This window comes from Pleurodeles waltl, chromosome 1_2, assembly GCF_031143425.1.
Source record: "Pleurodeles waltl isolate 20211129_DDA chromosome 1_2, aPleWal1.hap1.20221129, whole genome shotgun sequence".
NCBI classification, from domain to species: domain Eukaryota; kingdom Metazoa; phylum Chordata; class Amphibia; order Caudata; family Salamandridae; genus Pleurodeles; species Pleurodeles waltl.
In genome coordinates, this window is record NC_090437.1 from 67,564,946 (window position 1) to 67,686,841 (window position 121,896).

General features: G+C 45.6%; 1 protein-coding gene across 1 annotated transcript; it reads right to left on the reverse strand.

Moving 5' to 3' along the window:
• Positions 1–14,519: 14,519 nt before the first annotated feature.
• Positions 14,520–107,851, reverse strand: DCAF10 (DDB1 and CUL4 associated factor 10). Its single transcript, XM_069236423.1, has 7 exons — positions 107,251–107,851; positions 73,183–73,296; positions 49,348–49,545; positions 46,648–46,850; positions 45,723–45,833; positions 21,800–21,945; positions 14,520–15,623 (listed from the first exon to the last, which is right to left on the reverse strand). The coding sequence occupies exons 1-7, from the start codon at positions 107,676–107,678 to the stop codon at positions 15,255–15,257; spliced, it is 1,569 nt and encodes a 522-aa protein (XP_069092524.1). The 5' UTR covers positions 107,679–107,851; the 3' UTR covers positions 14,520–15,254.
• Between the last annotated feature and the right edge of the window lie 14,045 nt (positions 107,852–121,896).

A 121,896-nucleotide genomic window follows, 5' to 3' on the forward strand; every position in this document is an offset into this window, starting at 1 on the left:
AACACTGCGAGGTTCCTTTCATGTGTGATAAGTTGCTGTATGACTAGTGTGGTATTGGAACTACTTTACACTCCTCCAAGATATGTCTTGGCTGCTCAACCACAGCTACCCCCAGAGATCTCTGGCTTCCGACACCATGTTACTAACTAATAAGGGATTGCCTAAGCCTGGTATAAGGTGTAAATACCACGTGTCCACCATACACCAGGCCAGCTTCCTACAAGCGGTGTTTCAAGGCATCTCCACAACCCTCTCGAGTACGAACCAAGGTTGGACCCGTTCCTGCGGTTATATCGTTTCTGGCAAACCTGACCCCAATTCCACAACTCCTTTCGCTTCAGCCTTGGCAGCTGTAGTGAACTCAACACAGACCATGGTATCATTCCTCATTTGTTCAGCCCCTTTTTTAGTGCTGATTTCGAAGCCAAATGAGAAGTTGCACGGCAAGAAGTGGGCAGTATCATCTGTGTAACTAAGAAGGTGAAGGTTAATTTTGATGATTAACCCCTTTGTTACAACCCACTAGCCCAGTGCCCAAAGGTTTGCCCTCTTGGAAGAGATTTTCGTTCAGATTAATTGGCTCTGGAAGAAAAGGTCTGTCACCAGATGCAATACCATGTCCCAGAGGCTTATCACCTCCTACCACTTCAAAATAATAATGCTCGTCTCTACTTGGCTTTACAAATTCCAGGGGGCTTGATACTTTACCAGAAGATTACATTTCCTTTACCTGTGGCCCTGCTTTCAAGACATTTAAGCAATGTTTTTGCAACAGAGGGATTGTGCAGATTAAATGTGAGCTTGTTTCTACAGCGACTGCATTATTCTGTTACAACAGTTTGACAATGTAGGGCCTGTTCCTTGGCCAAGGTCTTCTCTCTTGTAATCCCCGCTATTCTATTACTCATGCGTTACAGATTACTGCCTCTATTTTCAGCTATGACTGGCCAAGATCTAGCTCGTCTTCCTGCCAGTGTTGAACAGCAATTTGAGGTCATCTTTTCCAGTCACTTTGGAAAGCCAAACAACCCTAGTGTTATTAGCTTTGCTTAATTTTAAGTTCTTTCTGTACACCCCACTGATTGTTTCATCTCTTTTATTTGCCCTTGTTCTACTAATCCTGATCCAAATGATTAATGACACCATCCACCACAAAACAGGGCATCTTTCAATCTCTTCAATGGCATTCTGAAGTATGCCCTTAAATTGCATTATCCTCTGTGCACCATCTCCCCAGTTGCTTTACGTCCTCATTGCTGGATTTCACATTGTTTTCAGAGTGAAAAACCAAACTGGAAGCCTTACTGTATACAAGGTGCAAGACTAAAACCACTACTAACTTTCAGGCGTATAAACAAGCTTCAACTATACTAATTGAAGCCGAAACAAACTCCAAAACTTCAACAGCACACTTGAGCCTCACCCACAGCCCCCTGCACATATAATCATCAATCTGGTCAAGCCATCAAGGTCACTCACCACACACCGTTGCGAATCAGCTCATGATTTTGCATCATTCTTCTCAGCAATCATCAATGTAAGACAAACCCTTGCCTCACACCTCCACCATCTTACAACATCACTATACCTCAAATCTCAATCAACTAGGCTGTCACACTTCTTTACCAAACCAAACACGCCTTATCGCCTAGTCATTTTGAGCACCATCAGGCCCATTCCAATCACAAACATCTTGCTCTTTTCTCAAAGGTACTTCACTATCTAACCTCTGTAACCACAGCCCACGGTGCCTCACGTCTGGATTGGTTCCGCCTCATAAACTCACATTGGACCCTTCCTCTTCTTCCAACTACCTCAACCCCCTTTGTGGTCAAAATACCGCAATGGCTGGTATTCAACTGTTCCGTACTCTGCCTAACATTTATCAACTTACACAACCCCCTCGAGTCAGGATTCCATGCTTATCAGTTACAGAAAATACTCTCTCTCTCTATGTATCCCACTTCATCACCACTTTCAACCAAAATCACATTTCTGCATCCGCATACTTCATGCATATCTGCTGCTTTCAACACTATCAATCATACAATTACACTATCCTCTCCTAAATCACTAGGCAATACAATACCAGCACACAAATAGTTTGCCACTGTTTATTCATCAGCGGACACTCGAAGTTACCAATGGCGACCTCACTTGCAGTAAGCTTCCTGCAAAGGTATATCCTCTAGGCGTTTCTCACTCTACATTGTCTCCGTGAAGAACATTTCCTCATTTTGGCTCTCACACGGTCTTTTCCCTGATGACACTCAAATCTTCTTTTGATTTACCACTTTTTCAATAATCCCTCAATCACATGTAGCCAACTGTCTCACAGCCATTTTTTATGGGATAGGCCACCAATTAAACTCCTCCAAAACTGAGAACCTGTATATTCCTCTTCATTTGAATCAGTTTGAAGTATTCAATTCACTGCACCCTGATAACCTTACGTTTACCTTCTTTGCTGGAAGCTCATTCCCTTCAGCCCATTAATAATAAAATATATGTAAACTTAAATAATCTTCATAGCTCGTTTCCTGCACATGCACACCTCACGTATCGCTCTCAATACAGCTAAAACACTCCACATTAGGTCTATAGGGGCTCTCCCCACTAAACAAGGTTCTAAACTTTGCACAACCATATTGTACAATCTAACTTAACATCTGATGTCATACTGTCACAATCAGGTTTCTGCTAATTTATTGAGTGCCATTATCTTGGATGTTAATTTTTGTGGAGCATCTCCATTAGCGTTTATTTGGAGGGGAAGCATGAGATACAAGCCCATTCATTTTAAGGTTTTGTCCTGGACAAAAACGTCCTCATTCCTTCAACCTCCATTAATTCTTTTTTTTTTTTTTTTTTTTTTGCAAAGGGACATAGCCCCGAAGGGCAGCAAACACCAAAAAGCTGGCTACATACAGTGGGCTTTTTAATGTAGCTTTTTTGTGTTCCTTCCTCACTTGGAAATTACGTTGTATCTAACATGTTTAATTTTCTAATGTCCAAATCTGTAGTTTGCTCTCACGAGGCCTTTCACCATACTCTTCCTTTCTTTCCAAGGCAGGGTTTTCTTTATTCCCCCTCCCCCAACTCGCCCACCGACTGCCCCCCCCCCCCCCCCCCCCCAAATTTTACTTGACTTCAAAATAGCAACTCCCCTTTGTGAGAGCACCCTTCCTTCTGCATATGGAGAACATCTGCTTCCTGCAGTCTCGGCATGGCTTGAAAATGGTCATTCCGTGTGGACACTTTTTCCCTACAACACGTGAAATTATTGAGAAGTCCTCAAAAAACTAAGGCCCATATTTATACTTTTTCCCGCAAAACTGCGTTAAAGCAGTTTTGAATGAAAAAGTATAGCACCATTCCAAGACGCTGGCCGGGCGCCATATCTATGAAATGGTGCTAGCCGGCGTTAATGCCCAACAGGGTGGGGGAGGCGTAGGGGTAACCGGAGCTGGTGCGCCAAATTATGGCGCTACACTGTTTAGAGGCAAATAAAATGCCTCCAAGCAGTGTAGCGCCATTTTCTGGCGCACAACCCTCATGGACATGGCTCCTGTCTTAGTTAAGACAGGAGCCATGCCCACTACCCCAATGGCCATGCCCAGGGGACAAATGTCCCCTGGGCATGGCCACTAGGGCCAGTGCCATGCAAGTCAGGGACCCCCAAGCATGAACATCCTGTGGTGCCACTCTGGTGTGGGTAGGGGTGTCCCTGGGGACCGGGAAGGGCACCTGTGGGCTCTTTCCATGGTCTCTGACTATGGAAATATGCCTAAAGGTCCCCTAAAGCCTGCCCATACCCAGGCGTTAAATTATGGTGCTAAGCAAGCTCAGTGCCATTATTTAAGGCCCCCATCCCCTCGTGCTGTATTTTAGCACGGGGAGATAAATATGGCGCTAAGGACATATCGTCCTTTTCTGGACGGGAACGCCTACCTTGCATCTCATTGTCGCAAGGTAGGATTTCATGTCCAGAAAACTGCATTAACTCCATAACTTTGGCGCTAGACGTGTCTAGCACCAAAGTATAAATATGGAATTAGGTTTGCACTGAATTAGTGTAAACAAAAACAACAAAAAAAGACACTAATTCAGCGCAAACTGAGTAGAAATATGGGGCTAAATTGGGAACAGTGCTTGGGCTATACATTGGAAGGCATGGAAATAATTAATGTCAGGGCACAAGGATGGTGCTTATTTGCAATCCTGCTCCATCATTTCTGGGGCAGTGTGGAGTAAGCACGAACTGTATAGCCCACCTAGTGGTGCTCATGAGAACTGCTACGGAGAACGTTTTCTGGATCCAGTCCAGTATTTGGGGAGTATTTTAAGGTGAGGGAACCCTTCCTGCAGAAGCACAATCCTACCTATAAAGTTGTCACCCTTTCACCATGGTGCAAGGGTGCCTGTGTTGGTGCTAGATAGGACACAATGCACCAGCGCTAGGAGATAGCAGAAATGTGTTGTATCCTAGCTGATTTGGTGCATTTCTGCTGCCTCTTTGCTTGCTGCCCTGTGCGAATATACCTAAATCTGCCCTGCTGTTCTTTATTCCGCTTTGATAACATGCAATAATGAAATGGTTACTTAACAGTAGGAGTAGTTTTGCTGCCCAAAGAGTTTTCTGGATTCACGTGCTGTGCATTGCTCCACCATCTAGTGATTGGGTCCAGAATAGTGTTTTTCCCTTTTCTCTGCTTTCTCCATTTGGTGCTTGGTCCGGTCCCCTGTGTGATGTGATACTGTGCCCAAGAAGTTCCTGTGGGTGATAGCCATCTTCAGATTCTTTTTTCTGCCTTTGGGTCTGGAAGCATAAGCAGTTTCAAAGTTTTTACCAACTACGCTGATCAATCCAAAAGAAAACCGGAGTTTTCAAAGAAAATTGGCAAAAGGCAGACAGAAGCGAGCGAGAGAATAAGGGAACCCTTCCCCCCCCAATCCCTGGCGGGAGACCTGAGGGTTGATTCTGCACTTCCGGCATAGAGAGGCCTAAGGTCCTTCGTGGACAGTTGTAGTCTTTGGCTGAACATTGCTGCATGATGCTCTTCTCTATGCTTTTGGAGGGCTTAAAACACAAACGCAGCGTGGGCCTCACAGTCCTCAACCCTGTGGCCTCCCAGCAGGCAAAGGTTGCATGCAGACTTTGTGCAGATCACGCTGTGTGAATTTGTGGTGACAATTTGGGCAAAACTTAAAAGGGGTGTTTTCCATGACCCCTACCTTGCTTCATTCTCGGGCCACCTGGAGAAATCTGGCAGGGTCTCAGGCCGGGGAAAGGGTTCCCTTTCTCTCTTGCACTCCTATGTCTGTCTTTCGACAATTTTCTTTTAAAACTCCTGTTTTATTTTAGATTCTTTGGCATAGTTGGTAAAAACTTTGGAACTTCTCCTAATGCTTCCAGACCCAACAGCGGAAAAAAATTATTTGAAGATGGCTACCATGCACAGGAACTTCCGGGGTGCCATCTGATGTCACACAGGGGACAGACCAAGCACCAAATGATGGTCGACAACGCTCAAAAAGGAAGAAAAAGGGAAAAATAGACTATTCCAGACCCAACCGCAATAATGCACAGCATGTGAATCCAGAAAATAATTCATGCTGCAAAACTACCTTTTACACAGCTGCACAATATCATTAACATACTGTTACTCAAGGGAAAGCATTAGAACCTAGAGTGAATGATTGAAACATTAGCTATCACTGGTAAGACACAGTCTTGAGTTAAGACTAGCTGCTTTCACATTTTACATTAAGCAGAGAAAAAGAGAGTGGGAGAAAAGCTAGGTACATAGATTGAATTTAAAATAAATGAGCTGTACCAATCAAACTAGAGAGCTTGCTTATATGTTTGGCTTGATAGATCGGTTCTAACAAACAGGAGTATTACTCTCACACCTCATGCTATTGGTTATTTGGTGTATCATTCCGCCTTCCTTGAAGTGATTTCATAACCGTGCATTAGAGACCATTTTCATCTACAGAGTACACTCAATCGTTACGCTGCCCGTCACGTTCACTCATTTATTCTCACATATGCATTCTATACAGAAGTCAACAATGGGCTGGTTTAAGATTTGGTGGACAGATGACTCAGACATGCGACTGATATCCCATCACCATATTACTTGTGTCATAGATTATAGTGGACTTGTAATACAGCAGACAAGATATTGTCACCTCTGTGACAGAGTAACCATCCCAAAACTCTAAATCAGGCCCTATGGTTTGCTGCTTTTCCCCCACATTTGTAAAATTAATAGGACAAGCTTTAATGTCATAAATGGAATTTGTAGAAGCAACATTTGTAAACAGCATTTGAAGATGCTTTGGCAGATTAATGGAAGTCCTACTACTTTGGCAATGATCATAACTGCAGTTGAAGAGTAAACATTAAACAAAATGGGTTGTAGCTGCTACACTCCGGAAGAAGGACAATGTTACTTACCCTGTAAGCACCTGTTGGTGGCATGTAGTGCTGTAGATTCCCCAGATGCCTATGACCTTTGAGTGTCTCTCACCCTCTTTTGCATGGCAGCCATCGCTCCATCGTTTTGCTTCACATTGAGTTTCATTAGACTTTCTGGAAAACAGTCTAACTGGTGTTGATGACCAAGTGCATTAACAGCAAGATGAGGAGTCACTGTACCTTGTGAATTCAATTATTTATTTAAAAAAAAAAAAAACTTGCAGGCATCAGGGCCCAACACTAGATGGCAGGAGTATACACAGCATGTAATTGTATCCATTCAAGACATGTGTGGTTGTAGATACACATGCTGTACATAGACTATAAAGCAGTCGTCCCAAAAGCAGCAGCTAGCCTATGGTTGTTAGAGTAGACTGTAAGAGTGTACGGAGTACTGCCTGGCCAACACTGACTTGTTGGCAGGCTAGGACATCCACATAGTAATGGTTAGTAAAAGTGTATGGTGTAGACCAGGTAGCTGCTTTGCATATATCAGCTACTGGAATGTTCCCAAGGAAGGCCACAGGGGCTCCTTATGTAAGAGCGAATGGACTCTCAGATGAATATGCAAGTCCTTTTTGCTTTAACGTAGTATGTATGGATGCATTGCACGATTTACATGACTATGCCTGATTTGGACAGGGCCCTCCTTTTATTGGGTTTGGAGAAAGCAACAGAGTTGTTGTGTGTTCCTAAACCGTTTAGTTCTGTCAATGTAGTAACAATGGCTCGTTTCACATCCAAAGTATGGAGAACCCATTCCAAAACTGAGTCACGTTGTGGAAGGAAGACGGGAGTTCACCGGTTTAAGGTGGAACTGGGAGACCACCTTAAGGAGGAATTTGGAGTTAGTGCAGATACAATCCTATCCCTATATACTTGGAAGAAGGTTCTTCTAATGTTAGTGTCTTTGGCTCACCGACACCTGAGTGAAGTGACCAAAAAGGCCACCTTCTAAGACAGGAATTGAAGGGGCAGGAGTGTAGTGGCTCAAATAGAGGACCCAGGAGTCCTGTCAGTACAATGTTGAGGTAACAAGCCAGTGTTGGTGGGACCCTAGGGGAAATGACTCTCTTGAGACCCTATATGAACCCCTTAATGACCTGAATCCTGAAGACAGATAGGATAGGTGAATGGTTGATAGAGGTGAATGCTAGTCCGCAAACCTGCAAATGAAGCAGATAGACAATGTCCTGCACTGTTAAAGTCTCCATTTGTTTTTAATACAATAGAACACAAACCACTTCCACTTGGCCATGTATCAGGCACAGGTAATAGGTCAGCGTGCTTCCTCTGGTGAAAGTGTTGGCAGTGTCTAATGTCCAGCGGATAGTGGTGCTAGAGATCTGTTTTCCCCTCAGAGATAGTCTTATAACCCTTTTTCCTGGTCCCTATCAGAAATCTTGGAGGAGCTCCTCCATCTCATCTCATCCCAGTGGGCACTATCATATCTGGAAAGCAGCCCAATGGAAATAGCAATATGCCAGTGGTTGGCCAATTGCGTGGCCACCCTTTTTCCTGCAGTGTCTAAGGGGCATATTTATACTCCGTTTGCGCCGGAATTGCGTCGTTTTTTTGACGCAATCCCGACGCAAAACTAACTCCATATTTATACTTTGGCGTTAGACGCGTCTAGCGCCAAAGTCCATGGAGTTTGCGTCATTTTTTTGCGTGGACACCTACTTTGCGTTAATGAGAAGCAAGGTAGGCGTTCACGTCTAAAAAATCAACTCCGAGGCATGTGCGTCGGATTTATACTCCCGGGCAAAATTCACGCCCGGGAGTGAGCGGGTCAAAAAAAATGACGTACGGCCGCTTTTGCGCAGTTTTTTAGCACCTGCAAAAGGCAGGCGTTAAGGGACCTGTGGGCTCTGAAGGAACCCAGAGGTGCCCTCCCATGCCCCCAGGGACACCCCCTGTCACCCTTGCCCACCCCAGGACACCCAAGGCTGGAGGGACCCATCCCAGGGACATAAAGGTAAGTTCAGGTAAGTGTTTTTTTTTTTTTTTTTTTTTTTGTGGCATAGGGGGGCCTGATTTGTGCCCCCCTACATGCCACTATGCCCACTGACCATGCCCAGGGGACATAAGTCCCCTGGGCATGGCCTTTGGGCAAGGGGGCATGACTCCTGTCTTTGCTAAGACAGGAGTCATTTCTATGGGGGTTGGGAGTCGAAAAAAATGGCGTAAATCGGGTTGAGGCGAAAAAATTGCCTCAACCTGACTTGCCCCATTTCTTGACGCCCAAGCCCCATATCCCCCTACGCTGCCTGGTGTACTTCGTTTTTTTCCACGCACACCAGCCAGCGCCATTGTATTTGCCTGTCCACCCAAGGTGTGATAACCCTCGCGCCGCAGGGTCTAAAAAAAAAATGTCAGGTGTATGACACAGCATGCCCTTGTTCTTGGGGAGGTATTGGGTGGGGCAATGGGTGGAGGAGAGAGTCTGAAATTAAAACAAATCCTCTTCTAGAGGTTCAGTGTGGAGAGTTACCTTATGGAGTGTAACCCTATCAATACGTTTGTGGTAGGACATGGAGCTGTCCTAAGGGGAGGGTTGGAAAGGGTACAAGTTGGGATCTGTGTCTACCAGTGGGTCTGTATCAGGAGTCCTAGAGGGGGAGTCACCTATGGAGTAGTGTGAAAGGTGTCATCCCCCCTTACCCCGTTGTCAGAATGAGATGACTTGAGGTGCAAAAGAAACAAGGGCCCCTGGGGAAGTGGAGTGCTATGGAGCATAGTGAGGTAATTTGTGAGTGCAAGGCAAAGAGCTAGTCACCTTGTCTGCTTTCTTGCGCTGCTTGGGTGCTGCAGGCATGTCCCGGGCTTCCTTGAAGGATAGCTGGTATTTGGATGCTTGAGAAGCAGGCCTCAGAGGGCAGGCAAAGCTCGATCCTGCGTAGGGATGAATGACTAAACATTGGGTGAGCATTGATCTCCTCTTGGAGTTTATGGAGGTTCGGCTCAACATCACCCAAGCCAAGCTCAGACTTGCTGGCTGATCAAGGATTTCAGCTCTGAGGGCAGTTTTGATTTTGGTGTCACTCGGATAGGTGGGTCAGCGCTAAGATGGGTGTGGTCGGTGCCCAAACAGGCAGCTACCAAGCTTAAGCTGGGAGTTCCATATGAAGGTGGTGATCGGTGCGGACCATGGCCCCAAGGCAGAGCTGGTCTAGTGGCCTGTCTCTGGTGATCCAGAGTAGCTCGATGACCCTTGAAAGGGAGCCGCTCAACATGTGAGTGGTGTCAAGGGGAGCTGGTGGAAGTTTGCTGAGCTGGTGGAAGATCCTCAAAATCGGAGTCTGAGCTGTCGTCTGAGGATAAATCTTCCTAGCCTGCAGTAGACGACTGTGGAAGGGGATTCCCTTGAAATCCTTCGTGCCGAATAGGTCTGGGGTGTAGGGGCTTGGCCAGCAAGATGGCCGAGTAGACGCTTCACCCAGAGCTCTTAAGTAATCCTACAATATCCTGCACCTTTTGCACTCATCCACGCCTTCATGACACCACTGTGTTCTTCTGGAACACAACCGGTGATAGAGGGACACATTTGGGACCCTGGGACTGCATTGTGGCTGGAGACTGGCGGTGCGGAGAGTTTGCCTTGCAGAGAAGCGGCCTATGTGAAGTGGGAAAGAGCATGGTGCCTGCCACAGCCAGTGCTGGACTTTGCTACGAGGGGTGCGGTCCCCCTCGCATCGAATGGTCCCTGTGCCCTGGCTTCCTGCAGACTACTTGCCAGACGCCGATTGCCTTAACTGTATACTGTGGCCATGGGCAGTGTGTGGTGAATGGCCCTGGCTGTGCCCGACACCATCTGTGGTCTTTGCCATCCGGGCTCGACTGTGGCGTGCACCGCCGGGGCTCCCATGGGCCAGCCTTGCCGTTCACTGCGGCCAATGGATTGGGTGGCTCGGTTGGGCAGGGGCCTCCTGTTTGCTGGCTTGCAGGGAGCGAGATGGCCAGGTCCTGAGGGCTGAACCTGATGTCCATCATCTGGCTAACAGCAGAGGTAACGGCTTACCTGCCCCTATATGCCTCTCATATAATCTGTTTCGGCACGGCTGACAAGGCGGGGGGGGGGGGGGCAACTGGGACGTAGTCCTACCTCTGCGGCGACAGATGGCATTCTGGAGACCCTGAAGTGATGAAACTAGATTGGAAGCCTGGAGGGAGATCGAGACAAGGAGCTGGCTCGAGGGGCCCCTGACAGCCAGAGACGTGGAGGTGGAGTGCGGCCTTGCCTGGAAGCAACAGTGAGAGCGGGGCACTGAGGCCCTGTGGTGAGATATGCAGCGGACAGCATGCTGGGCCTTGGTGCCCTAGAGGGTGGATCAGGGCCCCTGGGGTTCCAGCCTTGAGCTCAGGAGGCACAAGCTACCAGAAGCGTCTCCCAGATAACAGGGTGGTCCTCCCTGCTGTAACATGGGGCCTCGTTGCGAGGCCCTGCCAGCCTACTCCTGATGGTGCTGAGCCTACACTTACATAGCCCAGGTGGCATCGAAATACACATAAATACACTGGCTCTGTGAGAATATCCGACCTTTGTCGCCTCTCCAGCCCTGGGAGACATTTGTATCCCTGGAACCTGATTGAGGGGGCCACCATGGGATCAAGCCGTGCGTCTGCCTCGTGAGAGTCCTTGTTGGCCCCTGGGAAAGTGTAAGGCCTATGGACACTCCTAGTGGCCCAGGCCACAACAGAAGCACAAAACAAACAATTGCACGCTGACCAATGCAGCGACCAAACAGTGATTGATGGAGATGGCTGGAGGATGCCGTTTGGTATCCCATCTGTATAGAGCATTACAAGAGGACATGCCGTTGCACCTCTATTTATTCAGGTTAGATGGGAGGGAGCATTATCTGAGCCCATGTCAGAGAGACATTGGTCTCATACGCATGAAGGGGTTCGTACAGATAGCTTTAATGCTTGGTTTAAGCTCACACAGTACAACTATAAACATCAAACCTACCAATCACCCTAGACCCTGCACGTAATATACCCCACCCGTTCCAACACATGCCCCAGGTGTCAGGGACCTTCTGCTGACTTCTTACATATGGTTTGGAATTGTGCAGCCCTCTCTGCATACTGACAGTTGGCATTCAAAAATATAAATAAAGCCTCAGGGTGGAGGATACCCTTGGAGATTCGACAAGTGATACAGGGTCTGATCCCTTCCCGTAAGGGTAAGAACCTTAGCAGGCAATTTATCCTATTAGGCATTACATTAGCAAAATGCTGTATAGCCATAAAATGGATAAATGCGACCCCTCCTGCATATGTTGACTGGCTCAGAGACTTCCTAGAATGGGCAACGGTAGAGGAGGTCCGCATGAAACATGTTCATAACAATCCTAAATTAAAAGACAACCTCCAGACTTGGAGGGCTATGATCCCTGATCTCCACCACACACACACACCACAGACCCTAATGACCAGTCACACCACACTGTCCTTACACAAAATGTAGACTGTTATACTGCTATTATACTTTAGTTTCTGATTTATAGTGAAGAATTTGGGTAGGGGCAATATTGCACTGCTAAGGCCTTGTTTCTAAACAGTTGAACTGAATTTCTAGCGTTTCCATATTTGTTCTGTAAATGGTCTTAAACAAGAAAAACCCAATAAAGATTAGTATTAAAAAAAAAAAAAACTTTAGTAGGTCTGGGGTGGTGTCTATGCTCTTACGCAACATCGTGGGATGATAGACCAGATGGTTGCAGAGGGTCTTCTTGGAGTGGAAGGAGAAAGGTCGTAGGCAGCCTCGCTATGCTCAGGTGAGCAACACAAATGACAGATCTTATAGAGGTCAGTCCAAGGGTACATGGTATGGCAGTGAGGACAGCAGTGGAATGGTGCCCATTCCATCTCTATTGAGGCATGGTGGAGAGGTGTGATCTGGAGATAAGTAGACCCGAATGGCAAGGCCCTCCCCCAAGGTGCCGCACCAGACCGGAACACCACTCAAGTGAAGCCGTGAATGTCGACCCGAGATGGAAGAGGCGATCAATAACAATCAATACCGACCGAGGGAAGGAACCTGTGTAGACCAAAAAGAGCACTGCAACAGTGTAGAACCGAAGCACACGTCCAAACCAGACAGCAGAAAGAAAAAAACCTAACAATGGAGCCGATGAGCAGGAGCCACTATACCTTGTGACTAGAAAAACTTTTTCGAAGAAAAACTCCTTGCACAGATCCAGCCTAACACTAGATGGCAGACACAAATGCCTCAATATATTGTTTATTACCAGCAAAGATCACTGCCAGGCTGAGTTACCAATTATTTAAAATATCCATTGAGCGCATTTTACTTCCACCCTATGTTAGAACATTGGAATGTTATGAGCTTTCTTGGAGACAATTGAGTGCTCAGGACTTTTACTGGCTGGTAAAAGCCCGGAGAGTCAAAATTCCAATGCTCTTTGTTCACAGCAACAGCTGTACACAAAGGCCTCACAGAGACGGAGGGGATTTTAATCCCTTCATAACTGAGCTATACTGGCAATTAAAGTCCCGCTCCCCTTATAAAGCCTAGAGCGGGCCTTTAATGGCCGGTTTAACCTGCTACCACGGGCTGTAAGGCTATATTAGAACACTGTAATGTTGAGCACTCCATTGGAGAAAATGGAGTAGATCCGGGCTTCTAATTGCTGGTAGAAGCCCGGAACGCCAACATTCAAATGTTTGTCTTTTACAGCAACAGCTGTGAACAAAGCCCTCACAGAGCCTAAGGGTATTTCAACCACTCAGGCTCCGTGAGGCCTTTGTTTTACGAACTAGAACATTCTGCCCTGATGGGCGGAATGTTCAGTGGTTCCCAACCTGTGGTCCAGGGACCCCTGGGGGTCCGCGAAGCCTTCTCAGGGGGTCCGCGAGAGCCTAGAAAATAAAAAAATATTAACAAATATTGACAAATTTGGTCCCTAGCTTCCAGTAATGACTCAGGCGGGGGTCCCCGGATTCTAATGATGATTCAGTGGGGGTCCCTGGGTTTCATTAATGTTAAAGTGGGGGTCCACAGAAATCAAAAGGTTGGGAACCACTGTTCTAATAGCTTTATAGCCCACCATAGCAGGGCTATTTCGGCCATTTAAGGCCTACTCCCTAGGGCAGACTATAGAGCTTTATTACTCTTTCACCTCATGTACTGGCTATTTTTGTAACATTCAAGGAATTTACCTTTGGAATTTATCAGAGACTATTTTACACATGTAAAGTAGACTCAATCATGATGCTGTTTGTAATAGTCACTGCTTTATCTCCTATAAGCATTCTATAAAGAAATCAATCCCTGTATGGTTCTTTATTCGCACTTCCATTATAATCAGTAGTGCGGGCTTTTATGTGAAACAACAAATGCAAACAGCATTTGATATTTTCTGTCTTTACATGCATCGTCATGTTCTAGCCAGGTTTTGCCAATGCTTGTTACAATTGCAGATGACAGTGACATTTATTTAAAAAAAAAAAAAAACACAAAAGGGATTCAAAAGCTACAGCACTGTGTGGTTTCTGAACATTACTGAATACTCTAAAAATTAACAAGTACCATACGGGCAGGAAATTGTGTTCCTAATATAGGTTTATACACCACCGGTGCCTCACGTTTTATGCTAGAGCTTCATTCATCACAAACCAAAGAACAACCATAAGAATCCACTTGAAAATTGACGGACGGCACACAAATGATAACTGTGCAAATGCCTTCAACTTTACACCACTCGAGTTTTCATTTCCTGTCAATTTTGCTGTATTTCTTGTCAATTTAGTATTATGCCAATCTGGTGCCAATCCATTTACATAGCACCTTAACGTGAGGAAAAAGGTGAATGCATAACTGCCTTATAACCCAGAAGAGTATGAAATACAGAGGAAATTGTTACATTTCACTAACAGTTCTGAATGAAACCAATTACTGCACTTGGGCAGGGTATTATCCGCCAACAACCAGAGGAAAAAATGGGTCATTGTGAAATTATTTCTACAAGATTATGAGTACAAAAACACAGTTACTCTCAACATGAGATAAAGCCATGACAAATATAGTTATTTATTTTACAAATAATAAATAAATTTGAACTGAATGGAAAACCACTCGATTATAAAGTACATGGACAACATGTACAAAGAGATCCAATAACAGACCATACAACTATTCTTCCCACTGAAACAAAACAGAGGGCACTGGTGTAGTTTGTCATTTCAGAAGGCTTCTTAAGTGTACGAACATGTCCATGCTGAATTCCTCCTTTTCAAGAAAGCAAGTTGGATCAACAGAAAAATATCTTAAACAATATGCAATAAATATTTAGAGTTCTTATCTTGTGTAGAGTGCTCCGAAGGCAGCATCTGAACCCAGGTGGCATGCTATACAATCGGGCACCACAAGGGTGGTCTTAAGTAAAGAAAAGACAAAAACAACACCTTGTGCATTTTTTCTCGCCAGGGAATGGTAGCAAGTAGAACAGTTGTTGGATACAAAGGATTGTTACGTCCAGAAACAAAATTCTGCAAAACCCGACCTGTATTAATTAAGAGTTCATAGTGCCAGACTGAGATTTTAAGCTCATATTTATTTTGTGAAAGACTGGAATACGAAGACTGGCATTTTCATGAATGATAGGAAAAAACATATTATCCAACCGTTTTAGTTCTTAAAGTCTGAACAGTTTTTTGTTGTTGTAAAGAATGAACTTCAAAACCAACTGAATGATTAATAAACAAATTGTCTGCACAAAAAATCCCTTATTTCGCAGTGTGCCTAAAATTTTGGCTGGTATAAGGAAACACGTCCACTAAGGCACCCCGAGGCGATCTGGCAGTGTGTGGGTGAAAACTTGGTTGTGAGAACCACATCACTGTGTGAATAGAGAGAGCGGATCTCTTGCAATGGGCTGGATTCTTTTGGCAAACAGTCAACAAGTTCACCACATTTCGAGTCAAATCCCAACAAGCGGATCCCATATCCATGTGGAGATGAAATCATGCGTCCATCAGGGCTGAAACAGAGTTCTTTAATGTAGCCCCGTCCCACGTTGGCTTCCTCAATGTAGTGAGTCAGTCGTAAAGAACAGCGAGGTGAAACTGGACGTACTGGCACACCTTCCTGGAATTCATATACACAGGTCCACTGGAAGAGAAAAACAATGGAACAGAGTTAGAATGATGGACCACACGGCAAACATTGGAACTGAACAACGGTTAGAATGTTATGTTCTTTACATAAAATGTTTCAACGTCCAAAATGAAACTCCAGTTTCTATTTACATATTAGACACTGAGGGGCATATTTACGAGCCCCTTGGGCTACTGGTGCCTCACTCTTAGCACTCTGGCAATGCATAGTGCAGAGTCACATTTACCAGGCCACTTTGCATGACTTTTCTTGGTCTCACAGATCTGGTATAAGGCAACACAGCACAAGTTTCAGTGTTGCCTTACATTGCGTCAGGGGGAGTGCTCCTTGGGCGCTGCAGTGGGATTTCCATGCAACACCCATAGGTTTTGACACATTCCCAGATTTACAAGGCAATGTAAAGCTAAGAATGCATCAAAATCTTATGCCTCCCCAGTCATGCGCACGGAGGATAAATATTTTTATTTCTCCTAGTTTTTTTCCTCTTTATTTCTGCTGCATTCTGCAGCACACATAGAAAGAAGAAAACACCTCCATGCATTGTTTTCGTGCAACAAGGTGGCCGTTTCTGCAGAAAAACTATCCTGCACAAATGGAGGCACCCTCACACCATGGTGCAAGGGGGTATGTGTTCGCGCTAGGCAGCAAATTGTGCGCCAGTGCAGGAGGAAATGACAAGTGCACTGTATCTCGTAAATACGGTGCATTTCTGCCCTTTCAAAATGGCGTAGGGCAGCGCAGCAAAAATACTTCCGGCACTGCTCTAGACCAATTTATTGTTAATACGCCTCTGAATTTTTATAAATAGACAAAGTACATTTGCAAAAACAAACAAGCATTGGAAAAGCCAATAGGTCTCACCTATGCAAGAGCTATTGGCTTTGCCAATATATTTTAGCCATGTTGTTCAGCATGGCTAAAGTTTAGTGGGGTAAAGGAGAGTGGAATGGAGTGAAGTATCGTAAGGTGGAGTGTTCTGGAGTGGTGTAGCATTCAGTGGCGTGGAGTGGCATAGAGTGTTGTGGAGGGAGTAGAGTAATGTACAGCTGATTGGTGTAGAGGAGTAGAGTGTCATAGTGGAGTGTGTCGTGGAGTGACAGTTGTGTAGAGTGTTGCAGAGTAGACGAGTGTAGGAAAGTACCCTATTTTTGGCAAGGTTACCCTCACTTTTTGCCTGCTGTCAGTATTCTTTGGCTGTTTTCACTGGTATCCAGCTAACCAGGACCCCAGTGATTGTGTGCTCTCCCTCTAAATTTGGTTGCTTAGGACTTTGCACACCCCATAATTGACATACTGGTGCCTCCATGCAAGTCCCTAGTATATGGTACTTAGGTACCCAGGGCATTGGGGCAACAGGGGTTCCCCATGGGCTGCAGCATGTATTGTGCCACCCATTGGAGCCCATGCAAAAGGTGTCTGCAGGCCTGCCATTGCAGCCTGCGTGAAAAGGTGCATGCACCCTTTCACTACAGGTCGCTGTAAGTCACCCCTATGGTGGGCATTTCTAGCTTAGAGGGCAGGTACCGGTGTGTGAGGGCACCCCTACATGGGAAAATATACCCCTATGAACTCCAGCTCCATTTCACTGGACTTTATAAGTGCGGGGAAGACAATTTACCCGTGTACTGGACACAGGTCGCTACTGTTGTCCAGCTACACAATGGTAACTCCGAACCTGGGCATGTTTGGTATCAAAGATGTTGGAAACATACCCCAATACCGTTGCCAGTATTGGTTGTATGATTCCATGCACTCTGGGGGCTCCTTAGAGGACCTCCAGCATTGCTCATACCAGTCTTCTGCGGTTTTCCGGGAAGCCCGGGCTGCTGCTACCCCTCAGACAGGTTTCTGTCCTCCTGCTGCTTAACCAGCTTAGGCAGAGGAAGGCAGAACAAAGGATGTCCTGTGGGTGAGGGCGGTAACACACTCTCCCTTGGAACGAGGTGTTTCATGGCTTGGGAGTAGTAGCCTGTTAGGTGATCACCCTGCTAGTTGACCAATCCCCCTTCCTGGGCTATTTAGTGTCTCTCGTGGGTGGGTCCTCAGATTAGACATGCAAGATTCCAGCAGTACTCTTCTGCATAGTTTACTTCATCTTCTGGCCACTGGGACTGCAACTGGACCCTCCAGGAACCGACAATCTGCAACTACAGTGATGACTCCACTCTGCAACCTTGTTTCTCTGACTCCTTCCAGCAACATTTATCTGGCTGTATATCCTATGAGGGTGGTAAATCCTCAACCTGCACTAGAAGAAGGATTCTCTCTTGGAGTGAAGGAGCCACTCTCCTGCATCTGCAAGCACCAACTGCAACAACCACTGGCTGTGTGGATCTGCTCTCCTTCAGTACTGCATAGATTTTGCATCACAGCTGGTGGCCTGGAGTGGTCCCCTTGGTCTTCTCTACCAGCTGTCCAACTTGGCCGATGGTAATTCCTTGCCTCTCCTTGCAGTACAGAACCCCTGTGCACCACGACTCTTGCAGCTACCAAAGCTTGTTTGCTCCTCCTCCAAGGGATGTGCAAGCTCTGTGTAGCCCGAGCCTCCAGCACTCCTTCCTGCAAAGCACAGTCTCCTGCCTGCTGCCCCAGCGACATGGGAGGTGTGCTGAATGGGCCTCACTGGGACTCCTGTGCCTGCTGCCAGTCGGTTGCTTGTGGGGGCTGCCTCCTCTTCTAGTGACTCTCCCAGCGGCTGAGGGTCACCCCAGGCTCCCCTCCTTGGGGCGAGTCCCTTGGACCTTGCTGGTCCTCTCCAGTATTACAAACCTTCTCCGTCTCTTGCATCTGCCAAGGTTTGTTGGTGGTTTTCCAGCACCCCTAACCGACTGCATCTCAACCGCCAACGTGGGACATCACATCTCCTAGATAAGTCTTGGCTGGTCATTCATAGCTACCTCCAGAGCAGTGGTTCCCAACCTGTGGTCCGGGGACCCCCGGGGACCTGCAAAGCCTCCTCCGGGAATCCACGACTGCTTAAAATGTTTTAATAATATTAGCACATTAGGTCCCCAGCATTCAGTAATGATAAAGTGGGGGGTCCACAGAAGAACAGAAAAAGTTGGGAACCACTGCTCTAGAGAGCCCTGGCTTACTAGGCATAGCTTACACTTCACTAATAAGGGATAACTGGACCTGGTATAAGGTGATAGCCCCATAGGTGCTCACCACACACCAGGCCAGCTTCTTCCTAGTTTTTTCAGGTACTCGGCTGAAGCAGAGCCCAAAGGTGGCTGCCAACACTTCCTTGTTGAAGTGTTGGCAACCAATCAGATCTTTTGCATCCCCATATATAAAGATTTGGATTTTCTCCAAGACTACTGAACGGATTTACACCAAATAACAAGCGTTTGCAATGCAATGGGTCTCGTATTTTGCTTGAGTTAGAACTACTGGAGTTGTAAATTCATAACTGGACTTTTCTTGCCACATAAATTGGTCAACCCTGCCTCATAATTTGGTCTTTTCCTGCCACATAATTTCAGTGGCCCTGTATAGACTAAAGCACTTCCATTTACCTTCTTCCTCGATCTACAGCCAAAAATGAAAATGTTGTCATTTTGCATCCTAATTTAAACTGCCATGCTATTTCCAATAGAATACCACTTTCACCCCCCCACCACCACCATCAGAGTTGCTGGCTCGCTAACAATTCCCAAAACAAGACAGCCACGGAGAAGCAACAAGAGAAATAAACTAGAAGGGTCACCCAAACATATCAAGAGTGTTCAAACAGTCATAGTGTAATAAGAATGTTAAGTTGGCCTGAATCATGTGACTGCAATAAGATTAACATGTACAATTATCATATAAATCCAATAAAAACCGTTATCAGTAATAAACATTTAGCATTAAGACTGTAATGCTCAGAACAGCCCCTAGAAGACACCACAATGAAAACAGCATTTGCAAGAAACATGGTCACGTTACCATATATTTAGCCCCTAATGGGCATTACCACATGAAAAGAAAACTACTGAAAGTGCTTCAGTGTAACCGTATACATAACCCCTAGAGGGCATGGTGCATTACACGTTATGAGGGTTAGGAGGCCTTCTGAAATATCATCACAAACAAGACCCTTAAAACACAAACTACTCTCAGCTGTAAAACAAAAGTTCCAGCCATGAGCGAGATTAAAAAGATACTGAATGGAGGGAAGGGTTCTTATTTTGGAGTCCCCACTAACCTAGTGTAGGGACCCAGAGATGATCTAGACAGGAAGAGCAGATCGTGGTGAACGTTTTGGAGGTGGTCTCACTGTCCAAGGACCACCACAGGTGGAGTTAAGAGCAAAAATGTTTTGCAAATGAATACCCTGGCAAAGCATTATGAGATGACCGACTACAGCAAATATTGTAGTAGGTTGACTGTAATGCTCAGAACAGCCCCTAGAGGATACCACAATAAAAATATCAGATGGCTAAAAACATGGTAATATAATCATATAATTAGCCCCTAGCGAGCACAAACACATGAAAACAGAATGGCAGAGTGTAATGCAGTGCAACCATATATTTCGCCCCTAAAGGGCATAGAGCCTTACACATTTTCAGGCCTAGCAGGCCTACTGCAATACTAAGGCCCTTAGGAAACAAACTACTCCAAGCTGTAAGGCAAAAGTTCCAGCCATAAGAGAGCTTAAAAAGTGACTGAGTGGTTATTTTGGTGTCCTCACTAACTTAGTGTGGGGACCCAGAGATGACCTAAACAGAAATAATGCGTCAAGCTGAATGTTTTGGTCCCATTGTCCTAGAATCACCACAGGCTGAGATATGGTCACAAATGTTTTGAAAAAGAATCCTTGCAAAGCATTACAGGGCAACTTTTCTAGAGTACAGTGAACAATGTAGTATCGGCTCTCCTGCTGTGCTGGGAGAGCCGCAGTTGGGAATTTCTTTTTTTTTTTTTTTTAGTAAAGAATTAATCAATTATACGTGTTTTTGGGAAAGCTATGGAGCATGAAGGGGAGAGGCAAAAGAAATGACTTATTAGGTAACAGTGTGAACAATGTGACCAGCGCTTCAATACCACTGATGGAGTTTGTGCTATTGGCGCGGTCTGCGCTGTGAGGGCCATGGGTGCCATGGAGCACGAGGGGGGAGAGACAAAAGAAAAAAAAATAGTTTACCCACGCTGAAGTATATTGGCAATTGTGCAATTCTCTATTTAATAGGGTCGGTCAGCAAGGCGGTAACAAAACCGCCACAAGGCGGGACAAACTTAAAGCAATTATCAATGACATCAGGGGATTTTTGAAAGGCAAGCCCACATATGAGTGAAAGTGATGGCCATGAGGTGGGCATGGTTAAAAGCCCACAATACTTATAACAAGTCAAAGCGCTCGTGCGCTCGACCTAAAAAGGCCTCTTTCCGGACCAAGAGTTATTTTTATGCCAAATCTGGTTTAATTCCGTCCAGTTGTTTCAAAATCCCTATGGAAAATGAATGGGGAAAACATGTTTTGCCCATCCCCCCCCACCCCTCCTTTTCTCAACACCAGCTTGATGGATCACACCAAAACTTTCCAGACAGCAGCTGCAGAGAGCATAAAAGTTTTGGGAAAATTTCGTGAAGATTTGTCAACCAGCACCACAGATCTAGGAAAGTCAAAAAACGTTTTTTCTATAGAAAGTAGGTCCTAACTATAACTATGTAGTAGCGACCACAACTAGGTAACACATAGATTTCTATACTTGACGTCACAAGTTTTCCAGCTTTAACAAATTACACATACTGCCCAGTATCAGATAAATATCCTAACAAAATTAGAGAAGACCTTCAAAGCAAAGCTCATGAGTCACACCTACTAGGTTCGGTTTCTGGTTCAAGTTGCACCATTAAAAAAAAAAAAAAAAAATCAAAGTCATAGTAGTCAGGTCAGGTGAACTGTACATTTCTGGATGGAGCCGAAAGGTTGTGGGAAAGAAAAATCCAGAATCATAATACAGTACAAAGACAATGTCCTAGGTTTAACACGGCAAGTACCTGAAGCTGAAAGAGTAAAAATGTACACATACTTAATCTGATTACAGATATACCAATAAAACATGCATTTGAGAACTTGCTTACATACTACTTAGAAACTTAAGCACACCTTTTAGCACACCTCATAACTATTCTCCAACTAAGGTACGTGTAACTTTCAAAACTGCCTTCCTTAGGTTTACCTCTTGGTCATCTGTGTTACTTGAACATCGAAGAAGCGTGGCCCATCCTTTAGGATGAAGTTGTAGTGAAGTGATGCAGTTCCCACGATCTCTCTCGCCAGGAACCTCAGGTGTCAAAACCTCAAGACTATTGCGTGGAGAAGCGCCTAAGGGGAGGAGAGGCTTAAATCAGACACAATATTTTCAGAACTGATTTCCTGTTTTCCAAATGACTTAGACTAGAAAACCTGATGTACTCTCAAATTTCACAAGCAGATGAATCAAGCAACTGTGCATACAAGAGTACGAAATGATTATAATAGAGCTATCAGAATTGTAACTGGTACAAGCTAACAAGTTACCTACCAGGACATGTAACTTTCCAGTTTCAGAACCTTTGTATGTTAAAATGCTTTAATGAACAAGACCCAAAGTGAGCTAGAGATACCCCAGTTAAGTTAAAACACATCTATAATTATTTTTTAGATACTGCTTTATAGCTCTTAGTACAGTAGAATTAGTTTTTATTCATTCCTGTGCATGCAGTCTCATAAGTTCCACACTTATCCACCATTTTATTCAAGAGTCTGAGCATGCATGTCTTCATAGCACTCGTCTATTTAGGTTAGCCTACCAAAGATGCCAATGGTTCAAAATCGAACTTTTACCGAATCAATGTTGATTTGAAATGAAAATCAAGCAGGATACACCCTGGGAAAAGTTAAGAGATGCTGTCTATGTGAATGGGTTTTCATGACCATCTGCAAGTCTACCTTTTATTAAAAATCAAGGCAATCCTAACCAAATTTCACAAGTGATTTCAATGCCATCACCCTTGATAGTTCCAGTGGTGGGCTATAATGCAGCCATATTAGCTATTCTCTTGAGGTTGGCGTTGTAATGCACATGGGTATTTGTCAATTGGTCTTTTTTAGATGCAAACCTTATACAGTCAACAAGCCACTTGTGTATGACTGCAGTTTTCTTGGCTTATCGTACAGCTACCAAAGTGCGTACATAGGTTTGTTGCGAACAAGAAATATTGTGAGAATGGAAAATAATAAATTGTCAAAACCTTCAAGATGCATCAGTGTTGGCGACAATGAGAGACAGGCAAGGATAAAAGCTACACGGTTTTGTAAGAGTCTAAGATTAAGGATTCCAAGTCCTCTCTAGCCCAAGACTACTTTAAGGAGGCTGCTGAGCCCTGTGTATTAACTCCTATGTATCATTCTGTGTCTTAAACGTTTCCAGAGTATCCAATTCCAGTGATATCGGTTGCCGGCTCAGCCCTCTGTATTCTTCGCGTGTAAGTGGCAAACATTCGGCCAAGCTCCAGCTCAGTAGCTCCTCACTCCATGAGATAATGGATGGAGCTGTGGGTGACTTCCAACGCCGTATCAACTGACGCTTCACCAAGAATATGGCCAGATCCATGAATTGTAAAGTCAGTATTGAGCCACGTGGTCTAGAATACAGCCCCAACACAAAGGAAGCAGGTGTCAGGTCCACAGTCACCCCTGTGGTCTCTGCCAGGATTGTTCCTACTGCCAACCAGTACTGTGAAAGGGACTGACACGTCCAGAGCATATGGAGAAGGTCAGCCTCAGTAGTGTGACATCACGGACATTGAGCCGTTGTGGGGGATATCATGTGGAGTGGGGTATTCGCAGTGAAGGAGGTAAAATTTTATCAGTCTGAATTTAGAGTTACGCGATACTGTTGTAGCGTACTGGATTTTGAAGATCCATTCTTTAGATGTTATGCTTCTTCCTATATGCGCTGACCATTTAATTTTGAGCGGATCCAGAGACGTAAGGAGATGTGCACAGAGCCCTCTGTATAGCTATCTGATAAGATGCCTCCCGTGTCCCGTTGTATGAAGAGTCTGCAGGGCTTCGTTTTTCACTGGTTCGGTACCATCCAGTGCCCAATTGTTGCGTACATAGGACAATATTTTGGCATGAGTAGAAAAAAAAAGTTACCAGCAGGCCATCTGTTTGCACGAAGTCTGAGTGAGGGCATTAGCATGCCATCCTCAAACAGGTCTGCCTGTGTAAGGGGTCCTTGATGTTCCCAATCTCAGAGCATAGCCCCCGTGATAGTTCCTGAGGGGGGTAGGAAGTCCACTCAGTGGGATGTTGGGCACGTATGGGTTTAGTGAGGCTGTGTAGCGCGTTTCCAGAAAGCTAACGTCATGCGCAGCAGCAGGGTAGTATCAGCGGGTTGTTTAGGGGACCCAGGACATAGCCAGCGGAGTACGAAACCCTTCCTCAACATTGCAATTGTACAATTTATTTCTTCCATACTATGGCCAGCTAGCTAGTAGGCTAGCCATTGAAGTTGGCCTGCTATACAGTAGGCCTTGAAGTCTGGGGCTCCCAGGCCACCCATGTTGGAAGGTAACTGTAGTTTTGTTTGACTGATTTAATATGGGGGAAAGAATACGAGGTGGTACCATGAGTGGCAGGTTGACAAAATAATATGACACAGGGTACCACCATTTTTGCCCATGCCACCCTTCCTGCCACAGAAAGGGGCAAAGTGATCCAAAAATCTACTTGCGACCCAAGTGCTGTAATCATCCGGTTTCAATTGCCCTCTAGTAAATCACCTAGATAACGGAAGAACACAGGTGCTAATGCAATGGTCAGACATCCAAATTGAACCAGAGGTTCTACATAAGTGCCCCAGAAAGAGTATGCATGGAATTTGTCCGGATTCATTTGAAGCCCTGAGAGAAGGACAAACTGAGAAAAGATCTGCGCTGCTCTTTCCGTATTCTGCCTATAATAGAGGATTATATCATCTGCATATAATTAGCAAGCATGCATGGTGGGTTTGAGCACGATTCCCCAATCTCCTGCACTATGTCGAAGATGTTGTGTGAGGGGCTCCAATGCCAATACAAATAAAAGGGGGGATAGAGGAGAGCCCAGTCTAGTTCCACGATATATGGAGTACGATGCGGAGATATGCGTGCCAGTCTTCGCTCTAGCAGTTGGACCAGTGTAGAGAAGTTTCACCCACCGTATAAAGGCTGGGGGTATTCCATAAGCTTCCAGGGATACTAACATGTAGATCCAGCTGAGAGTATCAAATGCTTGCCGCATATCTAGTGAAATGCAGTCAGCATGTGGATAGCGGTGTTTCGTCTCATCCATCAACTGAAATAGTCAGATATTCATCGCTGTGCCACGACAAACAACAAAGCCGCATTGGTCTGTGTGCAGTAGACGCGGGAGGAGTCAGCGTGCCAGAACCTTATTGAGGAGCTTGTATTACGTGTTTAAGATAGACAGGGGCCTATAATAGGACATCTGTGTAGGGGGGGGCCTGTCTGGTTTAAGAAGTGAAGTCACTACTGCCTCCCGCGTTGTGACAGTAAGTAGTCCCTCTTCAAGCGATCTATTATATAACTTCTCAAGGTGGGGTAGTAGATGGCATAAAATTCCACCAGCAAGCCATCAGATCCGGGGTCTTATTACGAGCCATCTCTCTGATCACCTTGCAGATATCAGTTGTCGAGATCGGAGCCCTATTTGTCTCTCTCTCCGCAGCCTTCACCTGTGGAAGTGCATACTGGTGCAGAAACTTGTGTATGGCATCAGGGTCAACAGGTGGAGGCGCGGCATAAAGGTCAGTGTAATATTGACAAAAGGCGTCATTAATGCCAGCCTCGGTAGCCATTATTCCCAAGTGTGGGGAACGTATCGTTAGTATAGGTGTAGGAGACTGTTGTGGACTGATCAGTCTGGCAAGGAGGGCGATAGGTTTATCTGCCTCTGTATGCACCCTGTGTGTGTAAGCTCTGTAATCTATGATCCACAGGCTTTCTAGGAGTTCCACATGACGGATCCATGCCGTTTGTAATTGTGCTGATTTTGTGTCGTCTAGTGCCGCCGCTTGTTCCATAGTACCCAGGTTATTTTCTAGGTGCGTGAGGTCTTTCAGTATTTTTACCTGGGCTCCCACTAATGTAGAAATGGAGGTTCCCCGTATTACAACCTTCAGAATCTCCCACTCGATCAGCGGGAAGGAGGCAGTGTTTGTGTTTTCTGATAAAAATTTGTCTATAGTAGTTGCTAGTGTTTTCCGATATGCTGTGTGTTCTAATAGCGTGGGTTGCAAGTGCCACGTTGGCACTGGAGTGGGCGCCCATCCCTAGGCTAGCTGAATTTCAAGTGGATTACGGTCAGACAATGTTTTACCAAAGTATGCGGCATGGGCTATATGAGACTGCAAGCGGGAAGTGCACAGGAATCAATTGAGGCAGGAATGAAGCATGTGTGGGTGAGAGTAAAAGGAATATTCCTTCGCATCTGCATTACGGCTCCGCCAGACATCTACGAGATCCCAACCCTCGACCCACTGTTGCAGTGCTCTGGCTTGGTGTACGGGTGCTGTATTTGGGAGGGGTGGGTGTGAGTTGTCAAGGAGAACATCAAGCACTGAATAAGAGTGTCCCGCGTATGTTGAGAAGGAGGTATGGAACAATTGCCCCCTACATTTACGTTGCAATTTTAAAGCTTCTGGTGTAGTAAGATGGGTTTCCTGTGGGAAAGCTAGGTGTGCGCGGCGTCTGCATTTGCGTCAGTACCCCTGTGTCATTTATAGATTGACTCCAGTTCCCTAACATTCCAGGTGATTATATTGCATGATTTATTGATAGTGGCCATGACGAATTAGTGCAGCGGATGTCAGGCAGTGCCGCCTCTATGATACCAATGTGCCCTACGTGTGTTTTAGTGATGACAGAACCGTAGCAACATCGAAAAATACCCTTACCCAATACAGGGTCCAGCATGGAGAACTGTGCTCGACCAATGAACCAAATATAACAAAACTGCATTGACATGAAGATAACAAGGCTTACGCTAGTGGTGAGCCGTGGACCATGCGTCACACTATATATCTGCAATTACAACATATTGTATTACCAAGGGCCCAGGCGTCATCTGCAATAAATTGCACACATAATAGTTCCCAACATCGTGCAAGAGTACAAGGGTATCACAAGGTAGACTGTGAAGTGCAATTGTAGGATAGGTAAAGAAACAAGACAGCAGCTTTAAAAAAAAAAAAAAAATTAAAAAAAAACATTATAGTGGTCTGGGGTACAGTGCAGCTGGGAAGAGCTCCCTCTAGGCCCCTCGTGCAGTAACCCTGAGTTGGAGTCCTGTAGACGATAACTGCAATAGCTCAGGCCTTCATAGTTAATTTGCCCTCCGTGGTGTAACAATCGGGAACAAGGCTATGCTGCCCTAAGTTTCAGAGTGTAAGTCTCCATCCAGGGACGTCTCAGTGCTGGACTTACGGCCAGAATCATGCAAGGTAGTGGCAAATTGAATGGCTTCCAGTTGACTTTCACTGGCCTGTCGTGGGGACGGTATTCCTTTCCCGCCAGCCGTGGTTTCCTCTTTGCGGAGGGTATGCCAGGGCCGAGGGGTCGATTTCTGGAATGCAAACTCATGCTGTTGGCCATTTTGTGGGCCCTCTCTGGCTTCCTTTAGTGATTCAAAGAAGTTGGAGCGTCGTTCATGTATAAAACTTTCAGCTTCACTGGGAATATCAACGCGTATGCAAGGCCATGGGTTCAGAGTTGGCCTTTCACTTCTTCAAAGAAAGCCAGAAAACGTTGTACTAGCATTGTATAGTCTGGATAAAAAGATACTCTGGAGCCCGCAACAGCGAGCAGCACGCGTTCCCACGCTGCCCGGAGTAGCATGTCAATCTCTATAGTTCAGTATTTTCGCCACTATCAGTCGTGGTGGGGGCCACCAGGATGGGTTTCCTGGCAGGCACTTGATGCGCTCGTCCTACTGTGATGAGTGCAGGCAGGCCCTCAGATACCACCTTCGATTGCAGCCAAATTTCGATGTACTGTGTGGGGTGATCTCCCTCGGAACCCTCCGGCTGATTCACTATACGAATATTATTTGTGCATACATGCCCTCAGCATCTTCGGCTCAGTCCTGAAGTTGTTCCGCTTGTTTCCATAATTGTGTAATCACAGTTCTTTGCCCCTCTTGTGTCGGTGCCAGGGTGGCCAGCGCCTGTTCTGCTGACTTGACTGTCCCCCATCTTGTGTTTATCATCTTTCAGCAAATTAATATCTGTGGTAATGGTGCAGAGTCGTTGCTCCATACTGACTCTGGAGTCGTGGATTTCCTGCAGGATAAGATAGAGTTTGTCTACAGGCGGTTCTGACCTTGTTGGGGGGGAGGGGAGGGGGGGGGGGGGGGGGGGGGGGGGACGGGACACATAGTCAGATGGTGTGGGGGAAATAGAGTCTTCCGAGGGCGGGGAGCGCGGCCACGCATGTTCCTCCATCCTGGGAGGCTTGGTTTGGTTGCGCCCCATCTTGCCAATGAAGTGTCACTGTACTGCGAGGGAGCCCCACCCGCTGATCCAGTTGTTTCCCCCCCGCCACCCCGTGTATACTCCTAGGGTTCTTAAAGTCGTCGTCATCTAGGCCATTGATGTCGAGCCGCAGCCACCCAGACCACCTCGGTTTCCTCAGGGTGTCTGCGGTCCAAACCTGCTTTTTTGTGGCTGGGCAGAGTCTCATTGGTAGGGGCCGGCGCAGATAAGTACGCCAATCCAGCAGTTCAACTCAGCCCACCGTCTCGGTTCTGCGGTAGTTTGTGACACAAGGCTGCAACAGTTTCCTGAAAAGGCTGCTGTCTCCTCCCCCAGGGCAGGTCTTTTCCTCATGGCTTCTCTTAGGTCAACATACCGCAGAGCCCCAATATTGTCCTTTGCTTCCCAATATTTCCCTGTGTTTGTTTAAAATGCTTGCCAGTCTGCCTCTTTACTACAGGGAAGGGTGGAGTGCCAGACAAAAGATTCCTACTCAATACCCCCAGAGGCTGCAATCTCTCACCCTTGTTGTCTCCTACTTCCCACCGTCCATGTAGCACACTAGGCCACCTCTCCGTAGCCTTTAGCAGGATTTCTCCCTGCGTTGTCGCCCGACAACCCTAAGCAACGTTTCTGCAGTGTCCCAGTGCTCCGGAAGACCACCGCTTCCCAGCAGGTTTCTTGCTTGTCATGATCTGGCTCATTGTGCCCCCGAGACGCACAGGCCCCGATCATCTTGTCGCCCCCTAGCAGCAGGTATCAATGTCCTACTGGGCGGTCGCCACACCTGCTGCCCAACTTCTGAGTCTCGCTGACCTCAGTGGGCCACGTTATGGCAGGGGGGAGGGCAGCGCACCAGGCGAGAGGTCCACCCACAGGTAGCACCTCCTCACAGTTGTGGCCTCCTGACTCTTGCCGACATTTCTACTCTTTAGGCCGTCTCACAGTGGCATGGAGCTGAGAACTCCCATCCAGAGCTGCCCAGTACACTCTCTCGCAGTGCGGCCACCACACTGCAGTGTTTGTGGAAACCCTTTTTTTTTTTTTTTTTTCAAAAATGAGCCTCCTGTGTATCAGGGCCCAGCGCCTCGCAGCACCCGAGGCGCTCGTTCTCCATCCGCCTCGCTGCCCCGCCACAGCCACCAGTGTCCGACCAGCCTGCCACTGGACCTGCCCACTCACCGCAGGTATCCGTCGGGATGCCTCCAGAGCCCCTGTATTCTGTCAATGAGATGGTGCAGGGGGAAGGGGAAAACCCCCAGCGGGAGGCCCAACAATAGGCTGCACAACGCTGCCAACGCTCGGGTCCAGCTGCACTGGGTTCCAGGTGCCACCCCGGGCCCAGCTTTCAGCTCTTTATTTGCTGTCTCTTTACTGTGTGGAGCAACACACCTCATGCCGTTGGGGACAGATTCTTGGCAGATACTTCTGGCTTGGGTCAGGAGTCACGAAGTTAAGCATCCGCCATGTTGGACGCTTGGTCATGCCCCCCTGTTCATAGTTGCTTGGTGACTTATTTTTCATATGGTATAACCTGACAAGTCTTTTGGTCTAGCTGAGGGTGTGACAGTTATATTTATGTAAACGCCACAACAGCTGTATTTCTTGAAGTAGTAACATGAGATTTTTTTTTTTATTTAGTACAACAGCCAACAAGTGGTTAATGTTATTTCAAGGCCTGAAGATAAAGGACATAAACATACTGCTTGGTTCTTAAGCTGCCAAATGCACAGTAACAGTAGGATGAGCATTCCCGTAGCAGATGAGTGTAATGATGTTTGTGGATGGAGTAGTACTGGTATTTACAACAAAAATAGACAAACAGACTTACAACAATCAAGAAAGATAATTGTTTTGGTGAGAATTGCCATAATGGGCTGTCCGTATCCTGTGCCTCAAAGGTAAGGTGAATTTGAGAGTTGGAGAAAGAATTCAAAAATGAAAACTGGGGAGATGGCGTGCATAAATAAAGGAAGAAGGTAAGGTAAGTAAGGGAAAACAGTACAATGTTATCTGAGTGGATTTAAAGAGTCCTATGTAATAGTTAAAGACATATCAGGATCCATGACAAGTCATTATAGCCAGAAGCTCAAAAAGAAAAAACAATCAAGAGAAAAATATAGTTGAGGTTGAGAGAGCAGTCTCAATTACTGTCAAAATGCCTGATGTACGAGAGACTAAATTCATTATTAATGGAATTGGTGGAAAATCATAGAAGTCCCTAGACTGGAGTTCTAGTTGTTAAAGGACTAGGTCATTGTAGTGCTTGCTACATGATACTTATCACAACAAGATACACTACACCTTATATTCAACAAGGTTATTCACTGAAACTGAGAAACAACAAATAAAATGTAACCTGTGGAGAACAGACTTTGGTTTTGTAAAATACCCGCACTCACTGTATTAGTGGCATACTTTATCACTGGGTCTCATTCAGGTCCCTAGAAACTAGGGTGGGCTCAACTGGGTTCCAAGTAGCACTTTGAAATATTGTTTTTTTTTAGCCAAAGTCTATTGCAATTTGAAAATTCCTAATGAGCATCCAGGTATCCCTTCAATAACGTATGTCCACGGTACAAATAAAAACAGAAATTGGGTGTTTGAGGAGTATAACTGTCCTACATCCTTTCTTATGTCTACATGTTTCAGCCTCTACTTAGCAGCCACTAAGGGTCCCAGGCATTCATAAGGACTTGAAAAACAAAATAGCCCTGGAAATAGTGTGGATGTATCAACCTCTGCCATCCTTTCCCTATTGTCTCTGGACACACAACATACAATGTTAAGCATGGCAATGGGTATACTCAATTCTTTGCACGACTAAATGTTCCTTTTGATGGGAACCACTGTGCAACATAAGGGGAGGCATGCTTCTGTGGGAAAACAGTCTTGGGGCAGACAATAAGAGACCAGGGTGCAGCTAGGTGTATAAAGGTAACATGGAACCCTTGATCACCGTCTGGATACATAGTATGGAAATGTAATGCTGCCTAACCCAAACAGCTATTAATACGTGAAATTGTAAAACTGTGGCTCCCAATGATAACACATCGCTAACCACTAAAGTTTAGGAATCTATTAAGGAACAAGACAATTAATAGAACCAAAATAGACAAGTTACACAGACTTTATAAACGAGAATGGCGAAGATTGCATTAAAAAGATCTGTGGAAGACTTTTCTAAACCTGTGTAGGCAACACCTGTATTGCAAAGTGAAAAACCACAAACTGTGAGAGTAAGAAATATCTCAAGTCTTGAACAAAAGAAAATAAGATATGAAAAGACCTGGATTTGAGAAATGTATTACGTGGACTTACTATACAATATATTTGAGCTTTCCCATTCATTAGAATACTTCAATATCGAGTAATTGTAGGCCAGGAGAACAGAACTCACTGCTCAATCTCATGGTTACTTAGAAGGCAGTTTTTTCCCCAAACAATATTAATCTTTTATAATTTAGGTAAATCCCTTAGTTTACCTAAATCGCAATTATCAAGGTCAGGGAACTACTCAAGCTAATCGAGGAAAAAACACAACGTACCTCTAATTTTAATGGGTGCCTTCGATACTGGCTGCCTTTGATACTGTGGACCACAATTTGCTTTTTGCTCTACTTCAGTTATTGGGGGTTTGGAGGACGGCTCTCGGTTCATTCCTTTCAAACTGGCTGATGTCCGCAGATTCAAGTGGGACAGTTTACACTGGTTTTGTTTCTACTAAACAGTGGTATCAGGCAGGGTTGAGCTTCCACTACTTATGGATAAACATTACGGGTGTGTTCCATCGTATCAAATGCATGCCAATGACATGCAAATTCTGAATGCTTACAGGAACAAGACCTGAATGACGTCAGTATATTTATGCCTCAAACGTGTTACTTCTGAAATTGTTCTGTTCAGCAACTGGCCCCATGACCTATCCCCACGAATAATCATTATTCCGAGGACTATAACCGCCTTCAGCAGAGATCAGTTAGTAACCTTTGTGCAATTTTTAGTACAACCCTTTCCTTTAAATCCCAGGTCCATGCAGTTTTTATAATCCGTCCAAGATAGGGCCTTTACAATCAGTGGAACACAACATTTTCTGAATTGTACGAGCTCATGCTGCGGTGCCACCTAGACAAAATATTATTGTTTAAGAGCCTATTTAACTAAACCATGTAGACTGATTCTTTGACTTCAGTTTGTCCACAGCGGGTGTAGCCTATAATCTATGTCCTATGGAAATATGAGTACATTTCCAAGTGGCACAGACATAGGTTTGTTGCCAGTGGAATCGCAAACAAAAAATAACTTATTTGCTTAGTTAGAAATCTATCTGTGGTCTTGGTCGTACCAATTTATCTAGGTTGATGCATTTTAAAAGTCTAATAGAGGTTTGCACACATAACTGGGATCCAAATTGTCAATCCCAAACAGAACTGCTCGACTATGTGGAAGAAGCTTTAAGAGCGACTACAAGAAGCTATAGAAAACACTGCCCCTATTCTGTCCGAACAACTCAGAAATTAATGCGCTTAAAGGATAAACTAAAAGCCCAATTTTTTTTATTACCCCCTTTTTAAAATGTTGTATAGTGGCTAGCATATCGCATGCCCACTTGCTCTTAGCAGGATGTACTTTCCTATTGGAATTTGGTGGTAACCTTACTTGGTTTTTGATGTATTTTTGTATTGTATTATGAAGAACGTCTTTTATTTAGAGTTTTATAACGCTTTTACAATGCTCTAGTTCGATGCTATGAGGGATGTTTGCTGGTCAGTGCTTAGCAGCGATCTGAGAGGTCCTGCCTTCACACCATTTTAGAAGAAAACACGCGCTCCTTTCACTCTAATCCTGGTTTCCACATTAACATACTGAAGCATTAAGGTCAGTGACATATTTTTTCTTCAGACATTACCTAGAATGCATCCTGCAGTTGACCTATTGCTTCCCGATTCTCACTTTCCGCCTGTCCCTGCTCGGATGTGGACTCTTCTAGGATCCTCTGTGTTCGATTTTACTCTTTATGTTAACAGTAGCCTTTCCTTCTCCAGGTCACAGAGCAGCCTTCACTTTCTAGTTGGAACTCGGAATCCCAACGCCTGGCACGGTGTGTGCTTCTCTCCCGAGTTGCCAGATATATATTCCTTATGAGCTCAGTACTCACTGTTGTCCCATCTATTTTCGTGAGAATGTTTAAACCGGGTCTTATTTGCTGCCCTGCTTGAAGGCCTATTTTTTGTTACTTTGCACAATAATGAGTCATCAATTCTCATTACCTGTTTAACTACTATAGATTCTCTGGTCATTTTTCCTGCCCTTGGCAAAACCGCTGCTCCAATCCAGTTCTCTGGTGCATAATCTTTGATGCAGTATTTACCGTGCAGGCGTCTTGTCCATGCTCCTTTGCAGATTCCTAATCTTGTGTTTGTGTTCAATGTCCAATCTGCATATGTCCACCCCCGTTTTGGTTGTATTGCGGATTCCTGTTCATGTATTCTGGAGTGGTTTGTTCCATCTACTCCCAATCCTGGCTCCAGTTGTTTATCTGCCTTTTTGGTGTCTGTCTTGCGCATGCAGCTAGTTAAGTTGGTCTGCTGCTCTTGCTATATTTTGTCAGGTTTTCGTATCCCACAACCAGCCCACCTTCCCTGAACCTGTTTCTATATTATTACTCTTTTACCACATTCAGTTCTGCCTTTACTTAGCCATGTCTCTGTATTAGTATCACTTGCTCCGCTGTCCTCTCATTCTTGTGTTCACACTTTTAGTTAAAACTAACAGACGGATTGTGCATGAGGCACTAAGTCTCAGAACTCACTGAGACTCGCTTAGCAGTCCTCTTCCATTACGGATGCGGGATATCTCCAGTAATGTTCACTGCCTTATTGTGATCTTTTAAGTTACAGACAGATCATTTACCACAGATCTTATGAACAACTGTTTATTGTGGTTTGTCTTTTTTCAATTGCTTTGTGCTTGATGCTCTTGTTCTTTTCATAAGGGAGTGTAATGTACAACTGTTATCTTCCTATAGTTGTATTCGGCATGCATTAACCAGTTAAAATGGGGCAACATTTTGGGTGAGATGTGTCTGGTGGATGAGGGTGCTAATCAAACATAATTTGTAAAGCACGTCTAATCACTCTAGGGAATCTAGGAGATTGCAGGTCTCAGCGACTCATTCGAATAACCAGGTCTTGAGGACTCTATGAAATTCAGGATGAGAGGTGATGGTCTGGAAATGCATGGGGAGGCTGTTCCAGGTTTTTGTTATTAAGGGGAAGAAGGCACGCCCTCCACTTTTGCTTCGATGGATGCGTGGATTCCGAGCAAGCGGTAGGGAGGTGGAGCATAGTCTTCTTGACGGTTGGTGGAAATTCAGGCTGTAGTTAATATAGGCAAGTCCTTGGTTGTGTAGAGCTTTGTGTACCTGGGTCAGCAACTTGAATATGCACCTGTTCTACAAGGGGAGCCAGTGAAGTTGCCTAAGGTGTGATGTGGGATAGTCAGGGAAGGTCGAGGATGAGTCTGGCTGAGGCGTTCTTTATGGTCTAAAGTATTTGTAGAGGTTGAGGTGATTCCTACCTAGAATGCGTTGCCATAGTCTAGTCGACTGGTGATAAGGGCCTGTGTCCCAGTGCGACTCGTGTGCAGGGGTAGCCACTTGAAGATCTTACATTACGTGCAGCATGAAGAAGCGGGCGAATGAGACGTTGCTATTCTGTGATCACATGGTGAGCCTGTTGTCAATGATTATTCCGATGTTTCTGGCATGTTCAGAGGGAGTGGATGTGGGTACTAGTTCTAAAGGTCATCAGGAGTCATTCCATGTGTTGCTGCTCTTGTCAGAGATCAGAACTTCAGTCTTGGCTGTGTTTAGCTGCAGGCAGTTTTCTTTCATCCAGTCAGCAGTTCTGGTCATCCATCTGTGGAAGTTAGTTTTGGTGCTGGTGAGGTCATCAGTGAGCGAAACGATGAGATTATGTCGAGGTTGTAGGATCTGAAAATGTTGGCTAGCAGGGTCCTATGCATTAAATGTAGGGCTGAGGCAAGATCAGCGTGTTGGAGGGGGGGGGGGGGGGTGACAGGTAAGCACCAAACACATACCCTCAGCAGCACAGGGGTGGCCGGCTGCAGGGTGCAAACACAGCATTGGGTACCCAATGCTTTTCAATCCTCTGGGTGGGTCACAGAGGCTACAGGCTTGGTCCAGGGAGTCAGCTGAAGAAGACCAACTGCTGGACAGGTAAGTAGAGAGCCCACTGGAAGTTGCTGGTCCGTCGATTGGGTTACCCAAGGCCAAGGGGCTGTGGGTGCAGGGGTACCTTTAGGCATTGGGAAATCTTCACCGGAGCTGGTTGCGGTTAGGGGGTCCTCCGCATTTAGGCTGCAGGAGTTGTTGTGTTGTTCAGGAGGGGTCAACCTAGGGTGGACTTGAGGTCAGAATCGCCTGGGGACCTTCTCTGGACCGGTGGGAAACCTGGACTCAGGCCGTGGGCGTTGGGAGCTGAGTGGGCAGGACTTGGGGATCCGGAAGGGTCTGGAGTACTTCTTTTGTGGACAGTGCCACTGTCCTCTGGAGATCTTGGTCCTTGGGAAGGCAGGCAGTCCTTTGGGGGTTTGTAGAGGTCGCTGGTCCTGCAGGGTGCGTTTCCTTTTTGTAGCAGGAGTCTTTAACCTGCAGACAGGCCAATACAGCTGGTGTCAAGTCAGTTATCGTCTGGAGTCTACTCTGCTGGAGCAGCTCTTCAGTCCTCCTCTTTCAGGTCGCAAGGAATCTGGAGGATTCTGCCAGGAGGGGTTCACCTCAGGTCTGAGCACCCCAGGTGCGGTCCCAGATGGGGTGGAAACTCCTCCTGGTGTTTACCAATTTTCCCACCGGACCTGCCGCCAAACATGGGGCCAGGTCTGGGGAGGAGGGTGGGGGTTGGGAGCTGGGGACTCTCCACTAGCTGGAGTGCCCTGAGGTAGCAAAACAAAAAGATAGGAGCCTTTGAGGCTCGCTAACAAGTGTTGCTGTTCCTGCAGGAGGGAGGTGTGAAGCACCTCCACCCAGAGCAGGCTTTGCCCAGATCCCTGACAGAACAAAGACTCTCAACCCATGGGATCAGAAACTCGTCAGGTTGTGGTAGGCTGGCATAGACCAGTCAGCTACACACTAGAGGGATGGGTGAATTTCAGGGGCATCTCTAGGATGTCCGTATGTGCATTTTACAATGAATCCAACACTGGCATCAGGGTGGGTTTATTTAGATGAGACGTTTGATACCAAAATTCCCAGCGTTCAGTGAAGCCATCATAGAGCTTTAGAGTTCGTAATGACAAACTCCCAGCCCATGTACTCAGTATGGCTAAACTGTATTTACAGAGTCTAAGAACAGACATTGCTCATGCAGCTATGCCCACACCTGTGGTACAGTGCACCCTCCCTTAAGAGCTGTAAGACCTGCTAGAGGGGTGATTTACATATGCCAGAGGCAGTGATTTATGGACATGGCACCCACAATGGGATGCCATGTTGACTAACGTTTTCTCCCCCCCTCCCCCAACACACACAATCTGCAATGGCAGTATACACGTGTTTGGTGATGGGTCCCTTGGTACCACTGGTACCTTTCACAAGAGGCTTAGCTGTGTGCTAGGGGTGTGCCAATTGTGGAAGTAATGGTACAGATAAGGAAAGAACACAGGTGCTGGGGCAGAGGTTGAGGAAGATCTTGAAAGCTGCCCTGATGGAGGTGCCTTTGCTGGCATTCCACTTCCGCTCCAGCTGTTTGCTGTCTCATTTAGCTGTTCAGAGGTGTACCAGCTGACCTTCTTGGAGGGTTTTCTCTGGATGCTCCTTTTGAAGGGGACAATGCTGTCAGTGCAGTTGGTGATTCAGGCGTTACGTTTTTCACTCCTTCGAGGTCGGTGGTGGGGCTGGATGTGTTGAAATTGTCAGTCCAGTTGGTCTCTGAAACTCTGCTCCACCCCGTGCGGGCACTGGATGTCTTGGGGGGTGTCCCTGGGGGGCTGGAGATGTTGAAGTTAGGACGGAGGGGTCAGCCCATGTGAGTTCAGTGATGTGGCTGAATGTGACGCAGCTGCTGGAGGTGAAGATGGGGTCCAGAGTGTGTCCTGCAGTGTGCGAAGGGTCGTGGACGATCTGGGTTCACCCGAGGCAGCTCATACTGTCAATGGAGTATGTGGTGTTGTTGTCATTGGAGATCGTCGATATGGAGTTAAGGTCGCTGAGGAAGATGTAGTCCTTGAATTCTAGGGCTAGGGGCGCAATGTCGTCTGTGATGGTGTTGCAGTATCTGACATGCGGGCCTGGGGGTCAGTATGCTAGGGTATCTCTGATGGTAGTCGCGTCTTCCGTGAGGAGCTTGAAGTTGTGGTGCTCCCTGGGAGTATGGTGTTTTCGGTGAAGGTGGTGCACTGTATGGCTTCTTTGTGGACTATGGCCGTTCCTCCTCCTGGCTTGCAGGTGGGGTCTTTGTGAGTGATTTTATATCCATCGGGAATTGCTGTGGCAAAGTCTGGGGCGCATGTAGGTTTGAGCCAGGTTTTGATAAGGAAGAGGATGTCAGGTGTGAGGGTAGAGATGAGGTACCACAGTACGGTGGAGTGCTTGCACATCCACCATGTTTTGAGGTGCAGGCAGTGGAGTTGATGTATTGCTTCTGGTATGTTGTGGTGCAAGTTGGAGTTGTGCTTCGGGGTGCGACGGTGGTCGTGGAGGAGAAGGTGCATCTGGCACAGGAGACGGTCCTAACATTGTGTGTGGTGCAGTATGGCAGCAGTGATCGCTGGGTTGTCTGGTGTTTAGGGTGTGGAGGATGGCAGTGTTGTAACTGTGGGTAGGCCAGGCACCAGGGGTCCTGGCATTGGGGGCGGTCCAGGCACAGACAGGCATGCCTTTGGCGTGCCAACAGAGCATCCGCTGCGTGGCTGCGCTGCAGCCTCTATTAAGTAGGTGCTGGGAGGTGTGCTAGGAGGCAGTGGGTGGGGCCAGACAGGAGGCAGGAAATATCAGAGAGCAGACAGAAGAACCAATTAGGGAAAAAGCAAGAAGGAAGCAGTGAAAAACAAGGGAAAAGCAAGGAGAAGCTACACAAAAAAATGGAGGGAAAAAAGCAGGGAAAACTAGGGAAAAGGAAGGAGAAGGCACACAAAAAAACAGGGGGAAAAGCAAGGAGAAAGCAGCGAAAACGGGAAAAGTAAGGAGAAGGCACAAAAAACAGGGAAAGCACGGATAAGACAGCATCAAGAGCGATGCAGGGACCTGCTCAATGGTTGTGCGCTGCAGCCTCCATTAAGTAGATCCTGGGAGGAAGGAGTGGTGCTGGGTGGGACTATGCAGGAGGCAGGAAATAATGGGCGGCAGGCAGGGCGCTGGTGAGCCCACAGCAAGATGGTTGCACTCAAGTGCAGGTTCACCAACTGGGACCTACAATCCACCTATTAACGAATAATGTGACATGCATCCGCCCTCAACACGTCTTATGTTGTGTAGGGAACAGCGGCGGACAAACTGATCGATTTAGCACGACAAATGGTGCCACAGACCCCACATGTCTGAATACAGACCCGAACTGCTGTGTTATAACAAAGCCTAAGATGGCGATCGCTTAGCCACTGGCACCCGACAGCAGCACTCTCATTGTAAGCAGGGGGAGAGAATTTCTGCGGATCCCCGTTTTCATTGGTTCCTGGTGCTAAGATGTGCGACAGCAAGACGGAGGTGAGAGTCAAGACATGCGAACTGGGAGTACTCTGGCTTTGTCAGCCCTGAGGGAGGAAGTCTGGCATGGCCACGCAGAGTGGTGCTGCACACTGCCAATGAGTGGGAACCCTGCCGTGATGATGACACGGAGCACCCCTGAAGACCCTGGGGCGTGTGTCCTGCAGACTGCACCTGCGGAGGGGTGCAGGCTGGATGACTGCTACCACAGTGGTGACCACCTATGGCGCAAGGTGCGCAGTACCCTTGTGGTCGACAGCCGAGCAGCAGGTGAGAACGATACTTTACTGGTGACTGCTACCGTGCTAGACAATCTCACACCAACCTTGAGGTCCTGCAGCAACAGCCCGCGCTAATTGTATTCGCAGATAAGAGCGTGGTGTACCCCCTCCCATCAAATGACTCTGCTAAATACGCTGTGCTGACATACAGAGCGCTAATATGGTGCCAGGTTGGTAACTGCTCACATAACTAAATGGGTAGTTAAGGGGGGATGGGAGGGGTTGGGCGGGACACTGATAAAGGGCTGCCAGCTGCAAAAAAAACAAGCATTTGCAATGCAAAGGGTCTGGCGTTTGCTCATGTTAGAGCTGATCGCGTTGTAAACTCCTAACCCGACTTTTCATCTATCGGCAAAAGCGCTTTTATGTACGTAACCCGAAAAAGTGAAATTAACCGTGTAAAGCGCTCGCCTTCTGCCAAGCTGCATGACATGTACATGCCTTCCACTAATGAAAGCAAGCAGATTTTACTAGGCAAGCCCACGAACCAATGAAACACACTGACGTGACGTCGACAGGGCTCCGAGCCCTTTTCTAAGAACTAAAGCGTCTCGCTGCGATGCGCGAGCGCATGCAACGCAGGCTCGACCCCTAAAAAGGATAAATCGGGGAACCGCCTAATGACAGAGTAAAGGCTGTGGCTGGGTGCCTCTGGGTCTTGTGGAAATTGTGACTTGGTGGGGGCCTCGCACCTGGGGGGGGGGGGGGGTCCCTTGAGAGGCATCTATGCGTGGGTTCCCACACGGACGGCTGGCTTTCCTCAAACAGGACACAAACTACTATGACGATGGGCCTAAGTGCGGGGGTAATGCATACTAGGCGACTACCGAGGGGCATTCAGATGGCGTACCACAAACCATTTGTGCATCATTTTGGCTGGCAGCCTTACGCAGGGACACCACTTAGCTGAACCCTTAACCAGAAATACTCCTGCTGAGGTCTACACTTCACAGCGCGATGGGGAAGACCGGCAAGTACCAACCATGCCTTAAGTTTGAGACCCCGCATCTCACTAAATCACAGCCCGACACCACCTCTGATACTGAGCGAGACCCGACACCCCAGCAGGCAACTACACTTGAAACTACGCTGTTGGTAATACAACAAAGCCTACAATCTATCAATGGAAAAATAGACAATATATATCCAAATGGACTACATGGCGGCAAAGCTGGAAAAACAGAACACTTGCACCACAGAGCAAAGCATCTCAACTGAAGACAACCTGCAGAGAGTATCCCCAAGATGCCTCAACATGGAAGAGGTCTTAGCAGTGAGCAAGGCCAAGAATGAAGACAGGAAGTACGGTCACAGCAGAACAACATTAGTATTACAGGTGTGCCAGACTCCACAAACAGGCAAAATGGAACACTATGTAGAGGCAATGCTCAGTGACATATTTGGCGCAGAAAAGCTGGCGAACATGTTGTTGGTGGTGGTGGAACAGGTACACAGATCCCTCCCGGGAGCACCGCTGCACCCCATCATAGTCAGACTCCTCAATTACCGCAACTGGCACACGGTACTCCTCCTTGCCCGGGAAAAGAAGGCTAACCAATACCATAGTAACAATATAACATTTCTTCCTGATTTTACAGCAGCGGTTTAGGTGGCCCGTCGAGAATTCCTCCCTGTGAAAAAGAAATTACAGCAAACAGAGATCCCATACACCATTCTGTACCCGGCCCGACTGAGGGTTGATTATGGGGGAGTCACAAAATATCCTGGCGACTCTAAAAGTAGCACCAGACTATATCAAAAAGCTAACTTTTAAATGCCGTCATCAGTCCAAATCAGATTTAGATTACCTGGATGGCTACATGGGTGTCCCACCCCCAACCCTCCCAGCCGCATTCAGACTACTACACTCGCCTTTACAGCACACGCACCTCTGCCTCAACTTCCGAGATCGCACACTACTTAGATAACATAGCACCGGCATGGCTCTCTCTGGGGAAACGAGAATACCTATTAACCCATTACAATGAAGGAAACCATTTGTACTCTGCCCAACAGTAAAGCCCCAGGTGCGGGCGGCATCCCAGGCAAATTCTATAGTTTGCTAAAATCCTAGCACCACATCTATCTGCTATGTATGAGAAATACAAGAAACCAAATATTACCCCTGTCCCTCAGAGAAGCCCTTATCTCTCTACTTAAGCCGGACAAACTACTCGACAGGTGCGAATCCGGTCATTATCCATAATTAATACTGATGCTAAAATAATAGTAAAAATTCTGGCCCTCAGACTCCATCCGCTACTCACGACCATGGTCTTAGCAGATCAGACTGGATTCATAGCCACTTGGTCCACAACACATAATTTACGCACTTTCTTTGCGCTACTGCACTATTTGGACCTTTTCATGCAAGCAGCGGCTATCCTCTTGGATGCTGCTAAAGCCTTTGATTCAATAAGAATAGACATACATGTCCACGATTTTGGGCCGTATGGAGATTCCCCAACACTTCCTCCAATGGGTGCGCATTATCTATACTAGCCCGGTGGCACGGCTGCAAGTGAATGACCAAATGTCTGGACCGGTACATATATTCAGGACACGCAGCAGGGTTGCCTGCTCTCCCCAATACTATTTGCAATGGCACTGGAACCTTTGCCATGTGTGATCAGAGGCACGAGGCAGCTGCGCAATGGTTTCGGCAAAGCATACTTGTTATATCGTATTGGTGCTTCAAATTCGTGATCCGTGCATCCACTCGGCACATACTCCGGGCTAAGTATTAACTGGTCGCAATCCACAGTTTTCCCTTTAACTCCATCCACACTTCATAGGCTTGATCACTGAGCCAGTTAAAAACCTTAATGTATAGGTACCAAGAGATCCAGAATTAGTGATCCATAGTAATTATGGTGTAGCAATTTCGAAGCTGGAGGAACAGGTCTCTAGATGGGTGCACCTGCCCCCGTCGCTGGCTGACAGAGTGGCTATAATAACAAGCACTGGCAAAGCCAATAGGTTTCACCAATGCAAAATATATTGGCTTTGTCATTTTTTTAAAAAAAGGGGTGATGCACAGCGTGAGTAGGGGAGGTGGTGACATGAAACGCACTCCTACTTTTAAGTAAATAAGCCTTTGACGTGGATACCTTATCCAGATTCTATTTTTTTATTTGTTTAAGCGCTGTGCAGGCAAAACCTAAAAAGTGGAGAGAAAAAACATGGAACTCAGAAACATTTAAGCGCCATTGTATTTATCTGGCAGTGTACCTACCAGTTTGAATCCTTGAAGAATGCACTTAGCTTATCTTCCGGAGACCGATAAAAACGGCGTCACAGTCCAATAATTATGGCATCTGTTATCGAGGCGCCAGAAGACCATGACTTGCACAACCTAAATAGGCTGACTCGCGTGTCAACCCTAAACAACTCACTTGAGTTCACTGATGGCAACGTAAAAGACACACAGTTTCATTGCTATAATGACTAACACAACTGAACGCCACCCGGGCAGCGGTTTCTTTTTGTGGCGTGTAAACTTTTGAATGGCGACTGAACATCAGATTCTTGGACAGAAAGAGGCCAATAGTTTGAAGGGTAATTCTTGCACAAAGCAGTGACAAGTATGCGTGGAAAGCAAACCCAGAGTTTTTGGGTAGCTCTCAAATAAGGAACACAGATTTTTTTTTTTTTTATCGACGTACAAAGAACTATTAATAGTGGTTGTACCGCCCTGCTGCGGTTTGATCGGACAGCTGATTGTTGCAGAAAGGCAATTCACTCATTAAACGACTAAAAATACATCTAAAATACTTAGGTTTCCTGCAACGAAATGTTTGCAGTTCTGAAACATGCATTATGTAGTGGTCTCTTGCGCCCTCTAGTAGAAGTAAATGGTAACATGCAGATTTTTGAATCAGTCACTCGAGAAGCCTGTTGAGTACAAAACAATACTATCTATACAGTTAACCTGCAGAATATGCGAGAACAGACACTGAAAAGCGTATAAAGTTGTGAGTAATTAGTACTGCAGTTGGGTGAAGCTGCTATCATCATATTTCCAGCATAGGGCAATATTTACATCCTCCACTGCAGTGCGCTTATTAGCAGCGGAGGAAGCCTCGTGCACATTTAGGAAAGCGTCCTGCAAAATGCATTTCCCAGACTACTGCGGCATACTTGCCAACATTTTTAAATTGTTTTAAGGAAGCTTTAAAAACAAGGGCACAAAAAGCATTTTTACTGTGCAGCGCGGAAACACCAGGTGAGCTGCTGCTTTCTCACAAAGCATAAAACTTTGTTCAGCCACGCAAATGAAAAGTGCGAGCTCGATGAGCGCGCATAGGGGCTGGTACAAGCAGCACATGGATGAACGAGCTCGATGAGCGCGCATAGGGGCTGGTACAAGCAGCACATGGATGAACGAGCTCGATGAGCGCGCATAGGGGCTGGTACAAGCAGCACATGGATGAACGAGCTCGGTTTTAACTGTGCGGAAAGAATGCGAGAGAGGAGGGGAGAACGTCTGAAAACACGAACACTCTTATGGAGTTTGAAGACGTAAATACAAACTAGGTATCTCGAGATATATGCCGGAGACCCCGCAAGCGGGAACCAATACTGTTAATTGTGGCACTGGGCGTCAGGGCTGGAAAACTCCCCCCCGTTATGCCCCAGCGTTCCCACCAAGTCACTATCCCAACCCCTGCGGCACTCATGAATATGGGGCACTCGGAATCCTCAAGACACATGGGCCAAATACAATGGGCCTTAACACAGAGACTGACCACCCCCCTACCCTTCACACATCGCAGGCTACGAGATGCCATGTGGGCGCTATAGCCCCAGTTCCAGCGGAGCCCTCCGTCCTTGGTGCACTCCAGGCACTGATCACTAGCCCATCCAGAGGGAAACTGGTCACGCTCCTATACAGTACCTGTCAGAGGGCTAGACAAGTTCAAATGCATAAAGCAATGGAAAAGTGGAGCGCAATTTTGGATGTACCTCTGAACCTACAGGAGTGGAAGTTTTGCTACACTCGAACATGCATGCTCACTTCAAATTACAATTTAAGGATTATTCATTCATTAAATTCTTGCAGCAAGCGTATTATATCCCTATATAACTGTATAAATATGGCCTAGTAGACAATGTAAGATGTGTGCACTGTGGGGAGGCAGACATCCTTCACCTGGCCTAGATATGTGCCCTGATTGGGCAGTTTTGGGAGAAAGTAGTAAATGTTATCTCAGACGTGCTGATGGAGCCAGTTTTACACCCCCCAGACACGCCTGCTCGGATTGGTAAAACCACTGCAACCGGGGAATCGTAAACTGATGGTGCTGGCACTCCTGCTGGTGAAGAGACGAGTTGCAATACAATGGGGAAGGAACCCCATCCCCACTGTTAAACACTGGCTTTGGGACATGGCATATTGTCAAGAACAACTTGAACTGTATGCAGGGGAGCTACATAGGCCCGCTCGACCCAAAGGTATCTGGAGCCCGTTCAACTTGTATCTATTGTCCAGGTCTGGAGAACTTCTAGACTCCGTACCGTGTTGATGTCTGATGTACGATGTTTAGGCATATGCCAATGCATTGCCAATGACAATCCCGTGGCACAACGCACAGCTACTATGTTATTTACCATGTTGTGGCAGACATTTGTACGTGGTGAATGCGGTTAAAACCTCAATAAAAAAAAAAAAAGCAAGGTGAAAGCAGTGAAAACAAGGGAAAAGCAATTAGGCACACAAAAAAACGGGAGGAGGAAAAAGCTGTGAAAACAAGTTAAAAAGCAAGGAGAAAGCAGTGAAAGCGAGGGAAAGACAAGGAGCAAGAGTGATGCAGTAGCACCGGGAGAGCTGGACCAGAGACCTGCTAAAGGCATCTACTTCAGGGATCTGTAACTTAAGTGTTATTTGTGAAGGACACATTCACCTTGGGTCTCTTGGCACTGAAATAATAGAGGCTTATTGTTGCTCAACTCAATGATTCTCATTTTATCAACCTCAGAAAGATAAAAGGCTGACTGGACCCGCTGAGATTCAAACCTCCACCATCAGGTCTTACACAGATTCCTGGAGTGGATCAATGGATCCACCTAGCTACCAGAGCCTGCTAAATACTGTTACAGGACTGACTCCTGGCAGGTTCACACAGGCTTTCATTCTTATGAGGTTGGTAAAAGTACCACCACTGAGTTGGGTACCAACTGTTATCTGTTAATAGAGCCAAAAGGCCGCCCTCTATGTGAATGAGTGTGCTACAAATACACCAGCTGGTATATTGGTTATTACTTTGAGTTTAGTTATAACACTCTATAAATTCCTAATGTTCGAGTTGTTTACCACCATTACATGTTCTACGTACGTTGTCCATAACATACTTAGTGCCAAGGTTGGCGATGATTGTCTGATCCGACTAAATTCTGTATCAACTGTACTAAAAATCATGGCTTGGACAGACAACAAAGCAATTTGAACTATTAGTTGTTTTAGGATGACATACCTCACTGACAACTAATTCAAAGAGTACCCTTTGAAGGTTCTAGCTCTTAACCTTGTTTTACTCTCCTCTTCAGACATTCACTCACTTTACGCTCAAACACATACCTTCGCGCTGGGAAGAACGAGAGAAACTCTTCTCAGAAAATGGACCTGGATCAACTTGATGACCAAGAGAGGAAGAAGACCGTGAACCGGAGGATCCAGATGTAGTCATGTCTGTAGAAGAAGAAAAATGAACACTGAATTCTGGCAAATTCAAGCGAAAAACAAAGGGAATGACAGAATTAACCAGACAAAACGGGACGTCTGAGCATTCAGTGATAGTGTGTTGTCAAGCCACAACGAATTATAGCTGTCGTTCAGTATGTCCGACACCTGATTTTTAAACTCAACTAGCATGTTGGAGCAACGAGTAATTGCACTTAAGCCTCTATTCTACATCCACCGATTCCACACATTTTTAGCAATGCTCCAAAGGTTCTCTATTGGCTCTCATCAATGACCTAAGTATATTCAAAGTACCATTCCATGACACCAGAATGGAGGATCATAGACAATACCCTTCCTATCAGCAGATCATTCCACAAGTGCTGCCTTTTCACAGCTTAACAGCACTAGACTGTTAAAAGGCCAAGCACTGAAAACTGCTACTAAGATTTAAAAGGAGAGGATGCTTATTCGTGACTTACATATAAGTAATGAGCAGACTCTGGATATCAGACTATGCTTTTATAGTAAATCCATCCAAGGAAAGGCAGACTAGCTCTAACACGTTTCTACAATTCTACATCCAACAACTTAGCAAGGAAGGCAAGCACTGTAGAGTTATCTCCTGACTTACAGTGCTCTAGGATTAATCTTTTCCCACTTCGCACATGCAAGTCTGTAATGTACTTCACAAAAGACAAAAGGCGTGTTTTATCAACACAGAAAAAAATACATATCAATTTAAAGACTTTACTCTGAACCGTTTTCAGAGCTATAACTATAGATAGCAATGTTGTGATTAGTTTCCAGCAGCGATGCATACCTGCACTAAAGATAGTTCTCCTCGCACGCAGAATGGGGTAGCTGCCCACCTCCAGCGACTTCGTAAGATCGAGATCATGTAAAATCAGGAGATACCCAGACGAAGTGGAGATCAGCATTTTTGAGCAGTCAGGAGTTAGCCTCATCCGCATGAGGAACCGAGTGTGAAAGAATTTCTTGTGCGGGCACCCATCTTCAGTGCATCTGCAGAAAGTTAAATTAAACAGCAGATCATTCTATTAGGTCAGAACATTTCAGGTTCCAAGCTGACCAGTCACTTTGGCACATGGCAGATTTTTTTTTTTTTAAGGATTCAATAAAATAGACAAGAGTAGAGAAAGGTTTCTTACTCCGTTCTTGTTAAGGGATTGTACTCGAAGTATGTTCTCAGTACCAAGCTGGATTTCCCTTGACTGCATGTAATTTTATATGCCATGCTCAAGCAGAAGACATACGAACAATACTGCTGAGACGGCACAGAATCTAGGTACTAATCAGAGCAAAGGCAGTGCTGGAGAAAAACAGAACCAATAATATTGCAAAAGTGGCATAATGTGGAGACATGGGGAGTCTAGCAGCCCTACCATGTGGTACAGATTTTTTTTATAAAGTGTTCATGTTTCTGTTTCGTAGCAATGGTACCTAATTCAGTGAGTTCTGAATGCTGAAAGACAGACAGCGTCACAGGGATTTAGACTTGTGAGCGAAGGTCAAATCAAACATCTGCAACAGAAGTAGGAGGGACAATAGGCAGGGCCTATGGAAGGAAGAAACATGTAGAAAGGTAGTAGACTAGCACAAACGACTGGCAGGTAAGACCGAATTTTATTGATTTTTGTTACTTTACTGCTTTGAAGGGATGGGTTTGAAGGAGGGAATATAAAGGTGTTAGCTTAGACAGCAAAACACTCTTCTGCCGACAAGACTGTATTGCGCCATGATAGCGTTAGGTATCTGGTCGGTTATACAACCAGGAATACAACATAGAGCTTTGAAAATCACCCTCAGCTACAATAATCGTCACTGTGGGGAATATAAAGGATATATGATGTGACCTGACCTGTACTGTAAAATCCTTTGGCACTTGCCCAGAGATTTGAGAGGGAAGTAAGTCATTGAAAAGAGTGCTGCAGACGCCGACGGACAATACAACAAGCACTGGTGAGCAAATGGGTCTTTCACCTATGGCTACTGCCTTTGCTAATGTAATTTACGCATTTTGTACGACAGTATGGCTAAAAGTTAGTGGTTGTTGTAAAGGAGAGTGTTGTACAGTTGATTGGACTAGAGGGGGGTGGCATAGAGTGGAACAGAGTGGCTTGGCGTAGAGTGGCATAGAGCAGCCAGAACAGAATAGAGCGCCGGTATAGCGTCAATGTGTGGAGTGGAGTAGAGTAGCATTATTTGTGGTGGAGTAGAGTGGTACGGTTGTGTAAGAAACTAAACTGTCAAAGGAGACAGTAGATGGGGTGAAAGCAACATAAATATGTATGTGTTAAAAATAAAAAAACATGCAGCACGTCCAGGAAAAATACAGAAATGATTATAAAAAATAATGCTTTGCTAAAAGACGAGAAAGAACACATGTACTTGGCCCATGCTGGAGGGAGGAGCTAACACGGGAAAGGAAGCATACGATGGCTAAGCAATCAAAAGGTTGCGAATGAGTGACAATAAAAACAACTAATGATATGATGTGCACTAAACTGCAAACAATACGTTTCACAGCGCATGTGCTGTGTAGGCGAGACCTGAAAACTAGATCCCACCTAAAATGAGAAGGTGAAAAAAGCAGATCTAGCCACAATGCATACATGTGTGATTAACAGAGATGCTAGACTATGCAGGCTGTTTAATAAGCAAGACGAGTTAAGTGCCAAACAGATCGTTTCAGTTGAGGTTCTCTAGGTGCTAGAGCCTGTCTGTGTCCTTATCTTTAACTATTCTGGTGCAATGACATCCAAAGGTTCGGTATATTCGGTAGAATTTCTCAACTTATTCAAACTACTTAAGTAAATTCTAGGAGGACTTTCCAATAATCAAAGATCGAACGATTCTCACTAACAATTAACCAAGTCTAAGTAAGCTTGTGAAAGCAAACAATCTGAGTAATATTATCTAATTAAGACCCCTACTACAAGCTTTCCCCTTGGAAACAACATTAAAAAAAACAATATGCCAAACTATTTTCACCAACAGTTGAAGTTGCAAGTTTTGGTAGGTCAGAAATCAAGTAGCCCTGAACGTGGTGAAAGTAGGATGTACAGCGTAAAAGATTCATTTCGGCTATAGTGGTTTAAAACAGAGTTGCTCAGAAACTATGATTGCACTTTCTCTATCGGACGGGGAACTTAACATCAAAAGAATTGCAACATTCAGTAAAGTACTTTTGAAGAGAAAACGAGCAATATGAAAGATGGAAACAGAAATTAACTCATTCTTTTCAGAGAGGGGAGAAAAGGAAGATGTGCCAGAATTCAGAGACACGAGTGCCCCAAATACGTTGGCACGAAACAGGTCACAAGGACAGCAGTTAGAGAGAGGTTACAAAAAAAGTCAATAAAGGAAAAATAAAATATCAGCTTGCTTTACAATGAATGAATGAGTATTTGGGATAATGTTTCTTGCACGCTCCTATGACTTTATTATATGACCCTGACAAGGATTCTTCATGAACAAACACACACAAACTCCTTCCTACCTGTTAGTATCCCAAATAATTACGTTTCCATCGAATCCTGATGTTACCAACAGTCTTGTATTTGTATCATACTCAATATTCTTCACCCAGCTAGTGTGGCCGTGCAAAGTACAGACTTTAGTGTTTAATTTCCGCAGATCCCAAAGTGCAATCGTAGTGTCATCAGAACAGGTGGCAAACAGTCTGTTGTCGAGAAATCTAAAAAAAAATGTACAATTTAAAAATTAATTTACTAGTAGAATAAAGTATACATAAACATTAAGAACACATTCTCGAATCAGAGGAACAAATACTGTGACTCCATAAGCGGGACCTCAGATTCACATTATCAAACATTTGGAATTGCAATGTTACTTGTATGTTTTTTGTTCACAGAATGCGGAGATAAGTTACTTGTTTATACTGTAAAACCAAGTATCCAACAGTGACAGCTGCAAAACTTACTCAGTTAGAGGTAAATTAGATACAGCCAAAAATCTGTACTAAACAGAATATCATAACCACAGCACTGGACGGAAGGTGAAAGCGGGATGGCTTGCCTCCCTCTCTATTGATAGCAGTTGGGCTATACATCTATATCATTGTGGCTAAAATGTGCCTACTGCACTTAATAAACATATGCACAATATGAGCTTTTAATTTTATTTTTCTCAGAAAACCTTCCCGGAGGTATCCATACCAAAAAGCCATTTTAAAATATTTTGTACAAGCCCCTCAAGCCACTGGCATCTTTAGGTCTGGGTTTTGCAAGTGCAGCTGTTAAGCAATCTATATCTTTGGGTGTGCCCCTTGCAAACACTTGATTTCAATAACCAGTCTCTTTCAGCCCTGTCAATCGTTTGTTTGCTTCCCCGAGTGGAGCCTTCTTTTCTCACCTAATTCTATTGTCTGTTTTGATGAATCCATCTGAAGTGGTATTTGTGTTTTGACCACTCACTTCGTGTTGCACCACTTTACACCTTGTTTAGCTGTCTGTCACATTAGTGGTCACCAGTTACAGACTCCATTTTGTATTCAGCTTAGCCTTAGCTCCACTCCACATTAAAGGTGCAAGTAGTTTTCCGTACAAAACATGTTATGCAACTTGTTTTCTATTCTGCGTGTTCTTTTCTCACCGAAAGGCTAGAACATAACGTGGAGGAGTCAATTAGCAAGATAAGGATGTACTAGACTGATGTTTATGGTACAGCAGGGAACAGTTTAGTTGTGGGAAAGACACCTTGGGATTTTGGCCAAGTTCCGACATGTTTCTTTCAAAGCTTACCTAAAATAGCCAGCATTTTTTAATACTTCTTGCGCAGTGGGAGGGTTTTTTCCAGAAAGCTCCTTCCTTGTTTGTTTAAAATATATAAGAGACCCAGGTCGACAGATGGAGATTCAGAGACCTAAATCAGGATTTAGACGTCGAATGCCTGATATATTTCCCCAGAGGGTGGAGATCTCTCTTTCCCGTTGCAGTCGAACCAGGGTCAACGACTTGCTGGCAAGAGAAAGATGAAGCACCAGACAGGCCCTACAGTGATGCATTTTTAAAAATGATTTGCTTTGCATTGTGTATGAATATATATACATATATCAATATAAGTGTTTGTATCTTTTGCATGTATATATTTGTTGTTTATAGACTGAAGATTCTTTGTACAAGGTCTTACTTCATTGCTGCACATTTCAAAAGTACACTTTTGGCTGTACAGGCCTTTCTTCACGAGACTTGCAAAAAGATATAATAAATGTCTTCTTCAGATCAAGAGGTGCATTCCATAGAATCTTTTTGACTCCTCTCAGTGTGTGCATTTTGGCTCACTCAGCGGTAAAGCAAAACACCATCCACGAAAGTCCTTGCGCTGAACAGCATGAGGAACTATTCTATAACTACAGGCCTCTGTTGGCTTTAATACGCATTCTCAACTCCATCAACTCTGACAGCTCTTGGATTCTCCCCTCCTCCCCCACAAACCTCCCTTGTTCCACTGCACATTACTCAATCCTTCTACATCTCACTTATTTTTCTGTCCCTTCTTTCCTGGTTGTGCATTCCCAACCACACCGTCTCCTCTCTCCTCCGTACAGCTTGTTGTGCTTCATTATTTCTTTATGCATCCAAACTGCTCCAAAACTCCCTCTCCCCCTGCATCTATCCCACTGTTCTTGCTCTAACAACTCCTCCTTTTTAGATCTTCTACATTGAAGAACTTATTTGTGCTAAGAGCTATCCTGCCCAATGTGTGTCATCATAGAGCTGTAGCCCTACATTAAACATTCAGGAAAATATTCCTCAAGAACCATGAGCAAGTTCGTTTTGTTAATACAAGGGTATAAAATTTACAAGGATTACCAATATTGAATGTGAAGTTATGCCGCCAGCGACTGTTCCGAACACAACTCGGAATTTTTTTTACCAAAAGTCTCATGAACATCCACTGCTACTGGTAGGAGGCCCTATTAATGACAGTGTGGCATCACGCTCCAATTTCTACTCAAATGGTTAACAATATGACAGCTGCTTGAGGTTTGATTCACAAAGATTTTGTAAAATTGCCCCTCTATTTTAGCTGCAGTTCTGTATTACTGACATTGAATATGAAGGCCCATTTATTTCTGCTTAACCACATTTCATTTTTCTTGTTCTCTTAGGTTGAGCCTGACAGCTACAAATGCTGTGTCTATGGCTGGAATCCAAGAGCTGGTCACCAGCCAAGATCCAGGGCAGGCAGCATAGCCAATAAATCACCTCATAGCTTCTCACTTCCAGCCACTTCCAGGTGCTGAGGGGAACACAGTGCAGCAGGGAAAGCAGGACGGAAGGGAAGGTTCAAAAGGGAGGTTATTCACTGAATTGTTAAAGAGAAGCGCCCCCCCCCCCAGACTAACAGTTTTGCTTTGAGCCTCTGGAAGACTCTCCAACCAATCCTGATGCACACCTGCACAGACTTCAGACACGTGAGGGCATTATTTGTTCAAAACTTTCAGGTATTTGGGAGTCAGAGTTATAAAATTGACAGTACCAGCCATTTAGTAAAGTATTTACAATCAGCTGTGAAATAGTCTGTACTTACAGGGGAGCTATGAAGTAATAATATTGCCATTATCGACTGGGCTACATCTCTGTATAGCCATCAGTACAACATGTATAGAAAGTGTTGTCTCTTCCCTAATGCGTGCATCCTCCTGTTACGCTTTAGAGCAATAATGACCTGCACATGTTTTGTGATTAAATTCATGCAGCCTCCTTTCTCAGACAAAACAGTGCCTCTGAAGTGGTGACATTACCACTCGTTTGCAATTACTGCTGCTTTAGTTTTCTGTATTATTGCAGCCATGGCTTAGCAGTAGAATAATGGACTTGGAAGTATTGCTATTAAATCCATAGCACAGCAGTGACATTTGCAATATGCAATTCCCACAGGAGCGTGGCAGACTGTAAAATGGCTTGGGAGTGAATTCTCTACGTAGGAAGATGCATGAAATACATTTTGTGATCCTTTCACTCAATTACCAAAGCAGGGGCAAATAATATTAGTCTACCCTAATAGCCGTGGCCCCTTGATATACCTCCATAAAAAACCTGTTGTCGAGAGATTTTCAATTTTGATTTGTGTTTTTGGATCATTAGAGAAGTAATTTAGCTTGGGTAGGCATTGCTAATCTGGACCAATTTTTTCTGGATGACATTTTTAAAAATGGCAGATATGTTGCAGTGATGATGTAATATTTCAGATACCATGATACCTTTCTACTTTATTTCGGTGTCAAACATAAGTTTTGAGGTTCAAGTAGTCTTATAGACACAGAAAATAACTCCTTAGAGCAACCCTTCTGCCATTTTTCAAAATGTCTGCTCTATAATGGTGTGTTTGTGTTTTAGCCATCATATTGGGTAATTTATTTTAATATTGTTTTTGTTCCAGGTTTTCCATTGTTTTAAATTCGAAAACATGATTGAAGGTGGTAGCAAAGGATCTTTACCTCCTGACACTGTTGCTAACTACAAAATTTGTGGACTCCTTCAGAGAAAAATGTCTCCTATGCCAAACTAATTCGAAATAAAATCTAACATCCTGTGGCTGGTCAGTACAGAGTTGGAGACGCAGCAGAAATATGGCAAGACGAAGTCCACTAAAGAATGAAACTGATGGGTGAAAAAGGATCAAATATTTTATAATTGTAACTGCAAGTGCTACAAGTCGTATACAATGGAAAAAAAGTCGGACAAATTTGTCAAAAATAGCAGAAACCAGTGAATCACAACAAGAACAGGATTCTTCTGAAAAAGCGATGACAACCAAACCAAATGCCCATCCACTTAAAAGATTGATGGCTACCCCTCGTCCTCCTCCAACAACTGATCAGAAAGCAGGGAATCTTCAATGTGTTATCTGTGGTTTAGCCACAACAAGGGCCAAATGGACTGACGAAATAAAGTACAGAGTAAGAGAGTCTCAAAAGGGCAAACTTGTTTTTATCTGCAGCTAGTTTCTTCCAAAATGAAGTTTTCAGCAGAGTAGCTGATCAAAACAGCGGCGTGAATATATTTGCAGCAGATTTGTATGCCCACCCGAACTGCATGTGTGCATACATCTAAAAATATGAATGTACAATGAGCTCCCAGCACTAACGTAACAGGCAGTTTTCAGTTATGTTTGCACTCTTTGAAAAAGCAAATTAAGTTTTACAGCCACTCTTAAGTGCTGGTAATGGATTCACATTCAGTGAGATCCGAGAAATAATGGTCAACATTGACGAAACTGTATTCATCTATCATAATAAAATTAAGTTTTTTTTGGTGAGAATGTCCAACAACAGAATTCGTTTTTGTCAGTCTTAAAAAAGGATTGAGCCACCTATGGTCACAGGATGCAGTAAAATCAGGAGGAACCATTTTAAGAAGCGCCCTGAAGAGATTTAGATTTTGGATTTAATGACAAATTTTGTGATGCCCCAGAGCTCTGCAAATCATAGGAGCCAACAATAATATCTGATGTTATCTTAATATTTTTTACATCATTTTTTAATATCAGCAAAGCAAAACTGTTGCAAACTGAATTTCCTGAGTTCAGAACAGAAACAGACAACATTGATGATGGCTTTGAAGATATGAGCGAAGAAGTGAAAGACAATTCCTTGAACCGACAGGCTTATGTTGTGCAAATGTACTCTTTTCCAAATCATGTTTTATGAATTACATCACGACAAAAAGGAAACTCTGCTACACATGGTGGCTGCCCACACAACCTATGACAAGTGCAAAAGTAGAGAGCTAATCACTTCAATGAATAGGATTGGTGTATCAACAAGTCATAATGACAGTACAGAGCACAAACTTGTTAGCAGCTCATGTTGTCAAATCTTGGGAATCTGACAACACACTACGTTCAAGCCACTTTTCCAGGAAAGGATTTACAATTGCTGCTCTTGATAATTTTGTAGACAGTTCTTCTTTGACTGGAACATCCAGCACACATGATTCTGCCATGGTGCTTTTAGAAGACTGTACCAATGAAGTAGCTGTTGGAAAGCAAGCTGTAGGCATAAACAAAGCTGCAAACTTATAACCCAACTGCCTTGCCAATGTGTGCAAAATCACTTCAAGCCATCAACATGTCCCAATCTACTAGAAAGTTTCATAGTGGCTGAGGATATGGATCTTCTACCTGATGCTGCGGTCTGCCAAGCTGATTTAACTGAATTTATCGTAACGCTCATTTGCTGCAGACTGAAGGACAAATGAAAGTCAGTTCCTCAGTGGGCTGCAATTCATTCTGTGATTTCCCAGAATACCGTCCCACTGAAGAAGGTTGGTTTTTTACCAGCAATACCATCTCCAGTCACAAACTAAGAAACAGTATACACAACTCTAAAACAAAAACAAAAAAATCCAAAATGTGCGTGCTCAGGTTGCAGACCAGCCTATCCTGCCAATTTTCTGCAATGAAGGTGTTTTGCTTATTGTAGCTGACATTTTTTATGACCAATCCAGTAGAATTTGATTATCTTTATCCAATGATGGATGTTTTCCACATGACAAAAGTTGAGCTGTGGTAAGCAGGAAGTTCTCAGTGGATGCGAGACAGACGATGCATTTATTGAGGCTGAAATCTCTGGAAGCAAAACTGTCCAGTCAGTATTCAGCAGAACTCATTATGTTAGTTTGTTACACAGTATGCTCATCATATCTGAGCCTATAGAAACATTGCGTTGGAATGCTTTCTGGAACAAGAATGACAAATTAGATTTTGCATATCTTATCTCAGAAGTGAATAAAGCACAAGGTGCACTTCATTCAAAAGAAGTGATGCAAAGCCAGGCAGTTCAAAATCAGAACTTTTTTCTTCCAAGTGGACTCCGTGCTCAGAGCACAACCTACTGAGTCACACGCATGTTTGCCTCAATCTATATTATTGTATTTCTGCAAACTGTTCACAATTAACTTAATAGATCACAACCTTTCCTTTCTTGGAAGTCATATTTCTTCAACCTAAAATTAGCTCATCTATTAATCCCATCATAACGCCAACTAATGATCACACTAAATACTATTAATTTAATCCACCAGAAAAAAGTAGAATGAATACATGAAATGGTTTGCTAGAGCTTACAAGACTAATATAAAAAGCCAACAATAACCAGTAACACTGGAGTAACCCCTAACCTGGCGTTCAGGAGCAACATGGTGCTCAGAGTAAAGCAGTTCACGGCCTTGTAAGTAGTAAGCAAGCTCTAAATAAATACAATACAGCCAAGCCATCTGATTGTGAAAGATCTATTGTGAGTTTAGAGTGGACTTACAGCCTGCTTTCCATTGGCGGGCTTTATCACTTTTATTTGTTTGCTTCTTTACTGAGGACTCCTCTTCTTGCGTTTATACTCTCTCCTGGAGCATAGCATTTTTACAGTTCTTTTGCTTGGCTGACTTGCAGCCTTCCACTGCCCACATTTAGGTAAATGGCGTTTAAATCTCACTTGAGACCGTGCAGATACTGCTGCTTGCAAATATTTTTGTTTGCTTAAAGAGGGCTTAGAATATGCCCATTTCTGATCACTGGTTGGATTCACAGTCACTCATTTTCAAGTGAGCACATGCAGCATTCACATTCATTTCATGCGTTTGTTCCTCCCCTGGAGCATGGATTATGTACTTGTGTTCTTTCACTGCTCCCTTAACCAGGCACTACTATTTTCTTTTCGTCTCAGCACTTGACTAGAGTCTGACTATTTTCCAGCAGTCTCTTTTATGTACTATTAGTCCCTGGGTCCCCACACACTGCCCTACAAGTTGTTTCATGCCTTCTTTGTTAATTGCCCCCTTCCTGCTGTCCATGTGGGTGCTTGATCCCTTCCGCACTGTGCGGTTGCTTGCCTCCTCCCGCTGTTCATGTGGTTGCTTGCCTCCTCCCAATGTTTGTATAGTTGCTTGCCCCCTTCTTTTGTCTGTGTTGTTGTTTGCCCCTTTCCACAGTCCATGTTGTTCCTTGCCCTATGCCACTGTCTGTATTGCTTGCCTGGTGTTGCCGTCAGTGTTGCTGCTTGCCCCATCCCGCTGCACGGGTTGTTGCCTGCCTCATCCCGCAGTCTGTGTTGCTGATTTCTGTAGTATGGCTGAAAAGCAGGCTATAAGTGTTGTTTTTATCTCCTAAACATTCCACATATTAAATGAAAGCAAACTTTTGCACGCAAAGGTTTTTGTTGCACTTTTATGAGACTTCATCTGGCAGCTCAAATCTGTTCGCTGGGCTAGTATAGAAGAGAGAATGGCTGAATTCTGGAAAGTAAATTTGCACTTGGCACGCGTTTCCCTTTAAATTATGACACTTTTTTGGTCTTGGCTAGATAGCGCTTGTGCAGTCTCAAAGAGACGTGCTGTGCATAAGCCAGCCCACAGGCTTCCTATTTGCTCACTCCATGATCTGTCACATTTTCTTTGTCACCATTTGTCCCTGGCGTGCATGGTCATGCCTCTTCTTGTGTTTAGCCCTCCCCGCAGAGCATGGATCAAGTACTTGTAAACATCCACCACTCCCGTTTTAATGACCATTTTAGGACCTACTGTTTTCTTTTTTTCAGCACTCTACACAGTGCTCGTGCTTTTACCCGCTCGGTCTCCTCCCACTTGCTCTCATGCACTGGCAACATATCACTTCCTCCTCAGTCATTGCTTTTCCTATGTTTGCTTATATTTTGTAGACCAACACTGCTCTGTCTCACCTCAGTTTGAAGTTTTCCTTTATAACATAAAATAAGATAGAAAAAGGCATCCTGACGCACATGTTCATCAGTCATGAACTTGTTTCAAGCTGAGGGCTGTTTGAACCTAACTTGTGATGTGCGTCGATCAGTTGACACAGGCCACGCAGAGGGTACAAAAACCCTTGGTGAACTGCCAGCACAGAACACCCACTCAGACAGAATTTGGTTGGGAAAAACGTGAGACCCACCCCTTTGTGGTTCTCTACCATTAGGATAATCCTCACCCTTCACCCACACACAAATGTGGAACAGCTGTAATTCCACTCCAGTAGGAAAGCTCTGGTGGACGAATCACAAATGCAATCTGTAGTCTGCATAAGCACCAATAGGCCCACTAATTGGCGAGTTTTGTACTATATGAATACACAGTAACGATGTAAGAGTTCCCGGACAAAAACACTTCTGTTAATTCGGTTTAAATACTCTGAGTTTGAGCTAGATGACTGTGAGGAATAAAATTATGATACAAGAGCTCCATCTGCTGTCCAAAATACCAGTATCTTTTCTTGCATACTTTATAGGCATTTAAAGAGCACAGCACTGTCCTAGCAAAGGGAGCAACCGAGCACTGTATTCTCATCGAAAGTTCTTAATCACAGTAGTTTCAGTAACCCATGAGGTCACATGAGAATAAACTATACCATTTGTAAAGCGCAGAGATGCTGCCTACTCCTGTGCATTTATGCAAAACGAGTAATATCATTGAAAGAGCAAGCAAAGCTTGTGACATGAGAAGAAGATATTCATCCTTTAAGTGGCTGAGATTTCATCTGCAAGGCCGAAAAGACCAGTTTTCAGAAGTGGCTCCCACCAGAAGCTCGTTGCAATTTGTTTTTATGTATTTTGATAATGCTCAAATCTTAAAGCTTCTCTGTAATATGTTATGTAATATATATTTAGATATATCTATTACATCATGCTATATTTCTAACTCTGTATTTTATTCATTGTGCTTAGATGGTCTTACTGTTCCGCTATTTATTTATGGATATGTGTATTAGAACTTTATTACATCAGTACCTGTCAGGTTCTAGAGTGTGTAAGGATAGGCAGCTGGAGACTCTCTGGACCTCAAGAGACACGGATGGCTGTGGTGGATCTTTGGAAAAAAGAACCAGCTTAATTCCTCAACTTTGTGAAAAGAACTATTTTATTTTGGAGAATCTTATAAATCAGAGGATCTAGCAGTCTCCCAACAATCTCTTTGGAGCACAATTCTATAACTAGCCTTACTTTTGATTAGTTTGAAGGAAACCGTAAGGTAAACTTTATGACACTCCTGAATAAATTGAATAGGTCACTATACAGGTTTAATTCCTAAACATTCTCATTTAGCTAAACACAATTGACATACATATTTGAGAGATACATATTTTCATAGTTTGAAATTCGTAAATAAATGGCAAATTGACCTGAGGATGAGAGGCAGGTTGTACACTGCTGCCCTATCACATTTTCAGTTTTGTGGATGGCCCCTTAGTCACAGCTTACACTGCTCCAGCTGTAGGGAGCTCACTCGTATGCCCTTGTTTGGTGGCAGATGTTTAGTTGAGCGGAGTCTTATCACTGAGAAAGTAGCGCAGAGAGCTATTTGAGCTTGTGTTTTACTCTAGGGGAGGTGATACAACGCATATTTCATCAGTGTAGAAGCATTTCTACCTATGTCCCTATTAACTTGTGTCAAGGTCCTTTGTATTTATATCGGTCTGCTGCCATAGCAGTAGTGGACACTGTATGAGAAGATAGAAAGTTTGATTTCTCCGAGTTTGAACTTTGTAGAAGATCACTATGTCCCTGCATTGAGATTACTTTTAGAAAAATGTAAGAACGTCGATGAAAGAAACAAGGTAAGACGATTTTCATGCCTATAAATAAATTGTCATTATTTGTTAATAAAAATAGGTTCTAAAACACTGCATATTTAAAAAAAGCTATCCCATCACAGCTGCCAAATACCAAGAATGGTCATTGCTGCAACAAGGCCTGACGTTGAAAGAGAAGAACGGCAGGCAGCTACGATGAGTGCTGCTTAAATAGCGGTTGAGTTGCCTGCTCTTTAGAAGCCTCTTTTGTTTGAAGTCGTATGAGACTTTGTGGTGTCCGTGACCCCTCTGAATACCAGCAGACACCAATTCAGCAGCTTAGGTCCTAGCAGAATGATAGCTTTCAGTGTCATATCGATGGATTATCGGCATCGTAGTTCCTGAAAAGTGGGTTCCACGAGCTAAGAGTTTGTTAAGGAGATCTCCATGTTCTGTAGGACAAAGGTTTGAATCCAAGCCAGTAATAGTAAGACATGTTACTTAACTTTGTTACCTAGCGATATAAATGAAACAAGCCCTTGTGGTTATTACAATTGTTTTTACCACAGCAGTTAATTTTTAGATTCTGGTTATTGCATTCTGATTTGATGGCAGGAATTTGCTCTCCTGGTTTATAGATTAGGGTGGTTACAAATAGAAAATCTGGTATAGAAAAGGACCGTACTTAGCTTATACTTTAGGTTTTCTTTAACTGCCAGGCAAGAATAATTTCTACACTGTTCGAATAGGTGCACTTAGTTTGCTTTCTACCATCAACACGGTGTAGGAAAGTATCATCTTTCTTTGCATGTTACCCCCATTTTTATTTGTATGTCAGTATATTTTTGCCTGTGTCACTGGTATCCTGCTGGTCAGGTGTGTGTGTGTGTGTGTCTTAACTGTGTCACTGAGGTTCTGCTAAATTTGTCACTACAGGCTAGTGTTTTCATTTACCAATTTGAATTGGCACATTGGACCCCTCTTATAAGTCCCTAATGTAAGACTTTTCATCCCTGGCATGGCCTCTCTTAACTTTTTGCCTCTGTTTCCCAGGTCTGTTGATGTGTGCTGGACTCTGTTTTTGCTCCTCTGGGCACATTACCAGTGCTAAAGTGCAAGTGCTCCTATACAAAATGTGTATGTAATTGGTTCATCCATGATTGGCATTTTTGATTTACTAGTAAGTCCCTAGTACAGTGCACTAGAGAAATATAGTAATGTGTTTTATATGCCCTGATAGTGAAATATTGCTAAATTAGTTTTTCACTGTTGCAAGGCCTGTGCCTCTCATAGGTTAACATGGGGGCTACCTTTAAATACGATTAAAGTGTAGATTCCCTTTGGGAGCGGATAGATATGTGGAGTTTGGGGTCTCTAAGCTCACAATTTAAAAATACATCTTTCAGTAAAGTTGATTTTAAGATTGTGTGTTTGAAAATGCCACTTTTAGAAAGTGAGCATTTTCTTGCTTAAACCATTTCTGTTACCACTGCCCGTTTGTGGATTTCCTGTCTGGGTCAGTTTGACAGTTGGGCTGGTTGCACCTCTCACTAGACAGTGACACAAAGGGAGCTGGGGGTAGTTTACATTTCCTGATGAGCCATCTGTGCTAGGAAGGAGGGGAGGAGTGGTCACTAACACCTGAAAGGGCTGTGCCTGCCTTCACACAATGCAGTCTCCAACCCCCTGGTGTGTGTCTGGGGCCTCGCCTGTGCAAGGCAGGATTTCACAATCAAGAGAGACTTTCCTTTGAAGTAAACCTACTTCAAAAGGCAAAATGGGTATAAGAGGGGCACCCAAAACCACAGACCTTAGAGCACTTCTGGAAACCAAGAGGAACCTCTGCCTGGAGAAAAGCTGAGGAAGAAGAGCTGCCCTGCATGTGACTGTGCTTTGTGGAGCTATCCTGCAGTTGCTGCTTCTGCTTGTGCTAAGAGGACAAAAACTGGACTTTGTGTTGCCTTCCTTCTTGTGAAGATCTCCAAGTGCTTGATTTAGAGCTTGCCTCCTGATGTCTGAAGTCTCAGGGACAGCAAAAACTTCTCTCTGTCCGCACCTGGAGCCTCTGGAGAGACTCCTACTCTGCCAAGTGGTGCCCATCCAGTTCCTGGGACCCTGAGAAGAGAAGCTGGCAGCCCAGGAGTGAGAAATCCACACACAAACCGCTGTGCGAGGAAAAGGAAGTAACTCCCATCTGTGGCTGAAAAATTGACAAACTGCCGGCTTCATGGCTGAAAATAGACGCTCGCCTGCAACGCGACCGGAATATCGACGCCCGCGGCTGGAGAAATGACGCGCAGCATCGCTGATGGAGGCTGGTGAGATCGCAACCCACGCTGTGCGGTTTTCGGACCATCGTGCGGCTGAATTTCTGACACTGCTGGGCCTGTAAAAACAGTGCAAGGCCTGCCAGGACCCGACAGTGCTGACCGGATCGACGCATCGCTCTCCTGCAGAGAAGAAATGACGCACGCTGACCCCGACTAAAGGAGAAATGACACAAGGTCTCGCTTGTGAGTGAAATCGACACATCGCAAGCCCCTTTTTGACGCGCACCCGCCCGTGTGGGGTTATTTTTGACGCACCCAAGGTTCATTCTCATATTGTGTTTAAAATTACATGAAAACTCTTTTTGCATTTTTAGTGATAACTTGACTTGTGTATTATGATTTTTGTCATTTTGGTCTTGTTTTGTTTAGATAAATATTTTCTATTTTTCTAAACCTGTGCTGTGTCATTATGTAGTGTTGTCATTGAGTTACTGTGTGTGTTGGTACAAATACTTTACGCCTAGCACTCTGAAGTTAAGCCTACTGCTCGTGCCAAGCTGCCAAGGGGGTAAGCAGGGGTTAGTGGAGGGTGATTCTCTTTTACTCTGACTAGAGTGAGGGTCCTTGCTTGGACAGCGGGTAACCTGACTGCAAACTAAAGTACCCATTTCTAACACCTAGTATATGATACCTAGGTACCCATGGCATTGGGGTTCCAGGAGATCCTTATGGGCTTCAGCATTACTTTTCCCACCCATAAGTGGCTCAGACAAACCCTTTTCACAGGACTGCCACTGCAGCCTGCGTGAAATAGTGCACACACTATTTCACAGCCATTTTCACTGCACTTAAGTAACTTATAAGTCACCTGTAAGTCTAGCCTTCATTTAATGAAGGCTAGGTGCAGTTACTAAATGGGAGGGCACCCTTGCATTAGCAAAGGTGCCCCCACATAGTTCAGGGCCAATTCCCGGGACTTTGTGAGTGCGGGGACGCCATTACACGCATGCACTACATATATAGGTCAATACCTATATGCAGCTTCACAATGGTAACTCTGAATATGGCCATGTAACATGTCTAGGATCATGGAATTTTCACCCCCATTCCAAATCTGATATTGGGGAGCCAATTCCATGCATCCTGGGGGCTCCACCATGGATCCCCAGGACTGCCAAACCAGCTGTCGGAGGCTTGCAATGCAGCTACAGCTGCTGCCACCTCACAGACAAGGTTCTGCCCTCTTGGGGTCTGAGCAGCTCAGTCCCAGGAAGGCAGAACAAAGCAATTCCTTTGGGAGCAGGGTGTTACACCCTCTCCCTTTGGAAATAGGTCTTACAGGCTTGGGAGGGGTAGCCTCCCCCAGCCTCTGGAAATGCTTTGAAGGTCACAGATGGTGCCCTCCTTGCATAAGCCAGTCTACACCGGTTCAGGGTCCCCTTGTCCCTGCTCTGGCGCGAAACTGGACAAAGGAAAGGGGAGTGACCACTCCCTTGTCTGTCACAACACTAGGGGTGGTGCTCAGAGCTCCTCCAGGGTGTCCCAGACTTCAGCCATCTTGCTTTGCAAGGTGTGGGGACACTCTGGAGGCCTCTAAATGGCCAGTGCAACAAGGTGACGTCAGAGACCCCTCCTGATAGGTCCATACCTGATAAGGTAGCCAATCCCCCTCTCAGGGCTATTTAGGGTCACTCCTGTGGGTTCTCTTCAGATTCTACTTGCAAGTTTCCAGCAGGAATCCTCTGCAACTACTACTTCATCCTCTGACCTCGGATCAACCGCAGACTGCTCCAGGAACCGCTGTAACAGCAACAAAGTATCCAGAATGCCTACTTTTCCTCTGCAACTTCAGCTCCAGCCAGCAACTGCAACAGTTCCCATAGTGTGCACGATCTGATGACTCCCTGTCTTCACCCTGCACCAGAAGGACCGAAGAAATCTCCTGTGACTCCATCACTTCACGGGAGATCTCTTCGGTCCCATCAACACAGACTGTCCTGATGTCCCCATTTGGAGGAGGTAAGATCTTGCCTTCCCCGAGAACGACAGTACCCCTGTGCGCACCACATCATCTTCACCTCCTGAGGCCTCTGTGCACCATTTGCAAAATTCCTTTGTGAACAGCCTGGCCCTGGTCCCAAGCACTCTATCCTGCAATGCTCAACTCACTGAGTTGTTGTCCAGCGGCATGGGACATTCCTTTGTAGTGCAGCACCAGCTGCATTTTGCACCTCCTTTTTGTCCCTGTGTCCTGGGACTCCTGTGGGTGCTATCTGGTGTTCTGAGGGCTCTCTAAAGTGCCGAGAGCCCCCTCTTCCTCCTCAAACAGAGTTGAGGCCCCCAGGTCCCTCCTGGGTCCAGATAGCACCAACTTGACGCAAAACGAGACTCAGCCGGAACAAAGGCTTGTTGGAGGAATCCAGCGCCAAAAGTCGTCTGCATACAACCTCTCTCTGAGGGACATCCAGTGCATCATGCAGGAACCCGCTGACATCTTTCTTGGGTGAATTTCTGTAGTCTTCGTCCAACCGGGGACTCTTCTTTTGCACCCTCTTCTGGGTTGGCAGGGGCTCCGGTCCTTCCTGGAACTTCTTTCGACTTCTGGACTTGGTCTCCCTTCTTTGCAGGTCTTCAGGTCCAGGAATCCACCATTTGTTGTTTGCAGTCTTGCTTGGTTCTTGCAATAACTATAATCACGACTTGTAGTGTGTCCTAAGTAAACTTGCAGTACTTTCCTCCTGCTTTTCTGGGCTCTGGGGTATTTTACTTACCTTTACTGTATTCTTACTCTCCCAGCGATTCTCTACACACTACATTTGTCTAGGGGGGAAATTTGTGATTCGCATTCCACTTTCTTAGTATATGGTTTGTGTTGCCCCTAGACATATTTTCTTGCATTGCATTCTATAGCATTTCCTATTGTTTGTACTTTCCTATGTTGAATTACTTACCTTATTTTGGTGTCTAGTGTATAAACTGTGTATAATACTTACCTCCAGAAGGAGTATTGCCTCCAAGATATTTTTGGCCTTGTGTCACCCAAATTAACTACCTTTATTTTTGGTGACACTGAGTATTGTCTTTACTTGTGTATAAGTACTGTGTAACTATAATTGGTATTGCAGGAGCTTTGCAGGTCTCTTAGTGCAGGCTAAGCTGCTCTGCTATAGCTACTGCTATCAGCCTAAGCTGGTAGAACACACTACAGTTCACTAATAAGGGATAACTGGACCAGGTGTAAGTACCCAAGGTACCCACTACAAACCAGGCCAGCCTCCTACACACGTGCATTGTTTGAAGCGTCTGCTACTTGTGAAGTAACATTTCAGGATAGGCTTTGGATCAGGAAACAAAAATAAATAAAAACAGCCAATGTTATTGCATACATATGCGCTTGTTTTAGCATCCTCCACCGAGCAGGGGTTCTTTGGTGATACTGTTCTATAATTAACATTAGCCAGGCCATATTAATTCTTTGGTCCTAGGGTATTTACCAATGAAAGGCAACTTCAAGCGTTCTAATCCGGTATGTGGATAGTATGTTCTCTTTCTCTATGCAACCAAGTAGGTATAATAATCTGTTTCGTAAGCTCTGATGCTACAAAACTTACAAGCATTAACTTTTAGCCATGCTGAACTGCAGCCACATTTGTGTACAACTTGGCTAAAACACATTGCCAACGCCAAGAGTTCACATAGGCGAGACCAATTGGCTTTGCCACAGTTTATTTTAAATTCTGTTTACAGTTTACTTAGTGAGAAGTATTAAAAAAAAAAAAAAAAAACGACATGCGTTTTATAACAAAGAATTCAATATACAGTTTTGATATACTAACTAAAAGATCCGTTTGCATTCCTTCAGTATTCCGATTATTTTTCTTTTAATGGTTTTCAGGCGATGCTTTACAGGCAGACATTGGCAAAGCCAACTATATAAAGGCGAGGGCCATTTTCTTTGCCAATGCCTGTTTTGCCATTGGGCGATAAGTATTTGTAACAGATGCGGCTGCTGTTCCTGGCTGAACAAGGCCCGGGCGGGGGCACTAGAAGAAGCTGCATAGTTCTGTGGAAAGCTAACCTTGAAAACTGCTGAGTTACTGTTCCTCAACAGATTGTTTCTAAAACATGCTTCTCAGCTTGGAAGCTCTTTCTATTGAAAAGGTAGTGCGGTATTATTATAGCTAGCGCTCATATTTTGAATTCCACGTTGTTTATCTTGTTTTCATATGCGAATTATCTAAGTTTACACCTACTTTTCTGACTGCCTCGCGGACCGAGCCTCGCAAAAGGCATCCAGCTCTATATAAATATGAGGGTAACAAGTGCGAATCAAGAGAGGGCTTGCCCGTGAAGCGATCTCGGCATTTCGAGGCGTACCAGTGGCATCAACAGGGGAAAAAAAATATCCCTGAACGGACTTTGACATTTTAGAAAGTAGTATTGAGCAGCAGTCCTCTTACTACATTTAAAGATGCACTAAACGAATGTGTTACGATACACCCAGAAGGCTTTAGGTTACAATTGTATAGCAATCGTCTAAGTACACTAATGTTTTTAGACAGCATTCCTACATATTGTTAACGCTGAGTGTCTTCCTTGCACCCAATGCCCCAGTCTTCTTGCCAGACAACATGTAGGTAATTGTTGACTTTTATTAGCAGTGAACACCTTCACGCACAATTACTAATTTAGGACAGAATGAAGTGTACAGCATGACCTCGCATAAAACTATTTTGTTACATTACTGTTGGTTATGTATCCCCTCCTCTTGCATGTTCCTTGTAACAGTGACTCAAAATATACCTGCGAAGGGGAGGGAGAGGGATGCAAACTTGTCAGCCTTTTTTCTTCGGTATTTATAGGTGTGTCTATGTAACCGGCTGGGGGGTATTTGTGCCAAAGGTAATAAAGCTGGCAAATACCTGAATGCAACAGGCATTGGCCAAGCCAACAAGTCCCGCCTACACAAGAGCTGTCGGCAGGGTCATTTGTGTTTTTAGCCATGTTGCACAGCAGCACGGCTGCTATGTAGCATGGTTTAAAGTTTAAAAAAAAAAAATTGCACCCCAGTCGTTAGCCATAAAACCGGAGTATAATTCAAACAACTTTTTACTTGTAGCACGGGTGTGCTGGTCTTTCGAGGAATACAAAATAGATATCTGTAGCTCCTTTCACATCCCGTTAAAATAGTCCAAATGCACAAGTCAGTCATGTTATAAGTCAGCCAGGACTGACTTATAACGTTTTTAAAAACGAAAAGCCAAAGGCTGAATTCAAATTTTTCTGATTTATTTATTTTCCTTGTGACTTTATCCCCCGTGACAAAGGCTTGCTAAGCCCTAAAATGCGTAGGGGGAAACAATGCACTGTATGTGTTGTAATGAAAAAAAGGCTCAAAAACAATTTCACTGGGCTTGAATAGTTTGATTTCATGTTTCAAGGTTTATAATCAAAATGTGGATGGCCTCAAATATATTGTGTGGATTAAATACAAAAACAAACTTGTAAGGACGCTTGAGCTCTGCAATATCACACCAATGGAAGTTACATGTCACACACATGCTAGAAACTATCTTTAAGTTACAGACCAACATATATAACAACCTTGCGTGCTCTCAGTAAATCACACATGTCCGCTAATAATCACTCCAGAATGAGTGAGCACTGCAATGCCACACTAGGGAAAGTTGAACGCTACACAAGTCAGAAACTTTATCAAAGATACAGACTTGTATCACAGGGTTAGTGAATTGGCAATGCCCCTGAGAGACAATGACACTAAACTATTACAAAGCTTTCCATCACCAGATGCGCTTAACCTGCCATGGCTGGTTTGTTCTGTTGTGTCTTGTACTGTCCTTTGATATCATTGGTAGATTTATTTTTGGGCTTATGTTTAACATGAAAATAAATGTTTATTTATCTCCACCATGCTTTCATAATGTCATTTTATCAGTCCAGAAAAAGTCCCAGGTGTGTCAGCCATAGGGGACGAAACATGTGTCGGCTGGTTTCATATTTTCACTTTGATGTTTCAAATTAATCAAATGAAACAAATACAACGGATGCAAACAAAAGTACTCTTGGATACCGACAGCTATGAAATTAATCATATTCAAAGGGTACAACCTATTCTCTACTGCCACGTACTCTTACTATGAACATGTCAGGGGTTAATCCACTCAATAGGTTGACCCACCTGGAATACATATTTTGGGCCCTGTCCCAGTTGACTTAAATCCCTGGAATTTTACGCCCCTATTTTCTCAAACTCATGGCTTGCAAATGTTGCACATATAAATCAACAAAGGCAATGCCCTCTGGTTGACACTGCCGTTATCTACCAGTGGTAATATACTATGTAAGGGCCAACATTAACATTCACGGAGATTCAGTAACAATGGACAGAGGTTTCCCTGCAAGCACGAGAGAGAAGAGCGAGAGGCGAGAGCGAGAAGAGCGAGCGGCGAGAGCGAGAAGAGCGAGCGGCGAGAGCGAGAGAGAGAGAGAGATAGAGAGATAGAGAGAGAGAGAGAGGAGCGAGAAGAGCACGCAAGGAGAGAGCGAGAAGAGCGCGCAAGGAGAGAGCGAGAAGAGCGAAGAGCGCGCAAGGAGAGAGCGAGAAGAGCGAGCGAGGAGAGAGAGAGCGAGCAAAGAGCGAGCGAGGAGAGAGAGAGCGAGCGAGGAGAGAGAGAGCGAGCAAAGAGCGAGCGAGGAGAGAGAGAGCGAGCAAAGAGCGAGCGAGGAGAGAGAGAGCGAGCAAAGAGCGAGCGAGGAGAGAGAGCGAGAGCAAAGAGCGAGGAGAGAGAGCGAGCAAAGAGCGAGCGAGGAGAGAGAGCGAGAGCAAAGAGCGAGGAGAGAGAGCGAGCAAAGAGCGAGCGAGGAGAGAGAGCGAGAGCAAAGAGCGAGCGAGGAGAGAGCGAGCGAGCAAAGAGCGAGGAGAGAGAGCGAGCAAAGAGCGAGGAGAGAGAGAGCGAGCAAAGAGCGAGGAGAGAGAGAGCGAGCAAAGAGAGAGAGAGCGAGGAGAGAGAGCGAGGAGAGAGAGAGCGAGCGAGGAGAGAGAGAGCGAGCAAAGAGCGAGCGAGGAGAGAGAGAGCGCGAGCAAAGAGCGAGCGAGGAGAGAGAGAGCGCGAGCAAAGAGCGAGCGAGGAGAGAGAGAGCGCGAGCAAAGAGCGAGCGAGGAGAGAGAGAGCGCGAGCAAAGAGCGAGCGAGGAGAGAGAGAGCGCGAGCAAAGAGCGAGCGAGGAGAGAGAGAGAGCGAGCAAAGAGCGAGCGAGGAGAGAGAGAGAGCGAGCAAAGAGCGAGCGAGGAGAGAGAGAGCGAGCAAGGAGAGAGAAGAGCGAGCAAGGAGAGAGAAGAGCGAGCAAGGAGAGAGAAGAGCGAGCAAGGAGAGAGAAGAGCGAGCAAGGAGAGAGAAGAGCGAGAGGCCAGAGAGAGAAGAGCGAGAGGCCAGAGAGAGAAGAGCGAGAGGCCAGAGAGAAAAGAGCGAGAGGCCAGAGAGAAAAGAGCGAGAGGCCAGAGAGAAAAGAGCGAGAGGCCAGAGAGAAAAGAGCGAGAGGCCAGAGAGAAAAGAGCGAGAGGCCAGAGAGAAAAGAGCGAGAGGCCAGAGAGAAAAGAGCGAGAGGCCAGAGAGAAAAGAGCGAGAGGCCAGAGAGAGAAGAGCGAGCAAGGAGAGAGAAGGGCGAGAGAGAGAGAGAGAGAGAGAGAGAGAGAGAGAGAGAGAGAGAGAGAGAGAGAGAGAGAGAGAGAGAGAGAGAGCGCGAGAGGCCAGAGAGAGAAGAGCAAGAGAGAAAAGCGCACTGTAGGCAAGAGAGAAAAGCGCACTGTAGGCAAGAGAGAAAAGCGCACTGTAGGCAAGAGAGAAAAGCGCACTGTAGGCAAGAGAGAAAAGCGCACTGTAGGCAAGAGAGAAAAGCGCACTGTAGGCAAGAGAGAAAAGCGCGCGAGAGGCAAGAGAGAAAAGCGCGCGAGAGGCAAGAGAGAAGCGCGCGAGAGGCAAGAGAGAAAAGCGCGCGAGAGGCAAGAGAGAAAAGCGCGCGAGAGGCAAGAGAGAAAAGCGCGCGAGAGGCAAGAGAGAAAAGCGCGCGAGAGGCAAGAGAGAAAAGCGCGCGAGAGGCATGAGAAAAGCACGCGAGAGGCATGAGAAAAGCACGCGAGAGGCATGAGAAAAGCACGCGAGAGGCATGAGAAAAGCACGCGAGAGGCATGAGAAAAGCACGCGAGAGGCATGAGAAAAGCACGCGAGAGGCATGAGAAAAGCACGCGAGAGGCATGAGAAAAGCACGCGAGAGGCATGAGAAAAGCACGCGAGAGGCATGAGAAAAGCACGCGAGAGGCATGGGAAAAGCACGCGAGAAAGAAAAGCAAGCGAGAGGCAAGAAAGAAAAATGCGTGAGAGGTGAGAAAAGAGCGAGAGGCGAGAAAAGAGCGAGAGGCGAGAAAAGGGCGAGAGAGAGAAGAGCGACAGAGGTAAGAGGAGAGCAAGAGAAGAGGGTGAGGTGAGACGAGCAAGAGAGATGAGAGTGAAGAGCGAGAAAGGTGAGAGAAGAGGGAGAGCATGTGCGTGTGTAGCCAAGGCCATGGCTGCAGCAGGTTGTAAAGATGCCTTCAAAGTAATACCTTGCAGATTAAATCCAAGCACAGAAGCAAATTGTGCACAGAACACTGTTTACCATTTAAAACTAAAAGCATGCCAGTGAACTAAAACCACTATGAAATAACGCATTGGGAAAGTACAAGTGCTTCAATTAAAAGAAAAAAGTAGCTCTGAAAACGTGAGCAATGGAAGGGCACGAGTACTTGAGCAATGCTCAAGGGGAAGGACAAACATACAAAAAGGAAACACATGCAGACCTTAGAGAAGCAAGGATATGAGAGTGATGAAGCCAACCAATGGTAAGCAATGGGTGGGTTCCAAACCTGCGGTAAGCCAACAACGTGTCTCGCAATGGACAGCACATGTGCTGTCTCAGGCTAGACCTAAAAATACTGCTTTCCTTTGTTATGACCTTAATCCTAGATGCAATGGCATTGCCAATGCGTATAGTATTTTAAGACATACAATTGTTTGGGTAGACTCTCCTTAAAATGCGGCATTCCATGGAAGATACCCTGCTCGGCCATTATTTTTCCCTATTGTTTTTTTATGACACAATAGGACATTAACAAGTCCCCAGAGGTTATTGTACTAACTTCTTCTGTGCTCAAAGCTCGCGTACCAAAAGTAATTTGGGGGGGGGGGGGGGGGGGGGACCTTAATTCTTCTGCATATATTAACTAAAGACAAGAACATTATCTGTTGATGGTGTCCATGCCCACATATTTTCAAAAAATATTTTGGTACACAAAATGCTTGAATGATAAAAGAATTTACGTAATAAGCTATTAAGTAACAATGATTAACTAAGTTGCATTGTTGTCTCATCTAGAAATAATGAGTTATTTGAATTTGATTAAATCAACCAGTTAACTTTCTCCTTGATCATACGTATGATTGCTAACCAGAATGCGCTGGCATTTTTTTTTTTTTTTCCCTTATTTATTTTTAGACAATTAGGTTATAATTAACACAACTGAGAACAGTATTGTTTTATGCCACCACCCCACAACAGCTCCAGTTACTACTGTGTCTACTTCCAATACCTCAAGTTTTCCCTCTTCAATCTGTGCGACTCCAAGCAAAAAGTTTAGGTAGTCACTCACCCCTTTCCCAACCCCTCTTAGTTTGGGACACGCTCCAAATAGTGTTGCGGGCATTTCATATCTGTCCACAACCTCTGATGTGCAGTTCAGTATCAAGTTTGCCCATTTTCTCAATGTCTTGTACAGGTGAAGAACACCCTATTCAACGTTGTGACCTGCACCAATATGAAGGCCACTCAGATCGCCACTTCTCATTGGTAGGGCAGGGCATCACTTCAATCTGTGTCCCCAGTTTCTTTCAGGCCCACCCAGCATGATTTCAGAGCCGTCATGGTGGTTAGTACATTATGTATCAGGTTTTTTTTTCCCTTCCCGAGGAGTGCTGTCAGTAAATCCAAGTTCAACAAAGGAATCACCCTCAACTGGAAAATTCTCAGGACTAGAAGCTTGTAATAAATGTCTAAAGAGCCAATACTGAAAAATCCCGAGAGCTTATATTCCTCCGGCATTTGTACGCAGGACTGTAGGCATCTGAACCTTGTACATTTTCCAAGGTGGAGAGTCCCACTGTGTACCGGTATTTAAACCCTTGTAACTTCCCCCAGCAGCCTCAGCCTACCGCTTGCCCAGAGAGGAATAAATTCAGTTGAAGTACCCTCCTAATTCAATATCTTTGCAGCTAGCCTCCATGCCCTAATTGTTGACTTGGACTGTTTGGGTGAACTTCAATGCCTAGGACCGTCCTACAGCGCTGCTTTGCAACCCTAGATACCCACAGTAGATCTATCAACTCCAACTGATGGAACACTCATTAGATTTCCTGTAACAAGACTGACTATATTGAACCTGATCTAATGGACTGAACATATCTTTTAAGGAGCGAAAGCACTTGAGGGACAGTTTGGAACCGATGTTGTTCTGTCACAAATTTCAACCATTCATGGCTACAACAGTAGCAGCAGTATGTGTCTTGGGCTTAGCCAGCAAGTATAATAAACTTTTCCACTCCCTGCTGCCCAGCCTTTAGCCTATTACTGCATTGAGCGCAACATGACTTCACAGAAAACCACAGTCCTAAGTAGCCTTATTTTCTGGCCTGCCTTAAATGTGAAAGAAGAGGATTGGATGTAGCAACTAATAAAACCAAGTCTTGCGATCGGCTCATGCTACACAGACGGAAGAACAAGCATTTGCAATGCAATGGGTTTCACATTTACTCGAGTTAGAGCTATTAGTGCTGTAAATTCCTAACTGGACTTTTCTTGCGACATAAGCAAGCCAATTCAAAGTGCCACGGCTGCCATGAGCGCGAAGGAGAGACACAAAAGGAAAAAGAAAGTTCGCTCACAGTCAAACGTATCGGCAAATGTGCAATTACCCATGTAACAGGGTCGATAGCACAAAATCGTCCCAAAGAGGGACAAACGTAAAGAATTTACCAAGGATGAAAAAGATTTTTGAAAGAAAGGCCCATGAACGAGTGATAGTGGTGGGCATGTAGTCTGCGTGGCTAAAGCCTGCAGATAGATTACAACACATCAGAGCACTTGCGCGCTCAACCTAAAAACTGAGAAATGGAAACTTCAATAAGCTCTTCAGTTTGCCTCCGTGAAGACTTATGTCAACCGTGCTGTGAAATTATCGGCTCTAAATTATTAGATACTTTTTTTTAATCCCATGCTTCCAATAAGGAATTCTAGCAAAATTTATTTTAGTATTATCACAAAAACTACTAAATACAACCAGCAATGCAGGGCTCGCAAATGGCGCAACTAAAGTGTTAATAAAGAAAGGGAACATCTCTAGGTCCAGCGCGAGGTTTCAAATGGAATAAGTGTTTCAGTAAGTATAGGTGCATCACTGAATTAAACTCTTACCTGATGTTGTTTACACAATCTTCGTGGGCTTCAGAAAGTGTTTTAATGTGCTTTGAAGATAATGGGTCGAAAAGCAATACTTCGGTCTGCTCACAGGCAACAGTCAGCACAGATCTAATGGAGGGATAAAGACATGAAAAACATGTAACATTTCTACTAAAGAAAAAAAAAGTTCTATGCACACCAGACAAACTCTCATATAAGCCTGTGTATTTTAATAACTAAATGAATCCCCACAAAGAATGATTCACAATTCCAAAATATGATAATTCACCCAATATTTTGTAAGGACTACACAACAATAAAACAATATTTTCTGCAAATACAAATTGTACATTGTATTTGGTAAACTAACGACTCAGGTTAGCGTTTAAAAGGGAAATACATTTTTCACATTGATGCACATTTAAGGCAATGCTATTTATTTTTAACAAACTCTGCTTTCCTAAAAATATTTGTATTTTTTGTTGGGCACAGTTTGCCTCGTGTCTTGATTCAAGCAATGTAACTTACCGATCTCTAGATAAGATTGAAAGTTTCTTCATCTAAGCCTCATTCACACTCCCCCCTCGTGTAACAAGGTATTCACATAATCTTTCATCTTTAAATAACGATAGCTTGCATTGCAATAAAACATGTTGACAAATGGAAATTTTTGGAAACAAAACCGAGACTACTTCTGCATATTCAGCTGATGTATCTGTGCCTCTGATAGACTTGGTGGAATGTGCAGTCCACAAATGAGCTTTACTCGGAAAACATGGATCCCATTCCGATCTCCAGGAGAACTGACCGAAACCTCCTCAGCTCATTAGTACAGCGAGAAAGCGAGAATCTGGAGGTTTCACGGTTAGTTTCTCAAAGCTGAATGACCTTCCCCAATACCTACACATTTGATGAGCCTCGATAAGCCACACAAGCGAGAAACCCTGGCAAACATCTGAGAGGTCGGGAAAATACCATCATGTTAACGGATCCATACCAGGCATTTCCATATCTGAAGACACCCTTGACAACAGCCGCACATTACAGTGTGGTAATTAAAGGTAAAACCACCTAGTGTTTATAGAACCTATGCCAGCAACACCTATTTGCATCACTGTGGAAAACTGACACTACCCTCTCGTCTATTCAGCACCTTCCCTGCCTCTAAGTGGGGCGATGCCAGCTCTGCATTACATTTTTCTAAACAAACAGAAAATAATTAGTATGCTTTCCACGCAGTCTCGTACTGAAGTAAACAAAAAAGTGACAGCTGAAATTCTTGAATTAATGTCAGACACTGGTAATTACTTGGGACATCCCAGTCCAATGTTATTTTGCACACCATACCACCTCAGTTTGGACCCAGGCATATGCAAATCAGTCTTTAACCATCTTCAGTAGGAACAGTACAACCCAAAATGTTAAGCCATGTCCTCATTAATCTGTAACACAAGCAACTCAAGACAGTTTTCACCTGAATGGGGCTAGTCAGTCAGGTGCCGCTTGGTTCTAGTGACACAGTGAGGACACAGCCCACATCTGGACATATTCATCGCACTAAAGGCTCTGTACTAAAGTTTACTCAAAAAAAGGAATGGATGGAACACCTGAAGTAATCTTAGCCACTTGTAATTATTTAGGCTGCATATCAGTCCATTGTTATTTTGCACACCATACCATCTCATTTTGGACCCAGCCATATGCATATCAACAATGACTTGGAATTAGGGCCCCAGCAACAGACAGTATTCATTAACTGACAAGGATTCCATTAATCACCTTGTTTGTGGTTGGTGCTCTATGTGCTGGAGGCATGCCCAGACTTGGGCCATGTACTCACTGTGCCGTAGGACTCAAGCTTTACCCTACCCTACGAGCCCTTGGAAGAGCGAACCGGTCTGGGGTTGCTTTGATCCCCTCTGGAGAGGGGCCTCACCTGGCAGAGTGAGAAGGCATTCCAATGAGGAGCAGGGTCGGTACTGATTGGTATAACGTGGACCTTTGTCTAGCATGGCAAGTGAAATATAGTGGACTGGAATGCGACCTGGAGGGATTGCAAATGGCCGAGATTAATTTAAGCATTCCATCCATCGCCATGCTGTTCTACAGAGAGCTGGCACTGGCCATGGACACAGTCTGCAAACAATGAAGATTATGTAAAACCAACCAAGGTTTAACCCACCCCGTCGGACCACCCTCGCAAAGTCAGATTATAGTGGAAAACTCTAGTGTCATGAGTAGCCAATATCAAAATAACTTCTCAGGTGCAAGGGTTTTTCTTTCTTTTTTTTTTTAACTACTCAGGATTGAGTAACCCCATACAGGGAACTTACCGAGTGAGTTGCATCGTGCACTGCCTCTCAGACAGATGATGGTATTTGTCCATTAGTTGCAAGGGTCTTGATCATAACCCTTAAGACATGATACTTAGTTCAAAGGCCCTTAACTAGGAGGATCTTAATAAAAACCCTTCTAACATGAGGGTCTCAGACGGATGCCTCAGACTAACAACACATTAAAGTCCCATAGACAAAGTTAACATAAGAATCACCTTGGAGCTTTCTTTAAGCTGTTTTTTTTTTATGTCCAGTCTAATAGACAGCTCCAACAGCCTGCTTGAAAAAGACCCAATATTGCCTTGGAGTCCTGCCACTGGTTACCACGGGTTGGCTTTATTGTCACTCGTTTGCTTGCTGCTTATTCGATTGCCTGCCTAGCTCTTGTTTGTATCTCTCCTTAAGCACAGGCTCTTTACCATTCATATGCGTGGACAGCCTGTTTAATTCTCAAGACGATACGAGGGAACTTTTTTTTTTTTTTACTTTAGTTCAGACTGCTCTCATGTAAACTGAGAGCCGACTGAATACAGCCAATGTCAGTTACTGCTGCCAGGACTCCCGATAAAGAGGCAAGTCCTGTGTCTCTTCCGCCTTTGGCAGTGTTCTAGCAGCCCCTGCCAGTGACCAACACAAAACACTTCCTCCTCTGTCCCCATGTTAATGTGAGAGGCAGGCCAGGGGCGATAATCTGTTTACGATGGAGGGCAATAAACCTGTAAAATTCTACCACAATGTTGAGGACTACAGAAAACTGCATTTCAGTCAGTGAAAATGAAACAATCCTTATTATTTTTTACTAGGCATCACCTTCTTTCTTCCATGAATATCAGGCATCGTTTTTACCATAGGGCATCACACACTGTATTTTTGAAAAACAGAAAGCTAGGCACATCCACATTTTCTGAAATTGCAAATCGTTAAGCCATTGCAATGTCTTGTGCACAAGAGTGCTGTTTGTTGACATAATCCCAATAACTGGGCTGATTTTATAATATTTTTTATAACCATTGTGCATCTTTCCAAATACGGATTAAAAATGGCATGCATGTTCAACAATGGTAATGCTCGTCTCTCGTTTGGCATGCAGCCTTTGGCAGTTACAATTAAGCTGAGAGACATCACAAACGCAGATATCCAAAAACAACACATAATGGTGCGCCAATGATGGCAATATTTCATGTCTTAGCCACATCCAAACTCTTTCTCTCGTATTTAACAAGCATTGGCAAAGCCAACAGGTCTCATTTATGCAAGAGCTAATGGCTTTGAAAATGTGTTTTAGCCATGTTGGTCACCAGCGTGGCTGCTGTTCGGCATGGTTAAAAGTTAATGGCTAGGAAGAGAGTAGTGGAGTGTTGTAGAGTGGAATGGCAAGCAGTGGAGCATTATTGTGCCCTGGAGTGGCATAGTGTGGAGTCACATAGAGTCATACACTTGAGTGGCACAGAGTAGAGTGGACTGGTGTAGAATGCACTGACGCAGGGTGTTGCAGAGTGCAGTGGCGTAGAGTAGAGGGGCACAGAGTGGCGTAGAGTGCAGTGGTGTAGAGTGACAGAGTGGTACAGACTGTAGTGCCATAAAGTTGAGTAATGTAGAGTGCAGTGGCATATGCAGTGGTGCGGAGTAGATTAGAGTGACTACAGTGGATTGGCATAGAATGCAGGGGCATAGAGTGCAGTGTTACAGAGTAAAGTGCATTGGCATAGAGTGTACTGACACAGTGTAGTGTTGCAGACTGCCGTAGAGTACAGCAGCGAAGAGTGGAGTTGTGCAGAGTAGATTAGAGTGGTCTAGACTGGAGTGATGTAGAGTGCAGTGGCAAAAAGTTCAGTGGTGTAGAGTGGCTAAAAGTGCATTGGCGTAGAGTGGTACAGGGTAGAGATGAGTAGCACAAAGTGGCACAGAGTGGAGTAACAGAGTGGAGCAGAGTGGTATGGAGTAGTGCAGAGTGAAACTGCATAACGTGGAGTATTCATGGTGTGGTAGCACACTACCATTACAGACAACACATTTTCCATTGAAATTACCATTACGTTTGCACAGACATGCAGTTTTACTAATAAATCTATACAGTGAACAGACAAAAATGTTTGGAAATGGCACCACCCGCAGAAATGATTTATTTTGATTATATAAAAGGATTTGTTTCCAACACACTCCAGAAATAGCAAACATATGATTCGTTTGTGCTCCGAATTCTGATATATTATGAAATACTTACACAGTTCATTTAAATGTCATTGTGTGATAGAACAAAAATATTTTCTACCCCCAGTATCCAGCAAGATGGTCACCTGAATCCTCTCACTTTGAAGTCCGAGAAAGAAAAGTAAACAAGCTTCCTGGGAAGACAGCACGTGGCATTTGACCTCGGTCTTTTGAATGCACATCAAGCGTGACAAGACAAGAACAAGATTTACAGGCGTGTTTACAGAAAGGAAGCACTCAGAAGGATACTGTAAATAAGATTTTGGCAATGGAAGGATCAAACTCAAGCTGAACAGCCTAAAGCAAGTAAAGCCAGCAAATGGAAAGCAAGTAAATGCGAGTTCCAAGCCACAAAGCCAATGGCAAGCAACGAGCAAAATGCATTCCTAGGTAAACTTTATGAATGTCCCAAGATGGCTTTAGAAAACCAGACAGCTGCAGCCTAAGAAGTAAACCACATTCATCAAATAATCTCTCTAAACTATGAGCTGGTGTAATTTAGAACTCTAAATGCACATCTGACATGCAAGAGGCATTACTAACTGATACAACGCAATATAAATATGATTTCAACCACGAACACTGATGAACTGTACAACTCTAAACATGCAGTTAGGTTACCAATAGATAGGCAAGCTGAACATTTATGAAAATGAAAATTACTGACATATTAAGGACTCTCTCAGCAGAATACTGCTCACACTTGTGTATTGCGTGCACTTGAATAATGGTTCTCATTCTTTACCCAAGCCTGGTACAATATTTGCATTGTCGTAAAATTGTAAATTATTGCCATTTAAAAAAATTATCACTACTGGTGTTTCAGTCTAAACCTGTAAGTCTGGTGTTACGTGTCTGCATTCACTCAACCACACATCAATATACTCACACACTTACCTATTCATTCACCGATTAACAATGCACTCACTACTTTGTCCATCCCTTCACTCACACCACTGTCTCATTCTCACATTAACTTCTTCATTAAGCCACACGCACAATGTTACCAGGTATTGAAGAAATCACTTTAATTTATGAAATAGTGAAACCTATTAGTTTGGACAATGCGTGTTTTTCTTGTTGATGCAAAGCAAGCATTTAAAAAAATGTTAATGCTACTTCGCCATCAAGCATTGGCAAAGTCAGAACTTCACCTAACACCATTTTCAATGGCTCGACCCAATGGCTTTGCCAATGCTTGCTTGTTTTTGTTTTTTTAAAGTCTTAGTGCATTGAGGGTCTCCATATTTTGCTTCACTGCCCCTTAATACTACTGTTCACTACACTAAGCTGGGGCTACAGCCACATTAACAATACCATGGCAGAGTAGCACCTCCTTCCATTTTACTGTTGGCAATGTATGGTAAAATAATCCTTTCTAAGGCTAAATCGACACGAATGATGTAACTCCAATAGTTCTAGAATGTATATTTTTCACGACTTTCTTTTTAATAGATGTTATTAATTATTTCTGTTCATAATGCTTCCAGCTTGCCTTCCGACATGCCAATACACCATTATCGATTACAATGAACAGAACGCTGCATTTCCCCAAAATAAACATGTCCATCAACACTATCTATTTTGTGTGTAAAATAATATTTAGGCAACTGGTGTACACAGGTTAAAGGGTCCGTCTGAGCAAATGTTATTTACATTATTTTCCTTCGTATAAGTATTTTTACATTCGACTTGAGGAGGGTTTGTGACTACAGAGTCATCCCAACAAATACATCTCACGTTCGTGGTGAGAACATCCCACTGTGTTATACTTGAATATGTCTTATGTTTTCAGTGACTGCTTTTTGGGAATGTTACTTTTTCCTTCGTGGGCAAGCTCTGTGCCCCTCCTATATGCACCTGATAAGCGTCATTCAACATCCTGTTCGACACAGTAAACACGTCCTTCATTCTGACAGTGCCGTCCGACAGAGCTCTGAAGCAGTCGAGAAAACAGTTAAGAAATTCTGTTCCTTCAATTCTGCAAGCGCTTGACCACCGACATTTCACTTGAGCGCTATTTGGTATAGGGTACATCATTTACCAAGGCGCAGTCCAACTGAAGAAGAGAGTTGGGTTTCCTGGAACACAGTTTGTGGTTCAGAAACCTGAGACCTCTAAAAATACAAACCTCAGAAGGGTCTTGGGCAACTTGAAGTTATGAATCAAGTAGGCGCTACCCGAGTAAGAAACACATCAAACTTCGGATCCTTCCTTCCACCGCTTCTCTCCTCAGCCCTTAACTTTCCTCCTAAATGAAAAGCATTCTATTTCTTCTACTTCACTTCTGCACCAACATTTTAATGATGAAATCACACGATGCTTCTGCTGCTGCTGGCACTGAAACCTTCAGCACAACAGAAGACATGCACAGGCATGCGGAGAAACAGCGAAAAACCTGGAGGAAAACTTGACTCCTAATCAGAAAACAAGACAAGTTGAAGTGAACTCCGTTTATACTAAATAATGCTGACGAACTTAGTGTACCAGCGTTACTCGGCTACAGGCAGTCACTGCCATGAAAATACGTGAACTGTCACACTCCATGTGGTCCAGGAGCCTTTGTAAGGCTTGGTGAATGAAGGTCCCAGTATATAGCCTGCCAGAGTTTGGTAATCGCGCCTGGAAATATTTTCACATAATTTTAATAGACCGTAATAAGGGCAATTCATGCAGCCAAAAGATGCGTGCTTCTAATGTGTGTGTCCAGAGACTACAGGTATGAACGTACGTTACTAACAGGGAAAGTAAAATATAATTCTGGGGATAGGAAAAGAGATGTGAAAGACAACCAGATCTTTATTTGCATAAAATCAACAAAACAAGCCAAGTATCTTTCTAGGCTTTGTCCTTTATGTTACAAACTCCTTTCCGCCAAATCTGAACCTCAGGTGTAAACGTACTGTGCATCCAAAAGAAAGTATATTCCCCCCCCACATTTTTTTTTTTTTAAACAGTGGTGATTTTTGTTAAATTGTAACGCTTTGTGTCGGATTCCTATGTTGTGGAGGCGTGTGCGGAGTGTGTGGTGGCAGACGGTGTCAAAAGCTGCGTAAAGGTCTAGGAGGATGAGTGCGACGGTCTCGCCTTTATCGACTTTGGTCCTGATGTCGTCAGTGCATGCGATGAGGGCGGTTTCTGTGCTGTGATTCTTGCGGAACCCAGATTGTGAGGGGTCAAGGGTGTTGGTTGCTTCGAGGAAGTGGGATAGGCGAGTGTTGACTAATTTCTCTGCAACCTTGGCGGGGAACGGGAGGAGGGAGATGGGGCGGTAGTTGGAGAAGATCTTCGGGTCGGCTTTTTTTTTTTTTAGGAGAGCAGTAATTTCCGCGTGCTTCCAGGGGTCTGGGTAGGTGGCGGAGTCGAAAGAGGAGTTGATTATGTTGTAGAGTATGGGGGCGATGGTAGGGCTAGCTTTGTTGTAGATGCGGTGTGGACAGGGGTTGGAGGGGGAACCGGAGTGGATGGAGTTCATGTTTTTTTCGGTTTCTTCGTGTGTGGTAGGGGTCCATGTGGATAGTGTGGTGGGGGGGGGGTCTTGAGGGGTATGTGTGGTGGGTGTGTGTGATATGAAGCTGTTGTGGATGTCCAGGATTTTGTGGAGAAAGTGGTTGGAAAGGGCGTCACATAGGGGCTGTGTGTGTGTGTGTGTGGGGTCTATGTTGCTGGCTTTGGCAAGTTCGTTGATGATGGTGAAGAGTTCTTTGCTGTTTTGGGAGTTGCAGTCAAGGCATGTCTTGTAGTGATCTCTTTTGGCAGTGCGTATGAGTTGGTGATGGGTGCGAATGTTGGTTTTGAGTGTGGGGAAGTTGGTTGAGGAGGGATCTAGTCTCCATATTTTCTCAGCTTGGCGGCATTTGCGCTTGGAGTTCAGGGGTGAACCATTGGGTGTTCTTGATGTTGTGGGTGGTGATGTGTTTTCTGAGGGGTGCTAGGGTGTCTGCGCAGGTAGGGATCCATTTGGCGAGACGGTGTGCTCCTGCGTTGGGGTTGTTGGTGTGTGTGTGTGTGTGTGTGTGTGTGTGTGTGTGTGGGGGGGGGGGGGGGGTTATGGGCCAGTTGTGAGTTTAGTCGTTCTGTGGGGATCTTGTCCCAGATGCGGTAGGGTGTGGTGTGTTGATGGTAGTGTGTGGGGGGTTTGGTGAAGGAGAAGTAGGCGCAGCGGTGGTCTGTCCAGAGGAGTTCAGTGGTGTGGGTGTAGGCTATGTGTTGGCTTGAGGTGAAGATTGCGTCCAGCGTGTGTCCTGCTGAGTGGGTTGGTGCGGTGACCAGTTGTTTGAGTCCGAGGTTGTTGAGGTTGTCTATGAGGGAGGTAGTGTTGTGGTCTTGTGGGTTTTCTAAGTGAAAGTTGAAATCACCGAGGATGATGTAGTCCGTGGAGGTGAGGGCGTATGCGCTGATGCGGTCTGCGATGGTGTCGCAGAAGGCGGGGCGTGGTCCGGGTGGTCTGTAGTTTAGTGTACCTCGGAGGGTGGAATTGTTGTTGATGTGGATGAGGAAGTGCATGTGTTCAGTGTTGCAGATAGTGTCTTGGGAGCTGGTGGTGACTTTGATAGTGTCTCTGTGTAGGATGGCGACGCCTCCGCCTGGCTTGTTTAGGCGGTCTTTGTGTTGGAGTTTGTATCCCTTGGGGGTGGCTATGGCTATGTCGGGTTCTGAGGAGAGGTTGGTCCAGGTTTCCGTGAGGAAGGCGATGTCAGGTGAGTGTGTAGTGATGAGGTCCCAGAGTTCTATGGCATGTTTGTGAAGGGAGTGGATGTTGAGTAGCAGGCAGTTCAGGTCGTTGTGGTGGGTGGCGTTGGTGTGGTGCGTGAGGGTGTTGTTGTGGGGTGTGTTCTGGTTGGGGGTGTTTGTTGAGGGTGGGGTCACTATGGTTGGTGTGAGGTATGATGAGCAGGAAAAGTGGCAGGTGTAGCAGGTGAAGGGGCCATGAGTGTGTGTGGGGCTAGATGTGGTGCATGTGGGGTGGGGGCCTGGGTTGAGGGGGGTGTAGGTGTGTCTGGGAGGGCCAGGGGTTCTGGCTCTGGGCGCGGACGGGCTTGCCTTTGGTGCGCCAGCGCCGCGGCTGCCATAAGAGGAGGGGAGGGTGGGAGTGGCAGCTGGGAGGTGGGAGGGCCTGTCCTATGGGAGGGCTGGGGGCCGCAGGGGACGCAGCAGCGGGAAATTAGAAAGAACTGTGAGAGAAGAAGGGGGAGGGGGGCCGCAGGGGACGCATCGGCGGGAAAGAGAAAGAACGGTGAGAGAAGGAGGGGGGAGGCGCCGCAGGGGACGCAGCGGCAGGAAAGGGAAAGAAAGAACAGTGAGAGACGGAGGGGGGAGGTGGGAGGGGCCGCAGGGGACGCAGCGGCGGGAAAAGGCACAGAGGAAGCAGTGAGAATAGGAGGGGGGAGGCAGGAGGGGCCGCTGCGGCGGGAAAGGGCAAAGAAGGAAACGGTGAGAAAAGGAGGGGGGAGGCGGGAGGGGCTGCAGGGGACGCAGCGGCAGGGAAAAAAGCAAAAGGGAGCGGGAAAGGAGGTGGCGCGGAAGGCGGAGCGGGCAGCGACCTACCTGCAAGCAGGGTCAAAGGTTGCTCCCTGCTAGCGCACCGCGGCTGCCGTAAGAGGAGGGGAGGGTGGGGGTGGGAGTGCCAGCTGGGAGGCGGGAGGGCCTGTCCTATGAGAGGGCTGGGGGGTGGGGCCGCATGGTGACGCAGCGGCGGGAAAGGGAAAGAGAAAGAACGGTGAGAGAAGGAGGGGGAGGAAGGAACGGGAAAGAGAAAGAACGGTGAGAGAAGGAGGGGGAGGACACAGCTAAGACTGCCTGACGGAACCCTGACCTACCAGGATGAGTTGATCCGCCACCAATTTGAACAATTTTACTCAGATCTATACTCCACGGAGGAGGTCGATCCTACGGAAATAGAGGAGTATCCGGACTCCGCAGTGGTGGTACGACTCTCCCCTGTGAATAGTGTCACATTGGAGAATGACATTACACCTACGAAGGTTATGGCGGCTATACAACCCCTGAAGCCGAATAAGACTCCGGCCGCGGATGGTTTTGGGGCACAGTTCTATCTGTCATTAGGCACGCAGTTGGCTCCAATACTAGCCAGACTCTATAGTGCGCTGGGCCAGTTCTTCCCCCGCCCACCCACGATGCAATTGGGCATAGTGACAGTCGTTCGTGAACTGGGGAAAGACCGGCGGTGCTGCTCCTCTTACCGCCCCATAACTTTGCTCAACGTAGATGCAAAAATGTTTACGGGTGTCATAGCTTGAACCCACACATGCAACACCTGATAGACCCAGATCAGACTGGCTTCATCCCTGAACGGTCTTGTAGGGACAACACCAAGAGATTATGCCACCTGCTGGACAAGGTCCATCGAGCTGGAATCCTGGCACTTCTCCTCTCCATTGATGCGGAAAAGGCATCTGACTGTGTACAGTGGCAATACTTCCACACAGTTTTAAAGAGGACTGGGTTGGGACCTAGATTCCAAGGGTGGATTAGGTGCAATTATGATAAGCCTAGCGCGATGGTCGCGGTGAATGGTGGCCTGTCTCGGCAGTTCCCCATCCAACGGGGCACCCGGCAGGGATGCCCTCTTGCACCCTTATTATTCGCATTATACAAAGAACCCCTTGCTGAGCACATACTGCAACACCCAGACATTTCCGGAGTGCCAATGCGTGGTAGAATGCATAAAACAGCACTCTACGCTGACGATATGCTCCTCCATTTGACTCAGCCCCAGGCCTCTCTCCCTGGAGTCATGGCAGAATTGACGGCCTTTGGCAATGTATCAAGGTTTAAAATCAACCTCACTAAAGCCTCTATACTGAATTCACCACTCCGGAGGCTGAGAAGATTGCGTTGGAAGCTGCCCTCCCTATTCAGCGGACTGCGCAGGAGATTACGTACCTGGGCCTGTCCATTCTCCCCACGATAGCGGGCACAATAGACAGTAACTATAACCTGATTCTTGACACCGTTCGCTCCGACTTAGTCAAATGGAAGCCACACGGTCTTGCATGGCTGGGACGGCTAGCAGCGGTAAAAATGACACTCCTGCCTTAGATACTCTACCTCATGCAGACTGCCATTAAGGCCCCCACATACCCTCCTAGACAAAATGCAAACATTCATTTGGGACTTCATATGAGGCGGGAGGAGGGCCAGAATGTCAAGGCTTCAGGCATACTTGCCCCAAACTGAAAGTGGGCTGGGCATTCCGCATTTATTGAGTTATTATCGAGCTGCACAAATGCGCTATATGGTGTAATGGCAGCGACCCATGACAGAGAAATACTGGTGTTTTATAGACCAGGCGGTGGCAGGGATTCATATTTGGAAGGTGCCCTGGCTACCGAGGAAGCACAGACCTCCTGGGGGGTATGTTTCACTGATTTCGAGGGCCACTATAAACGCTTGGGACAGGGTTCAGGTTACAAAGGGACTCTCCGCACCAGTATCCACGCAAACGCCGATCATCGGCAACCTGTACTTTCCTCCACCCACTTGGAAAGCCTGCCTTCCTCTCCTGGCAGGAAGCAAATTGCAAGCGGATCGGCGATCTCTGACAGGGATGGCGTAATGGACTTCTCCATAGTCCAAGAGGTGTACTGTCTTCCGTCCTCTGCATATTGGCAATATGTGGCCGTCTGCCATTGGGTGACCTCTTACGAGATTTGGGCAATGGTTATTGACTAAAGACAAAGATAAGCAGCTCCTGACCGACATTTACACCTTCGATCTCAACTCCCACATTCTCCGAGACACCAGCGAGGCGTAGATGGGAAAGGGAATGCAAGCGTAGTTTTACAGATCAGGAGTGGCGAGATGTCCTTCACCGCGCACAGATCACACCACAGGCCATGAATACCAAAGAAATTTTTCTGAAGATAGCACACTACATGTACTACACACCCAAGCAGGTGGCCCAATGGGGCACATGGCGACAACGAATGTTGGCGCCGATGTGGACAAAGAGGTACACTTAGTCACATATTATGGCAATGCCCAAGGATAGCCTCCTTTTGGCACTCCGTCCTCGATGCCATAGATGGCATGTATAATACTCTTATCCCGCGCTTCCCAAGTTACGTACTGCTCAGCCTCCCCAACCCTCAAACATACCCACTCCGTACACCAAAGGGAAGAGCAATTACCTTGGCAGCTGCTAAATTGCTCTTGCTCTCCCACTGTGGTACCACGACCATTCCCACACGCACCGACTGGTTACACAGGCAGTGACTGGCTCATTGCCCCTCTTCAACGAAACCTGGGGACCATGTATACAGTACCTGTCGGATGAGTTTCGGGAACTAACCTGCCCTTCCTACCTGCGCATTTTACGCCTGACGGACCCTGCCTAAGACACCCGCAAATAGACTGACAATTGAGATCTAGGTCTGCCTCCCATGCACTGCATGACTTGATACATCATACGGGGTCCCTTTAGTGATATAGGCTACTCACTCCTCCTTTCCTCTCCCTCCCCCCCCAAATTTCCTTATGTTATCTGTTCCCCACCGGCCTGCGGTTGTAGGTGGGTGTTATGTACTGTTTCTGCATTATAAAATTAATAAAAGATTTAAACCATAAAGTGCACAGCGGCAGGCCTAGTATGCTAAAGTAACGTGCATGGAGCTATAACTAAAATGGCTACACAACAAGGGTAGTTTTCACAATGTCTTTCAAGTGTTGCAGTATTTGAAGTTAATTTATGTGTGTACTTTTATAACATGATTTCATCTTTCCTCAATATTTCAAAAGTGAAATCCTTGTAGATACTTCGGATAATATTTACCTACTGTGACAGATAAAATAAAAACAGAGACAAAAGCATCTAATCAAACAACCTGTATAGAAGCTATGCAATGAGCTATGAACTAGGTTAAATTAAAAAAAGAAGGAGCCCATTGCACATACCATGTCAGCACTACGAAGGATCATAACAATTGCACTGAAACGCCTGTGCTTGTACGCTGAGCAAAACGAGCTTGCAGAGGAAAAATATCAATGTAGATTTTCTGCAAAATTGTAAAAAATAAAAATTAAACAACTTTGACAAATGTGCAGCTCATACCACAGGTTGCAGATTGATAACATCAAGGAGTGACTGGCAGCATTTGTAAAAAGTCCCAATGGTAGCCAGTAACTGGTAGGTATGTGGACTATTCAGTCATTTGTGATGACTCACGGGGCTTTTCACTGGGCATCCAGACAGGTACAGAAAAAATGTATCAAAACAAACAGGAAAAGTTGAAAACAGGCACAACCCCAAAATCCAAAAGCGTCTGGGACAGTTCTGTTGGTTTAATTCCAGCACAAGACTATACAGCCCATTTATGCATATAAAAATAACAAAACGAAGAGGCTAGAAATTTCTATAAATCAGAATGATGCACTGGTAGATAAGCTTGGGGTCATTTTTTATTTATTTTGTGTCACGCGTTATGACCCTTGGGCAAGAGTGGCAAAGTGATTTACAAAACTGAGCAATAGAAATTGTGGTACAGATCACTATCACACAATGCTTTGTGGGGCGGAGGGGGCATATACTTATTTCTGTTATCATAAACAAACTGAGTGAACAAGAAAACAATTAAGCTTACGTTTAGCGAGTTTAGGATCGTCAGGTAGCTCTTAGATGTCGCTTCAGATTAGACTTCAACAGAATGAAGGACCACAAAGATAACAGGTAGATTTGGAAAGTGGGGCTGAGGGCCAGTTCTATCTCTGTCCATCTGAACCACATTTCTTGTCATGCTCATTTATTTCCCTGGTACATTCAAGTACTTGATAAATACAGTGATGGCAGCAAAGTGTTAGTTTGGTGCACATGCACAACATTTTCACCGTTTGCCTAGACTGGAACTCCAAGCATGACCATACAACACAATGATTGTGCAAAAAAAAGCGTAGCCAGACTTATCGTGAAGCACAGACAATTATCCCTTGCCGAGGTTATTTACTTCTGGCAATTGGAGAGTAAGGACATGACAGTTCTCAAGTAAATCCAAAATGTAATAAGACGGACATTGACTTTTGAGATATTTAAAGGAAATGAAATAACAGCAGAGCTAGCAACAAAATCTTTACTAAAGAAATGATATATGCTGTTGAGTAGCAGGAATGTTTGAACTGTGTAGGGGCTCTAAGAATATTGAACACTATTTGCCTGTACCAATTCATTTCAAATGCACTCTGAGCCAGAGTAGAATAATACCTTACAAGAATACTAAATATACAACACAAGCTATCTTGTGCACCCATATTTCCTTAACTTTTTATCCTGTGGAGCTGTACTCGTTTCAATAGCCGTTTTAATGTGAAGTGCAATATCCTACTCCATCAAGCTATTTCATTGTTCATGATGGTGAATAGCACCACACAGCAGTCGAGCTTCCCTCTTCATTCTGAGAACTTTAGAAGTTATAGAATTAGGTACGAATGTCAGAAAACTTCCCTAAATAGAGACCAAGACGATATAGTATTCCTCGACCATCTTCTGCTCCCCCCCCATACAGAACACGTCTGGTTAGACTATGCACTTCAGAGAAGCATCAGCTCCTCGAGCATTCTCTTTCTGGTTTTTCAACAGGCAACTGGCAGGAGACGCTCAAATTTTACTGCTGGACAAAGTATTCTTTGACATACAAAGGTACTGTACAGTCTCAAAAGGTGCAGATTCACAAAGTCACGGACAATTACACTAAATACCTTTTTACTATTCCCAAATGTACTTTTACATCCCTTTCCAAATCACAAATAGAAGGGGACATTCAAAAGCAATACTCATTCTATTTGCGATTCGGAAACGAGTGATTCAACACAATTGATCAAATATCAACACCTCAAAAAGGGCGGTATGGGATTCGCAAAGAGGAAGCTTTTCTCAAATTAGGATTGTATACTTGGAGGGAGAATCTGGACCAGTGCATAAGAAAGCGGATGTGTCAGTGTATAAGCGTTATCTGTAATATTCCTCAATTAAGAAGGCAACTACAGGGACGTAGGTCTACTGGTCTTCGGAAGCCTCAAATAGACAATGTGAGATACTACCAATTAGTATAAAGACTGCACCACAAATTACAGTTACCCGAGTGCACACGTGTGTTAGCCTTCTGATAAAATAATGTAAGAAACCTTTTCTTTTCAATTACGTTTTAATATATAGTCAGATGTGAATGTGAATTATGCTTAATACACAAATGTGTGTACATAGATTAATCTAACTAATCAAAAAATCTACAATCCAGTAATAAAAAAAGTTAAATCAGCATTACTAATCTATAACTGTAATTCAAACCCATTAATGTTACAAAGTGTTATGTGATATTGGTGGGATTGGAGGTAGGGCAGCAATGGGGCCCACCTTTCTGTATACAAAGCTGGGCGGCGGATATCTTCTTGCTGCTACCCTTGGTGTCCCGGCAGATTACCCCCTACCCCCCCCTACCCCCCCCTGTCTGAGGTAGAAGAGTGATCATCTTCTTGGCGCGAAGGTACCCAGAGGGTAGGCAAGGGAGGGGGTTGGGGGCCTGGCGACCCAGGAAACTTGGGCCCCGAGGTACTAATGGTGTCCCACGGTTTAGGCTTTCTCTTGCTCTCCCACTGTAGTTTCCGGCCTGCTTCTACCCTAAAGCTGCAGGCTTGCGCAACTTTTCATCCAAGCTATTCTAAGGGACTCCAACAAGGGTAGCTCCCTGCTTTCATATTACATATGCATATTTGTTACCAACATCTATAAGTTCATTACACACTGTTCTTTGTTTACATTGGTAATTTAATTTCTAGTTTTTACACCATAAAAGCTTTTAGGAACACACAGGTGTCTTCTATTGCAGTAAACAGGAACCCCTGAGATTGTATTTGTGGAACGGACAACTGTGGGAGAATCTGTATAGCCTTTTAGTACTTAGTCTGCAGGTGCCCTTCTGCTCAGTTCTGCGTTTAGCTGTTGTAGGAGGCTGGCCTGGCTTATAGTGGGTACCTTATGGTACTTCCACCTTGTGCCAGGTCCAGGTATCCCTTATTAGTAGATTAGAAGTATTCTAGCAGCTTAAGCTGATAGAGGTAGCTATAGCAGAGCAGCTTAGGCTGAACTAGGAGACATGCAAAGCTCCTACTATACCACTTATATCATATAGCACTATATCATAAGAAAACACAATACTCCGTTACTAAAAATAAAAAGGTACATTATTTTAGTGACAATATGCCAAAAGTATCTCAGAGGATATACTCCCTTAGGAGATAAGTAAAATACACAAAATATACACACAAACCAAAATCAGGTAAGTAAAACACTTAGGGCCAGATGTAGGAAAAAATCAAATTGCGACTTGCAATTTGCGAGTCTGTGCGACTCGCAAATCGCAATTTGACATGCAGAAAGGTGTCTCAGACACCTTCTGCAACTCGCAATGGGGTCGCAAAGACCCACCTCATAAATATTTATGAGGTGGGTCGCAGTTTGCGACCCCATTGCGAGTATAGGCACTCGCTAACATGGAGGCCTGCTGACGTCAGCAGGCCTCCATGTTAGCGATCTGCCTTTTAAATAAAGGTTTTTTTTTTTTTGAAGTGCAGCCCGTTTTCCTCACAGGAAAACGAGCTGCATTTCAAAAAATTCCGAAACCTTTAGTTTCGGAATTTTCAGGGCAGGGAGTGGTCCCTTGGACCACTCCCTGCCCTGAAAAAATAATATGGGGTCCATTCACAAAGGGGAAGGGGTCCCATGGGGACCCCTTCCCGTTTGCGAATGGGTTACCATCCACTTCAAGTGGATGGTAACTGCGACTCCATTTGCGGCCGCATACGCGGTCGCAAATGGAATTGCATACCATTGCGAATCGCAAATAGGAAGGGAACACCCCTTCCTATTTGCGATTCGGAAATGCATTTTGCGGGTCGGCCCCGACTCGCAAAATGCATTTCTGCATAGGAATCACGCATTTGCGAGTCGCAAACGGCAAATTTTGCCGTTTGCGACTCGCAAAGTGCTTCCTACACCTGGCCCTTAGAAAAGTAGTGCAAACACTGTAGAACATAACAGAATGCAATAAGAGAAAATAGGCCTAGGGGCAACACAAACCATATACTCCAAAAGTGGAATGCGAACCACGAATGGACCCCAGGCCTAGAGTAGTGTGTAGAGGGTCGCTGGGAGCGTAAGAAAACACTAAGGGTGTCCAAGATACCCCACCCCAAGACCCTGAAAAGTAGGAGGAACGTTACCCTACTACCCCAGAAAGAAAGTAAAGTCGAGATAGGGGATTCTGCAAAGACAAAAACTGACTGCAAAGCACTGAAGACAAATTCCTGGGCCTGAGGACCTGCAAAGGAAGGGGACCAAGTCCAAGAGCCACGCAAGTGTCCAGGGGGGGCAGGAGCCCCCTAAACCCCAGATGAAGGTGCAAAAGGGCTGCCTCAGGTGGAAGAAGCCGAAGATTCTGCAACAACGGAAGGTGCCAGGAACTTCTCCTTTGGTCAGAAGATGTCCCACGGCGTGCTGGAGGATACAGAGTTGTTTCCACGCAGAAAGACTGCAAATAAGCCTTGCTAGCTGCAAGAGTCGTGGTTGAAGGATTTGGGCGCTGCCAGGGCCCAGAAAGGACCAGGTCACCCCTTGGAGGAGGAGACAGAGGGGGCGCTCAGCAACAGAGAGAGCCCATGCAGAAGCAGGCAGCACCCGCAGAAGCACCCGAACAGACGTTCACAAGATCTGAGCACAGCAGTCGTCTCAGCACAACAAAAAAGGGTCCCACGAAGTCAGAGTCCAACTCAGCGAGTTGGGCAATGCAGGACAGAGTGCTGGGGACCTGGGCTGTGCTGTGCACGAAAGAAGTCTTGCAAAAGTGCACAGAAGCCCTAGCAGCTGCAGTTCACACAGTACACAGGATTACTGTCTGGCGTGGGGAGGCAAAGACTTACCTCCACAAAATTTGGACAGAAGGGCCACTGGACTGCCGGGGACACTTGGATCCAGCTCCTGTGTTCCAGGGACCACGCTCGTCAAGATGAGGGGACCCAGAGGACCGGTGATGCAGAAGTTTGGTGCCTGCATTGGCAGGGGGAAGATTCCGTCGACCCACTGGGAGATTTCTTTTTGGCTTCCAGTGCAGGGTGAAGGCAGACAGCCCTCAGAGCATGCATCACTAGGAAACAGTCGAGAAAGCCAGCAGGATTAGGCGCTACAATGTTGCTGGTAGTCTTCTTGCTACTTTGTTGCGGTTTTGCAAGCGTCCTGGAGCAGTCAGCGGTCGATCCTTGGCAGAAGTCGAAGAGGGAAGTGCAGAGGAACTCCGGTGAGCTCTTGCATTCGTTATCTGTTGAGAAACCCACAGGAGAGACCCTAAATAGCCCTTAGAGGAGGATTGGCTACCTAACCAGATAAGAGCCTATCAGGAGGGGTCTTTGACGTCACCTGCTGGCACTGGCCACTCTGAGGTCTCCACTGTGCCCTCACACCTCTGCATTCAAGACGGCAGAGGTCTGGGACACACTGGAGGAGCTCTGGGCACCACCCCTGGGAGGTACTGGTCAGGGGAGTGGTCACTCCCCTTTCCTTTGTCCAGTTTCGCATCAGAGCAGGGGCTGGTGGCTCCCTGAACCAATGTAGACTGGCTTATGCAAGGAGGGCACCATCTGTGCCCTTCAAAGCATTTCCAGAGGCTGGGGGAGGCTACTCCTTTCCAGCCCTTAACACCTATTTCCAAAGGGAGAGGGTGTAACACTCTTCTCAGAGGAAATCCTTTGTTCTGCCTTCCTGGGACTAGGCTGACCAGACCCCAGGAGGGCAGAAATCTGTCTGAGGGTTGGCAGCAGCGGTAGCTGCAGAGAAAACCCCAGATAGCTAGTTTGGCAGTACCCCGGGTCCATGCTGGGGCCCCGGGGATGCATGTAATTGTCACCCCAATACCAGAATGGTATTAGGGTGGCAGTTCCATGATCCTAGACATGTTACATGGCCATGTTCGAGTTACCATTGTGAAGCTACACATAGGTATTGACCTATATGTAGTACACGCATGTAATGGTGTCCCCGCATTCACAAAGTCTGGGGAATTTGCCCTGAACAATGTGGGGGCACCTTGACTAGTGCCAGGGTGCCCTCACACTAAGTAACTTTGCACCTAACCTTCACTAAGTGAGGGTTAGACATATAGGTGACTTATAAGTTACTTATGTGCAGTGAAAAATGGCTGTGAAATAACGTGGACGTTATTTCACTCAGGCTGCAGTGGCAGGCCTGTGTAATAATTGTCCGAGCTCCCTATGGGGGGGCAAAAGAAATGTTGCAGCCCATAGGGATCTCCTGGAACCCCAATACCCTGGGCACCTAGGTACCATATACTAGGGTATTATAAGGGTGTTCCAGTGTGCCAATCAGAATTGGTAACATTAGTCACTGGTTAGCAGAGCCTCAATGATACAGTTAGGCACCACACAGGGAACATATATAGGTCACAAACTATGAGCACTGGGGTCCTGGCTAGCAGGATCCTAGTGAGACAGTAAAGCACCCTGAAATATATATTCACAAACAGGCCAAAAGTGGGGGTAACAAGGCTAGAAAGAGGCTACCTTCCTACAGCTGTTGATGATAGTATTGAAGCTTGGAGTCATTGTATGTGGTTTGTGTAACAAAGGCCCTTTGATGTATTCGGTGACTACGTTTAAAGAAATGACCACTTGTAGGTGAAGCATAGATCAAAGCAAGTAAGCCTTATTAAGGAAGGGAAAAAAACCTTTACCTGTAGATCTCCTGTGTGTGATACTCCACAACAAACAGACATTTCAACAGCGCCCAGAATTACCAGCAAAAACGTTAAAGAAGCAGAGCCATATTGTAGACTTCCAATACTGCACTTCACACAGGACTCAAACCTGGTTCCAAGCTCCACTACCAGCAGTAGATTCCAGGGCACAAATGAGGAGTGGACACAAATAGCCAGTTACCCCCCAATTTCCAGAAAGGGGTTATGTTCCCCTAAGGCAGAAGTGGAGAGTTGTCATCTTGTGTCCCAACCCTGCATCTGCTTGAAAATACTTTTTGTGTACCTGGCCTCACATAGCTTGCAAATCATCCCACTAGCAGCCTCCTCCTTATTTGTGGAAAACCCCCACGAGAGAGGCGTTTTTTAATTTCTCATCTGAGGAACACAGAACTTCACACCATTAACCCTTCTATTGCTTAACACACTGCATATGTGAGGAGCTTTGGAGCTGGATAAAGATCACCAATGGGAACTAAACATGTATTGAAAGCAAGGTTGATAATTAAAAAAGGTACACCAGGCACATTTTGATTACTCACTATAATTAGTTTATAAACTTGATTATTGCCTGTTTAAAAATTGTCACTTTCAGCTATTTTCAAACTCAGTTACAAATTGATATGCGAAAAACATACATGTACGGTTTAAAAAGAAAAACTGAAAAATCTTCTTTTTCTTTCCACATTCCTTTATGATGATGTTAATTTGTTGGTTTGGGTAAAACAGGCTTCATATCTTTTAAGTAAAGATTATAAAGACACAACATTACTCAGACCATGGAAAATCTACTTGCCCACTGGCTATGGCAAGTCTGATTTTATCAGAGTGAGCTATTTTTAGGACTAACCAGCCTTTTCTGGTGAGAGGGCTAGAGCTGGCAAAGAACAGGTGTTCTGTTCATTCCGAAAGCGGATGTGCAATAAAGATTCCGTTCAATTTTCTATCACACATTGAGAGGCCTATATGAGGATGGCCATCTGATGGGGTATGCTTCCTGGCCTATGCAGAATTTGCAGCAGCAATTTGTAAGGCATGGATGGGGTTCCTCTCAGGAGCCAGACACCCCCACAATAAAATCAGGCATATCCAGAAACAGGAGGAAAAAGCAAATTGATTATACAATGACATGCACTGTTGCTACCTTAGACTGCTCCACGTATGAATACACTGAAATTGTAATGGGAAAATAATAAAAGTGATGGAATACAGGATTGTGATTTGATGCCTATACTAAGAAATTGTAGGAAAGTGACACGTAATGCAAGATCGAAGAGGATACATTATAAATGTGTGCACAGAGATTGTCACACCAAATACAAAATATCAATAGGAAATTACATATACATGTGGCTTCTATGCCAGAGGGTAAGATGTTACTGAAAATATGGAAAAAGGAGAAGACCCACTTTTGCTAATGCATGAATTAGGAGGAAAATGTGCAGAATCCTACAGGGTTAGAAAAGAATACAGGCCTAAAACGTTCATGATTTCCAAATAGAAAGCTAAGGATAGAGAGGATGCTGGGGCGTAAGGACAAGCAGAAACATTTATTCATAATGCAGCCGGAAGTAGGCGGCCACAAAACGAAAGCTTGAGCCATAACTTAATAACACACTCACAGGAAAGGCGCACATTCTGATCCACGTTCACAAGGGAAATTGTACATCATGGTGGTTTTGGAAAGGGAAGACAATAAGCTTTGATACTTTAAGGCCAGCGGCTGTGCAAGGGAGGATAGACCGAAATGTTTCCAAGCGTGGAGTTAGCTGAGGAAGGACATACTGATAGGCTTCAGAAGGTGAGATCAAAAGACACTGTGGTTATTAGCAAATGTGTCCATGACAGATGTATAACCTTCGCTTTTCTGTAAATGTGTAATTAGAATATTGCTTTGTGCTAACGTAAGTAAAGATAACAATGTACCAAGCTAGCGCTTAAATCAATATGCATGACAAGTGATAAGACGCATTCAAGGTATTTTGAAACTATAAAAGAAGTTGTTCGTGATGACAAAGTTGAGTGCGGTATCAGTCGCTGTGCTCCCCTCCCGGCCGTTATCCATAAATGTTCATATTATGTGCCAAACTGAGTTGTGTTGTTCTTTCATTTCCTGACTCCACAACATCTGGCGAGCCAGCTAGGAGCTCTCTTCTCTTCCCCGCACTGCAGCTGAAGGAGGCACTGCCTGCTGCTTGAATAGAACACTGCGCGCAAATCAGGTCAGCATACACCTGCCTATTCAAACAGGCGATCAGGTATCCAGATGTTGCTGTCCTAAAGGGCGAGGAGAGGTTGGGCTTCGTACCTTATTATTTTTAATTGCATGATTCTTTTTGGCAACTATAATATGAGGTTATTCACCCATGATTCATGTGGGGTTTAAAGCAAAGTTAAGTTGTTATGTTACAAATGAACTGTGATTTCCCGGTCAGACCGGAACACTAGCTAGGGGGTTTAAATGCAATGTTATATTGTTATGCTACAAATGAACTGTGATTTCCCGGTCAGACCAGAAGACTAGCTAGTACGACAGGCAGCAGTGCATTACCCAAGGGGACAGCCCCTGGAAGAGACATTCATTTGGGAATGCCTAGCAGGTATCCCGGTTAGATCCGGAGGGTGAGAGCAGAAGTAGTGCGGTGAACAGAGTAACAAGTGTGAAGTCTGACATGGTAAGAGAGAGTCACTCTATCGGCGCCGGCAGACCTTGCTTTGAATGAGTCAGACGCCCGGCTCACCAAATCCCCAGATTTAAACACACCTGGAAGGCGTCTTTGAGGGGGAGCGACCAAGGCCGAGGTATCAGTGGGGAGTCTGACGTTTAGGTAAAGGGACAACCCGATGGTTGGTGTCAGTTGATTTTGCCCTGAGCATGATCAGACCCTTGATTGCAAACCTGGAAAGCGCAACAGTAACAAGTGGGTGCATTTTATGAGTAAGAAGGAGGACAAAGAGTACAGTCAAGTTATAGAGAAATGGCAGGTGTCCCCACCAGTTGTCATGCAGTCATATATAAGTTATGTAATGAAAATGTATAGAGCGCATAGCTACCCAAAGGCCTCCCAGCGCTATACAGAAAAACCTTTGCATACGCAGCTTTGGGACACAAATTAAAATAACCATGTTTTTAATAGCCGCTGGAACGGCAATTCATGGCTGGTTTGATGTAGATTCAGTCTTAATCAATTCCACAGTATAGCTCCAAGATACGATATTGATCTTCCTCCCCATTTGGCTTTTTTATTGGGGTAATGACTGCTAGGGCTGTGGGGGATGATCTAAGAGGTCTGGTAGGTTTGTAAAAAGAAGCCAGTGTTCGCAATATTGGTTAGGCCTTTGTCATATAGCGCTCTATGAATGTAACAAAGATTTACATTTTATCCGTTGCTCCAACGGCAGCCAGAGCAACGTTGATAAAACTGATCTGGCCGATTCATGCCTGGGTAGATTGAAGAGAAGGCGGGCAGCAGTGTTCTGCACCACCTGCAATTTCCTCATTACATATTTTGGTGCACCAAGAAACAGGGCGTTCCTATAATCCAGCCGAGTGCGGAGAGGGCGCGTGATCTCTGCCATATTTGTGACATCCCAATAGACACCCCTCAAGTGTCCCATAAGTGGGGAATAGTTAGTGTAGATAAAAAATATAAAAAAACAGGGAGCCAAAATAAAACATCCCATGTAAGTGAAGATTGATAAATCCCTATAAGTGAGGTTGATGATTCTCTGTGGCAGGAAACGGATACCACTGAGTTAAAAGTAGTTTTTAAATGGGCTCACGGGCAACCTCCATGCCCATGCAACACTCCGCGGTTTGAAATAATAACACAATCACCCCTCGTATTAGAGGCTCTTCTTGATGCATTTCTCACAGATTTTCATAATTTCACAACCTTGAACAATGAATGGCTCAACACATCTGAGCACCACAAGTAGTTATCTACATACATGACAACATTATAACGTGCTTTGCATCAAGTAATAATCCACTCAGACCCCCCCATAAATTCACCCGCCCCAGATATAACCATAGAAAAGATGTTGCACAGATTGGCGATCAGTATGGCTGATATTCACCAATTCGGTCTCACAACAATATATGTAAAGACAGGTAACACTGAATAAGATTGTCCCTGCACATCACTGCTATAGGTCAGCAACAGCTGAGAAAGGCAAATATACGTTACAAAGGGAGGCACAAGCCAAAAAGATACACAGCGCAGCAGTCAGACTGCAAGAGGTACGCATAGGAAACACAGGCCTGTGGGGACCTTGGACACCCCTATGGACCATGTTATAAAAACGTTCCCTTCAGATAAAAAAAAGAATACCAAAATATTGTAAGCAGTGGCATAAAGGCACTGAGGATCATGCCCAAACATAGCCAAAGGAAGGGACATTTGATGAGGACATAGCTGAACATACATTGACATACATTCGCTCAACGTATAAGAAAAATAAGCGACAGAAAAGGGAAGCTATTCTGTCACTATGGCAGGCATTCTGTCATGAAAAGGTGAAGTCAACCAAGCCCGAACAGGCAGTGGTGCAAACACGAACAGAACCCCCAGGACAGTGTTTAGGGGAACCCCTACCTTGTGGCCTTTACCCTATCCTGCCAGCAGCAGGGTACCAGGATCCAGTTTGGGTTAAGCCTAAGGAGAGGTTAGAGGTGCAGGGAGCTGAGGCGACCCCCCGCTCCAGTCTCATCAGCTCCTCGAGCCGACCCAGAACAGAGTGGGTGAGACAGGCTAATAAGTGAGTTGCAGCATACAGTGCGGCAGCCAGAGCGGTCTAGGAGCCTTGACCCCACACCCCCGTGCAATGGACTACAGGGCATGTCATTCTTAGGCTTGGAGAGACGTTTGCAGACACTCAGAGAGGCAGCAGAGGAATGGATAGATAAGGAAGAGGAATGGGAGAGAGATGTAGAGAAACCACAATATGAGGAGGCCCCAGACGACTCAAAGGTCACAACAGGGGCAGAAGTTGAGGAGGATTGGGACAATGGTTTAATAGGAGTGCGCACGAACAAGGGGTTAACAGAAGGTTATATAATTTTCGTCTGCGCCCTACACGAGAGTTATTAATGACAGCAAGAGGTGCCACAGATACAAAAAGAGGGTCAATCCTAAAAACAAGGTCAGCATTGACACCTATAGAGATAACAGAGCAAAAGGAAGGTAGCTGATATTGCCAACCCTTCTCAGATGAAAGGCGAGGTGGACCAAAAAGGAAGGAATAAAGCCATGGCGCCGCCAAGGGTCTTTTCAACCCTTTGATTTAGCGACTGCAGAAGATTGCATACGGAAGGGGAATAGGTGACCCAGGTTGGAGCTACCCCTACATGCAAGAATGCCTTGCTGCCTGGGAGCAGTATGCTACAGACAAACCAACTAGAGTGACATGCAGCACTAGACCAGATCCAAGGTTAAGCCTCAGGTCAGGAAGCCCTCGACCAATAACAGTTGCCCCTTATTTTTAAGTGAGGGCAGGTGCCAACATACGTGCCATGGCCTCAAATGGACAAAGAATTTAAAGAGAGCACTGCCCCGGCTGTCTAAAGGTGCGGGAAAATGGATAGGTTGCTTTGAAAAACACACTGCCGGGGTCAACCTGGCTTTAGGCGATGTTAAATGCTTGCTCAGTTCATTAGTGGGAAACGAAATAAACAACATTTTTGTTACAGCAGGGTTCCCTCAAGTGACCTGGATAAATACAGCTTGACAGATCGGCTTTTAACAATGTCCGCCAACATGTTTGGGATGCACTTCAGCTGACATATCCAGATAGACCAGACAGAAAGGGTCACAGCTAAGCTGGTGCAACAAAAATTTAAGAAACAGTACAGAAGGTGCACTCGTGACTGCGCCACCAACTGCTGCTGCAACGCCAGTGCAGGTACAGGCACCAGGAGGACAACCAGTAAGTGATACGAGGAAGGGGCAGGGAAGTTTTACAGGAGAGCAAGGGTCTACACAAGGGAAAAGACAAGGAAGCTATATGACAGGACAACAATGTTATTACTGGGGTAAGATGGGCCATTTTGCAAGAGAATGCTGGGCCAGGAAAAATGATGAAAGCACTAGGTTGTATACCTCAATAGGTGCAATGGGCGCCCCAGCAACAAGCAATGTAGGAGCCCCCATAGGGCCCTAAAGCCCAGTGGGTTGCACCACAGGGGCTAATGTCGCAGGGCGGGCACCAAGGTGTCAGCAAAACTATGGGAGGACAAGCACAGGTTCAGGTGGGAGGAGTAACAGTGCAAGGAGGCAATGCCTTTTATGCATTACACCAAATATTTGGGAGGAACGCCAACTCAAAATTATACCCAATGACAGAGCCTGGAGTTGGCCACTGTGTGTCCAATACTATTGGTAACCCACAGGTCAGATGAGGAACCCACTGTGACAGTAGCCATAGAAGGTCGCCCCTACAGGTTTTTAATAGGCACTGTGGCCACCAATTTGTGTATAAAGAAAGGAACACTACCACTTTCTTGTAACTCAATGGACACACAAGGGTTTTCTGGGGCCATGAGGGGAGTTCCATTCACCGAATCACTAAGCATGATTGTGGGAGAGACACAAATTGAAGGGCCACTATTATATTCCCCAGAGTCACCAGTCAATCTTCTTGGAAGAGACCTAATGAGCAAATTGAACATAACCATCTCCTTTCTGGAGGATGGGTCAATGATTTGTTACACACCAGGTGTCACACCAAGCAGACGACTGTCCCTCATAGCTCATGAGGAGCTAGGGCAGCAGGTCAGAGCAGTTCCTGTCAACACAGAGGCTTTTTTGTGCTGCATAATGCCTTGATAGCACACACACCAGCGCTCTGACGGGCAAAAAGTGCAATTATCAAAGGAACTGCTGTTAAGACCTTACAAGCCTATGGATGCCATAGTAGAACCTGAAATGATATTGGAAATATCCGCCCTTGAAATAAGATCAACATATGCTGTGCTAATGGCAGTTGACAGGAAATGTGGGCATCAACAGAATTCACAGGTCACGGGGTTAAATTAAGAGATATATCAGACGCAGAAGTCTTTGATGATTGCCCATGAATTGAGACAGTTGTGTTTGAGATGGACATTGCCATTAGAGTACAGTTACAATACAGGACAGTGTCCAGACACGCACAAGACAGAGCAATAATAGAAAAAGATTTGGCAAAAGTACCAGAAGTGTTATAGACAAAGGGGCCATATGATTTTGGACTGAACAAAGGGGCTGAGCCTGTGAAAATTACATTGAAACCTAGAGCAATGTTGCCCATGATACACCAGTACCCCTTGTCAAAAGAGTCAGAAGAAGGCATCCTACCTACAATCCAAGTGTTACTTGAGCAGGGGCTACTATATGAGAGGTCGACATCGTGCAAAACACTGATTTTTCCGATACGCAAGGCCAAGGGGGGAACCTGGAGAACGATTCAGGATTTGCGCTCCCTAAACGATGTAGTGATACCACAATTTCCAGTGGTATCCGACCTGTCAGTCATACTGACAAACATTCCTAAAGATGCCACTTATTTTTCTGTGGTCGATTTGAAAAATGTGTTTTTCAGTATTCCATTACATTTTGACAGTCAATATTTGACTGGATTCACATTTAGAGAGACACAATATTGCTATAAAAGGCTCCCCCAAGGCTTCTGTGAGTCCCAGAGTATTTTCAACAGAACAGTGAAAAAGAATTTAGCAAACATAAAATGCAAGAATACTCTGTTACAATACGTGGATGATATCATGGTTTGTAGCCCTACTGAAGACATATGTAGAGACAATACCACTGGCCTCCTCTGCATGCTTGCAGAAAAAGGTTACAAAGTGGACAAAAATAAATTGCAATACTTGCAGACAGAGTAGAGCGCATCAGGAACATGCCTAAGCCCACAACCACAAAACAAATGCATATGTTTTTAGGACTCTGCAATTATTTGAGACAGTGGGTATTCAATTATGCCACTCTGACCGCACCATTTCTCAATGCCTTAAAAGGAGTCCCACACAAATGCAAAACAAAATCTAATGGACTGACGAAAGGGAGACAGCCTTTCTGGAGCTAAAGAGAGCAATCACAAATGATTCAGTGTTAGATACACCTGATTATAATAAAACATCCTACCTCTTCTGTCATTGTAATGGAATGACAATGACAGTGGTACTAACTCAAAAGACATCCATGGGACACAAACCAATTGCCTACTACATTTGGCTGCTATATCCCACCATGAAAGGGCATTATCCATGTGAGCAAGTACTGTCTACAGCAGCTTTTGCAGTCCAGAAAAGCACCACCATAGTGATGGGATCACCTTTGACATTGTATGTAGAGCATGCGGTATTCGCCATCTTGCAAAAAAGCAAGAGCACCCTTACAACTCAAAGGGTATCTGGATATGAAGTAATACTTTCAATACTATCATTGCAAGTGGTTCGATGTCACACAGATAATCCAGCAATGTTGTTTGCACACCCAGGTTTTGACAATGAACAAGTACATGACTGTCCCAATTACACCCCAGAAGAAGACAGTATGGTGGGAGAAGACCCCATCCCTGGGAGCACTTTGCTCTTTGTTGATGGGTCCTTATTCATACATCAGGAGAATGAGATTAGGCACTCTGGAGCAGCCATTGTAAGAGCCGAATAACAGGGATCATCTGACACCTTAAAGATAGTATGTCAAATACCACTCCCTTCCCATTCCTCAGCAGAAGCCTCAGAATTAGTGGCCATCATTGTAGTGCTGCAGCAAGCCAAAGGACAAGAGGTTACCATTTATTCAGATTCAGCATATGTCACCACCACTGAATTCTAGTATTCGCAGATGGGAAAGGAGGGGATTTCTTAAATCTGATGGATCCCCTGTAATGCATAAAGATTTATTGGCGCAATTGATAAAGGCTTTAACTCTACCATCTAAGGTAGCAGTTATAAAATATGCAGCACACACCAATCAGCAAGACCTGGTCTCCAGGGGTAATGCCTTGGCAGACTGGGCAGCAAAAGAAGCAGCTAAAACATCTCCAAACTATAGTGAACAAGATGAACACACATTTGGGATGATGACCAGCAGACAACATAATGCTACTGAATTACCACCCCCATATACAGAGACAGCACAATTACATTTACGCAAATTGCAAGAACAAGCACTACCTCATGAAAGGGGGCTGTGGGAACAGCGAGGGTGTATACAGTCACCAACATATTTCATCTATAGGCAAGAAAACACAGGTAAACCAATAATGCCACAAGCCCTGTTATATACAGCCCGGGAGCAACTACACCTCCCTGCAAACACTGCCAAAGAATATCTTCTTGCTACGCTTCAGACAGATTGGTTCACTACACAATTATCTGCAATGATTACTATGTACATTGCAGAATGTGCAGTATGCCAACAATACAGCCCTTACGGGAGTAGCTCCAATTAAAGGTAATCACAAATGTGGGACGTGCAAAGCATGTGCAGGAGCCATTGTAGGTGACTCCCTGCTCTGGAAACAGAAGGAGTACAAATTCTTAAACGTGACGAACTGCAAAACCTCTAACTGCATATATTTGATCACTTGTCCTTGTCCAGTGGGATATGTAGGAGAGACTGGACGTGAGATCAGTTAGAATTTTAGAACATTTGTCTAATATTCGTAACAATAGGGAGGGAGCTCCCCTTGTGCAGCACTGGCAAAATGAGAGAGACAATCGGGATGACCTTGCTTGGACAATTTTAGAAAAAATTAAGAATGTTCAAGGTGTGGAAGAAGTCAAAGTCAGAAGAAAACAAGAAGTTTATTGGATTTTTACTCTAGACACCTATAGGAGCGATCTGAATGAGTGTATTCCATGGGAAAACGCTATAGTTTAGTCTCTCCCTGAATAGTTAGTGTCTATTGTTTGGCTATGTTTGTTATCCACTTGAGCCTGGTATGGGCGTTGTTTTTATTTATTTATTATTGTTTATCCTTTCCCTCTTTTTTTATTTATTCTCTTTATTTTATTATTATTTTTTTATTTCCTTCCAGTGGTGCCTTGTTTATATTGGTATGTTTAGTTCCATGATGGTTGGGGTCTGCCTTGTACTCCGGTGTGGAGTTTGACGTCTCATAGGACTCATTTAGTTTGTAGGTTTTGGCCATCTGTGAGTGGGTTCTACTTTAATTCCTGTACTTTCGTAGTTGTACCACTTAGTGAGATACTTATGGTTTAGGCGTCCACTCTTTCACCCCACTCGTTGGATGTTCTGTTGTTTACATATGCATTACTTATCTTTCTTTGTTGACTTCTTCTTTTGGATAGAGAGCTTGACCTTTTTAAGATGGCGCCCGTGTAGCCTTGGTCCTGGTGTAGGCTCGTTCTTCTTGATATTTGCTTTATTCGGCTTTCCCGAGTTTTGTTATTTATATTAGAAACGTATATATGGAAGTACGTAGATACCTGTGACCTTTACACCCATGAGAGTTTAATGTGACTTTCTCTACTTTCATTTATGGTAAGTGATAAGTTGCATTCAAGGTATTTTGAAACTATAAAACATGGGTACTCACAAACTTTTTCTCGGGGGCCAAAATTGCAGTATGGTTTGCGGCCGAGGGCCGCACTGAAGTGACAGCGGGGGGCGGGGCTTAGAGGGGGCGGGTCTTAGAGGGGGAACAACCACCCCACCCCCTTTTTCAAAACAATGCCCCTACCCCAGTAACACACACAGCGCGCACACATACAGCGCCATCTGCTCTCACCCCTACCCCAGTAACACACACAGCGCGCGCACACCCAGCGCCATCTGCTCTCACCCCTACCCCAGTAACACACACAGCGCCATCTGCTCTCACCCCTACCCCAGTAACACACACTGCGCCATCTGCACACAGCGCCATCTGCTCCCACCCCTACCCCAGTAACACACACAGCGCCATCTGCTCTCACCCCTACCCCAGTAACACACAATGCGCCATCTGCACACAGCGCCATCTGCTCCCACCCCTACCCCAGTAACACACACAGCGCCATCTGCACACAGCGCCATCTGCTCTCACCCCTACCCCAGTAACACACACTGCGCCATCTGCACACAGCGCCATCTGCTCTCACCCCTACCCCAGTAACACACACAGCGCCATCTGCTCTCACCCCTACCCCAGTAACACACACTGCACCATCTGCACACAGCGCCATCTGCTCTCACCCCTACCCCAGTAACACACACTGCGCCATCTGCACACAGCGCCATCTGCTCCCACCCCTACCCCAGTAACACACACAGCGCCATCTGCACACAGCGCCATCTGCTCTCACCCCTACCCCAGTAACACACACAGCGCCATCTGCTCTCACCCCTACCCCAGTAACACACACACAGCGCCATCTGCTCTCACCCCTACCCCAGTAACACACACAGCGCGCACACACACAGCGCCATCTGCTCTCACCCCTACCCCAGTAACACACACACACACAGCGCGCACACACAGCGCAATCTGCTCTCATGCCTACCCCAGTAACACACACTACATTAAAAACAAATAAATAAATAACCAAAGAGCCTTACCTGACTCAAAGCACTGTAAAGATGCCACAAATGTGGAACAGCAGGCAGGCAGGCGGGCAGCAGACGTGGAGCCGGTGACAGGAAGCAGACGACCAAAGCCCCATAAAAGTTAGCTGCAAGCGCTGACTTTTATGGGGCTTTGGCTTCCAGGATCGTCAGGGCAACGTCATAAACAATGGCCGCAGTATGTAAACATAGAGGAGGGCCGCGGGAGCATGCTCCCGCGGCCATCTTCTATGTTTACATACTGCTGCCATTATGATGTGGCGTTTGGTGTGCGTCTCGCGGGCCGCCAAGCTAGGTCCGTGGGGCCGCTGGCGGCCCGCGGGCCGTACTTTGAGTACCGTTGCTATAAAAGAAGTTGCTTGTGATGACAAAGTTGAGTGCAGTATCAGTCACTGAGCTGTGCTGCCCTCCCGGACGTTATTCATAAATGCTCATATTATTTGTCAGACAGATCTGTGTTGTTCTTTCATTTCTTGACTCCACAACAAAGAGGATATTGGGAGGACGTGAAAGGTTCTGGAGGACCAGACAAGTCTCAAGCTGAAGCATAATGGGTTTAGTGAAACGGAGTAAACGTACAAAACATGCAGACAAAATATTAGAACTGGGATTAGCAGTGGCAAAGAAATGCCTAGCAGTAGGATGGATGATGGGTCCACCCAAGTGCAAACACTAGCTATGGGAATTCAGGAAATGGATATGAGCAGAATGCGGGGGAAAGACAGAGACTGGTCCACAGTGGTGCAAGACAAGAAGGCGAATGGTATGGGATATGGCAGAAGTTTACCTACAGCAGGAAATGGGTAGGGATGAAGAGGTACAAAATGATAATACAATGGAAGATGATCAAATATAAGGTAGACACGGGATGAGATTGATATGTAACTAGATGCTAAAGTGATACCTGTATTGTTCTCAAAATGCTAAATATGTTGTCACTAATGCAGCCGTAATGGGTTCAGCTCCTTCTCAATTGGGGCAACTGCCAGACAGTTGGGAAATGTTTTTTCCCCCATTCTGATTATATAACTGTAAACTCAATAAAGCATAAAAACGTTTTTATGTTGTCGAATTTGCTGTGCCTTGAAGACACCGATCAAAGGTCAGCTTCTGTCTCCCTACAAATTGCTGCTTATTTTATCCTGGAGACTAGTGTTTTATTTTCTTTCTCCACTACAAAGTTAAAGAGTTTTGTAAAGTGAACTGTCTGACAATTGTCATGGAAGGAAAGGCTGTAGGATGTCAGTTTTTTCTAACAAAGTATTTTAATAGCCTGTAAATAAACAGTAAAAAATTTAACATATATCAGCAATTAGGAAAGCACTTTTTTGAAGCTCAGAAGTGTAACGGAAATAAAGATTTTAATTGGACCAGAAAAAACATTATTTTACTTGGAGATAGGCAAATGATAAAGATTTGCAGAAACCCAAATTGCAAACATTACTGTTTGTATGATATAAGGTTTTATCAATAAAACTGCATGTCAGTGGGAAATGTTGTGGCTCTTTCAATAGTAATGGTAAGGGCACTAAATGACTACCACATCATGGTTTAGTAAAATATTTATTATAAGTGAGAGTTTTTAAATAAAGTCAGAATCATTCCTGCCCCTGCCCTGATGGCAATGTTCTTAGTGAGGTAAGTGATAAGTCAGGGGCCATGTGTACACAGTGTGGGATAGATATGCATTATACATAAAGAAAAAGATTAGTCCATTCATCAAACAAGTGTTTTTGTGCAGCACGCATGCTGTACTCGTATTTGAAGGTTCTCTCATATGTTCTAATCAAGGAAAAGGCGCTTGTGAAAGAAAATATTTGCCTATGAACGCATAATTTGCGACCCGTTTATGGGTCAAGAGCATAAGTTTGGTCGAGTAGTTATTTAAGTTATTGTGCCTGCAGGTCTGCTAAAGGTTTTACACTTTTAGAGGCCTGATCACTTCTTGTGACAGCGTTGGGAATTGTATGTGATAATCTATTCGCCCCTCCCCGCTTTACTGAGGACTTCGGTCAAGTCCTCCTTGCTCTGTCTGGAGAAGAACAAGTACACGAAATGATCATGGCACTGACATATATATGGTAGGTAAGGTACGCTGCGGGTTGATACTTCGACTGACAAAAGAGATTTGCAGCAGTTAGCAAGTGTTCCTCCCCCAACGTCCTCCAAACCCGGTGTGTTTCCACCACTCACCCGTCCGGGGAGTACTCCAGGTTGAAGACGGCGCCGTGGGTGCGCGTGCTCAGGTTCACAGAGTCGGCGGGGCTGATGGAGCTGTACAGCTGGGTCATGCAGCGGTGGTTGTCCCGCGCGGGGTCCACGTGCAGGCCCCGCCGCACGCATCGCTCCCGCAGCCACCACAACAACTTGCCGCCCGGCTGCGGCGAAGCGAAAGGGGGTACAGAGGAGTCCCCCTTCTCTCCATCTTTCTCCCCTTCCTCCTCCTGGCGCACATCGGGGGCGTCCGCACAAGGGCTGGTGCCGCGCGCAGCCTCCGTCTCGAGCTCCCGCGCACCTGGCACGTCTCGGCGTGTTCCTCGGGGAGCGCGGGGGGTCTCATCTCCGTTCGGTGGAGTTTCCTGCTCCCCGGAGCCGCCCCGAGGAGGACGCAGCAAGCTCATGCTGGAGGGGACGGCTGTCGGTGTTGGCGAAAGGCAGCGATCAGCCGGTGGCCCCGCTGCAGTTAAACGCGGACGTCGGAGGACTCATTTCGCACAGTGGCCTCTCGTGACACGGGTCGTGGTGAGGGGGACACAGCGGTGCCCACAATACGAAGCGCTTCCGGTGTGACTGTGAGCCGCCGGTGTAGCCTCAAAATAAGTCCGGATGAAGGGGAATAGCCCACCACGCGTACCAGTTAGCATTTGTAAGCAGATGCTAGACCGCAAAATAACTACGGGCGATAACACGTCTCAGTAGCGGCCATGTTGGGTGAGTAGAGTAGTGCCAATTAGCGCTGGTGATTTCCGCCACCTTATTAACCCCTTCGCTGCCAGGCCTTTTCCCCCTCCTGTGCCGAGCCTTTTTTTGGCTATTTGGAGCAGTTCGCGCTTAGGCCCTCATAACTTTTTGTTCACATAAGCTACCCATGCCAAATTTGCGTCCTTTTTTTCCAACATCCTAGGGATTCTAGAGGTACCCAGACTTTGTGGGTTCCCCAGAAGGAGGCCAAGAAATTAGCCAAAAAACAGTGAAAATTTCATTTTTTTAAAAAAATTTGGAAAAATGGGCTGCAGAAGAAGGCTTGTGGTTTTTTCCCTGAAAAGGGCATCAACAAAGGGTTTGCGGTGATAAAATCACCAGCTTCCCAGCTTTCAGGAACAGGCAGATTTGAATCAGAAAACCCAATTTTTCAACCCAATTTTGGCATTTTACTGGGACATACCCCATTTTTACGATTTTTTGTGCTTTCAGCCTCCTTCCAGTCAGTGACAGAAATGGGCATGAAACCAACGCTGGATCCCATAAACCGCAACATTTCTGAAAAGTAGACAAAATTCTGAATTCAGCAAGGGGTAATTTGTGTAGATCCTACAAGGGTTTCCTACAGAAAATAGCAACTGAAAAAGAAAAATATTGAAATTGAGGTGAAAAAAACATCAATTTTTCTCTAAGTTTTACTCTGTAACTTTTTCCTGCAATGTCAGATTTTCGAAAGCAATATACCGTTACGTCTGCTGGACTCTTCTGGTTGCGGGGATATATAGGGCTTGTAGGTTCATCAAGAACTCTAGGTACCCAGAGCCAATAAATGACCTGCACCCTGCAGTGGGTTTTCATTCTATGCCGGGTATACAGCAATTCATTTGCTGAAATATAAAGAGTAAAAAATAGCTATCAAGAAAACCTTTGTATTTCCAAAATGGGCACAAGATAAGGTGTTGAGAAGCAGTGGTTATTTGCACATCTCTGAATTCCGGGCTGCCCATACTAGCATGTGAATTACCGGGCATTTCTCAAATAGACGTCTTTTTTACACACTGTCTTACATTTGGAAGGGAAAAATGTAGAGAAAGACAAGGGGCAATAACACTTGTTTTGCTATTCTATGTTCCCCCAAGTCTCCCGATAAAAATGATACCTCACTTGTGTGGGTAGGCCTAGCGCCCGCGACAGGAAACGCACCAAAGCGCAACGTGGACACATCACAGAAAACAGACCTGTTTTTAGCAAAGTGCCTACCTGTAGATTTTGGCCTCTAGCTCAGCCGCCACCTAGGGAAACCTACCAAACCTGTGCATTTCTGAAAACTAGAGACCTAGGGGAATCCAAGATGGGGTGATTTGTGTGGCTCGGACCAGGTTCTGTTACCCAGAATCCTTTGCAAACCTCAAAATTTGGCTAAAAAAACACATGTTCCTCACATTTCTGTGGCAGAAAGTTCTGGAATCTGAGAGGAGCCACAAATTTCCTTCCACCCAGCGTTCCCCCACGTCTCCCGATAAAAATGATACCTCACTTGTGTGGGTAGGCCTAGCGCCCGCGACAGGAAACACCCCAAAGCGCAATGTGGACACATCACAGAAAACAGACCTGTTTTTAGCAAAGTGCCTACCTGTAGATTTTGGCCTCTAGCTCAGCCGCCACCTAGGGAAACCTACCAAACCTGTGCATTTCTGAAAACTAGAGACCTAGGGGAATCCAAGATGGGGTGATTTGTGTGGCTCGGACCAGGTTCTGTTACCCAGAATCCTTTGCAAAGCTCAAAAATTGGCTAAAAAAACACATGTTCCTCACATTTCTGTGGCAGAAAGTGCTGGAATCTGAGAGGAGCCACAAATGTCCTTCCACCCAGCGTTCCCCCACGTCTCCCGATAAAAATGATACCTCACATGTGTGGGTAGGCCTAGCGCCCGCGACAGGAAACGCCCCAAAGCGCAACGTGGACACATCACAGAAAACAGACCTGTTTTTAGCAAAGTGCCTACCTGTAGATTTTGGCCTCTAGCTCAGCCGCCACCTAGGGAAACCTACCAAACCTGTGCATTTCTGAAAACTAGAGACCTAGGGGAATCCAAGATGGGGTGATTTGTGTGGCTCGGACCAGGTTCTGTTACCCAGAATCCTTTGCAAAGCTCAAAAATTGGCTAAAAAAACACATGTTCCTCACATTTCTGTGGCAGAAAGTTCTGGAATCTGAGAGGAGCCACAAATTTCCTTCCACCCAGCGTTCCCCCACGTCTCCCGATAAAAATGATACCTCACTTGTGTGGGTAGGCCTAGCGCCCGCGACAGGAAACGCCCCAAAGCGCAACGTGGACACATCACAGAAAACAGACCTGTTTTTAGCAAAGTGCCTACCTGTAGATTTTGGCCTCTAGCTCAGCCGCCACCTAGGGAAACCTACCAAACCTGTGCATTTCTGAAAACTAGAGACCTAGGGGAATCCAAGGAGGGGTGACTGGCGGGGCTCAGACCAGGTTCTGTTACCCAGAATCCTTTGCAAACCTCATATTTTGGCTAAAAAAACGCATTTTCCTCACATTTGAGTGACAGAAAGTTCTGGAATCTGAGAGGAGCCACAAATTTCCTTCCACCCAGCGTTCCCCCAAGTCTCCCGATAAAAATGATACCTCACTTGCGTGGGTAGGCCTAGCGCCCGCGACAGGAAACGCCCCAAAGCGCAACGTGGACACCACCAAAATTTTGGAAGAAAACAGAGGTGTTTTTTGCGAAGTGACTACCTGCAGATTTTGGCCTCTAGCTCAGCCGGCACCTAGGGAAACCTACCAAACCTGTACATTTCTGAAAACTAGAGACCTAGGGGAATCCAAGGAGGGGTGACTGGCGGGGCTCGGACCAGGTTCTGTTACCCAGAATCCTTAGCAAAGCTCAAAAATTGGCTAAAAAAACACATGTTCCTCACATTTCTGTGGCAGAAAGTTCTGGAATCTGAGAGGAGCCACAAATTTCCTTCCACCCAGCGTTCCCCCACGTCTCCCGATAAAAATGATACCTCACTTGTGTGGGTAGGCCTAGCGCCCGCGACAGGAAACGCCCCAAAGCGCAACGTGGACACATCACAGAAAACAGACCTGTTTTTAGCAAAGTGCCTACCTGTAGATTTTGGCCTCTAGCTCAGCCGCCACCTAGGGAAACCTACCAAACCTGTGCATTTCTGAAAACTAGAGACCTAGGGGAATCCAAGGAGGGGTGACTGGCGGGGCTCGGACCAGGTTCTGTTACCCAGAATCCTTTGCAAAGCTCAAAAATTGGCTAAAAAAACACATGTTCCTCACATTTCTGTGGCAGAAAGTTCTGGAATCTGGGAGGAGCCACAAATTTCCTTCCACCCAGCGTTCCCCCAAGTCTCCCGATAAAAATGATACCTCACTTGCGTGGGTAGGCCTAGCGCCCGCGACAGGAAACGCCCCAAAGCGCAACGTGGACACCACCAAAATTTTGGAAGAAAACAGACCTGTTTTTAGCGAAGTGCCTACCTGTAGATTTTGGCCTGTACCTCAGCCGCCACCTAGGGAAATGTAAAGAAATGGCTCCCTGTTGCAGTTACCCCCCACTTTTTGCCTGATACTGATGCTGACTTGACTGAGAAGAGTGCTGGGACCCTGCTAACCAGGCCCCAGCACCAGTGTTCCTTCACCTAAAATGTACCATTGTATCCACAACTGGCACACCCTGGCATTCAGATAAGTCCCTTGTAATTGGTACTTCTAGTACCCAGGGCCCTGATGCCAAGGAAGGTCTCTAAGGGCTGCAGCATGTCTTATGCCACCCTAGAGACCCCTCACTCAGCACAGACACACTGCTTACAAGCCTGTGTGTGCTAGTGAGAACAAAATGAGTAAGTCGACATGGCACTCCCCTCAGGGTGCCATGCCAGCCTCTCACTGCCTATGCAGTATAGGTAAGACACCCCTCTAGCAGGCCTTACAGCCCTAAGGCAGGGTGCACTATACCCTAGGTGAGGGTACCAGTGCATGAGCATGGTACCCCTACAGTGTCTAAACAAAACCTTAGACATTGTAAGTGCAGGGTAGCCATAAGAGTATATGGTCTGGGAGTCTGTCAAACACGAACTCCACAGCACCATAATGGCTACACTGAAAACTGGGAAGTTTGGTATCAAACTTCTCAGCACAATAAATGCACACTGATGCCAGTGTACATTTTATTGTAAAATACACCACAGAGGGCACCTTAGAGGTGCCCCCTGAAACTTAACCGACTATCTGTGTAGGCTGACTAGTTTTAGCAGCCTGCCACAAACCGAGACATGTTGCTGGCCCCATGGGGAGAGTGCCTTTGTCACTCTGAGGCCAGTAACAAAGCCTGCACTGGGTGGAGATGCTAACACCTCTCCCAGGCAGGAATTGTCACACCTGGCGGTGAGCCTCAAAGGCTCACCTCCTTTGTGCCAACCCAGCAGGACACTCCAGCTAGTGGAGTTGCCCGCCCCCTCCGGCCAGGCCCCACTTTTGGCGGCAAGGCCGGAGAAAATAATGAGAAAAACAAGGAGGAGTCACTGGCCAGTCAGGACAGCCCCTAAGGTGTCCTGAACTGAAGTGACTCTAACTTTTAGAAATCCTCCATCTTGCAGATGGAGGATTCCCCCAATAGGGTTAGGATTGTGACCCCCTCCCCTTGGGAGGAGGCACAAAGAGGGTGTACCCACCCTCAGGGCTAGTAGCCATTGGCTACTAACCCCCCAGACCTAAACACGCCCTTAAATTTAGTATTTAAGGGCTACCCTGAACCCTAGAAAATTAGATTCCTGCAACTACAAGAAGAAGGACTGCCTAGCTGAAAAACCCCTGCAGAGGAAGACCAGAAGACGACAACTGCCTTGGCTCCAGAAACTCACCGGCCTGTCTCCTGCCTTCCAAAGATCCTGCTCCAGCGACGCCTTCCAAAGGGACCAGCGACCTCGACATCCTCTGAGGACTGCCCCTGCTTCGAAAAGACAAGAAACTCCCGAGGACAGCGGACCTGCTCCAAAGAAAAGCTGCAACTTTGTTTCCAGCAGCTTTAAAGAACCCTGCAAGCTCCCCGCAAGAAGCGTGAGACTTGCCACACTGCACCCGGCGACCCCGACTCGGCTGGTGGCGATCCAACACCTCAGGAGGGACCCCAGGACTACTCTGATACTGTGAGTACCAAAACCTGTCCCCCCTGAGCCCCCACAGCGCCGCCTGCAGAGGGAATCCCGAGGCTTCCCCTGACCGCGACTCTTTGAACCTAAAGTCCCGACGCCTGGGAGAGACCCTGCACCCGCAGCCCCCAGGACCTGAAGGACCGGACTTTCACTGGAGGAGTGACCCCCAGGAGTCCCTCTCCCTCGCCCAAGTGGAGGTTTCCCCGAGGAATCCCCCCCTTGCCTGCCTGCAGCGCTGAAGAGATCCCTAGATCTCCCATTGACTTCCATTACAAACCCGACGCTTGGTTCTACACTGCACCCGGCCGCCCCCGCGCTGCTGAGGGTGAAATTTCTGTGTGGACTTGTGTCCCCCCCGGTGCCCTACAAAACCCCCCTGGTCTGCCCTCCGAAGACGCGGGTACTCACCTGCAAGCAGACCGGAACCGGGGCACCCCCTTCTCTCCATTCTAGCCTATGTGTTTTGGGCACCCCTTTGAACTCTGCACCTGACCGGCCCTGAGCTGCTGGTGTGGTGACTTTGGGGTTGCTCTGAACCCCCAACGGTGGGCTACCTTGGACCAAGAACTAAGCCCTGTAAGTGCCTTACTTACCTGGTAAAACTAACAAATACTTACCTCCCCTAGGAACTGTGAAAATTGCACTAAGTGTCCACTTTTAAAACAGCTATTTGTGAATAACTTGAAAAGTATACATGCAATTTTGATGATTTGAAGTTCCTAAAGTACTTACCTGCAATACCTTTCGAAGGAGATATTACATGTAGAATTTGAACCTGTGGTTCTTAAAATAAACTAAGAAAAGATATTTTTCTATATAAAAACCTATTGGCTGGATTTGTCTCTGAGTGTGTGTACCTCATTTATTGTCTATGTGTATGTACAACAAATGCTTAACACTACTCCTTGGATAAGCCTACTGCTCGACCACACTACCACAAAATAGAGCATTAGTATTATCTATTTTTACCACTATTTTACCTCTAAGGGGAACCCTTGGACTCTGTGCATGCTATTCCTTACTTTGAAATAGCACATACAGAGCCAACTTCCTACATTGGTGGATCAGCGGTGGGGTACAAGACTTTGCATTTGCTGGACTACTCAGCCAATACCTGATCACACGACAAATTCCAAAATTGTCATTAGAAATTGATTTTTGCAATTTGAAAAGTTTTCTAAATTCTTAAAAGACCTGCTAGGGCCTTGTGTTAGATCCTGTTTAGCATTTCTTTTAGAGTTTAAAAGTTTGTAAAAGTTTGAATTAGATTCTAGAACCAGTTGTAGATTCTTAAAAAGTATTCCAACTTTTAGAAGCAAAATGTCTAGCACAGATGTGACTGTGGTGGAACTCGACACCACACCTTACCTCCATCTTAAGATGAGGGAGCTAAGGTCACTCTGTAAAATAAAGAAAATAACAATGGGCCCCAAACCTACCAAAATACAGCTCCAGGAGCTTTTGGCAGAGTTTGAAAAGGCCAACCCCTCTGAGGGTGGCAACTCAGAGGAAGAGGATAGTGACTTGGAGGAAAATTCCCCCCTACCAATCCTATCTAGGGAGAACAGGGTCCCTCAAACCCTGACTCCAAAAATAATAGTCAGAGATGCTGGTTCCCTCACAGGAGAGACCAACACCTCTGAAATCACTGAGGATAGCCCCAGTGAAGAGGACATCCAGTTAGCCAGGATGGCCAAAAGATTGGCTTTGGAAAGACAGATCCTAGCCATAGAAAGGGAAAGAAAAGAGATGGGCCTAGGTCCCATCAATGGTGGCAGCAACTTAAATAGGGTCAGAGATTCTCCTGACATCCTAAAAATCCCCAAAGGGATTGTAACAAAATATGAAGATGGTGATGACATCACCAAATGGTTCACAGCTTTTGAGAGGGCTTGTGTAACCAGGAAAGTGAACAGATCTCACTGGGGTGCTCTCCTTTGGGAAATGTTCACTGGAAAGTGTAGGGATAGACTCCTCACACTCTCTGGAAAAGATGCAGAATCTTATGACCTCATGAAGGGTACCCTGATTGAGGGCTTTGGATTCTCCACTGAGGAGTATAGAATTAGATTCAGGGGGGCTCAAAAATCCTCGAGCCAGACCTGGGTTGATTTTGTAGACTACTCAGTAAAAACACTAGATGGTTGGTTAACTGGAAATGAAGTGTGTGACTATGTTGGGCTTTATAATTTGTTTATGAAAGAACACATTTTAAGTAACTGCTTCAATGAAAAGTTGCATCAGTATCTGGTAGACCTAGGTCCAATTTCTCCCCAAGAATTGGGAAAGAAGGCAGACCACTGGGTCAAGACTAGGGTAACCAAAACTTCCACTGGGGGTGACCAAAAGAAAGGGGTTACAAAAACTCCCCAGGAGAAAGTGGGTGACACTAGAAACAAAGAAAAAGAGTCCTCTGTAGGCCCCCAAAAACCAGAACAGGTGGGTGGGCCCCAAGACACAACCCAAAACAAAGGTGGGTACCAGGGTAAGAACTGGGATGCCACTAAGGCATGGTGCCACAACTGTAAACAGTCTGGGCACCACACCAAGGACACTTCTTGTCCCAAAAACAAACCCCAGAACAAGATTCCAGGGGTAACCAGTGTAGCCATGGGAGATGACTCCTCAGATGAGGAGGTCTTCATAGCCTTCAACTGGAAACAGGGCCCAACAGGTGAGTTGGAGATTCCAGAGGGAAGTAGACACTTCCACCACCTACTGGTGAATGGAATCCCAACCACTGCCCTGAGAGACACTTGTGCCAGTCACACTATTGTGCATGACAGGCTGGTGCTCTCAAACCAGTACATCCCAGGTGAGACTGCCAGAGTAAGAGTTAGCCTAGACAGGGTCACTAAGAGGCCTGTGGCTTTAGTGCCCATAGAAGTGGGTGGCACTCTTAGCTGGAGAAGGGTAGTAGTCAGTACAGACCTCCCCCTTGATTGTCTCCTTGGAAATGACTACCCAGAGGTTAGTCAGAGCCCAAGAGAGGAACTGGTCCAGTGCCAGTCCTCTCCCAAGGATTCTGGAAGTCCTGCCTCTGCAGTAAATGCAAGCAGGCCCCAGAAGAAGAAGAAAAGAAAACAGAGTAGGAAGGGTGGACAACCTTTAGCCAAGGTTACAGCAAGCCAAGGAGATTCTGCTCCAGTAGGGGAGAACTCCAAAAATGGCCCTGATAAAGTCCAACCTGACCCACAAGAAGTCCTGGCTAGTCAGGCAACTGTTAAACCTGAGTGGGTGGCTCCTCAGCTAACAGAAGAAAGAGTGGAAGAAGGGTGTTTACTACAAGATGTGGTAACCCCCCACTCTAATGCAGCAGACAGGCAACCTGAACCCAAAGAGGCCTGTAACTTAGCCCCTTCCCTTTTAGGTGAAGAGCTAAAGGTGTGGTTCTGGGCACTAACAGCTGTCAGTGGCCTCTGCTGGGTGTTAGCCTTTATGGCTGCACTATCCTTAGCATGGTGGTCTGACCCCATGCCAAATAGCAAGTTAGGCCCCCTGACCCTATTGGTCATGGTGGGGTTACTCCAGCTCTGGGTAACCTCTCTGGGTAAGCTAGGGGTAACCCTGGCCAAGATAAGGTTAGCAGAGGTGGATACCTCTAAGACCAAAATAGAAAGAATGGGTGGAGACATTGAAGAGGCAGACAAGAGGCAATTCAGACTAGGTCCTATCACTGTGGAAGTAGGTCAGTTCCCCAAAGGGAATGACCTGAACAGAAGGATGTAAGGCAGAGTAGGCCCTGCAACTAACAAGCCTATTTCTCCTACTCTTCCTCGCCTGACAGACTAGGAAGACTCTCCCAGCTTGGGCTGAGTCTCCTGGCCTGTGGGCTGGGGGGGGCTTGTGTAAAGAAATGGCTCCCTGTTGCAGTTACCCCCCACTTTTTGCCTGATACTGATGCTGACTTGACTGAGAAGAGTGCTGGGACCCGGCTAACCAGGCCCCAGCACCAGTGTTCCTTCACCTAAAATGTACCATTGTATCCACAACTGGCACACCCTGGCATTCAGATAAGTCCCTTGTAATTGGTACTTCTAGTACCCAGGGCCCTGATGCCAAGGAAGGTCTCTAAGGGCTGCAGCATGTCTTATGCCACCCTAGAGACCCCTCACTCAGCACAGACACACTGCTTACAAGCCTGTGTGTGCTAGTGAGAACAAAATGAGTAAGTCGACATGGCACTCCCCTCAGGGTGCCATGCCAGCCTCTCACTGCCTATGCAGTATAGGTAAGACACCCCTCTAGCAGGCCTTACAGCCCTAAGGCAGGGTGCACTATACCCTAGGTGAGGGTACCAGTGCATGAGCATGGTACCCCTACAGTGTCTAAACAAAACCTTAGACATTGTAAGTGCAGGGTAGCCATAAGAGTATATGGTCTGGGAGTCTGTCAAACACGAACTCCACAGCACCATAATGGCTACACTGAAAACTGGGAAGTTTGGTATCAAACTTCTCAGCACAATAAATGCACACTGATGCCAGTGTACATTTTATTGTAAAATACACCACAGAGGGCACCTTAGAGGTGCCCCCTGAAACTTAACCGACTATCTGTGTAGGCTGACTAGTTTTAGCAGCCTGCCACAAACCGAGACATGTTGCTGGCCCCATGGGGAGAGTGCCTTTGTCACTCTGAGGCCAGTAACAAAGCCTGCACTGGGTGGAGATGCTAACACCTCTCCCAGGCAGGAATTGTCACACCTGGCGGTGAGCCTCAAAGGCTCACCTCCTTTGTGCCAACCCAGCAGGACACTCCAGCTAGTGGAGTTGCCCGCCCCCTCCGGCCAGGCCCCACTTTTGGCGGCAAGGCCGGAGAAAATAATGAGAAAAACAAGGAGGAGTCACTGGCCAGTCAGGACAGCCCCTAAGGTGTCCTGAACTGAAGTGACTCTAACTTTTAGAAATCCTCCATCTTGCAGATGGAGGATTCCCCCAATAGGGTTAGGATTGTGACCCCCTCCCCTTGGGAGGAGGCACAAAGAGGGTGTACCCACCCTCAGGGCTAGTAGCCATTGGCTACTAACCCCCCAGACCTAAACACGCCCTTAAATTTAGTATTTAAGGGCTACCCTGAACCCTAGAAAATTAGATTCCTGCAACTACAAGAAGAAGGACTGCCTAGCTGAAAAACCCCTGCAGAGGAAGACCAGAAGACGACAACTGCCTTGGCTCCAGAAACTCACCGGCCTGTCTCCTGCCTTCCAAAGATCCTGCTCCAGCGACGCCTTCCAAAGGGACCAGCGACCTCGACATCCTCTGAGGACTGCCCCTGCTTCGAAAAGACAAGAAACTCCCGAGGACAGCGGACCTGCTCCAAAGAAAAGCTGCAACTTTGTTTCCAGCAGCTTTAAAGAACCCTGCAAGCTCCCCGCAAGAAGCGTGAGACTTGCCACACTGCACCCGGCGACCCCGACTCGGCTGGTGGCGATCCAACACCTCAGGAGGGACCCCAGGACTACTCTGATACTGTGAGTACCAAAACCTGTCCCCCCTGAGCCCCCACAGCGCCGCCTGCAGAGGGAATCCCGAGGCTTCCCCTGACCGCGACTCTTTGAACCTAAAGTCCCGACGCCTGGGAGAGACCCTGCACCCGCAGCCCCCAGGACCTGAAGGACCGGACTTTCACTGGAGGAGTGACCCCCAGGAGTCCCTCTCCCTCGCCCAAGTGGAGGTTTCCCCGAGGAATCCCCCCCTTGCCTGCCTGCAGCGCTGAAGAGATCCCTAGATCTCCCATTGACTTCCATTACAAACCCGACGCTTGGTTCTACACTGCACCCGGCCGCCCCCGCGCTGCTGAGGGTGAAATTTCTGTGTGGACTTGTGTCCCCCCCGGTGCCCTACAAAACCCCCCTGGTCTGCCCTCCGAAGACGCGGGTACTCACCTGCAAGCAGACCGGAACCGGGGCACCCCCTTCTCTCCATTCTAGCCTATGTGTTTTGGGCACCCCTTTGAACTCTGCACCTGACCGGCCCTGAGCTGCTGGTGTGGTGACTTTGGGGTTGCTCTGAACCCCCAACGGTGGGCTACCTTGGACCAAGAACTAAGCCCTGTAAGTGCCTTACTTACCTGGTAAAACTAACAAATACTTACCTCCCCTAGGAACTGTGAAAATTGCACTAAGTGTCCACTTTTAAAACAGCTATTTGTGAATAACTTGAAAAGTATACATGCAATTTTGATGATTTGAAGTTCCTAAAGTACTTACCTGCAATACCTTTCGAAGGAGATATTACATGTAGAATTTGAACCTGTGGTTCTTAAAATAAACTAAGAAAAGATATTTTTCTATATAAAAACCTATTGGCTGGATTTGTCTCTGAGTGTGTGTACCTCATTTATTGTCTATGTGTATGTACAACAAATGCTTAACACTACTCCTTGGATAAGCCTACTGCTCGACCACACTACCACAAAATAGAGCATTAGTATTATCTATTTTTACCACTATTTTACCTCTAAGGGGAACCCTTGGACTCTGTGCATGCTATTCCTTACTTTGAAATAGCACATACAGAGCCAACTTCCTACAGGAAACCTACCAAACCTGTGCATTTCTGAAAACTAGAGACCTAGGGGAATCCAAGGAGGGGTGACTGGCGGGGCTCGGACCAGGTTCTGTTACCCAGAATCCTTTGCAAAGCTCAAAAATTGGCTAAAAAAACACATGTTCCTCACATTTCTGTGGCAGAAAGTTCTGGAATCTGAGAGGAGCCACAAATTTCCTTCCACCCAGCGTTCCCCCACGTCTCCCGATAAAAATGATACCTCACTTGTGTGGGTAGGCCTAGCGCCCGCGACAGGAAACGCCCCAAAGCGCAACGTGGACACATCACATTTTTTCATTGAAAACAGTGCCTACCTGTAGTTTTTGGCCTGTAGCTCAGCCAGCACCTAGAGAAACCTACCAAACCTGTGCATTTCTGAAAACTAGAGACCTAGGGGAATCCAAGATGGGGTGACTTGAGGGGCTCTGACCAGGTTCTGTTACCCAGAATCCTTTCCAAACCTCAAATATTGGCTAAAAAAACGCATTTTTCACACATTTCGGTGACAGAAAGTTCTGGAATCTGAGTGGAGCCACAAATTTCCTTCCACCCAGCGTTCCCCCAAGTCTCCCGATAAAAATGATACCTCAGTTGTGTGGGTGGGCCAGGTGCCTCCAACAGAATAAGGCCCAAAACTTGTAGAGATACAGGGGATAGTACTGCGAGTTTATAAGGACATATTCTTTTATACATCTTTAGACTGACTCTGCTTTGGGGACCCACATACGTGAGGTGTCATTTTATTTGGGAGACTGAGGGGAACACTGGGGAGTAGGAATTTTGTGCTGGAGTGGTGATCGTACGAAGAAAAGTCCGGAAAATATGCTTTTTTTAAGCACATTTTGAGGTTTACAGAGGAGTCTGGGTAAGAAAATGTTGGGGGATCCACGCAAGCCACTCCTCCCTAGACTCCTTGGGGTGTCTAGTTTTAAAAAATGTCTGGGTTTGGTAGGTTTCCCTAGATGAAGGCCGCACACAGGACCAAAAACATAGGTGCCCTCTCCCCCCCCCAAACACAGGTAGTTTTGTAATATATCGTTTTGATGTGCCCACATACGTCCGTGATGTGCCAAACACTAAAATTTTGAAAAGAAACACACTTAGGTTATGTGAAAAAGACCCCTCACCCACCAACCAAGTTGGTGGCATGCTTCATCATCGGGGTCCCACCTGAGGCACCTAGCGTGTCATAGGTGTGCTGCGACGCCTGATTACAGCGGAGCAGGTTTGGTCATTTTTACCACACATACTGGTTGGATTTGGCACGAGGGTGAGTGATGGTTCAGTGGATCAAATTTTACTAACAAGAGCTTTCACAAAAATGAAAAGCACTGTTAGTAACTGAAAGGCAAAAAACTGAACCAATGACTCACAGCTCGTGAGCTGTAAAGCCGCGACAAGGCACCAACCGCTTTACAGTCCATTCACACAACTTTCATACATGACACACATAAGGCCATTCACACCGCCAGCCACGGGCCCAGCACATTACAACACTCACATCGACAGACAGCGCCACTCAAGGGCCCATCACTTACATACGCCCACATGCCTGATACAACAATCACACCAGCTGATGGGAGTGTGTGGACTGGTGTTTGGCTTGCAGTGTGTTGCAGTAGCCAACATCAAGTCAATATGTACAGTCTCAGCCAAGCCCCACTCCACACACAATGGCATCATATATTTTTTTTTTTTAACAGAGGAACCCCTAACTAAGTAGAAAGAATTACAAAACAACAAACACAAAAGCTCTAACTAACAACATGACAGAAATGCTAACCATGAAACTAAACACATGAAAATACAAAACAGACATGAGTTTACACTCATGGTTGTTCCCAGAAATTCTTCTGGGTGTGGTAATTCTTAAAACAAGCACCGACACACAGCCCAGGCTTTGAAGGACAATCTGGGCAGTACATTCGAGACTCCCTCCGGATACCTCTTCGAAAACACACTCTACATTTCTTAGCTGGAAAGTCTTTTTTGGGTGTGGGAGGAATGTGCTCAGCAAAGTGGCGATCTTTCAATCTAGCCACATCCTCCACCACTGCTTCTCTAGGAACTCTGGCCTGTTCCACCACAATAAGGCTCTCTATCACTGACTCCTGAAATTTCACAAATGTCATCTTTGAGTCTGGAGACCTATCCCTAAACACAATAAAAGCATTG

Coding starts and splice junctions, on each gene's coding strand:
- DCAF10 (XM_069236423.1), bottom strand. CDS start 107,678: ATGAGCTTGCTGCGTCCTCCTCGGGGCGGCTCCGGGGAGCAGGAAACT. Junction 46,851..49,347: donor ATTATTTGGGATACTAACAG/GTAGGAAGGAGT, acceptor AACTTTCTGCAG/ATGCACTGAAGATGGGTGCC. Junction 45,834..46,647: donor GAGAACTATCTTTAGTGCAG/GTATGCATCGCT, acceptor CTTCTTCTACAG/ACATGACTACATCTGGATCC.